The sequence below is a fragment of the Nicotiana tabacum genome, chromosome 10, assembly GCF_000715075.1.
Source record: "Nicotiana tabacum cultivar K326 chromosome 10, ASM71507v2, whole genome shotgun sequence".
NCBI classification, from domain to species: domain Eukaryota; kingdom Viridiplantae; phylum Streptophyta; class Magnoliopsida; order Solanales; family Solanaceae; genus Nicotiana; species Nicotiana tabacum.
Genome location: NC_134089.1, coordinates 18,765,480 through 18,909,658, shown reverse-complemented (window position 1 = coordinate 18,909,658; position 144,179 = coordinate 18,765,480). Strand labels below are relative to the sequence as shown.

The following is a 144,179-nucleotide window of genomic DNA, read 5'->3' as shown; positions in this document are numbered from 1 at the left end:
AGTACTTTGCTCACTCAGAACGAAAGCACTCTCGCACCTATGGTAGTATCTGATATCTTTCGAGCTCTCACAGCCTGCAAAGCCAGAGGGAATTTTTTCGAGGGGTGTAATTTGCTGCTACAAATATGGATGACTGAACATCTCTGCCACCGTTCCGAGCTTTTAAGTTATGGTTCCTCGAAGAAGACTTGCATAAAAGAGTTTTACACGAGAATCAAGGGGGTCAGTCTACCCGAGGGAGTTACGGCATGGACGTCATTCTTTCGAACCCTCACCGCTAGCCAAATACAATGGACACTGGGATGGTTGCCTGTTGATGAGGTCATATATATGCCGACCGCTAGGACCCACTTTCTATTGATGGGACTTAAGAGCATTCAGCCTTACGCGCCCTATCGGGTTTTGAGACAACTCGGGAGATACCAGATAGTGCCACACGAGGAAGATCTTAGTGCTCAAGCAATTGAGATTAGCCCTGACGAATAATTTCCTGAAGCAAAAGTCCGCCAGATCTGGAATGAATGCCAATGTTTAAAAGCAGATACTTGCGTGCAGGATCGGGCCAAAGGTGAAGTAGCACCAGGGTACCTTGTGTGGTACAGAAGAGAACTTGAGCACAAAAGGCCGGCTAAAAGACCCCATATCCTGAATTTTGCCGAGTCATCACAGGAGCAATGGGATTGGTTAGCAAAAGAAAAAGGCCATCGGTTTGAAATCAGCAAGCTGAAACAACAAATTGAAGGTCTAAAATATGAGCACAATGTGCAAGTTGCTACTGATCTAGGAGAAAAGAACAGGTTGACCCAGGAAAACGAGACGCTCAGGGCCCAAATCCAGCGGATAAGGATAGCCGCTGACAACCAACAAAGGATCCGGTTGGATGAGCGACTGATAAAAGGTTTAAAAATGGAAATTGATGAGTGCTGGAGTGAGTCGGAGAATCTTGAGAACACCATAATAGGACTAGAGACACACTGGGCAAAAAGAATAGAAGAGCGCAACCGGTACCTGCAACAGTTGAAAAGGGACCATAAGCAAACCATTGCCAATTTGAAGAGAAAGGTGGCCACTCTTGAGGACAGAGCGTTTAAACAAGCCCGAACCTTTGAAGCTGAAAATAGACGCTGCTATGATTTACTGGCCCAAATGGAAGTAGAAATTCAGCAGTGGCAGAATCAACATCTCCGGGATTCTCGGGTTTTGAAGGCCCGTAATGATCAAATAGAGCGCCTACTCATAGAAAAGAGGCAAACCAGGGATAAGATTAAGACCATTGCCCATGACATCATTAGGAGGTGTCTACGATGCGAAGATATGACCCGCATTACCTTTTTCTCGGCAGTGATGATTTATGTCAAGCAGACCATGTATGAGCTGGAACAACTTGAAAGGGACCTCGCACCTAAGCCCGCGGTGAGGCCGAACGATGCCCCGCGGGCACCAATTCTTAAAACTTTAACGTATTTATAGGACGAGTCTGTATTTTCCGTCTTGGCGTTTTTTGTTTGTCTTTTCGCATCAGGGTGTATCAGTAGTTGTTGAGTTTGTATTTATTTAAAGTCTGTTATTCTCCCTTTTTCAAAAATGTTAGTTTGTAATAGATTGTTTTAGTAATAAAAAAATGTTTCTTTATTTTTACACTTGTTTGTCTTGAACTACGTAATGATCTGATTCACGCGTCATCGTTATACGTAGGCAATCCTCATCGGATCCAGTCACGTTTTTAACTTCAAATAAAAAAATAAAATAAAAATAAATAAAAATAATAATAATAAAATAAAGGGGAGCATAAAGAGAAGCCGGAATGACGCATGTCATCGATGCAAACATGTAGAAATTCACTTAACTGTATAGGTGCATCACACCCCAACGTGAGATTACCTGTCTGTTATTTGTTTCAAACTAACCGTTTGCTTGCTGCTAAGACCAGGTTTTTAGAAAGGTGGTTTGGTTTTGTGGAGGTCTGGCCTCACATTCATACTTTACGAGGTCGAAAGGAAGTGTTCAGCTGCCCATCACTAAGTCGAGAGGAAGTATTCACACTTACTTCACGAGATCAAAGGGAAGTGTAGAGATGCCTTCAGAAATTCCTTTTCCAACAATTCTTGTCTCCGAAGAGAGTTCAATCTCGGCCATCCCAACTTCCGAATCAGCAACTGCTGAAGAAAACAGAATCTTACGGCTTCGCATGTTGGAAATGTTGGATGACTGGAACAATGGAAAAGAGCCGCCGAGTGTATTCCCTAGATTCCCCGAGTTGTTCTCTAGGACAAGTGGGACTTCCAACGTCCCCATAAGTTATCCAACTACCCCATTCGGGTACCCTACCATTTCAGCCCACTCCGCTGGATCACCCTCTGATTCTTATCCCTGGATGTCAATGACAGATGTGGCTACAAACATATTCACTGCACCGCCCTGTCCAATCGTGGCACAACCCGCTACACACAGGCCTAATTTTGACTCTTCCTCATTCACATTTCAAGCACCATCCTTCTCGCTGGAACCAACTTGGTTTACCACCAGCACTCACCCTCAGCAGCCTCAATACGAGCTTATGCCTGGGCAAGACCAAAATCCCAAAGCTCTTGAACAAGATGAAATGGCAAAAAGAATGAGGAACCTCGAGCAGAGTTTAAAAAATATGCAAGGTTTAAGCGGGCAGAAGAGTGTTTCCTATACTGATCTGTGCATGTTCCCTCACGTGCACCTACCCGTAGGGTTCAAAACACCGAAGTTTGAGAAATATGATGGGCATGGCAATCCCATTGCTCACCTCAAAAGGTATTGCAACCAATTGCGTGGGGCTGGCGGCAAAGAAGAATTGTTGATGGCATACTTCGGAGAAAGCTTGGTGGGGATAGCCTCAGAATGGTATATGGATCAGGACATATCTCGATGGCACATTTGGGACGATCTTGCCAGAGATTTTGTAAGGCAGTTTCAGTATAATATTGACATCGCTCCAGACAGGAATTCTTTGTCAAACTTGAAGAAGAAACCCTCAGAAAGCTTCAGAGAATATGATATTAAATGGCGCGAGCAAGCGTCAAGGGTAAAACCTCCCATGGATGAAATAGAAATGGTCACTACTTTCCTCCAAGCTCAAGAATCAGATTACTTCCAAAACATGATGTCGGCCATGAGAAAGCCTTTCGCAGAAGTGATTACGATCGGGGAAATGGTAGAGAATGGTTTGAAAACGGGTAGAATCTTGAGTCAGGCAGCCATAAGGGCAACCTCCCAAGCCGTCCAAGGCGGGACCGGAGGAATGGCAAGAGGGAAGAAAAAGGAAGAGACGTCCATGGCGGCGTCAGAAGCAAGAGAATATAGTAATCCCAGGCCATGTTTTCCAGGAAAAAACCCGCAACATTACTACCCCCACCAAAATGTGGCCAATGATCTTCAACCCTACATGGTCATGAATACTCAGCCTTATGTCCTGCCACCGCAACAAGCCAAACGGAACCAAGCTCCACCTCCCAGAAATCAGCCTCCTTACCGAAACCACTATAATCCACAACTACCCCAAAATAACTTCTGTCCTCAAGAACCACCTAGAAGACAAACTTTCACACCCATTGGTGGATCGTATTCTACCCTATTCCCAAAACTAGTCCAGATGGGTTTCCTACAACCAGTCCCTCAGACAAGGCACAATCTAGCATCACCTACTTACAAAGTCGGTGTCAGGTGTGCTTATCATTCGGGATCAGAAGGGCATGATACCAATGATTGTTGGACTTTAAGAAGGGTGGTAGAGAACTTAATAGAATAGGGAAAGATAGTGTTAAGGGACGAGGAGGTCCCAAATGTGACCAACAATCCGTTGCCCGCTCACAATAATGGGTCGTTGATTGGGATGATCTGTGAGGACAAGGAGTTTGATCCTGCCTTGAAAGCTATAATCGCCATTGTCAACGCAGAGAGAAAGCCTAAAACAGCCCCGAAGCAAGAGAAAGGGGAAAAGAAGACTGATACCATCAAGAATGAACTCGAAAAGAAGGCAGAGACAAAAACGGAGACGATGTTGCCTTCAAAGAATGAGTTCTCTATATTCCACAAGGTCGATCAGAGAAGCCACAAAGATTCAAAATAAAAAGGGCAATACCGATGTACGTGTCAAAAGGGGCCTATGTGGTCCGTGGGACGATTAAACCGCCTTGGATGAATGAGACAGTGGTTATCGAACGCGTGCCACAGAAGCCAGTGACAGACCCGTCTAAAGTACCGTAGAATTATCAACAAACATTGGTTACATACCAAGGCAAAGAAATCATGGGGGAACTTCCAAAAAATACTTCTGTTGGAAAATATTTAGACATTCAAGAAGTGAACAATGCCACACGGAAGCGCTTCCCACCCAAGAAGCCTGTAAGCGTTGAAGAGGCAGAGGCTTTCTTCCAAAAGATGAATATGCCTGACTATGAAGTGGTGGATCATTTGCGCAAATACCCTGAACAAGTGTCTATGCTTTCTTTGCTAATGAAGTCCGCCGAACATCAGAAGATCCTGCTCAAAACCTTGAATGAAGCGCATGTGCCGGCTGAGACTTCAGTTGAGCAACTTGAAAGAATGACAAAAAGGTTCTTCGCGGTTAATCAAGTTTCCTTTAGCAAGAACGATTTGCCTCCGGAGTGAGCAGCTCACAACAAGGCTTTACATCTGACATTCAAGTGTGAAGACTACTACGTCAAGAGAGTAATGTTGGATGGGGGTTCGGGTGTTGACATTTGCCTGCTCTCCACGCTGCTAAGAATGGAAATTGGGACCGGAAGGATTCGCCCCAATAATGTCTGTGTAAGAGCTTTTGATGGTATCAAGAGGGACACCCTCGAAGAAATAGACCTGATATTGACTATCGGGACGGTGGATTTCGAAGTAACCTTCCATGTACTGGATATGGACACATCTTACAATTTTCTCCTCGGAAGACCTTGGATTCATGCTGCGGGGGCTGTACCCTCCACTCTCCACCAAATGGTGAAGTTTGAAGATAAAGATCAGGAAATTGTGGTCCACGGAGAAGACGAACAGTCTATTTATCGGGACCCATCCATTCCATGTCTTGAAGCAAGAGAAGGGAGTGAGCACACAGTTTATCAGGTTTTTGAAGTTGTGCTGGCGGAGCAGTATGAAGAAGGGATACCTTGTCCCCAACCTTTCTTGTCCAACGCTTCAATCATGGTTGCTAAAGAAATGATCCGACAGGGATTCAAACCGGGAAAAGGGCTTGGAAAATCGCTGTAAGGAATATGGGAACCTATCACCTTACCTTCCACTAAGAAACTCTTTGGGATAGGCTTCCAACCTACCCCAAAAGATGAAGATTGGGCAAAGAAGAGAAAAAATGAGGGATGGAAGTTGCCTCGACCATTGCCACATTTATACAAAACTTTCGTCAGACCAAAGTACATTGAAGAAGAAGATGACGAGGCCTTTACTTGCCGAAGAGATTGAAGAAATATGTGGGGCAATGAGAGAAATGCTTTACGAAACTCACATGGTTCAGCTGGGAGAAGGCACAAGCACCGCTGAGGTGCTGTATATGGGTCCCGATGCCAAGCTGCAGAATTTGAAGGCTACGCCATTCCCAATCAGGCAGGAGTCCGGGCAGACTTGTCCTGCCACCTTTCCTGCATCACGAGTTATCCCAGGGTGTAACTTGGATGTCTTTCTTTAGTTTCCTATTTTAATTTCCTGAAATATAAACCCTGTTATCTTCCCAATTCCAAGGAATAAAATCAGTATTTCATCATTTTTTCTTTATTCTTTCTGATTTTTGCTATTTTTCCTTTATCTTTTACTTTCAGTTATAATAATGCGGCTTTAAATAATATGACATGCTTGCGTACTTCACGCCCAGACCCAAACGAGCTGTTTAATTGTGAAATAATGAACCAAGAACCGGAATATGACGAAGAAGAGGCTTTTAGGGAAATAAATCGAGAATTGGAACACTTTGAGAATAAACCTAAGCCGAATTTGAATGACACCGAACCGGTTAATTTGGGAACTCCTAAAGAAATCCGAGAAACCAAAATAAGCATTCACACAGATGGGAAAATGCGAGATGCAATAATTCAACTCCTCTTTGAATTTAAAGATGTGTTTGCTTGGTCACACGGTGACATGCCAGGATTAAGTGTTGATCTAGTAGTGCATAAATTGCCAATTTACCCTGATTGTCCTCCAGTTCAACAGAAGCAGAGGAAGTTCAAGACTGATATCAGTGATAAGATCAAAGAAGAAATCACAAAGCAGCTGAAAACAGGAGTAATTCGGGTAGTCCAGTATACTACGTGGTTGGCTAATGTAGTTTCGGTACCGAAGAAAGATGGGAAGACTCGGGTGTGTGTGGATTATCGAGATTTGAATAGGGCAAGTCCCAAAGACAATTTCCCGTTGCCCAACATCCACATCCTTGTTAATAACTGTGCCAAACATGAGATACAATCCTTCGTAGATTGTTACACTGGATATCATCAGGTATTGATGGATGTAGAAGATGCCGAGAAAACTGCCTTCACTACACCTTGGGGTACTTACTGTTATCGGGTTATGCCATTCGGTTTAAAGAATACCGGGGCAACTTACATGAGAGCCATGACTGCCATTTTTCATGATATGATGCATCAAGAGATAGAGGTGTATGTAGAAGACGTGATAGTCAAGTCCAGGACTCAGGACGATCATGTTCGAGACTTGAGGAAATTTTTTGAGAGGTTGAGAAAGTACGACCTGAAGCTGAATCCGGCTAAGTGCGCCTTCGGAGTCCCATCGGGCAAGCTTCTGGGTTTCATAGTAAGCAGGAGAGGTATCGAGTTAGATCCAACAAAGATAAAATCTATTCGAGACCTGCCTCCTCCAAGAACGAAGAAAGATGTGATGAGTCTATTGGGCAGGTTAAACTATATCAGTCGATTCATTGCCCAACTGACTAGCACGTGTGAGCCCATATTCAAGCTATTGAGGAAAGATGCAACAATCAAATGGACGGTTGAGTGTCAAGAGGCTTTTGACAAGATCAAAGAATATCTTTCAAATCCTCCAGTTTTGGTCCCGCCAGAGCTAGAGAGACCCCTGTTCTTGTAACTGACAGTCTTGGAAAATTTTTTCGGTTGTGTCCTCGGACAACATGACATAACTGGAAAGAAAGAGCAAGCGATCTATTACTTAAGCAAGAAGTTCACCAACTATGAGGTCAAGTACACTTTGTTGGAAAGAACGTGTTATGCTTTGACGTGGGTCGCTCAAAAATTGAGACATTATCTCCAAGCTTATACTACTTACCTCATAACCAGGTTGGATCCTTTGAAGTACATATTCTAGAAACCAATGCCTACTGGGAGATTAGCAAAGTGGCAAATCTTGCTTACTGAATTCGACATAGTCTATGTCACTCGCACAGCGATGAAAGCCCAGGCATTGGCAGATCACTTGGCTGAAAACCCAGTCGATGAGGAATACCAACCATTGAGTACTTATTTTCCAGATGAAGAGATAAACACCGTAGAAGTAGTCTCAGAAGACGCTCATGCTTGGAAGATGTTCTTTGATGGGGCCGTAAACGCCAAAGGTGAAGGAATTGGGGCAATCTTGATCTCACCTACTGGTCAACACTATCCGGCCACAGCTAGGCTTCGTTTCTTTTGCACGAACAATACAGCTGAATATGAAGCCTGCGTCATTGGCATGAATATGGCGATCGATCAAGATGTTGAAGATTTGTTGATTATGGGGGATTCTGATCTGATTATCCGACAAGCCCAGGGTGAATGGGAAACTCGAGACGTAAAGCTTATTACTTATCGGCAACACGTGGAGGATCTCAGCAAGCGATTCAAATCAATAAAGTTCAGGTATATCCCACGGTGTCACAATGAACTAGCCGATGCACTTGCCACCTTAGCTTCAATGTTACCTTACCCAGGCAATGCCCACATCGATCCCTTGGAAATCCAAATCAGGGAAAGACACGGTTACTGTAATGTAATCGAGGAAGGACCAAGTAACCAGCCATGGTACCATGATGTTAAGAGGTTCTTGAAGACACAAGAATACCCCGAACATGCTACTGGAGATCAAAAGATAACTATTAGGCGGCATGCGAGTGGATTCTTTTTGAGCGGCGAGGTATTGTATAAAAGAACCCCGGATCTCAACTTGTTAAGATGTGTTGACACCGAAGAAGCAGGAAAAATCATGCATGAAGTGCACGCAGGAGTGTGTGGACCTCATATGAACGGTTATGTCCTGGTGAAGAAAATCCTTCGAGCTGGGTATTATTGGATAACCATGGAGAAAGACTGTTTCAGTTTCGTCCGGAAATGTCATCAGTGCCAGGTACATGGAGATCTGATTCATGCACCTCCAACAGAGCTACATCCTATGTCGGCGCCGTGGCCTTTCGTCGCCTGGGGTATGGACGTCATTGGTCTGATTGAGCCGAAAGCCTCAAATGGGCACAGATTCATATTGGTCGCTATCGACTACTTCACAAAATGGGTCGAAGCTGTCACCCTCAAATCGGTCACTAAGAAAGCCGTGGTGGATTTCATACATTCAAATCTTATCTATCGTTTTGGTATTCCTGTAACTATCATCATAGATAATGCGGCAAACCTGAATAGTCATTTGATGGAGGATGTATGCGAACAGTTCAAAATAATGCATAGGAACTCCACTCCTTATCGGCCCAAGGCCAATGGCGCTGTTGAAGCGGCAAACAAAAACATCAAGAAGATCTTGAGAAAAACAATCCAGAGTTTCAGACATTGGCATGAACAGTTACCTTTTGCTTTGCTGGGATATCGCACTACAATGCGCACATCAGTAGGCGCAACCCCATACTTGTTCGTTTATGGGACCGAAGCTGTGATACTGGCAGAAGTAGAAATTCCTTCGCTCCGGACCATTGTTGAAGCAGAGATTGAAGATAGCGAGTGGGTTAAGACTCTGTAGTCGAGCGCCTACAGGCTACGGGCTTCTTTATGATTTTTCGGATTGAGCGAATGCAGCTTGATTGGTCTCCCATCACGGCCTTGGTAGAGCGGTGGCGACCCCGAGACACACACTTTTCACTTTCCCACTAGAGAGGCCACCATCACGCTTGAGGATGTTCAGGTTTTGTATGGGCTGCGCGTAGATGGACTGGCAGTTGCACTGCCCCAGTACATGAGATCCATGACGCGTGCCTAGTATTTGGATTTGATGGGGCAGTATATTGGTTACAGACCACAGGGTGAGGCTGTACTTAGAGGGGGCAGTCGCGTTTCTTTGTCAGCTATCAGAGAGCATATGAAGGAATTGCACCCAGACATTACCGGCGAGATAGAGGCTATCTATATTGAGCGGTACACGAGGTTGGCGCTGCTCCTGCCTTTTGGTGGTGTCTTGTTCCCGAACACTTCAGGAAGTCTAGTGAGTATGCGCTTTCTGCATCATCTGCAGCAGCTAGATGATTTACCCCTGTATAACTGGGGTGCTGCTATTCTAGCATATTTGTACATGAGTATGTGCCGGGCGAGCATGCTTTTCTATGTGGACATATGTGGTTTTCTGCCCCTTTTACAGGTGACAACATTTTCGAATACTCTGTTCAATACTCAGAATTCTATATGGTCAATGACTCTTAAATTTTACGTCAACCTTTTATCTTATGTTTGGGCTTGGCAGTGGATCATGTCGTTGCAGCCACCTCTACCAACACTAGAGCCGGGTGAAGTACCTCCGTTTCTCCCTCTAGCTACGAGGTGGGTTCTCCGGCGTGGGAACTACCGAGGGACTGATGCTCATCATAATCTCCCCCTTGTCAGGGATGTGTTAGATATGCTTGTGGCCGGACAGGTGAATATGTACCTACACTGACTTGTTATAAATTGAGTTATGTTGCGCATACTCACTTTTATGTTATTATTTGGTAGTTCATCTAGATGCCATACAGCGACGAGTTGCTAGCTCAGCTACCCGATTATTGCTTAGTCGACCGGCTGCTTTGGAGTATTTCTGTCCTGATGATCTTCTTCGATGTGGTTGAGTATCATGCCACAGAGCGTGTGCTTCACCAGTTTCACTGTCCCCAGCCTATACTGGGGGAGCCTGCATGGGTGCCTACACATTATCAGCAGGATGACCGTACCAGGGTGGACGATGCATTTATGGGATGGCTAGAGCAGCAAGTCCATATTTGGGACCAGCGAGAGTATCGTATTCCGCCACCACCTTCACATATCCAGGAGGCCACTATTGAGATGTATACGTCATGGTACCGCCGTCACACCCGACTGATGATCGGGAACCCCATTCATGTACTTGGTGAGCGCTACAGACCATACGCTGGGAGGCACGAGGCACTGGTATGTTTTTGTGGTTTATTAATATCTTATAATTGTGATAGTGTTATTTAATTAATATTTTAAATGTTTCACAAGCTATTGGGCATCACATGTTCTACCAGTTGGGACAGGAGATGCAGCAGCATGGCGATAGTGCTGCACTCGTTGAGTATGGCTGGCGGGTGGAAGAGCTAGCTCGTCGGACCCTGTTTCAAGCGAGAGATGGTGCGAGGTTGGATCACGAGGCTGAGTATGCGGCGCCAGAGGAGTACCATTTGGGTAGGGCTGTCCCACGAGGCAGGGGTAGGGCATGAGGCAGGGTTGTCCCACAAAGCAGGGTGCCCCACAAGGCCGCGGGGGACGGCGAGGAGGTGGTCCCCAACAAGGGGGCGTTGAGGCACCTGTCGACCCACCTGTTGAGGCACATGATGAGGATCTTGGAGATGCTCAGCCGGGTTATTTCCCTCATGTAGATGAAACTTCTAGCAGCATGTCGTCGTACAACCTTTAGCTATCTCTGCCAGCATCACAGGTCACCCCATCAGATGCATTGTTGATCACGGGTACATTCGACGGGGATGTAGACCAGTTCTTTTCAGGCCCATTTACCGCAGTTAAGGATCGGCCGACCCGGGATGTGGATGGCGGGCGCAGGTTGAGTTATGCCTCATCTCCGGCGGTTGATCCGGATCTACCATAGGCGCAGGTATGTTTTTATTACTGTAAAATTTCAATTTGTTTTCTTTTTTTTTTCTTAATGATTTGCCATTAATTAATTTTTAATTTTCTTATTAAGTCTTCGTCCCAGCCCATCACGGAGGCCGTTGTATGCGCTGATGAGGACACCACGGATGCATATACTCAGGAGGCCGACGAGAGCACGGTGAGAAAATATTTTTGACTTAACACGTACAATACTAATATACATTCTCAAATGCTAAGCGTAGTACCTGTTTTGTAGGTTGCTGACGGCCCGACGGCCTCTTCTACCGATCCTGCCAGCTGTACTGTTGATGCTGCTGCGCATCCTCACATCAAGAGGCGACTTGACGATGATGATCCTGATAGTGTACCCGGGCGACAGAGGGTGCGACTCAGGCCAGCAGCAACACTGAAGCACACAGGCTGCGGGACTCATTGATTTACTTATGTTTGTACTTTGTGTAAATACTACATTATGTAAATAATGGCAACAATTCATTTTTAACAACAATTTTATTTTAACTGCATTTAAACAACAATTTTATTTTAACAGTACAACACAAACATATCAAACCTAACACAAGAACAAATAGTAGAACTAATGAAAACACTTGACAAGGGAAACATAAAGATACACTACTACGCTCAACACGTACACGCCATTGTTTAGTCACGACCACCTAGTATTCTCTGCTCCAACCACTTGAGTTGGTCTTCCAGTTTTTTTTTTCTCTTCTTCCACCTCCTTGAGTTTCGCCTTCAACTCCGCAATTTCTTGCTTGGATTGGCGCTCTCTGTCCCACTGCCCCGTACACACATTATGAAGATGATACAACTTGTCTTTGTAGTATTCCTGCTCACATGGTTCATCAATCCACACCTTAAAATTGCATGTAGGTACATCGGGTTGCCTATAAAACTTGTTCATACACGCCCAGTAGCGGCGTCCAACTTCTTCCCAACAATCGTACATCATGCTTTTGATTCCGCAGTCGCACTTTGGGCAATAAAGGGGTTGTTGAGACATTTCTTAAAGAGAAACTTTGGTTTTATGGAAATATTTGCTATAGGTTGTTGTTAAGCGTAGAAAATAACTAGAATGCGCTCGTTATTTATAGGCAAGATTTCACATAAAACGTAGTATTATACCACGCTTTACATACACGTAAAACGTAGTATAATACCACGATTTACATATTAAATTTCTCTAGAATGAAACAGGTTTTTCACATAGTTTTCAGCTTTTTCAGAACGACAAAACAACTCAATAAAACGTAGTATTATACCGCGCTTTACATATTAAATTTTTCTGCAAGAAAACAGCTTTTTCACATGGTTTTCAGCTTTTTCAGAACGACAAGACAACTCAAAAAAATGTAGTATTATACCGTGCTTTACATATATTTTTTTTTAATTTTTAGATTAGTCTTCCTTAGTAACACCAATAAGTTGAATATTTGAACAATTCTATGAAGAAAATACTATATTATGTAAATAATGGCAACAATTCTATTTTAACAACATTTTTATTGTAACAGAATTTGAACAACAATTTTATTTTAACATGACAACACAAACACAAACATAGCAAACCTAAAGATACACATAACAAAAAACAAACAGTACAACTAATGAAAACACTTGACAAGGGAAACATAAAGATACATTACTACGCTCAACACGTGCATGCCATTGTTTAGTCACGACCGCCTAGTATTCTCTGCTCCAACCACTTGAGTTGGTCTTCCAGCTTTTTTTTTCTTCTTCCACCTCCTTGGGTTTCGCCTTCAACTCCTCAATTTCTTGGTTGGTTCGGCACTCTCTTTCCCATTGCCTCGTACATAAATTATGAAAATCATAAATTCCCTCTTTGTAGTATTTCTGCTCACATGGTTCATTCATCCATACTTCAAAATCATATGTAGGTTCATCGGGTTGCCTATCAAACTTTTTCATACACAGCAAGTAGCAGCGTCCACCTTCTTTCCACCAATTGTACAAACTGCATTTTTCTCCACAATAGCACATTGGGACATAAAGGGGTTGTTGAGACATTTCTTAAAGAGAAACTTTGGTTTTATGGAAATATTTGCTATTGTTTATTGATAAGCACATAAAATAACTAGAATGTGCCCGTTATTTATGGGCAAAATTTCACATAAAACGTAGTATTATACCACGCTTTACATATTAAATTTCTCTGAAACGAAACAGCTTTTTCCCATGGTTTTCAGCTTTTTCAGAACGACAAGACAACTCAATAAAACGTAGTATTATACCGCGCTTTACATATTAAATTTTTCTGCAAGAAAACAGCTTTTTCACATGGTTTTCAGCTTTTTCAGAATGTCAAGACAACTAAAAAAAAACGTAGTATTATACTGCGCTTTACATACTAAATTTTTCTGCAACAAAACAACTTTTGGAGATGGTTTTCAGCTTTTTCAGAACGACAAGACAACTCAAAAAATGTAGTATTATACCGCGCTTTATATATTAAATTTATTTTTTAATATTAATTTTTTTTTATTTTTTACAAACACCAATAAGTTTAATATTTGAACAATTATATCAAAAGGTCATGTTAAAAAATAAGATGTAACAAAATTACGGAACATAATTTTATTTGATAGATATTGCAACATACACAAGTACAGACACGTATTACAAAAAACAATACAAAAACAAAAGACTAGGGGTATCCTTGATAGTTGGGCACATTCGACGAACTTGCACCAGGAGATGGATTACTACCGCCACGCACACCACCTAAAGGACATTTACGATGGTCGTGTCCTGTTTGTGAGCACATGCCACATTTACGCGCATAAACGGTGTCACCAACATCCATTTGGTTCCGTATATGCGTTCTCTTTTGCACTTGTAGCTTGCGCAAATAGTCCTTGTTACATACCATCTTAAAAGGTTCATGCGGTCAATAATGCTCAGCACCTAATGGCTGCAACTGCCCACTATACATGTCTACGTATGCAGCAACACTGTATTGCCTATCAATATAGTTAGTTGCCCCAAAACCAACTTGTTGAAAATACTTCAACGCATGTGCGCACGGCATGTGGTAGATGGTCCATTTCCCACATGAACACAACCTTATGGCTTCATTCACTGTCTGTAGATTATTCCCACGGTGTCCGCAGATAGCGGTCTTAACTTCAAAAATACCCCGGTCATGATCGTACTGTAGAAATGAATGCCAATCTGCTCGCCTCTTGTACCCTTCAAATCTTCTCATGGGTATTGGCATAAATTGAACACCCTTGTCCATCAATGCCGATGCAGCTCCATGCCTTTCAACTAACATGTGAAACTCATTTCCCATTAACCAAGTATAGGCTCGTGGATCTAGCTGCCGGATCGCTTCCATGCACCTCATGAATTTGCACTATTGGTGCTCAGTTGCAACTATCCACATTAAGTCATGCAAGGCCTTGTCAGGATATTTCTTCTGAAAATTGGCCTTCAGGTGCCTCATACAGTAACAGTGGTATGTATAGGGTTCCTGCCATTCAGGCAAGTGCCGTATAGAACTTAAAATACTACCATGTCGATCAGATATTAGACAAATACCTGAACGCTGTTTGACAACGTGCTGCTTCAAGTGGTTCAAGAAAAGCGTCCACGTCTCTTCGCTTGCATAAATGGCAAAAGCTAGTGGAAATATTTGTCCGTTGGCATCTACTGCAACTGCAATCAAAAGCTTAATATCATACTTTCCATAGACATGAGTACCATTTATGGAAATTACAGGACGACAATGCACAAAACCATCAATTGCTGGTTTAAATGACCAGAACATATAGTTGAAAATATATTCCAGTATGTCCGGACTCCGCTCAAGCCTCCATTCAACAATAGTACCGGGGTTAAAGTGTTGCAGTGCAGCCATGTACCTGGGCAGCGATGAAAAAGACTTATCCCAGTTGCCATAAATAAGTTCAAAGGCACGTTTGCGACCGAGATATGCCTTTCTTTTGGTTATAGTATAACCATAGTCCTGGTGGACGGCTGTAATACACTCTTTAATCTTGAACCTAATGGACACTTCCAAATATAGAATCAAGACAAGAGAAATCAATTCTACATCCAGGTTAAAATGATTCTCATTGAATGTGTCCATTTCACATCTGTGGGTGCTAATACATTTACCCACTTTCCACAAACCTGATTTCTTCTTGTTGGCATGCAACATTCAGTGACAACCCATAAAGCCTCTACGGCATACAGCCTTGTATACCTCCGTAGTTGACTCCCTTACCGTCATCTCACGACACTCTCTTACACTGTAGATTTTTACAGCCCTAATTAGGCGAGCTTTATCGGGGAAATACATGCCCTTTGTTAAAACCGCTGGTCTAGACTCATCCCACGCCGCTGACCGAATTTTGTCATCATCACTTGTGAGGGCATCCACGTTCGGCATACTTGGCAAATTATCAAGGTAGGGAATATTCCGCTCATAAAATGGCATGTGAGACTCGTACACTCTTGGTCTGGCGGGAGGTGGAGGAACATGCTCCCTCGTCAGCTTAGATTCAACATTCACTTCCTCCTCATCATCACCCTCATCAGGGAAGGGTGTGTCATCTCCAGACTCATCCGTATTATTGTCATAATCACTATCATCTTCCTGACTCTGCGCATCTGCCAAATCACGAGTCAATACGTCGTCTATGGGCAACTGTGTGAGGTCAGGAACATCAAGAAGCTCGTTTTCACTGCACAAAAAGAACAAAATGATAAGTTACCTAACTAGATAAATACTTTACATATAGCTATATCACTTTACTTACAAGTCGTACTGTCTTGACGTTTTATGATGGATATTTTCTTATTGGTGATGACTCCCAAATGGACCACCGTGGTCCAATACGCCAGAACTACGCATATTCTAACTAGGGGCGGGGTCATAACTTGTAAAATTCATATCCGGACGGTACCCCCTATGAAAAATATGAGTGTTAATACAAATCCAATTAAAACATAAAATAAACAATGCTAAAGCATAGAAAAATTGAAGTTTACCAGTCGTCTTGTGGATTATATAAAGTCGAAAAATTATTTTGTGGCTGCTCATTCGCCGGTGGTGACAAATTTAAATCAAGGCAAGCTCTTTCATCAGCAATCTGTCCGGCAAAACTGCTCCAGAATAACCACCCGATGACTGGGGGTTATCCCTACTATGCACGCCCTCATTATTGGGAACGTCTTCAACCTTGACGTATATTTCCAATAATTTTATTACAATAAATTTCCTGTATTCATCCGGAATACGCAAAAATCTCTAAGAGTTTCATCATCTTCGATGTTAAACTCAGAATAATAAGCAAACCCCTGCGGAGTCACTGAATACGGAAATCTACCGGTTACTTTAAGGTTAACCAAACGCTTCCTTAGACTCATTTTTTTACGTAACAACGATACTAATTTATCGTACTCCATTGTACGCGGCAATTTAACATGACACTGTGGATGTGAGCTATACCTCACAGAGTTATTCTCCAGCACAACCTCACCCCCCCCAATATAATGAAACCCTTATTTTTTGCTCTTCAGACATTATAAAAAAATGATTGAAGAATGAACGAAAGTTTGAAGAAAGTATTGAATGGATTTTCATAAAATTGAAACGCTTTTAAATAAGGCAAGTCCGAGCTTGGGGTGCAGAATTTTTATATGTAAAATGCAGTACAATTCCACGTTTATGTATTTGAATTATTGTTATGTCAGTTATCCGCAGAACACTTATTGGTGGACACAAAAATAAGAGTAAAACGAAGTATAATAATATGTTACAGTGTAAAACGCAGTATAATACTGTGTTTTACACTAAAAAATAATTCTCTGCAGTCCTGCAGAAGTGGGCCCAAATATTATAGGGAAACACAGTACAATACTGCGTTTTCCTATATTTTTTTTTAATAAAACGCAGTATTATAATGCGTTTTGTGTATTTATGTAACTTTTTTTTTAAACAGTAGAAACGTATTTTGTGCCATTTTTGGCACTATTTAAGTTTCAGACTCGTATATTCTTTTAATGATGTACAAGTACAACAAATATTTTCTTTCATTTCAACAAAACGAATACTTTCTTTTCATGATGTAAAAAAAAGTATTTTCTTTCATTTCAACAAACTTATTTTCTTTTCATGATGTACAAAAGCATTTTCTTTTATTCAACATAATTTCTTTTCATGTTATAGAAATGATACTTTTTTTTCAACAAAAAAATATATTTACTTTTTAGTAATCAAGCTCAAATTTCAACGTTGTTCTTATGTGAAAAAGTAAAGTAGCACATTAGTTCCTTTGAGTTTGTGTGAATTTTGAAAAGAATAATTAAATTCTTGAAGAAAATAGAGTCTCGGAGGGGGTTGGGGGGGTGGGGGTGGAAGGAGTACTGGAAACATGATGATTTTAGGGAAGATGACTTGAGGAGAGTAGCATAAAAGATTATTTTTCTAAAAATATTTTATATTCTCTAATCAAACAGTAGAAAATATTTTTCGGCCCCAGTTTGACAATCTTTCTTGTGGCATGCATTTCCGTTATAAATGCTATTTCCTTTACCTGTTTCAAATCTAAACAAAATTTGTTAGTTTAAAACGCGGTGGTTGGTTGTGATACTCCTACTGGGATGGTTTTTCCCTTTCTCCTTCCCTGATCTGCATTCCAAAACTTGTTGGGGATGATATTATTTGCTGGGGATAATCCTTTTCTGCTGGGGATATCCCTCTTCTTTCGTGGCACAGCTCGGAAACTGGCATTTCCTTGACCTTTTAGTCTCATATGAATTTCCCAAATCATGCTCATTGCTCTCCTTGATTTGTCCACGGGCCTTGGCCTTGAGGTTTAATAACCTCTGATTTCGGCAAGGATATACCTCTTGACACTCGTCAATCCTTTTGTCAATTCCCTCTTGCTGGGGATATCTTTCTTGACACTGGCCTCGCGCTTGTTCCTTGCTGACTATACCATTTGGATGTACTAGTCAGATCTCGTCTTGCATAATTGGAAAGCTGATGGCCTATTTTGAAGTCATTTCCCACTTATTCTGACCAGACAGACTCTACTGGGGAATTTTCTATGAAAGGAAAAGATAAAAGGGAACAGAATAAAAGACAAAGGAAAAAGATGACTCTTTAACAAAAGAAACTATAAATAAAAACTTATCAAACGCAGACACCGACTCTAATGGTCATGACATGGATATGCGGCCTATCCTCCGTCGTCAATCGTCTTTTAAGATCTTCCCTTGACTATCCCCCATCTGATTCCCAATCTTATTCGACTTGTAGTGCCCGAAGGGTTTTCACTATCAAGCCTCTCTCGTTTTGGTTTTTCTATCAGCTTTCATCGCCTTATGGTGTCCGTGAAGATTTTCACCAATAAGACTCTCTCATTTATATCACTTTCCAGCTGGGGATTTGGAGTGTTGCCGGTATGACTCTTTCTGCTGGGGAATAGAGTCCTTTCTGCTGTAGAACAGAATGTTATGTTCGCTGGTAAGACTCTCATTTGTCTGACTTGGCATCTTTTGCAGACCGGTCAGAAGGTCTTTCTTTGGACCGTAATGTGGGTTTTTGGACAGGCTAGAAAGAAAGGGTATTAAAGGCTCAAAAACAAATCAATTTGAGGTTCAAAATTACAACCTTCGGAACCAATTTTGCTTACCACAAGCGCAACCCTTGCCCCAGTTTCTTGCTTGGGGATTATTTATTTAAATTTTTTTTTTAATTTTTATCACACCATGTACACTGTGACCATTGTGGCCATTATATAGAGTCCGTGCGTAACTACTATTATATGTAAGTCTGGGTAGTCTAGGACCCAAAAGTATGCTATACTTGGAATATCTGTAATCTTGTTGGCAGTTGAATTGCTTAAATCCTATTGAATTGGTAAATGAATTTCTAAAAGGAATAAACTTCATTTTCTTAAATCGCTAAAAGAGAATTGACTTTTATTTGGATAAATGTTCCCGATAAATTCTTAATTGGCTGTTTGAGCATGTATTTCTATGTGTACTTGCGTCGCATGTATGATTCGCGAGCAGAGTGATTGTTTATTTAAATTTGACCGCGTCGCATGTATGATTCAAGAGCGGGGTAATAGATGCATCTATGGTTCGCGCCGTTCGACCCTTGCAGTGCACATTTTACATTTATGCTGGATCGGGCCGTACGACCTCGGCATGATTTGCGTATGCTCGTATTGCTTGCCTTGAGAGTTATTGATATTGATATTTGCTCTCCCCGACTTGAGATAATTGTTAATTAATGGATTATGAATCCGGAGACTTTTAATAAAAAGGAACTCTTACCTGTTTCGTTACTTATTTGAATTTACTGTTGTTCTTAATAAATTTGTGATTCGTCGCATTAATAATATTACTATTGGACTACTAGCAAGTGTCGAAGTCGACCTCTTGTCTCTACTTCTTCGAGACTAGACGGGATACTCATTGAGTACACGTTGTTTTCGTACTCATACTACACTTGCTGTGCATTTTTATTGCACAGGTTCATATGTGGCTAGTGGCTTAGTGGCATAACGGTATGGTTGATATGGAGACTTGGGTGCGCTGCAATTATCGAGACGACCCGCAGCCAACCGAGTCTCCTTCAGAGTATTGTACTGTATTTTCATTTCTGTCCACTTGTATTCCGGACAGTTATTATATATCTTGGGAGAAAGATTCTATCGGACCAAGATTTTGACTCTAGGAGATAAATCTTCAAACTAGGTCCATTTTGTTGTGATCTTAGGAGAAAGATTCATCGGACTAAGATTTGATATCTTACGAGAAAATTTCATCGGACTAAGATTTCTATCTTAGGAGAAAGATTCATCGGACTAAGATTTGGTATCTTAGGAGAAAATTTTATCGGACTAAGATTTGATACCTTATCTTGGGAGAAAAAATTCCATCGGACCAAGATTGTGACTCTAGGAGATAAATCGTCAAACTAGGTCCATTTTGTTGTGATCTTAGGAGAAAGATTCATCGGACTAATATTTGATATCTTAGGAGAAAATTTCATCGGACTAAGATTTCTATCTTAGGAGAAAGATTCATCGGACTAAGATTTGATATCTTAGGAGAAAAATTCATCGGACTAAGATTTTATATCTTATCTTGGGAGAAAAAATTTCATCGGACCAAGATTGTATAGGGAAAGAAATTCATCAGATTAGGACTTTTATCCTAGGAGGAAAATGTAAAGATCAATTATTTGAGAAACTTACCTTCGTAATTTCTTCTTTTCTTTTCTTTTTCCTTTGCGCTGCTTTGTTCTTGCTTGCTGGTCACAACAAAATGGACCTAGTTTGACGATTTATCTCCTAGAGTCAAAATCTTGGTCCGATGGAATTTTTCTCCCAAGATAATATAATAAAATCTTAGTCGGATGAATCTTCTCCTAGGATCAAAATCTAGTCTAATGAATTTTCTCCTAGGATAATTTGAAAAAAAAAAGAAGAAGTTTGAATTTGAAAAAAAAAGTTATTGAAATCACGCCAACCTAAAGAAAGGAATGACATTTTTGAAGTTGTTTGGCGATTTGTTGGTTGGAGTCAGGATCCCCCCTGAAGAACAGAATGGAGATTTGTTGGTTGGAGTCAGGAGCCCGCCTGAAGAGAGGAAAGGCGTTTTATTTTTAAAAGTTGTTGAAATCACGCCAACCTAAAGAAAGGAATGACATTTTTGAAGTTGTTGTTGAAGTCAGGAGCCCCCCTGAAGAACAGAATGGCGATTTATTGGTTGAAGTCAGGAGCCCCCCTGGAGAACAGAATGGCGATTTGTTGGTTGAAGTCAGGAGCCCCCTTGAAGAATAGAATGGTGATGTATTGGTTGAAGTCAGGAGCCCCCCTGAAGAATAGAATGGCGATTTATTGGTTGAAGTCAGGAGCCCCCCTGGAGAATAGAATGGCGATTTATTGGTTGAAGTCAGGAGCCCCCTGAAGAACAGAATGGCGATTTATTGGTTGAAGTCAGGAGCCCCCCTGAAGAACAGAATGGTGATTTATTGGTTGAAGTCAGGAGCCCGCCTGAAGAAAGGAAAGGCGTTTTATTTTTAAAAGTTGTTGAAATGTCGCCAACCTAAAGAAAGTAATGGCATTTTTAAAGTTATTGGTTGAAGTCAGGAGCCCCCCTGAAGAACAGAATGGCGATTTATTGGTTGAAATCAGGAGCCCCCCTGAAGAATAGAATGGCGATTTATTGGTTGAAGTCAGGAGCCCGCCTGAAGAAAGGAAAGGCGTTTTATTTTTAAAAGTTGTTGAAACGAATAATAACCACATTTTAACTTATGTCCGCTTTGTAAAAAAATTGCAAACGTACTCACTTTTTCACGTAACTTCAGCATACGGGGCTAAAGTAGCAAAGACAATCACGCAAAACTTCAGCATTCTAGTAGACGGGCCTGAAGTAGCAAGTGTGCTGAACCAAGTGTGTTGAAGTTTTTATTTGTAATTGTTGGACTTAAGCATAGTAGCTGAAGTTTTGTTCTCTATTTGCTGAAGTTTTTGTTTGTAATTGCTAAACTTAAGCATAGTAGCTGAAATTTTGTTCTCTATTGTGAGCCGTAAAGCGCCTACGTATCCTCTTTGAGGAATCAGGTCAAACGTAGTTCCCCATTCCTTTTTTTCCTTCTGACTTTCTTTTGTTTTTTTTGTTATCATTTTTCTCTTCTTTTTTTTCGTTTTTTTTGTTGAATTTTTTTTTCTTTACCTTCCAGGCTCGTATTTCCTAGTCGTTGCTATTGATTCCGAACGAAGGGTATGAAAGAAGATAAATAAGGCTCAAAAGGGGTAACGAAGGATAAAGTGTTTAGGTAGCAGAACAAAATGCCTTTGTCATTCCAGTCTTCAAAACATGCCAAGTGCAAACAACACAATTGATCATAGATTTATAGTCTCTTCCGATTGTGCTAGACTTGACAATTGTGTTAAACACTTGCTTTTTCATTTGTCATTTCTAAAGCACTGCTGGGTGACACTCTCATTCTCATGAACGACCCTTATGCCAATTTGGTGAATCTTGCATTTAACGGTTTTCTTTATGTTTTACTTGCCCCAGTTCCACATGACTCGGGCTTCAAATAATCTCAAACCGTTCTTATTTCCTTTAAATGCTTTGATCACCTTCCGAGGGTTTTATGATTAACTTTTAAGATTAGGCCCAAACTGTGTGCGCATGTCATGTCACGAGAATCGGCACTGAACAAAAATGATAAAAGGACTAAACAAAAAGATGACTGGAAACAATAAAAGACCGGCTTTTGTATTAGACTACCGGCGAAATGGTTTGAATAATAAAACAAACAAAACAACCAGAATAAAATCCTAACACAGCCTTGACAAAACTTAAACAAACTGATATGACAAACTGGAAAGATAAGAAGGTTTGACACAAGACAATATTTGGATTACAACCCTAAGAATAATCCGGACAACAGAAATGACAACAAAATAAGACACCACCAGCTTCTATTTTGCTAACCAAAGAACGGAGTGTCCTCCCACTTTATCGAAATTGGCATATTTAGCCACTAAGCTTTGCATCAGTATTGTCCAGACCATTTCCAACTTCGATATCATCAACCTTAGTCAACAAGTCCCAATAGGATTCGAGTGCTTCTGTTATCATGCCTGATCCCCGCAAAGTGTGCTTCTGGGTCTTGTATTTCCGGCTTACCACAAACCAACCACCTTCTTTCTTTGCGATTCAAAACAAAAGAGGTTAGAATGGACTCAGTTGGTCCCCATTATTAACAACATCTCTTTTTCTTTTTTTTTTCTTTTCTTTTTTCTTTTTTTTTCGATTTTTTTTTTCTTTTTTTTTTCATCATTTTTTTTTCATTCTCATTTTTTTTCATTTTTTTTGTTGTGGTCGAATCTTATGGAGATTGCCTACGTATCATGACCCCGCATGAATCAGACCTTGCGTAGTTCAGACCAAATGAGAGGTAACAACAATGAGACATTTTTTTATCAATTTTCATAATAAAACAAACTGGGTTTCAAAGGTTGAAAGATGACCCACATATTATAGTCAAAGATTTATAACCTCAAAACAAAAGGCCAGCTTCCTTTCCTCGTTTGACAAATGCAACCAAACGGCTATTTTTGCAAATGTGGCCCCTTCCAAAACTCACATGAATTTTGAGGCAGGGGAGGATTATTTTATGATACTTTACACACTTGTCCGTTCTTTTACGAAAACAGCCTTTCGACAGCTGAAAGATACTCTAAGGCTATTTCGGCAAGAACGGTTTAAGACGCGGCCGAAGCTGGCTCGGCTTATTTTTGACAAAAAATCCAAACGGTATTCACCTGACCGCTGACTCTTTGTTTTTTTTTCAAATTATAATGAAAACCTGGTGTTGCAAACACGGCCCTTCAGCGCCTCGGGGGCGAAGATTTTTAAGGCTGTGTGGGTCAACTGGACCAAAATCCTAAACATGACCCAAAAGGTGGTTGTTTATGCAAAGTCAGCCTTCCGGCGTCCCTTTCGGGAATATTCGGCTATTTTTGACAAAGTAGCATCACCCGACTTATTTATGACTCTTTTTATCGTTTTTTCAAAATAGAAAACTCAATATTGCAAACACAGCCTTTCAACGCCTCGGGGACGAAGATTTTTAAGGTCGTGGGGGTCAACTGGACCAAATCTTAAACATGACCCAAAAAGTGGCTGTTTATGCAAAGTCAGTCTTCCGGCGTCCCTTTCGGGAACATTCGGCTATTTTTGACAAACAGCGTCACCCGACTTCTTTATGACAAAATTAAAATTTTGACATTTTATTTTTTTATTTATTTATTTGTTTTTGGCTATTTTAGCAAAAGGTGGGGTTGGACATCACCCGACTTATTTATGACATGTTTTTTTTATTTATTTATTGTTTTTGGCCTTTTTAGCAAAAAGGGGGGGTTGGACCCGATGAGGGTTGCCTACGTATCTCACATCCGGTGAGAATCAAACCCGCGTAGTTCGGGCTAATAAACTGAACTATTTTAAAACTTTTTTTTTTCATTTTCCATGGCACACACAAACTATTTTCCTTTTCTATTTTTGAAAACGAGATACAACAACGACTTTTTTTATTTTATTTTTCCTTTGCTTTTAGTAAAACAAACTAATAAAACATTTTTTTTTCATTTTCTCAAAATTTCGGCAGGGTTTCGACAGTATTTGGGCATTGGGTTTTTCAAAAATTAACAAATAACTCCCTAACCGCTATTTCTTTTTTCCAATTTTACAATATTCCTGATATTCGAAAACCAGTCAGCATGCGGGCGTGAGACAAATAAATGCACGGAAAAAAGATAGGATGCATCAGGATGATCTTTTCATTTCAGGTTGCTAGTCCTAGACGGACCCAACCCCTGTGTTGAGTCTCCTAAGTCAAATGCACATGATGCAAACAAACGTTCCTACTAGGGATCCGGCATGAAGCTGAGTTATTCTAAGTGAAAAAGCTTTGGTATACTGTTCTAGCCCTGGCTTACCCAAGTGGACAGCTTGAGCCGAAGTGGGGGCAACGTACCGGGAGCACGAAAGTCTACCCGGCCTAGTTACTTGTCCCAACTTCGTCTTATTTGGTATGACTTCTAACAGAAAGGTGGGCCACACGCACGTGTACACCATAAATTCAGAAGACTCAGAATGAAGAAGGGTTTCGTAGCAGTTTTATATGCACAATTCAGATAATATTAAAGCGGTAAAAAGCAACATTTAGCACATTAAGGATGAATACGTAAAAAAATCCGATAACAAACAAAGCCAACCATAACAATTATTTTAAGCTCGAATTCTTGAACCATGAACCAGAGATTTTGGGTCCATAGTCCCCAGCAGAGTCGTCAGAGCTGTCACACCTCCTTTTTCCGCCCCCGCTAGGGCGTAGGGAGTTTTTTCCAATTAAAGGACAATCGAAACGGGATTTATTTATTTATTTCAGAGTCGCCACTTGGGAGATTTAAGGTGTCCCAAGTCACCAATTTTAATCCCGAATCGAGGAAAAAAATGACTTTGTATTACAGTCCGCAAACCAAAAATCCGGATAAGAAATTCTGTTAACCCGGGAGAAGGTGTTAGGCATTCCCGAGTTCCGTGGTTCTAGCACGGTCGCTCAACTATTATATTTGGCTTGATTATCTGATTTTTATACAAATATGAACTCATGTGCAAGTTTTATCTTTTTATCGCTTTCATAATTGTTATTATTATGTTTTACAAGAATGTGAACATTGTTTAAAACATGTCTTTGGATTACGTCACAGGAAATGCACCCGCAATCCGGAACACATTTTATTCAATGTTTTGGGATTTGGATTTGGGTCGCAAAAATGCGCACCCGTGTTTAAGAATGTATTATTATTAAAATTGTGCCTAAAGCGATTAGCGTATTATTATTTATGGGTAAGACCGTGGAATTTTGCTAAACGGCTCATCCCAAAGTCTAATTAATTTTAATTAAATATTTTATGAGGGTCCCGCAATCTATACATTTTATTAAGCGAGACTCGTCTCATTTTATTTTTAAAAGGACAGTCCTAAAATACCTACATTTTTCTATTGAAATTTGTCTCTACAAAATAAAAGAAAAAATATCTTAATTTATTTACATGCTTGAGTTGTTTTAGATGAATTTTGAATATGATTCATAAAATCTGAAAATGATGCAAACATGACCGTCCGTTGTCATCTCAGTGTTGTGTTATTTGGGCTGTTGCACTAGGGCCTCACCATTGGCTATGCTGGGAATACCACGGATTGGGTGGCGAGGTTCGACGGATTATGTTTTCAATAGGAATCTAATTTTAATCTTAGACCATTTACATGCTGAAATTAACCAATATTATTTAACTAAACAATATTTCTACCAAGTTCCTACTAGATGGCCTATTCGTTTGATTTTTACTTGACGGAGTTACTACACCATTTATTTATTTTTTGGCAATATATAGATAGTTCAATCGTTAAGCTATCGTCGGATGTTCCACTATGTGTATTAAATAGCTACACGATTCTGATTTTTTGCAAACTAAATAAATTATACATACAAATAAAATTCAGAATATAATTAAAGCTAATTCAGAATTTCAACTCTTCATTTTTCGTATTCATGTTTCATATTCGGATTACAATAACCAGCGTGTCAGATGTGTACCTGATATTGGAAGCAAAAGAAAATGAAGATGAGAATCAGCATCAGTAATAACAGTACAACACAGCAACAACAGCCCAGCAACAGTAACAACCCAGTAACAGACCGGTGGAGTAGTAATCCCAAAACAAATGCTTCCAACTTTTATGAAACAACAACAATTAAGGCTGATTTCAAACAATGAAAGAAAGCAGAAGATTTTTTTTAGTTTTTTTTTTATTTGAAAGTTTGAATATTTTTCGGAATTTTTCTCTCTCTTAAATATTCAGCTATTTTTTCTCTCCCTTTGTGTTTTTCTGTTCTGTCTCTTTTTATTCTCTTATTCCAGATTCCTTTTTTCTCTTATTCTCTTCTCCCTGTGTGTTCAAGACTTCCTATATATAATCCCAACCTCTTTAATCAATTAAAAGCAATCACTTTCCCCTATCAAACTCATTATCTTTTCACTCATCCCCATTACATTAAATAAATATATCACCCCACCCCATTATATTTTGTCCCTCATGCCTAACATAAACAAATACAAGATTCCCCCACACTAAAATTTGTCTTGTCCCCCTTTATATTAAACAACCATATCACAACCCACCCCATTACATTTTGTCCCCCATGCTTCACATAAAAAATTACAAAATATACAATTCCTAAACTACCCCTCCGACCTTACTGAAATTACTTAAACTACCCCTGAACGTACTGCAAATTACCAAATTACCCCCATCAGCTATAACAAATCAATTAATCAAACTCAACCAAAATATAGCCAATATGACCAATTTCTACATAAATTCAAACAACAAATCACATGAACATGATTTCTTCAACATTTCAACAACAAATCACATGAACACAAATTGAACAACAAAGAACAACTAAAATTTGATTGAACAATATCAACAACAAACCTATTTTCAGATTCAACAACAACAACAATCAAACAAGTATATTTAGATTTCTAAATTCAATAATATTGAACTTAAAATTAACTCTAACAACATTACAACCAACAATTCCTATATTAAACTTAAACAAGATTATGAGACAAATTCAAGAAATAATCATAAATGATAAACAAGAAATCAAACTATACAAATTTCGGATTCAAGCGATTTAAACTACCATTCTTTTATATTAACATTAAATTCTTTTTAAATTAATAAAACAAACTGAAAAATATTTAATTGAATCTCAACTTAAATCTTAACAACATTATAAATAAACTAATCAATTTTTATCTAGAAATAAACAAGAAAAATGAAACAAAACAAACTGAAAAATAATAAAAAAATAAAACGATGAACATGAAATTAATATCAAACATATTTGATTTCAAATCCGAAAAATATCAAACAAATTAACGGACAGAAACGAAACTTACAACTAACCGGAAATGAGCAACGATGAACTCGAACGGACACGGACAACTCGAACAAAGCTTGAATAAACGGGGTCTGTTTGGTGATAATAGAAGCTGGACGAAGCAGCAAATAGCAACGTCCATGGCGGGCAGCAGCAGCGATTGCGAGCAGCAGGTGAAGGAGCAGCAACGTGTTTGGTTACGTGAAGAAGCTGGCGCGGGCAGCAGCCATGAAAGCAGACGCAGTTTGACGTTTTCGTTGGTGCCGAAGAAAGACGACGAAGCAGCAGAAGCAGCGATGAAGCAACAGTGACGACTCCAAACAGCAGCAGCGCGACGAAGAGGAAAGGACGCAGCAGCAGTAAAACGATGCGACATGACGAGGAAGATGAAGCAGAAACAGTCATGAACTTATTTGAACGTGCAGGGCTGCTGGAGGTCGACGAACCATTCGTCGTCGATGAATGGATGTAGCAGCTGGTCGTTTGGACTTGAGGTTGAAGGCAACCATGGACGTCGAGCTCGAGCTTGAGCTCGACGAGCTTCATAAATGGCGGATAGGGCTGGGGTCGTTTAGTCGAGCCGGGGTCGTGAGGGTGACGTGTGTGTGTGTGTGTCGAGGGGATAGGCAGGGCGGCCATGGATGATGCTTGGAGAAGCTGCAAGGGGCAGCCATGGGAGGTGGGGTTTGGAAGGTTTGGAGAAGAAGAAACCAAAGTGGGGGGGATGGCTTAGCTTAGCTCTTAGGGTTTTTTTTTTTTTTTTTTTTGTAAAATGTAAGATAATAGGATGTTGGGTTATGGACTGGGTCGACCCAGTTCGAAATGGACTGGGTTGTTTGGGAAGATTGGGCCATTTTTTGGGCCTGTGGCTTGAAATCGAAGAAAAGGCCCAATTCCGACTTTCTTTATATTTTCGCTCTCTTTTCTTCTTTTATTTCTCTAAAACTAAATTATAAAAATACTTAAATTATTATTAAGAACTGAATTAAGTTATAAAAGCGCAAATTAACTCCAAATAACAATTAACGCACAATTAAGTAATAATTAAGCATAAAATTGTATATTTGGACATTAAATGCTAAAAATGCAAACGATGCCTATTTTTGTAAATTTTTAGTTTTTGTAACAAACTTAATTACTAACAAATTGTAGAATTAAATCCTACATGCAAAATGCGACATATTTTTGTATTTTTTTATTAATTTAGCAAATAAACATGCACAGACCAATACAAATAATTATTCAAAATATCACAAAATATCACAAAATTGCACACCAAGGAAAATTATTTTTTGAATTTTTTGGGAGTAATTCTCATATAGGGCAAAAATCACGTGCTTACAACGACACCGTTCAAATTAATCAAATAATCCAAGTCGTTGATCTCATTTGATCGAACGGCCTGGATCCAATTCCACCCCTAGTATATAATTACCCAAACGGACCCCGCCCCCCTCAGAATCCCCCATCTCATCTCTCTTCTCCCTCACCCAAACCCTAGAGACCCGCCGCCCTAATTTCCACCGTTTGTCGCCGGCAGCGCCGGCTCCGTTCACCGCCAAATTTACACCCCGAAACCCCCGAAACCCCCTCATTCCAAATACCCGCTTAGTTTCCTTCGAATCCGCCTAGAACTCTTCGAATATCAAATCTAATTCGAAGCTCTAGAACCATAACTTCTAACCAGTGCACGAAAGGTCAAATTGCCGGATTTTTTTGGTTTAATCAAGCTTATTTCAACACAAAATAATGACTTTGGTTTGTTCTCCACCAAAGAACAAAAGTTTGGCGTTATTTTGGGTTGAATCAGAATATTAATTTTAAGTTCGAGCCTGGCTGGTAAGTTTTCCAAGTTTATTAGTTATTCTCGATTAGTAATATTCTGTTGTTCATCTTTCCTCATCTCTTTTTTTTTCTGGTCGATTTCAATTGAAACTCGACCAATCCGTAGGTTTAAAACAGCTTCCATCCATGGGTTTTGTTGATTGTGAATATATTATTTGTTTCCTTAATTGTATTATCAGTCATATCTTGTTAATCACTTAGTCGATTTAACTAACATTAATTTGATAATTTGGTTAATTTCTTGTTTAATTATGTTGATAAGAATTGATTAGTATAAGTTTAAAGTGGTCACCTAATTAGGAAGCTTCTCAATAGTGGTAGGGTAGAAATTGCATTACTGAATTAATTAAAAGCACTAAACTAGTGGATAATTAAGAAATAAAAAGTTGAATTGATAGTGGTAAATGCACTAAGTTGAATACTTATTTATAGACTCTAAGATACAGACGGGGAATACTGAAAAACATGGGAGAGATAGAGAGAGATAGAAATTACAGAGATAGAGAACAGGGGAAGAGCCGAAAATACAGAAAATACAAACGGCTGATTTTACTGTTTCATTGAACTCTTTTTCGTGATTTCTTCAGTTTCTAATTTCTGAAATAGTTTCTGATCTATCTGGGCTGAAACGTTTTAGTTTGATGGTTTAAAAGGACTTGGTTTGAAGTTCTGGTTGCTTATTTTGTTTGCTGCACAAAAATTCTTAGTTTAAAGTTAGTTCTGGGAGGTTTATTTCTACTGTTGCTTACTGTTGTTGTTACTACTGACCTTACATACCCTTTCCTTTCATTTCAGGTATTTGTCAATTCCATGGACACCACTTAAATATAGTCTGAAGCTTGAATCTGAAATATGAACAAATTGGATGATGGTTGCTATTGAATTCTCACTTCTGTCTCTTTCAATTTCATGCATAATGCATATTACTTAGTTCAGAAATAGCTTGGTCGAGTATATCTATGGTTGAATATAGTATGATTATGTTTGTAATCATCTTATGGTTGGGTATACCTGCTAAGTTCTTTGTTCTAGAATTAGTTTTGGTTTGAAACATGGAACAAATTATGGCTTAGCTACTTGGATTTCATGGGTTTGAATTGGTGTATATGTATAAAGGGACTTTCAAGGACATTCATAATAGGTATTTGCATATGCAGTATTCTGTATTACTTTTCTGAATTTCAGTTGTTTGTTTGAAGTTTCCTTTTAGGAGTCTGGGTTAGTAATTTGTTTGCTGGTAAAGACTATTGGTGGTATTAGATGCTGAATGACCAAAAATAATTTGATATTGTAACCTCTGTACAAAAGTAATGTGATTAGCCGTGTTGTTATAACGTTGAAACTGTTAAATTTCGCTACTTGCTATTAGTTATTATAATTGGAACTCACAATTGCTTTCAAGATCAAATCATTATTGGATGTCATGTAATTGGCTATTGATAAGTTAAAGACGATTCCAAAGTTTGCTTGCATATGTATTAGTCTCGTTGTTGTCCCTCTGAATTTATTTGCAACTTCAAGCTTGCTCATACATTGCAAGGATTCGATGTTGAGCCTGGTGCTCAGCATCTGCAGGGCTCCGAACTTGGGCTCAATTATGAGGCCCAATTCTGAAAGTTCTTCGAACGAGATTCGGGCCATTTCTTTCGTTAGACCATCAGTCCTCTTGTATTGGCTCAAGCCTTTTTGTGTAATGGATTGGTTTTCCCTCACATAAACCATCTTAGTTAATTTAAATTGAACCTTTAACTATATTTAGTGTTAATCAATTAGGCTATTAACTAGTTGGGGCGAGCCATATTCAATAACATAAATGATTTATGACCCTCCAAATGTTGTTTGAATTCCCTTTTAAAAATTGGAATTGAGGTGCGCCGCGCCAAATAAAATCTCAAATACGTGGCCCTCATTTAATTATTTCTTTTAAAATCCTTAGAATTCAAGGCGTGCCATTTAACAAATTTCCATGGCCCTCGCAAAGTTAAAAACGCGTAGTTGTTTTAGGCACGTTATTTTAATAATATTACTTTCCTAAACTCGGGTGTGCATTTCATGTGACCCAAATCCAAATCTTAACAACGTTAAAAAAATATGTTGCGGATCGCGGGTGCATTTCATGTGGCGTGATCCAAAGACGTATTTTGTGTAACGTTGAAATCTTCCTAAAATGAATTAAAAACGGTTTAAAGTAAAAATGCACATAGGTTCAAAATTGTTTTAAAATCATATAATAGACCAATTGTAATAGTTTAAGCGACCGTGCTAGAACCACAGAATCCGGGGGTGCCTAACACCTTCCCTCGGGTTAACAGAATTCCTTATTCAGAATTTCTGGTTCGCAGACTTCAAAAGAAAAGTCGAATTTCTTCGATCTGGGATTTTAAATAAACTGGTTACTTGGGACACCAGAAAACAAACCATCACAAATGGCGACTCTGAATTTTAAATAATTAATCTTGTTTCGATTGTCACTTAAATTGAAAAAACTCCCTTGTACCCTTCCGTGGTGTAGTAAAAAGGAGGTGTGACAAGTACTGCTAGCCTCTAAGAGTGGAGTATCTTTGGAAGATCGTTCGTTACACTATGTACTATTAGAGTCGTGCAAAAGAAGGAAAGTGATAGCCCCGTTCCTTGTATATACTTCCCAACCTCAAGCTATGCAAATGTTGTTGATACCCAATTTTTTCATATATATTTTTAATATGCAAAATATTTTCAAAATAGCATATATATGTATGTATAAGTATGTTCAAATGTTTTATCATTTTTCCTTAATTTTTTTAAAGATTTTTAAACCAATTTATTCCCCTTTTATTCATAAAAAAACAAATAATAATTCCTAAAGTTATCATTTTGGTGATTCGTTTATTGGATTCTCATATTTATACTAAAATATAGCTAAGATACTTTTGCATATTTTTATAAATTGATTTAGTATTTTAAAGCTAAATTGTATATAATTACAATATTAGCCTCTTTTAGATTTAATTGCGTTTATATTTATAAAATAATTAAGTCCAATATTTTTAAATTGATAATTATGTATTACAAATTATTTTAGTACCTTCAATTTATTTCCAAGAATTTACTATTTTTTATAAAATTAAAAGGGAAAAGTGGCTATTGCAATTATAGCCCAAATTGAGTTTCAGTTATAACCCAAAACAGACCCCCAATTTTCCAACCCAATTTCAATCTCAACCCGACCCCATACCCAATCTAAATAACCCAACTCAGATCCCCTACCTAACCCTTTCAATCATGGCCGTTGATCATTTAGATCAACGACCAATATCAGCTCTTTCCATTTTTAACCTCAAACGACCCCTTACCCTACCTCATTTCACACCAAACGCCGCCCTTGAATCCCTTTCCCTCTCAACTCTCTTTTCAATCCCTCATGAACCACCTAACCCAACCCTAATACCTCCCAAATCTATGGCTTCCAAGGTCATCGGAGACCTGTATCAACTCCCTTCTACATGTTCGATTCGTATGGTCTCAAGGCTAGATCTTGAAAGAGCTTGGTCCAGACCCTGTTCGATTTCAGTTCATGACTGTTCTCCGGTCAGCCATGGCTATTCGAGTCAGACTCTTGACTCTCGTGCTTAGATCGATGGTTTTCAAAGCCTTTCTCATCACTTGGGGTTCTTCTGAAACCCTAACCTCTAATGTTCTTTCGAATTCTTTTAGATCTATTTCAGATCTATGTTTGCTCTGAACTGCTAAGCGTTTTTCTCGAAGTTTCTTTTAAAACTCTGCCTTCAAAACCCCTTATCTTTTCCGATTAGGGTTCTTGTTAGTTTATTTTAAAACTTTTCTCTGATTTTTGACATGTTCTGTTGTGTTTCCCTATATCTTTCTTCTACTTGAGTTTGCATGCTAAAAGCCCTAATTTCTTATGACTTTTTATTAGATGAATGTTTGTTTGCCTGAGTTTCTGTCCGATTTGTTTGTTTATCCTCTTTTAAAAACTCTTCTATTGTTGAAAATCCTATGGTTTTGGGTCTGAGGCTGTTTGTTTAAGCGCATAACTCGATTTTGAAGTTCTTTATCTCAAAATCTCTTATTTATCTGTGTGATTCTTCTGACTCTGGTTTTCTATCATCTCTAAAAATCGATTATGCTCGAAACCCTAATTTTCAAGAGGGGTTTTCTTCACCTGCTACTGTGAGATCTTCACATGCTTTGATATTCTATGTTTTCTTCACTACTTGACCTACTGGGCTATCATGTTTCGAATGTTGCTATCCACTGAATTTTGTGCTACTATTGTATGCTATTTCCTTCTGCCAACAGGCTTGGCCTCACATGTATAGTATTTATGCACCTTATTTATATGCTAAGTTTCCTTCTTTGTTTGACCTTCAACTTGTGACTGATTTCGAACTTTTCCTTTGTGAAATTCTGATTTCACTCGCCTGTTAGGGTTAATTGATTTTCTTTTCCTATTTTGCCTTGCTGAATTCTTTCCAAAATTAGTGTACCTTTGTACCTAGACTCGATGGCCCACTTAATGTTTTACTATTTCTTTTATAGCAACTGTCGGCCTGCTTATAAATTGATTTCTTTCCTTATTTGTGAACCTGTCACTACCCGTTAAGCAAAGTGATCCCTTAATTAAAGGCAATCACTTGTATAATTGATTCTGAATCATGATTGTTTCTATGTTTGTAGCTTATTACCCTCTCTTACTCGTTTTCAAAAAGCTATAAATACCATGTACTTCTTTTCTTTCAGGAAACACGAACACAAGGCATAAACACTTGAGTTCAAACACACACTCCACAAAATCTGTCTTTTCTCTATTACTACTATATTGCTGCCTTACCTAGTTGGCTGAAAGCCAATGCTAGGCTGTGAGGAAACTTTCTTATTTTCTGCATTTGCATTTCTTACTAGTATGTTCTAATTAAGTTTTCTGCACCAACAACAATATGCTTATTTACTGTTTCTTGCATTCTTGTCTGCCTACTGTTTGTATTTAGCCCAGTACCATTGTTTAGCATGCTGTAATTTCCTTTCTCCTGTTCTGAATCAATGTATCATGATCTGTAAATTCTAAATCCCTACCCCAATGTGTTTAATACTTTTGGTTGGTTTGGGGCATGACAACATTGGAAATTGCTGTGCATGATCCAAACTTGATCCTCTTAGGATCATAACCTCCATGTTTCTCTTATATGTTGTGTGTTTGGTTGATTTACAGGCATGTCAGCACTTCCTATTACTGTACATGCCCAAAGTTAACCCATGACTAAGTGTATAAGCTCATTGCAATGGATTCCCAATCCCCTGCCCCCTTTGTGTGAAGTTATTGACTCCCTGAAATGTTAATGGTTGTCTCCCATCACCCTTTCCCTCTCCTTTATTCCCTCAGCTCTTAGAACTCTGTTTCTACACTTTTACTCTCTTCTTAGACTTAAGTTCCGCCCCCTCATGTGAACATTGCCTTGGGACCCATGAGCTCACTCTGAACTTGGACACATGAGGGCTGACATTTTCACACTGCACTCATCTCTATTCTGGTTATGTAACTTGGGTGTGAGCACTGCTTGGGGTCCTATTGAGGCCCTTAGGGAGCTCTGACACACTCAAGTCTGAGAAAGGCTTTAGATCAATGACATTTTGAGGTGGTTTACTCCAAAACTCAGAGAGGAAGTCAAGAATCAGACTTCTTCTGGTTGAAACATTTTTTTTGTACTTTTCTGATGTGATTCAGTTTTCCTGGATTGTAATAATTTGTAATGAACATTTGGGTCTGGCTAGTGAAAAGGGTTGGGTAATTATGCATGCTTAAGGGTAGAAGACATGCCTATAAGACTGCTTATTCTACATGTTCAATTCGCATTTATAAAACATGCCTATAGGACTATTTTTAATTCTGCATATTCACATCACATTTAGAAACCATGTCTATAGGACCTACTTGTTCAACTTCACATCTAGATAAACTGCCTATAGGAATTATCTAAAATTCTGCATGTTTGTCACCGTTTAGATATCATATTTTTTAGGTCCCAATTGGCTATAACCCAATCGCCTGTTAAAATCAGCATAATGAATAGAAATCATGCTTATAGGAATTCCCAAGTGAAACCTCGCATGTTTCCATTGTCTACTAGATATATGCCTATAAGGGTTTGGCATTATTCAGATACTATGCACGCAAAGGTTTAAAATCGGCAATTATGTTTACAAGGGTCTAAAATCAGTAATCCTAGATACCATGTTCATAGGAGTAAAAATCAGCGATAGTGGATACTGTCATTTGCAGAAACTGAAACTAGTCTAATTTAAAATTCGTCTATTCTGAAACTTTTTTTAATAATCTGATTCCCTTATTTTAATGAGGTTTAGCAAGCATGCCTATAGGTTTTCAAACAATTCGCTTTGAGTTATCAATGTTTCACCACCTTCTGAATTAAGTAGATATTATGCCAATAGGACCCCGTCTAAATACTTAGGCAAGCTTTAGAGTAATGACTGTAAAATTGAGCCTGCCTTTGTTAATTGTTACAACCAGCAAGCAGGCCTGATTCAGACTTCTTATCTGAGTTATGTAATAAACAAATCTGCTTCCATAATAAAACTCCCCTCGTCTTTAGTATTTTAATCAGACCTAAAAAGTATGTGCAAGTCATGCTAGTTGTGTGCTTTTGTTCAAGGAGGTATATTTGAGCCTTTATCTGTTTATATGCTTCCCCAACATGTAGTATGTGTTTTTTGTATGTCGCCTTAGATTTTTATCCTTTGAAACCAATCAGCCTAATATCCCACCCTTTAGGACTAGTAGTCCTAAGTGCCTCCGGGACTGATAGGAATGGGACGGGTAATAGCTTGCAGTAGTAATTGAGACTAATCCGCACTTTAATACCTTAACGAGGTGGAAAGGGTAGATATGGATATGATGACCGGTGATCTAATGCCACGTGTAACCCCTATTTTGAGGAGTAATTACCGGTTATTGCATTGACGTGATCCATATTAAATATAAACCTAGGATCCCCTTTCCTTTTATTTGCAAACTCATTTTTTAACTCTTCTTTTAATTGTTCTTTCTTTTTTTATGTTTTTAAATCCCCTAATATTTGAGCCCGTACTTGTATATTTGCTAAATTCACAATAACTGTCTAGCCGGGAACCACACTAGTGAATCCTGAGGGGTGCCTAACACCTTCCCCTTGGGATAACTTCAACCCTTACCCTATCTCTGGTTATTCAAATGACTTAGATTTGAACCCCATTGGTGTCCTAATGCACCTTAAACCATTAGGTGGCGACTCTTCAAAAATGCAAAACCCAGTTCCTGAAAGGAACGAGTTGTCCCATACCAAATGTCATAAACCCGATTTCGTGAGAAAAAGGGGGCACGACAAATGTCACAGCTCCTTAGTCTATAATAAGAGAAATGATACTATCGTTATTGTTTCAGCGTCGTAACTAGTATATATCAACCACAACCTATCTTACAATGAAACAGACAGTTCCTCCCCATCTTATATGACTTCCCACAAGTTAAAACAATCACCAAATAGCCTAACAATGGCAACTATAACCAACAATAGCAACAACAACAATATAATCCAATATGATCTTCTCCTATTATCTTCACAATCATATTGAGCGGCAAACTCGTTTTTACTAATAACAAAATAAAATTGAATCCAAATCTTAATCTATAAATTAGTTTACAACCTTCAGAACATCATACTTATATGTATTATATGATTCCTAGTTCAAAACATCTACAAAATGCCTTCCAAAACAGCCTCACACACCTAACACCTTAGCTTTTATCGTCAATCACTTGTTTTTCATGTTTTATTCTTTAATCAACTTAATTAATACCTAGAAAAGCTTAACTACGGCAGCCACAACATTATAAAATTATTTCTCATAATTTTCAGTCACCACAAACCATATATTTAGCCACAAAATAGTCCAACCAAAAAGATAACCATATCTCATGTTCTTTCAAGTCCTATCTTGTGAGTTTTCACTCAAGTAACACAACCAACACAAGATTATCCTTGGGAACAACCAAGAAGATGTTATACATACCTTGGACAACAGCTAAACTTGAAACCCATCTCAACTTAGCTCACAATAGTCCTCAATCACACCACAATATCATAGAAGCATTCTCTTATAATCTTTAACACTTATGATGATGATTTGAGTTGATTTCTCTTAAATTTGGTTTTTGGGATCTTGAGATATGTTATAGAAGGTTTTGGAGAGCTTTTGGACGAATTTTGGGTGAGAAATGACCCGAAATGAGTCTCAAACATCTTTTTAAAAAAGTAAGGTCGGTGGCCGTCTCAAGTGGGTTCCAACTGAGTTGCTTGCGTAGTCTTGCAAAAATGCGAATATATCTGTACTCCGACGTCGTATAGATGAATAATTTAATGCGTTGAAAATTAGACTAAAAAATCTTCAATTTTGTGGGTGGATAACCCCGTAAATCCAAGTACATTGAGAGAAAATATCATTGACATTTGACCTAATTCATTAAAATTTATGAACGTAACTTGTGACGACTTTCGTCGACTTTTGTTTCACAACTCGCTTGACTTCAAGACTTATGATACAGATATTATATGATTCAAATACCTTAAAACACGACCTCCTTAGTATATTAAGCACCTCTATTTTTACCCGAAAATATGAATTACAACATCCTTGATTCGTTTTGCTTCTAACTTCTAATAATTGTTAGCTGCTCTTATATACCCTTGTATCATTTAAGAACAATATGATTAAATTCTTATTATCTTAAAGATAATCTCTTCTCGGATTTACGTCAACTAACTTACAACATGATCTAACGTACACGAATATGGGTTGTAACACCAGAGGGGCTCGGACGAGTTTCGGACACGTAACTGAGTGTTTGATAGAGTTAGAATCTGTTGGTTTTTGTGAAGAAGCTTCAGGTCTCGTAATTGTGAGAAATGAGCTGTAATTGTGAAGTTTATCTCGGGTTTGTTGGGCTCGCATTTGCGAACTCAGTGTTCGCATTTGCGATGGAGGACTGGGTAAGCTTGGTTCGCATTTGCGATCATCCTGATCGCTTTTGTGATGTGTCACTGGTTCACAATTGCGAACAATATGTCGTATTTGTGACTGTAGAAAAGGTGTGAGGATCTTCGCTCTTGCAAACCCAGGCCGCAATTACGACACCTGCGACTAGACAAAAGCCGGGGGACGTGATTTTTAACCTCATTTTTATATTTTGGAACCCTAGGCTCGGTATGAGGCAATTTTGAAGAGGGAATATCATCTACAAACTTTGGGTGACTAATTTTAATCCATCTCTAATCATACTCCATCAATTTATCTTAGATTTTAACATCAAAATCATGTGAATCAAAGTAAAAATTTGTGAAATCTTGTCAAGTTTTTGAAAAATTAGAAATTAAGTTTCAAGAGTCGATTTGGACTCGATTGTTGAAACTAATCACATATATAAACTCGTGGGGTCAAGGGTAGTCGTAATCTACCATTAGACCCGGGTTTTTATCGGACGGCCCCAGGTTGACTTTTGTTGACTTTTGTTGACTTTTTGAGAAAAGTGTAAAGATCTTTGCTTTATCTATTGTAATTGATTACCCTAGAATTGTTTGATGATATTAAGTCGATTTTGGTTAGATTCGATTGGTTTGGAAGCGAATTTTAGAGAAAAGGCCCCAGTTGGGCTTTGATTTTATTGCGGAGCGAGGTAAGTATTGGGTCTAACCTTGATTTGAGGGAATTAGGAACCCTTAAGCTATATGTTATGTGAATTACGTGTATAACGGCATATATGCAAGGTAATGAGTGTATATACGCCGTCAAAATAATTATTTCAATGCCTTCTCGTATTTCACGAATTATCTCATCTCATGTCTTAACTGTTATATGCTTTAATTGCTTTTTATGCTGTAATTTGTTACTTGTCATTAATTATTCTTGTATTGAATTGTTTGTCCCTTCCATAATTCTGTGATTAATTTCTACTTGCCTTAATTGTCTTACTTGCACACCTTAATTGTCACGTCTTGAATTGTCTTGTTGCTTTTGTATTATTTGTAGCAATCCTTTGATTAGTACGTGGTTCCTTTATCGCTTTGCTTTCATATCCTTTGATTGTAGAGATTTTTGTAAATTGAGCTATTGGATTGATTACGTTTATTGAAATTATTTATGGATCGGGTTTCGCACTGCAATGGTTGTGATGTGGTGGGATAATGGAGGATTACGACATTTATTCTAATGATATGGTGGGATCGGGTTGCGCACCGCAACTGTTGTGTATGTAATACTTGATATTGATAAATGATAATATGGTATAATAAGGGAGGATTATGACATTGATTATGATGATATGATGGGATCGAATTGAGTGCCGCTATAGATTGTATACGTGATTTCAGATATTGCTAAATGATACTATGGTGAAATAAGGGAGGATTGTGTGTGTACGGTGGGATCGGGTTGCGCGCCGCAACGGATTTTTTGTGTTGTACTCGTTATTGTTATTGTTTAGTTTTCAGCATTTTTATATGAAGTTACGAGGTCTGTTATTCTAGGTTCTTTGGTTGTAAGGTTGACTTCATTTTCATAAATTAACTGCTTTACTTTTATTCCTGTCTTCATTCCGTGTTATTATTATTATTACTGCGTACAAGTTATTGTAAGTGGCCTGCTTTGGCCTCGTCACTACTTCGTCGAGGTTAAGCTCGGCACTTACAAAGTACATGTGGTCGTTTGTACTCATACTACAGTCCCCATTTTTTGTGCAAATTTCGGAATGGGTCCTAGCGACATTCAGTAGATTTGCTTGGATCGAGTTCTTGACGGAGACTTGAGGTACAACTGCACAGAGTTAGCAGCCCTGAAGTCCCCTTCAACATCACCTTAGTTGTTTATTTCGATTCAGACAGTTATGTCTTTATTTAAATTATTATTTGTAGTACTTTAGGCGCTCGTGTATCCGTAACACCAGTTTTGGGATTGTATTTGAATATCGCCATTTATTAGTTTATTTACTGTATTTCAGTTTATTTAACTTATTAGTTTTTATTTAATTTGAATTGTTAAAAGTGGTTAATAATTATATCTAATGTTGGCTTGACTAGCACTGAAATGTTAGACGACATAACTATTGTGAAAATTTCGGATGGTGACACAAATACTTAGATAAAGATAAATATTGCTCCATAAGCAACATTAGGAGTTAGGACTAAGATAAGCATTAGATTGATTAAGCTCGCCAAATTAGCTCTTACCAGGTCTTCAAACAGAAGCTCCGCTCCGCTCAGGAAACAAATAGCGCCAACTGCTAGCCTATTTGCATTCCGCAAGCGAAGAACTTTCCAGAAGCCTCCAACATCCCCGCGTTTCTCCATCGCCGTCTTCGATCAACGAGACCCGCATATTACGCAAATTCCTTGCACAAAAAGCAAGCAAAATCAAAATATTTACAGCGATGCGTCGTCGCTTAAAGCCTAGGGTTCCTCCTCTCCTTTTGCTCTTCTATAGTTCCATTCTTCTCAGCTCGCTTCCAGGTAATTTTCACGAAAAACTCGGAAAGTAGCTGATTTCTGAATAAATGAATCGATTTTATGATTATACTGAACTAATTGATGGCTAAATGAAGAAACCTTATGTTTTTGTTTTGCTTCAGGATTGATTGCAGCTGCGATTGTTACTCTAGATTCGATCGAAATATATAACACTCATGAATTGTTAGGATCGACACCGGAAGTTTATTTTGAGTGTAAAGGTGAAAATAGAACAAATTTGCCTGATGTGAAGAAGAAACATGAGCTGTATACCTTTAAGGGCGAAGAGTCTTGGCAGGTATATAACTACTGTAACTTTGTCGGTATCTGAAATTAGTTACAGCATTTCTCAGTTGAAAAAGTTATGCAGTTGCCTTGTAAATTTTGCTTTGTTTGGAAAAATATTAAATTTTTACTTCATTAACGGGAAGCCATCTGTGAAACTATTGACTTTTTTCATGTTTAGTCAATCAACTAACTACACCTCAATCTCGAATTTTGGCAATTTTTAAGCTGACCGTTAGAGGCGGATCCATGATTTGAACGGCATATTTGGGATTTTCTGAACCCACAATTCATTTGAATTTCTGGGTCCAGAACATATCATTTGTACATATCTAGTGTGTTGAGTCTCCCACATTGGATAGGGATAGAGGACTTGGTCTCCTTGTATGGCTTAGGTAATCCTCACCACATGGGCTAGCTTCTAGGGTTGAGGCCCAATGTTCATTTCTTTATCATGTTATCAGAGCCGGACTGATCCAATTCTTTGATTCATCGATGTGGGCCCCCATAATATATTGTCCATGCCCCAGTTGGTAGGCCTGGGTGTGCGGGGGTGTTATTCTCTTACATTGGATAGGGATAGGGGGCTTGGTTTCCTTATATGGCTTGGGCAATCTTGACCTCGTGAACTAGGTTTTGGGGTTGAGTTAAGCCCAAGGTTCATTTCTTTATCATAGTGTGTTTTTAACGCATATATATAGGGTCTAAGACGAAACCAATGAGTTCAATTAAACTGTTACACTGTAGATCCACTTCTGTTGATCGTTAACCTATAACAACCTTCTCTTTTGTTTGGACTTGAGATCGGCTATGCTTTGCACACTGGGAGTTAAGCTGACTTTGCTATTATACCAAAATAGAATTATAAAACACATTAGAGAATAATAAAGCCAACTTTGTTATTCTACTGAGTTCGTGCACGGAATCCAATGCACGAACTCCTGTAAGCTCCTTTCATACCCTCTATCGACCAAGGAAGGTGCTACTGATCCCTGAATCGAGGGACGACGCGCTTTCAATCTCCTACAGCTCCCTACCAAGCCCTTCCACTGCATGAACTACCCTTAAAGTAAATGATTTCTTAAGTACTCTTGCGAAATTGTTGGTTTATCATATTTCCATCTATCTTATTCTCTTGTAGTTAGTTTTTGTATAATTTCAAAGAGAAGTGGAATATAATCAGATGTATCTTTTCAAACTTATTTCCTTTATGTAACAATGCCATTTGCCAATTACTACAATTTGCTCCTGCTTAAATTCATTTTGAGAACAGGAAAAGCTAAAACAAGAAATTTTCTAACTATCTATAAAATGTGCTCTAGCAAAATCCTCTTTTTTCTTCCTTCAGGTCAACTCTGTCAATCAGAACTGAGCAAGTCAAGTTCTATTTAGATGTACAGTTTCAGGAAAAAAAGTTCATCAATGTCTACCTAGAAGGTTAAATTATTTTAGTAGTAATTGCCCCTTTTAGTTGAGGTTACCTCCAGAGATATTTTCTTCAAGACTCTGTAATTGCGCCTTTATGTAACAATGCCATTTGCCAATTACTACAATTTGCTCCTGCTTAAATTCATTTTGAGAACAGGAAAAGCTAAAACAAGAAATTTTCTAACTATCTATAAAATGTGCTCTAGCAAAATCCTCTTTTTTCTTCCTTCAGGTCAACTCTGTCAATCAGAACTGAGCAAGTCAAGTTCTATTTAGATGTACAGTTTCAGAAAAAAAAGTTCATCAATGTCTACCTAGAAGGTTAAATTATTTTAGTAGTAAGTGCCCCTTTTAGTTGAGGTTACCTCCAGAGATATTTTCTTCAAGACTCTGTATCAGCTAATCTGGAAGGATTATTAGTCTCTTACCCCTCATTGAGGAGGAAAAGGTCTGTCGTAAAGCAGCTTGTAGACCTCGTCTCTACAGAAAGTCATTCTTCTTCAGCTGAGATGTCTTAGTATTCCACCTCTCAGTTGATTGTAGTCATTTCTTCTTACAAAGTGCTTGATAACATTGGTTTAGTTGGGCTGATGTGGTTATGGGGAGTTCACTTGTTTGGTTCTCTTTACCTTTGTTTTTCTCCTTCAAGGAGTAGAAGTTGGGATTAGGCTTAAAAGTTTTCCGTTGTCACATTATGGAAGTATTTCCAAGAATCTTAAGCTAAAGTTAATGGTGGAAGGGAAATAAGAGAGAGCAGGGGATGAGATGTTGGCATTGCATGATGGGAAGCATATCGAGGGCATTTGCAGGCCTGGAAAGATAAGTGCTAATTGACAGGGGACAGTTGTTGGGAGATGAGTTGCCTGGGAGCTGCACTGGTGGGCGGTGGCAATGGTATTGGTAGGTGAAGTTGGGAGATGGTAAAGAGGGGTTTCTGGAGGTGGAATTTCTTGGTTTTAACCTAGGCATAGGCGCATAGCTGTGCATGAAGGCAATAACCATTACCTACTCTACCATAATAATAAATGGATAAACTTTCAATTGTGTACATATATCTACCAAAAGATTTCTTGGAATGATATGACATTGCTAGTGCGTGGATGAATACGGAAGAGAACATTACAAAGTGGAACCGTCTTCCCTCCCCTCTCCCCCACCCCACCCCAAAAAGAATAATAATTGTAATAAAAAAAGTAAAAGGAAAGGAAACTAAACAGTTGACCATCTAAAGCTTGTTTTGACAAGAAAGAGAACTTGCAACCAGGATGCAGAGCAGTGTATACCATCTTTCTTTTCATAATTTCCTTCCAAGTCTTACTCCATGATACATAGGAGTACTCATAGTAAAGTCGGACACTCCTCAGTAAGTTACAAGCCTACCTCATATGTGTGGCTGTCCGGCAGAAGAGACTCCTATCCTTAACTAACGATGGTGTTTTGTTTGCTTTTGTGCATCAATGGAAGAATTTAAAATTGTCTTCCATTTTAGACTATTACTGTCGTAACTTGGAAGGTTTCTGAAGCAGCTTGCAAGCTTGTCTATGTCTGTTCTTTTAGAAGTTTACAAGTTTGCTGATCTTATGTGCTTGGCATAAGACATCTTCTTTCGGAAGCTGATGATGTTGCATTTTTATGTTTTTAGCCTCTGACAGAACTCGAAGAAAAAAAGTGCAAACGATGCGGGATATATGAGAAAGACTCATTTATAAAGCCTGATGATGTATTTGATGAGTGGGAGTTCTGTGCCTCTGATTTTACTAGAACTGATGGGAAGTATATTCATTTCAAGGAGAAAGAGTTCAATGCCACATTCTTGTGTCCAGACTGTGTCCCTCTTGAAGGTGGTGAGTATTCTATCTTCTGCTGTCTCCTCTTCTCCTCGGTTAATGCGGTGCATTTCGTGTAACAACAATTGACTTGAGGCTATTTGACATTTTACTGCACATAAACTCATACATGCTCTAAGAAAAAAACCCCCTCATAAATGCTCTAACATATAGTTCCAATATCAAGTATCTACGGAAATTCATTTATGTTCTCTAAGATCTCTCCTTGCTGATCAACATAAGCATCTAATAAAATGTACCCCAATCTCTGCCCCCAAGGCTTTGATTTATTGCAAGGATGCAACTAGTTGTGGCAAAATAGTTAAAAGAAAACAGTTATCCACCTATATTATCCATTAAAAAGTGGGTTAGATAATGAACTTTTTAAAAACGGGTCAAATATGGATAAGAACCATATTATCCACTTAGAAAATGGATAACCAATGGGTTCAACTTTTCATTTATATAAAGCCTCAAATTGGAGGTTCCTCAAGTTTGGGAGAGTAGAAATTCTCCCAAAAGTGATCATATTTCGGAAGTCGTGGATAATATGGATATCCATATTATCCACCGGTTAACCCGTTTTTTATTCGTATTAAATATGGGTCGGGGCGAATAATTTATCCGGTTTGCATTACACGTTTTGACCCGCCCATATCCGACCCGACCCGCCAGTTTGTCACCCCTAGATGCAACGTAGGATGTGTGGAAAGACGCATCTCTAGTTCAAACTCCTTCCTTTTGCCTTGTGAGATCTCCTTCCGATGAATGTACTGAAGCTATTGATTGAATTAAGTAACTTTTTTAGGGTCATTTGTTCAACTAGAGGTGTCAATAGATATTTGAAAACCGACTAAACCGACCGAACTGTACCGCACCGAATCGATTTTTAGGTTTCTTTTAAAGAAACCGTAGGTTTTTATATAAATCTATAACCGTACCTATAATTAGGATATGTTTTTTATTTTATAAAAATAAACCGAAAAAATACCGAACCATACCGAATAAATTTTACAAGTGAAAAATATATTTATATAGTAAACTTAAAACTAATAAAGCATTAAATTTTTCATTGGGCCTTGGAATTATAAAAACTGATACAAGTTAACAAGTAATTAAACTCAAAATACTAGTTCCTAAAACCTATTATCCTACTTATACTTAAACTAAGTTATTTCAAGTATCTTTATTAGCAAGATATAAAGTATTCCAGCGATTATGAGTAGCAAACTATAATGTATTGAATATGTTTCCCTCCATACAATTTAGATTTATCTTTTTTAATATTTAATATAGACTTTATTCTTGAGTCCCAGCTTGGTTAATATCTTTCCACTCGTGTGATTTATATTTTCTTTGCTTTTACTTGGTTTCTTTTACGTTGCTGTCGAATAGTTGATGTATCTATACTCTAGTCATCTCTCATGTTTTTTAATTTATCACCTTTTAAACAATAAAAATATCTAGAGAGTTTTGCTAAGTCCTATAAAAGAACGCATGTTATTGCATTCTACTTTTACTGGTGAATTTTACATGGCATTTAAAAAAATACCGAAAATTAACCGAACTGTACCGATATCGAAGTGAAACCGACATGATTGGGACGGTTTCGAAAAGTCTAATTTTGGTTATGCATAATAGAATAACCGAAGAATTGGTATGGTACAAATTTTATAAAATAACCGGCCGAACCGAACCATTGACACCCCTAGCCATAACTCACAGTGGAATTGTCGATTAACAACCACCAACCCCCCAAGAAAAAATAGTACCCCAAACTTTCGGAAGATCTGTAGTGCTTCTCGGAAAGAAAGCAAATAATAAGAAAAAAAGGCTTTGGTGGGTAAATCTTTGAGTTTCAGTGTGATGTAGGATTTGGGCTCCTCTAATTGGCGCTGCAATTAAAAAACGTGAGTACCACCCTACCTTAACTAAGGGGCATCGACACAGACGTTAATGAAAATGTTTGGCATTTTTCCTAGTTCTATAATTGAATTATTTGCTTCTTAAAAGAACCTGAATAAAAGGAAAGTTTGACTTCCCTTGCAGACTATTATGATGACGAGTTGGATTTCCGGCGATCTTTGTTCTGAATGACATTTCATTATGTCCCCCCCTGATATCCCTTTTGCACTGAATCCTTGGTTAATCTTTAAAACTAAGTTTATTATATGACCTATTGTGACATTGTTGGTGAGATTATCCAATTTAACGCAGCATTAAATTCACAAGTTATGATATCATTCTTATTTGTGCAACAAAATTCTTGTATTTATAGTATCTGGTCTATTCTTCCCACATGGATGCTTGCCCCTTTGTTAGGATGCTCTATAATTTGTTCTCTATATTTGGTTACTTATGGTGTGTCATTGCATGGTTCCTCTGTAGCTTCAAATCACTCAGCTGGCTCGCAAACGAAGGGAAAGGGAATGCACTGGGTTCTAGTGCTGCTTATCTGTGTGGTAGTGTCAACTTTTGTAGTTCTTGGAGCAGTGACTGCCTACAAATATTGGCAAAAGAGAAAAAAGCAACAAGATCAAGCTCGATTCTTGAAGCTGTTTGAGGATGGCGATGACATAGAGGATGATTTGGGCATTGGACCACTTAGTCATGTCATTTAGGGAGAAAAAGAAGTGCATCCTCTTCTCATGGTATACGTGAAACACTTGCACATGTTTTTTGTTTTCAAATTTTTCTTGGAAGGAACTATCGAGACAGTTGTATAGTGTAACTTAACAGTGTGAGAGGAAGAGAGAGAGAGAGAGATTGTGTAAAGTCATCGTACTGCAAGAGAAATGTTGAACTGGTCCTTGATCCTGAAAAAGAAAGATATTTTGCTTCAAGATGTTGGACAGCCAAGGGTCGTTTAAAGTGAAATGAAATAGTGTAATTGCCTGTGGACTTTGGCTTGGTCTTAATTGGCAGGTAAAGTGTAAGTATTGTGGATTTGCTGCTGTAAATATTATAGTAGATCCATTCAATTTAATTGTCCTATTTATCCCTTATAAATGTGATGAAAATCACCAAATAAAAAGTTATACATTTTCTTAAATTCAAAAAGTTTTGAGAAAAAGAAATAAGCAAAATAGAAAAGGGAGATTACAAGAGATCAAGTAATATCAATATGCATTCTGGCTAGTAGGACTGCACATACGTACTTATAGAGCCACGTAATCTTAATACCCAAAATAAGTAAATAGATAAACCAAGTTTCAACTGAATGGGTGATGTCTCATCTTTTGACTACAGACTGTAGAGTTATAGCCTATAGGGATGCTTAGGTTCAGAGTAGATGAACACCCATACCTAAAGTAATCAAAATCCAAAATAATAAGAAAAGGATTTAGGTATTGCTTAAAAAACTGAAAAATTATTATAAGAATCCATTCCTATCAAGTGAAAATAATGGCAAATAGAAAGTTGATTTCGTAAAGAAGTGAAGGCGTGTGCAGTAGAGATTAGGAATTTTTTGGTCACCACATTATCCACTTGGAAAGTGAAATTCAATAAAAATTAGAAAAATTAGAGCCATTTGCAACCAATACACACAAGAAGTAGCAGTAGCTTCTATATTAGTAACACGCAATAAGTAGCAAAGTCCAAACCTTAACGTCATCTTTTATATTTTTTGACATTCAATACATCCAAACCTATTGGCCTTAGTGCTTAACGTCAGGTTCCCTCCACGTACATATGAAAAGTAAGTCATTCGTATTAGCTCATTAACTCGCTTTAACGCACTCTCACTATATTGGTGCGGATTTGTGTAGGGTATTGTCTGTATAATTATTTGAGCTTTGATACCTACTTGTCATGACCCAAAAACCCAACCAATTGTGATGACGCCTAATTAACGAACATGCTAAGCAAGCCGGACTTAACAATAATGAACCATAATAGCAGAAAAAACATAATTAACATAAGTCTAAACCTTAATATAGCAAAATACGCCAATACATGATAAATCCTCTAGAACTAGTAAGTGTAAAGTCATGAGCTCTAAACCGGAAATACAGTCTGAAAGCTAAATAGCAATATTTTCTGAAATAAAGACAACAATACAATATAGAAAGAAACGCCAAGACTGCAGTCGAGAATGCAGCTCTACCTCGTCCATTACCGGTGACTGTGACCTCTAAGGGGATGAAATGCTTTGTACCAAGACTTTTTTGTTCTTAGAACTCGAACCCTCCTCTAGTTAAATATGAAGGATCTCAATTTTCAACCATCTCACTGTTGGACGTATAACATTTGACGTTTTACTGATGTCCACTATATTTGAGAAGGAAAAACAATTCTTATGAGTGGGTTAATCCCTAAAGAAATAGGAAAAATTAGTAGCATCAGCTTTCAACTAATAACTTAAAGTCGTAGATTTCTTTTGAAAGGATGAAACTACAATTTTAAAACGCGGTTAGATATTCTTCGACCTAATTAGGTCTTCGTTGTTGTAAATTACTTCTCAGGTTATTAAAAGAAGATGTTCCTTGTCAAAATTTAACCAATTGATAAAGTTCCAATTGTGCTCATTTACTCGAATCACTTGAAAGGAATTTATTAGGTTAGAAAAATAGTGGTTGAAATTTTGTTTCTTTAGCCTGTGAACCTTCCTCTAAAGAGTGGTGTACAAGAAACTTTGGGTTGTTGCACATGATGACTCTAAAAATATTTTTACTGTCAAAAAAGGGCTCGTCAAATTACATTGACCCAAAACAATAAGAGCTCGTCCATATCAAGCCTGATATAGTAGCGTGAAAATATAAAGTAATAACAAGCTATAACGAGTCAAATTTGCACAAAGTGTAAGAATGCATTATACTGTCAAAAAAGGCAGCCCGGTGCACTAAGCTCTCGGGTTCGGGGAAGGCCTGGACCACAAAAGGCCTATCAACCTTACCATGCATTTCTGCAGGAGGCTGTTTCCACGGTCAAACCCGTAACCTCCTGATCACATGACAACAACTTTACCAGTTACGCCAAGGCTCTCATTCGATGCATTACACTGTCAGTGTATATAAAAACTCTTTTTTATTATCTTTACTTTTTTGTTTGGTATTTCTTTACCTTTCTTGATCACAAATGGCAGAGATCACATACCCAAGTTCTAATATTTTTACAAGAAACCTCAGGGTAGAAATAGACCAAGTAGTTGATGATGTAAATTACATATACTTATTCAATGGAAGGCATCCAACTTGTCACCTACTGATCTTACTTTAATAGAAATTTCAAACCTCACTACCACACGAAAAACAAAACTTAACATTATATTCTAATACAATGGTATCAACAAAGATATTCACATAGCAAAAATACAAAGAGAAAGTGACTAAATATGAAGAAAATTTGACATTGAAAAACCTTCCAAACTCCTTCACTCCAACTACACTTTTCCCTTTCTATTTAGAGTGTGTTCTTACACACAAAACTTGTAAAAATTATACAGCCATAGATCACACTCAACACCCTTTGATCAAACATGTCTAGTCTTGGCGGAGGCGACGACATGTCTTCAGCCAGTGATCTTCCATTTTTAGGTCCAAGATCAACCATGGATCTTCAAGAATTCAGTAGAAAACCAAGACACAATGTCTCTGTCACACTAGGTGAACTATTGAAACGCGTTGGCGACTCTACTGAGGAAACATACAACAATAATTCCCTTGAACTTGGGAATCACTACTCCAATATTGCTTCTCCATCTTCATTTCCCTTTATTCTTTCTTTCCACAATCTCAGCTATAGTGTTAAAGTTAAAACCAAAATGGCACTTCCTAAGTTCTTGAGACGCGGTAATAAGGACAACGAGTTGCTAGACGATAACATGAAGATGTTGTTGAATGACATATCAGGAGAAGCAAGAGAAGGTGAAATCATGGCTGTACTTGGAGCTAGTGGTTCGGGAAAATCTACGTTGATCGATGCACTTGCAGATCGAATATCAAGAGAAAGCCTAAAAGGGACAGTAACTTTAAATGGTGAAGTTCTTGAATCAAAACTTCTTAAAGTTATCTCAGCTTATGTTATGCAAGATGATCTCTTGTTTCCAATGTTAACTGTTGAAGAAACACTCATGTTCTCAGCCGAGTTTCGTCTTCCAGGGACTTTATCTAAGTCCAAAAAGAAAGCTAGAGTTCAAGCATTAATCGATCAATTAGGCCTTACAACTGCTGCTAAAACAGTGATTGGAGATGAAGGCCATAGGGGAGTTTCTGGTGGCGAAAGAAGGCGTGTTTCTATTGGCATTGACATAATTCATGACCCTATTGTCCTTTTTCTTGATGAACCAACTTCAGGGCTTGATTCCACTAGTGCATATATGGTTGTAAAAGTCTTGCAAAGAATTGCACAAAGTGGTGGTATTGTCATCATGTCAATTCACCAGCCAAGCTATAGAATCTTGAGTCTTTTGGACCATTTGATCATCCTTTCGCGCGGAAACACAGTCTTTACTAGCTCTCCTTCAAGTTTACAACAATTTTTTGCTGAATTTGGAAATCCAATTCCAGAAAATGAAAACAGGATAGAGTTTGCTTTGGATTTCATAAGAGAACTTGAAGGAACTCCAAATGGAACCAAGAATTTAGTGGAGTTCAACAAAACATGGCAAAGGAAAAAAACCTCAAATAGTAGCAGCTTGTTTTACAATGGAACAAAACCATCACTCAAAGATGCTATAAGTGCAAGTGTTTCAAGAGGGAAATTAGTCTCAGGAGCAACAAATATCGACTCGAGTCTTTCTTCCTCAAATATTCCAAAATTTGCTAATCCATTTTGGGTTGATATGGTTGTGATAGCCAAAAGATCAATGCTGAATTCCATGAGAATGCCTGAGCTATTTGGTATGCGTTTTGGCGCCGTTGTTGTTACTGGTATTATACTAGCCACTATATTTTGGAAATTGGACAATTCACCAAAAGGGGTTCAAGAAAGGGTAGGATTTTTTGCCTTTGCAATGTCCACAACTTTTTATACTTGTGCTGAAGCAATCCCAGTATTTCTTCAAGAAAGGTACATTTTCATGAGAGAGACTGCTTATAACGCTTATCGCCGTTCCTCTTATGTTCTTTCACATGCCATTATCTCACTTCCTTCAATATTAGTCCTCTCCATTGCATTTGCTGTCACAACTTATTGGTCAGTTGGATTAGCTGGTGGCGTTTCAGGTTTCCTTTTCTTCTTGCTTTTTATGGTTGCCTCATTTTGGGCTGGAAGTTCATTTGTCACATTCCTTTCTGGTGTCATATACAATGTTATGATGGCTTACACGGTTGTTGTCGCGATCTTGGCTTATTTCGTGTTGTTTAGTGGCTATTTCATTAGTCGTGATCGGATCCCTCCTTATTGGATATGGTTTCATTATATGTCCTTAGTGAAATATCCTTATCAAGGTGTGTTACAGAATGAATTTGATGATCCTCTTAAGTGTTTTGTAAAGGGTATTCAGATTTTCGACGGCTCGCCTTTGAGGGCTGTACCTGAGCAGTTGAAGATCAAGTTGCTGCACAACATGAGCAAGACTTTGGGAATGAACATAACAAGTTCAACATGTTTGACAACAGGAGCAGATATATTGAAACAAACTGGTGTGAATGACTTAAATAAATGGTCTTGTTTGTGGATTACTATCGCTTTGGGATTTTTCTTTAGGATTCTCTTCTATTTTGCTTTAGTCATTGGAAGCAAAAATAAGAGGAGGTAAAAAAACTTTGAGGGACATATATTTACTAGTTTCTATTTTGTGTCTTAATTTTAATTGAGTAAATTATTTTTCCTCTGTTTTTCTTAGGCATTATGCTTATTTCCAAATGTCCAAATCTTGTTTAATAATGTTCACTAAGTTGTATTCAGATGGTTAGATTTGGATATTGTTAGTTCTGCTATTTTGTGGAAAATAGTATTTGCATGTATATATCCTTCTAACCACAATCTAATCATTTTGTAAGTGTATTTTTATAATCATACGGGATATGGTATGTACGTGAAGGGGAGCTTTGGAGCAACTGCAAAGTTATTTCTACGTGACCGGGTTCAAGCCGTAAAAACAATCAATAATGCTTGTACTAAGGTAGGCTGTTTATACCATACACCTTAGGGTGCGACTCTTCCTCGAACCGTGCGTGAACACAAAATACCTTATGCACTAGGCTGCCGTTTTTAATTTGGGATATGATATACAAGAAATCAACACCACTTTGCTTCACATTGAAACTCAAATTCTCTTAGGATGATCAAATGTTACTTGTGGTAGAAAAAGGTCCGTTTCTAATATACATTGGAAAGTAAGTGAAAATTTGATAGGAACTCAGAATACAATATTGGGTACCCCTATTATATATTTAATTCCGTCCACATATACTTAATATTAATAACGTGAACACAACAATAATTTATAGATAGTTTAAGACAAATTATCTAACGCGTGGGGAGTTTCTATTTCTCAGAACTGTACTCATGATCAAGAAAAGCAAGTAAAATTCTGGAATGTTTATTCCAGCCATATTTTCTAATAGGTTAACTTCTATAACAACAGTGTGAAAGTTTTTTAGTTTTTATGTCTCTACCCATAATTATGTGTAACTACTCACAATAATTGAAACCTGTTACATTAAAACAAACACCATTTATGTATATTTAATCGATTAATTTATCTTTTATTTGAGAACATTCATATGGAAAGCAAACACAGTTTTCTATTTCCTGTGAGTCGCCCATAGTACAACAATCAGAGTGGCGCAGCGGAAGCGTGGTGGGCCCATAACCCACAGGTCCCAGGATCGAAACCTGGCTCTGATATAAAAGAGTAGCTTCCCAAGCCATTTTTTTTAAAAAAAAAAAAATTTAATTCTGGACCTTCATTGTTGGGCTCAACAAAATGGGCCTGCAAACCATTGAATTTTGGGCCAAAATATTTTTTATACAAGCACTAAATCTGGACCGTTCTTTTTCTGTCGGTTCAAGCAAGATAAACACCCGATAATAAATATGCTATTTTATGCATAACTTGAAGGGTCTCCTCTTTTTACAAACAGGGTTTCAAGAAGCAGCCAGCAGTGTTAGTAACGAATTTCGCCCTTAAGGTAATTTTTTTTCTTTCTTATATTCGTTAATTTTAAGCTTTCTCTGTTTATCCATGGTTTTAAAGATTGTTAGAAGAAAAAGAAATTGTTTTTTTTTTTTAATTCATTTTGTGATGTGCCCTAAAATTGTTGTCTAAAACGGCTTGTGGATTCGTATTAGTGAGAATTTGTGGTGGTTGTGCGTGAAATACTTTATTGGTTTTATTTGTATAGGTTTTTTTTTTTGTTGTGAATTTTGTTGAATTTTGGTTAAATGTTAGGTCTAGGTAGTATTGGCTCTTTTGTATCACGGTGGACCCAATAAAAATTTGAAGTTTAGTCTTTAAATCCCAAATTCTTTATTTTGTTGTGGGGTTAGATTAGGTTGAAAGGGCTTTATGATTTCTTGCAGTTTTCTTAAACAGTTGACGAGTTCTAGCAGTTATATTCTTCTTTTGCCCTTGACATTGTTGATTATGGATTTTGATTGAGACTGGATTGGATAAGGCTCATGATTTTCTAACAATTTGAATTTGTGGTAGCTGGTTCTGATTACTTGTGTGTGTTTTCTTGGTTGGTTTTTTGGATAGAGCTGAGTTTCAATTTGACATGCATGCTTTTCTCCGTCCGCTGTATGTATTGGAGGTGCAAGCTTTCAATGTAGGGAAAAAAGTTATAGTTTAATCTTTTCTTTATACATATTGTGAGCTGCTGATTTCAGTTTCTGGGAAGGGGAAATTTGCTACAAGGAATTTGTTAGGATCTTTTGTATATGGAATGTTTTGGTAGTATTACTCCCGGAAAGCTCATCTTCTTGGCTGATAAAGAAGCCATACTATGACTTAACTTTTTGGGGGTGGGAGGAGGTATTACTTAGGCAAATTGGTTGAGAAAATTCAGTATTGTACCTAAAATATAACTAGTTTTGTCAGCCTCTGCTTGACTTGTGCGAAGTTGTCTGAGTTGGATTGTGTCAATTGAAAATGTCAGGTTGGACAGAGTTGGTTTTTTCTCTTTTTTCTTTTTGAAGAGCTTAAAATTAATTTATCTCTGTGGATTGGACTTTACCCTTCCAAAAGTATGTCAGTGAATTCAAGTCTTTCTTGGCTCAAATAAGTTTGCGTCACTTTTATGGGTTTACATTAGTTTTCCACATTTTTTTAGAGAATGGCTCAATGTGCTAGTTTTGATTTCTTGTTTTTTTGGGTTATTGGCCAGCAATAGTGCTGCTTTAGATTACCTTTTGGAATGCTTGACTTAGTCATTAATCTTCATTCTGTGCATGTTTTCAGTTTGAGAATCGTGCTGTAAAGATGCCTCGTTATGATGATCGATCGGGAAATAGCACTCGTCTCTATGTGGGCCACTTGTCTTCACGGACCCGTTCACGTGATCTGGAGCGTGTATTCAGTAAATATGGGAGGTAATTCTTTTTCCATAATCTTCGTGCATCATGCATTTCTTTGTATAGGTCACCACATTGTACATTGCTTTCTTACTGCTTTTGATGTTTGCCAGTTCTCATTGAGCAACTGAAATTGCAGAAATGGCAAATGCAGGGATAAATAATTATTACAACCATGTTATGTTGTTTGTTGATCTTCCTAGAATACCTTGGGTAATTTTTTCCTTGTGTTGTTGTCTAATGGTCACTTTGTTCATCTAGCCTAAGTTCAACCCATTCCTATACAAACTGCTTCTTCTTGAAGTTGCTCAAATAGAATGGAAGCATAACTTCCCTTTTGTCCTTGAGATTCTTGGTTCCTTAGTGTTTTAGTTTGAGATCTCAAATCCATGTATAACCTTTGCTTGTTAAATTGGAAGAGGGTGCAGGCGGAGATATTTCTGCTCTCCTTTTCTCATTTTTTTCGTTTGTTTCTTTTCCTTCATTTGTTTCATTGGTCTGTTCTCTTTGGACCAATTTATATGATATGTTAGATCATAGTTTGCTGCGCTTTGTTTCCCTGTATTTGTATGTCATAAAGCTCTAGTTCTGATCTTTGTTCTGATCTTGGACAATAACTCATAGTTCTCTGTGGGGAACTCCTTAGAATTGCACAACTGGTTTAAGCACACTAGCAGGGAGTCAGTGGAGGTTTACATTTTTAAGTCTCCCATCTCTGTATTGGAATTTCCTTCCACTAGCATATGTATTACTCGGGTATCTTATCAATTATTATATATAAAGGAAAATGTGTTCCAGATGCTTGTGAGTTTAACTTGAATGATCTTGTTGACGGTTTATAGGCATTTGCCTGGCCCGAAGGTCAATCTTGAGAGGGTGGCCTTGGTGGAATTGATGGAAAGTCTTGCCGGGTTTTAGGAGACTTCGGTGATTCTTTCTGTAATGGCCTTGGTGGAGTCTTGCCCAGTTTTAGGAGACTTTGGTGGTTCTTTCTATAATGTCTTTGCGTATTTTTATGGAATTCCAACAATCTCAAACTGGTGTTTAGTTCGTCTTGAGGGGCAAGTGTACATGCACTTCCTGTGCTTAAGTAAGTAATGATGGCCTTACTGTTTCTGGCAACCATTTCCGCAGAGTACGTGATGTGGACATGAAGCACGACTATGCCTTCGTAGTATGTATCCTCTCTTTGATTTCCCTCTGTCTAATGGTGTTATTGTTTTCGTTACTTTCTACGTTTGACCCCCTAACCATCCCTGCCAAAAAAAAAAACTTTTGTTTGCCACACAATGTGTTTCGAACAGGAATTTAGTGATCCACGAGATGCTGATGATGCAAGATACTATTTAGATGGGCGGGACGTTGATGGCCGCCGCATAATTGTGGAATTTGCTAAGGGAGTAAGTATTCTGTACTTGTATTTCCTGGAATTCTCCTCCTCCCCCCCCCCAAACCACGCGTCTGTCTTTTTGTACTGTCCTATATCGTCTTCTATTTAATCCACCTTAAGTTGATTGATTTGTAGATGCTGAACTTCATATTGCTCCCCCCTCAACCCAGCCGTCTGTCTTTTTGTACTGTCCTATATTGTCTTCTATTTACTCCACCTTAAGTTGATTGATTTGTAGATGCTGAACTTCATATTGCTTCTCCCCCCCCCCCACCCCCCACCCACCCACCCACACACACACAAAAAAAAATTACACCCGAGAAAAGATAAGATAGGGATAAAGTAAGTTGTTGAACTCCGTCTCTGATGAATTCTTCGAGCAATTAGTTTTGGTGAAGTAACATCCATGACTCACCTGTGACTTGTCAGTTCAGACTTCTGATAATGGTTTTTCCTCTAGGTGCCACGTGGACCTGGTGGTTCGCGTGAGTATCTTGGCAAAGGACCTGCTCCTGGCTCAGGCCGTTGCTTCAACTGTGGCCTTGAAGGTCACTGGGCTCGAGATTGCAAAGCTGGGGATTGGAAGAATAAATGTTATCGGTGTGGAGAAAGAGGCCATATAGAAAAAAAATGCCCAAATAGTCCTAAAAAACTCAGGTACTTGGTACTTGAACTCCTGGGAAGCATTGCTTCTCTATTTTCAACCCCCCAATATTTTTTCCTTTCTGTAATTGACTTTGTTATGTTCATTGCAGTCGACGGGATCGGAGCTACTCACGGTCGCCTGTCAGGTCAAGGTCACACTCACGTTCACGTTCTCCTCGTCGTCGAAGTTACAGCAGAAGTCGCAGCTATAGGTGAGTATTTGCTTGTTGTTTTACTGTACTTTGCAAGCCTTAACTGGTGTTTGCCCATGGTCTCACTTGCAAAGGTTCAGTTTTTGCATGTTGATGTTTGCCATCAGTATTAGCAAATATCTTCAGTCACAATGCTTACCATTAGTGGTGAAATTTTGAAAATTAGTTTTGAGGTGAAATGTCTTCAGTCACAATGCTTCAACTTTTTTATATAATCTTTTTCGACTTCAACTTCAAAGATTCTTTTTTCAACTCCAACTAAATATTGTGTTTCTGAGCTCTTTGTTTTCTTCTTTCAGTCCATCAAGATCTCCTGCTCCAAGGAGAGGAAAAGTTGACATAGAGAGGAGGTCAAGAAGCTACAGTAGGAGCCCTGAGCCAAAGAAGGCTAGTCCAAGTCCTAGTCTGAGTCCTCCACCGAAGACAAGGAAGCATAGCCCGACACCCGAAGATGGAAGCCCTACGGAAGCAATGAGGACGACCACCAGAGAAGAAGGTAGCTATAGCCAAAGCCCCAGAGAGAGAAGTGCAAGTCCTTTAAGTCCTAGACGAGGGGATAGCCCTGCACCTGAAAGGGATGAGGACAGCCCTGCTGAAGCTAACGGTGGAAGTCGCAGCCTGAGTCCCAAGTACCAGAGGAACCGTGCAGATGATGACGAGGATGAAGGTGAGTATAATAATCAACGCTCAGGCAGAGAGAGCGAGTCGCCTTGACCTGTGTTGAGGGATTCGTAACGAAGCATCTTCTTGTGGAAACAACTGTATGCAAGCACCTTGGTTGATCTTTCTGAATGGATTTTGTCGAGGCTGGACCTTGTGAAGCCCGAATGAGATATATTTGAAACGAATTTGACTATATCTATATTTGGTATTGTTAGTACAATAGTTGGTATTTCATGATTTCCTGTCTCATATATTATGCAGCTGTTACTGGTGCTGTTACTTTTCATAAAAAATAATATCCTTAACTGCACCATTTGATTGAAAGAGTTTGTCCTTTAATTAGTTATAAGAAAATATGCATATAGTACCTTCCGTGCAGCTTATTAGTATGTTTAGAATTCGATGTGAACATTTACATTTTACATGATAATGTGCTGAAGTGTAAATATACACTAGAGTGGAGTAGTGATGAAATTAATCGTTTGGATACTCCTACAGTCCTCTTTCAATTTGTCATTCTTTTTGAAGACAGTGGAACGTAATTGACAGTATTAAACAAGAGATTCAACAGTATAAAATCCGTGTTTGGCCAAGTTGGAAAAATCAACTTACTTTGAGAAGTGCATTTTTTTCAAAAGTATATTTAGTGAGAAACAGTTTGTGTTTGGCCAATTAATTTGAAAAATACTTCTAAGCAACAGTTAGTGTTTTGGCTAAACTTATACATGGCCGAGCAGTTTTTAAAAAATATTTAAGAAAATATTAGTAATGTTTACTTATTACATAAATGGAAGATTCTTTTACACTTATAGCATTTAACCGTAGGTTTCAACTTTCTTTTACTACTTTGTTTCTTATTTCTCCCGCCCTCAATTGTTGCCCTTTGTGCTTGAAAAAAAAATTAAGTATACATGTGCCATTTATATAATTAAATATTGCTAATACGTAAATACCAGAATTATTATGTAAATATACCAAAAAAAATTTCTAAGAAAATTCATAAACACGGATGCAATATGCATGATACAATTATTATTTGTATAATTAAAATGCTAGAATTATCCCATGAATATTCAATAAAATTATCCATTATTATACCTTTTATATAATTAAATATTAATTATATATGCAATGTACTAAGAATCAATCATGTGGAAGTCATATTCTTGCGATAAATTCAGAATAATTGAAATATAAATGCATTAAAGAACAATTCCACATTTTTTATAATTATACCATTATTATACCAATTATATAATGAAATAGTGATAAGTAAATATGTAGTATAACAGAATTATTCCATAGATATATTTTCCCTTTATATCATTGTTATTATACCTGCTAAATTCCAAATTCTTTGAGGTTATATTGATCTTATTTCCAACGCCTTGGATACACTTCAAATATTAATGAATATTTTAAAGTATTTTCTTTTAATATATTTTATCTTATTGTTCTTACTTTTCAATTCTTAGTGGTACTATATATCAATATACCTATTATATTCAATATGTATAATTTCATATTTGATTGTTTTCTCAACTGTTGATTGCTTTATACATGCTTTATACCAAGTTTATTTGTAAATAACTCTTATGAATGGAAAGGAATCATAGAGATCCAAATGGCTCTAGTAGCAGTTACTATGTAAACAATATGCTGCATGTTAATAGTGGTAGTACCACTTGTAATGGAAGGCTACACCAACCCCTCTCTGTACGCAGTAGTTAAATATATATAAATATTATTCTTTGCACCAAAAAAAAAAAAAAGGAATCATAGAGATCCCAGTTTGTCTCAAGCGTGAAATATGGGATATAATTAATTAGAAATTGAATCGTTTCCGATAATTTAGTAACTGAAATGTGATTCATGGTCCAATATTATAGGTTTTGGCTAGGAATGTAGTTAATTAGTTGCCATATCTGTTAATTACTTATTGCTTCTGGAAGTCTGTAAAATTTTCTTAAATATTGCCTAATTATGTTTTTTTCTCTTTTAAAAAAGTGTTTTTGGGAAGAAGCTACTTTTTTTTGCTTCTACTTTTCCTCAAAAATATTTTTTTTCCTCCTAAAAGCTTTGGCGAAACACTTTAACTTTGGAAAAATACTTGTTTTTTTTCAATTAAAGAAGCTTGGCCAAACATGCTATAATTCAATTTGCCCCAGAAGTAAAATGGAATAACAAATCCTTTGGTGATTTTGCTAGTGCCACACAATACTCGTTAGTAAAACCTACACTATGCGCCAAAGAGAACATAAAATGAGGAAATAATTTGCTATGACCAGCTACAATTTAAATAAAAGAGAATAATTTTACTAATATTTCTTGTGGTTTATTTACCCATTTTCATCTCCCAGAACATTTGCACACAAGATTCTCTATTGTTCAATAGTATGTTCAAAGTTACAAAAACCTAAAAATTACACTCAATAGACTTTTTTATGACTACTGCTTAAATTTTGAACCAGTTAAGAAAAGTTTTGAAAAAAAAAAAGCCTCCGGCACAAATTTTGAAGCACGCTGGTTAGAATTTTGGGAGGCGATCTTGACAATCAATAGAATTTTGAAGAAATAAGAATTCCATTACAATAATGAAAAATTCTAGTTGTATGGATTTATGGTAAAATCCTGATGATCACCAAATGTTTTCAGCATTGTGGCTGAAAATTCGGGTGATCGTCAGGAGATTGTTACAAATCCTGACAATTATCATAATTTCCTGAAAATTTGGCAAGCATGCTTTAAAATATAAAGAGCCATACTATTTTTTAAAAAACTTCTATTATCGAGGTCAAAAAATTAAGGGAAAAAGACCAAAATTATCCCTCTGCTATTGAAAATTAGTCACGTTTATACCCGTTTCTACTTTCCGTCCAAACTCATACCCACCGTTAATATAGTATACAATTTTGTCCCTAGTCTTAACAGAAATACACTGTGGCACCGGGACCCTTCTCTTAAACTGCCAAGTAGGCAAATATCAACCCAAATTTTAAAGACCCATACCCATTTTTGACACAATTATCCAACCACCTTCCGGGTCCCAAAAAAATATATTCCCATCACAACAAAAACTATATACAATGGAATTGCATCATACCATCACATGTCTTAGAACGAATCCAACTAATACTAAAATTCATGCCAGTCTCATGAATACTTCTGATGAAAGGTCTTCGCCCGATCGAAAAAAGTAGACAAAATACCTTCTTTTTTCTTTCGAACAAGCTCTAACAAAAGGGTACAAAATGATGATTTTTCCATATCAATAGTGTTGGTTTCTCCATTTCAAATCGTCGTCATGAATTTATAGATGGTTTGTAACAAATCAAAGGACCCAACAGATCTAAACCACTAGTGAGATCGGATTTTCGACCAAACTCCGATGAGTTTCTTCACTGCTGGTAAGATAGCGAATGGAGAATCGACGAAACTTCTTCCGACCAAACTCCGATGAGTTTCTTCGCTGATGGTTCTTGACCATGCTTGAACATCTCTCGCTTAAATGTGCTTGAATATGAAACCAAAAAGGAGAAAATGGGTAAAATGAGCATAAGAAAAGAGAATAAGTTACATCCAATTTGAGCATACTAGAAGATTTTGAGATTTAAAACAGTAAAAAAGAGAAGAAAAGAAAAAAATAGGGTGGAAGGGGATCATGGCAGGCCGATCTGCAAAATAGTCGACATTGGAAGATGATACTCCTTTCCGTTCTTTTATTTTCTAGTAACCTGTAAAAAATAAAAAAATGAGCAGAATAACTAATAGAAGATAAGAGAAAATAAGGGGTCACTGGAAAAATTCGCCGACCAAAACTCCGGCTAGTGAGAAACTATTTATTTATATGAGTCTTTTTGGTACATCCCCACTTTTTTGGGCAGCTCCATCCGATATTCTGGTTGAAACCTAGTTCACCATATTTGAAGAGAAGAGAAGAAGTGACGAGGTTGGGGGATGAAGGTCTGGTTCGCCGGAGTCGACTTTGGTAGAGAGACAAAGATTGAGAGAGAGAAGGGTAAGACCCATAAGGTGGTAGGATATTGGGTCAAATAAATGAGCATAGGTCTATAAAATATGGGTTGATATTTGCCTACGTGGCAGTTTAAGAGAAGGGTTCGGTGCCACAGTGGACTTCTATTAGGGTTAGGGACAAAATTGTATACTATATTAACGGTATATATGATTTTAGACGTAAAGTAGAAACGGATATAAATGCGACTAATTTTTAATATTATAGGGATAATTTTGACTTTTTTTCTAAAAATTAACAATAACACAAAAGTATCTTGTTTTGGTCGTTCTCTCTTTTAAAAATACAGACCTATCACCAATTTCCTTGCAATCCAAGTCTACCACAAATATATTGGGCCAATATTTCCCAACATTCCAAGGCGATGATTGTTTAAGAAATTTTATGATAAAATTTTTATGGGACAGTCTATCAATATTTGTACCAAATTGTTAAATTCTACATATTCACAAAAAAATAATAATGAAAAAAGCACATTAATTTGAACGCTCCCATTTAATCTACGTCAATTTATTCAAAAAAATAAAATAATTGGTAGTCAGTGTAAGCAAACTTCGAATAGAATTGTTCCTCCCCTTCGCTTTTCTTCTTCTGTTGATGTATAATAGTGTCCTGTAAGTAGATTTTGAATTTCACATATGAAAAGTGAGTTTAAATGAGGCGAGTATTGTTGGAAAAGTTTGAAAACATTGCAAATTATCCTTTGTTGTAAGCTTGAAAAGTAGGTCTTGAATTTTGAATATAAAAATTAAACTTAAATCAAACAGGTGTTGTTGAAAAACTTTAAGCAAATCAGTTGGCTATATTCCTCTGAAGAAAAAGGCACTCTCCCTCTGAACCTTTGATTTCAACCAAAATTCCCTAATGCCACCACTTCCCAACCAAACAGCCATCTCTCCTAAACCACCGGACATAAATCCCACCATCAAACCTATGGAGAAGGAATCTATTTCCTTTAAGGATAAACTACTTAACAATAACATGAACTACAACATATCCTTAAACTCACCCCCTCCACATCATTTCCTTATGTATATTCATTACAACATAGAGATTCAAAACCAAATACAAATCTCTCCACGGGAGCAAAATATTTCAGTTCCTATCACAATAGAAGACAAACAAAGGATATATCATCCCTGGAACCACTCTTTAATAATTAAGCTGCAAGAGAAAAGAATCCCTCATGATGTGCTAAAAAAGAAACTAACAGACCTATGGAAACCAACGAAAATTTTCCCTTTAAATGATCTTAGGGAAGTGTATTATATTGTCCGATTTACTAAAGATGAAAATATGTCAAATGTTATCCAAAAGGACAATGGTTCATCTATGTACACTTCCTCTCAGTCCAGCGTGGGGTTCCAAACTTTGTAGCATCAAAAGCTACTCAATCCTTTATTGCAATTTGGATTAGACTATCTCAACTTCCCACATAATTTTACGATAGAGAAATACTCCAAAAAGTGGGAAACACAATAGGAAGACTACTGAAAGTTGATGCTTGCACATCGGCAGCACTCCGTGGGAGATATGCTCGTCTTTGTGTCGAACTTCCCTTAAACAAACCAGTAACCCCTTTTATTTTTATTGGATCACACAAACAATACATACACTACGAGGAGGACAACCTATTATGTACAATATGTGTTCACTTAGGCCACTCAATAAAATAATGCAACTAAACTACCATCAATCAAACTCAAGATGAACACATAAAGGGGATGTCAAAACCCAAACTTGGGCAAGAGAAGCAAGAAGAAATATGGAAAACAGTCTCGTTCAACAAAGGGAAACGATGGAGCCCCACAAATACTACTTCAAAACTGCCAGAAAAACATCAAGACTCAGGTATTAACGTCAATATTTTTTATGCCAAGTCAGGTAAATTCTTATCCTCTCAAAAATTTATTTAGAAAAACAAAATTCTTCATCCACAACAATCTACTCACCACAAAACTGATCTTCCTAATAATTCTATAAAAACTTTAAATAATTTTCACCTATTGGAAAAGATAGATTTGGAAGCTAATTCCCCTAATCATGCCATTAACTAAATATTAAAAATTGCTACTGATAATGGGAAGGGACCCACTTCATACACTAAACACTCAACCTTCTACCCCATCGACTAACCCCACTATCCCTCTCACCCAATCAACCCCTAATACCATCCATAATTTCCCCCAAACAATAGCACCCACTCCCCCACAGGACCCTACTAATCCTCATACCCCACCCCCAGACACGACTAATACAAACTTGGCCAATACACTACCATTGCATGCAAGTTCTGACATAAAACACTTGTCATGTAAGACCCAAACCAATGAACAAATGGCCATAGATATTCCCCACAACGGCACACCCCAATCCAATTCATCCCTGATCCACGAAATCTTCATTAAATACACGCAAAACCAGTCGGATTGCATGCCAAAAACAAACTCAATCATTGAAAACCTAGGAAATCTTAACTCCACATGCACAATCGATCCTTCTTCCACCTTAAATTCTCTAACTCTTAAAGAAGATGCCAAGAGTACCAATTTCAGTAAGAATACGATACTGTCTCATTCAACTACAACGAGTATCTCTAACCCCAAACATGGCAAACAACCCTCCTCAAAACTCACAGAACCCAAACCTACAACCAAGGAGGATCTTGATTCAACCTCCCCTTCCACAAAACCACCAGCCATTGTCATGAGTGGAGATGGGACTGCTGGGACATGCAATCTTCTTCAACATCACGTTGGAGGGGAGAGAAACAGTCATAGTGCTTCAAAACACCCACTGCATAGCTCAATTGATCTCCGAAAGGGTTCGCTTGGCAATGAACAATTACATTAACCAAGTATGGTTGAACAATATTCTAAACCCTATATCTCCAAATCTCACATCAAATCAAATCCAATTTATGAGGGGAGATTGGAACATGCCACATAACTATATTCCAATCCAGAACCCAATGCCAGCAGTGGAACTCCCATTCTTCATTCCGAAATTTCTAACCAACATAAACCCAATGATCACCCCTTGGAATGCTCATGCAAACTAGTCTCCACCATCAGATGCACACACTGCTCAAACCATGCAAACTCCACACAATCAACCAAATCAGAACCAAATGGAGCAAGCAATGGAAGAAGAAATAGATCCTGTAAACTTAATCCCTTAAAACGTGGTCGAAGATTCAAACCTAGACGAGCTAAAAATATTTCTATTTATGGAGAGGCAAGAACATAAGCAGATTCTCTACTGTCCAACGACATTGTACAAGTGCACAATGGACATAAGACCCCCAGCAGATCCTACCGTGGGAAAACATGCAATGATCTTGGTTCCTTTTCAAAGAAGGAACCCCATTTTTGCAAAAAGGATGAGGGAGAATGGAGATCTAAACAACCCACCGTTCAACATGAATAGATCTACTACTTTTATCATTTGGAATACAAGAGGGGGTAATAATGATAATCTTAGGCTTAGTTTTAGAGACTTAAGTGAGACTCATTACCCTAGCATGGTAACATTCCTAGAGACCAAGATGGATAGTCATCTTCCTCTCCTCAATCCGTTTGGCTTCACAAACATGATAGAAATTCAACAGAAGGGCAGTCGGGAGCTATGTTCATTTTGTGGGATCACACCAAGGTTACAGTTCATAGCTTTGCTCGTAGAAGTCAGGAGATTAGTGCTACTATTGAGGTATTTTTCCTAAACAAAACTTGGTATTTTACTTTAATTTACGCTAGTACTAACAATAAGCTTAGAAATATTATGTGGAATAATTTGTTAGACATGCATGATGTTATTAGAGGTCTCTGGTAGTAGCATGCGATTTTAATGATGTTCTAACCTCGGACGAAAATTAGGAGGTAAGAAAATCAGTAACAAAAGAACCAAGGTCCTTTGGGATTACATCAATACTTGTAACCTAATTGATTTAGGTTATAAAGGCCCTAAATTTATGTGGTCTAATAAAAGGAAAAAAATAAAGGGCTCATACTAGAAAGATATGACAGAGTTTTTGCAACTAGAGAATGGATTAACTTATTCCTTGAAGCTTCCATCACCCACCTCCCTAGGACACACTCGGACCATAACCCCCTCATAATAATTTGTAATCCTAAAAAATGTACCTTTTTTAAAAAGCCTTTTAGGCTAGAAACTTTTTGGTGTCGTCACTCGGACTTTATAAACCTAGTTAGAGAGAGTTTGAATAATTCCAACTATGTTCATAGTTCCCAAAAATTCCGGGAAAACATTAATTATTGGAGTAAAAAATATTTTGGCGATACACACTTGAAGAAATTAAGGATAATATCAAGACTTAATGACATACAACACTCCAAAAATTACCACTCAAGCTCCTTTATCCAAAATTTAGAATCAAACCTTCAACATGATTATAAAGAGATCCTTAAACTAGAAGATGAGTACTGGAAAATTAGGGCCAGAATGTCCTGGATTCAAGACGGAGATGCAAACACAAAATTCTTCCATATAAGTGCCACCAATAGAGCTAGGAAAAAACAAAATTGTCTATTTCAAAGACAACCTTGGTAACTGGATCAATGAGCCAACTCAAATCCTAGACCATACTCTCAATTACTTTGAAAATGCTTTCAAAACTGATCATTTGGCTACAAAATAGTCTTTTATAAAGAACAACCCCCATACTTTCACCAATATTGATCTATCAATCCTTGATAATCAATTATCTAAGGGAGAAGTTCAAAAAGCAATATTTTCTTTCAAACCTTTAAAATCACCCGGACCTGATGTCATACACCTTTTTTTTTTACCAAAAATACTGAAATATTATAGGCCAATCAGTCATAGACCTATGCACCCAAGTATTCAATACCCAAACTCTCCCCCTAATATTAATAATACTTTCATTTATCTAATCCCCAAAGTGTCCAATGCCAATAATTTAAATTTTTTTAGACCCATAGGTCTTTGTAATACCATTTACAAGACCATAATAAAAATCATCGTAAATAGGATTCAACCCTTCCTTAATCAAATTATTAGCCCCTTTCAAGCTAGTTTTATAAAAGGAAGAAGGTCTTCAGACAATGCTATCATAATTCAAGAATTGATATCCCAGTTCAAAAAAATGAAAGGGAAAAAGGGGCACATGATCCTAAAATTGGACATGGAAAAAGCATTCGATAGACTGGAATGGTCCTTCATTTACCTAACACTCACTCACTTTCAATTTCCAAGCAAAATAAAGAATCTCATTATGAATTGTATCAGTACTAACAATATTGTTATTTTGGTAAATGGTGTTACAACTTCTTTTTTTGCCCCAAGTAGGGGAATATGACAAGGATGTCCTCTATCACCCTTCATTTTCATCTTGTGTATGAAAATGTTGTCACGTCTGATCCTTCATCAAGTAGATACTCATCTTTGGAATCCTATTAGCCTAAATAACCATCACATATATCTATCCCATTTATTCTTTGCAGACGACCTAACCCTTATGGCGAAGGCTGATAAAAAAATTATTGCACCATCAAGAACTGCCTTAATACCTTTTGTAATATGTCAGGGCAAAAAATCAATAAGGAAAAATCAAAAATAATGTTCTCACAAAATTGTCCTTTAACGTTGGCAAAGGAAATTGCCTTAGGATTCAACATTAAGATTACCAAAAAATTTGGGAACTATCTAGGCTTTCCAAACCTCAACAATGCTCCCAAGGCATCCGACTATCAGTTAATTATTGATAAAATGCGGGCTAAGCTTTCCAACTGGAAAACAAACCTCCTGAATATAACAGGAAGGACTACTTTAGCACTAGCAACTCTTAATTCAATCCTCAACCATGCCATGCAATACACCATGCTCCCCAAAAAAATTCATAAGCAAATTGATTAAATTCAAAGAAATTTTATTTGGGGCACCACGACGGATCGTAAAAAACTTCATCTTATTAATTGGAATATAATTACTAAGCCTAAAGATATGGGAGGACTAGGAATGAAAAATTCCCATTCAAAAAATAAAGTATTGTTAAGTGGATTATCATGGAGATTACTTAACAATACATCCATCCCCTGGGCAAACCTTCTAATCCGTAAATATAGCAATAAGAGTTACAACCACTCCTCTTTCATATGGAAGAGTATCATTAATGGATGGAAAACTTGTAGCCAAGGAATTCAATGGCTCTTTGGTAAAACCTCCAACCTAAATAGTTGGGAGACTCGATGGATCCCCGAATTACCACCATTGAGAGAATGCATTGAAGGCCCTCTTCAATTAAATGAGAACATCCTTCTAATAAAGAAATTACTTCACAAAGGGAAGTGGAACTTCAACAAAACCTCCTTTAACATCCCCCCTCCCCCCACCATCTTGGATAAGGTCAACTCAATACCTCAACCTCTACTAAACTTTGATAAGCCTTTATGGAGGCTTATCCCAAATGAAATATTCAACACAAAATCTTGCTACCAATTACTGAACCATTGGAACACTGATATTAAACACGAGTTCGATTGGATATGGAAATTACCTTGTCCTAATAAAATAAAAAATTTTATTTGGCAAATATTACATAACAAAATTCCTTGCCGATCATATCTCCACCATATTGGGATTAACATAAACCCAAACTGCCTCAGTTGCCAAGATCAAGAAGAGACAATCACTCACATCTTTCTCACATGCCCTATTGTCTCCTGCCTATGGAAACAGCTAAAAATTGTAAATCTGGTTTTTAACGAGGACACTCATTGGCTCACCAAATTAAAGGACATGAACATCAACACCCTCCCCCTAAAACTTCCTTGGAATAATCTACTCCCTTTTCTTTTATGGGGAATTTGGATTAATAGAAACAACAATAACTTCAATAACACTCACTACTCCCCATGCATGAAAGACATTTGCAATGTGGCCTTTGAATTCCTATTCTTCAACTCCACAGGAATAACCCCCACGGATAAATCAACTATAACTATAAAATGGCATCCCCCACAATGTCACTGGTATAAACTGAACACTGATGGGGCCTTCAAACTCGAAGGTAACAAATCAAGCATTGGAGGAGTTTTTAAAAACCATTATGGAAAATGGATATTAGGGTTTCAGAAGATAGACAAAGCCCTATTTCCTCTTCACTCAGAACTTCAAGCAATCCAAGAAGGGCTAAGAATAGCAACAATTACGACCTATTCCCACTAGAAGAAGAAACAGACTCCATTGAAGCCATCAATGCAATAAAACAAGATCACTTTATCGTAACTAACATTGTTCATTCATGCAGGTTATTGATGCTCTAGTTGAAGGACATGTTCCTACGGCATAACTTTCGTGAAGGAAACCAAGTAGCACATCTTTTGGCAAAAGATGCATGCAAAGATGTTTTTTGGCAACCAAGCAAGGATACAGCAAAAATACATCCAACTCCACCACATTTTGTGAGCTTACAACTATCAAAGGATCTGGATGATGCCTACTACTACAAGAAGTCACTAGACATTTCGATTTGTAATAGACTAAAACTACTAGGGAATCAAAATGTCACAAATATTGGATCACCAATATGTGACGATTTTCATATTCTATGTGTTTGTACTTGTGAGCACGTGATTTTTGTCTTACGCGACAATCGCTCCAAAAGAATTAAAAAATAATAACAAATGGTCCTGCTGTACAAATTTGGATTTTTACATGGCACTTTGTTAATTATTTATGATTTTTGCCCATTTTTATTAAAAACAAAATACAAAATGTATGTGTCGTGCGTAATGTGAACCGTAATCCGATTGTTAAATGGGAGATCACAAAAATACGCATTTCTTTTGTCCTGATTCGTTGCCTTGTTTAATTTTACCTACTTTTAACATTTTATACGCGTGAAATAAATATATTAAGTGTTAATTAATGGTGTCTAGTTTTATTTAATTAGGTTGTGTATTTAGGAAATTAGAAATAAAGAAAAAGAGGGTAAAAATTTGTTTTAAATGAATTTGGGCCGTGCCCATTTCAAAATCTGAAGCCCAAATGAACGGCCCAAGCCACCAGTCCGAACAGCCCACCCCCAGGCCACAAAACGACGTAGTTTAACACCAAAACTACGTCGTTTCAATGCCGATCCATCTCAACCATTCAAACCAAACTGATCCAACGGCCAAGATCTCACACCCCGTACCCACTAACAGACCCGACCCGTCTCACCCGGACCGACCCCAACCCTTTACCCTCGAAACGACACCGTTCCCCGTTAGTTGAAGGATCCTGGCCCTTCATCACATCTCATCCAACGGCCAGGATCCACCTATCCACTAACTATATAAACCCATAACCTTACCCTGCCCCCCTATCCGAACCCCAGCCTTAGGTCACCTTCGTCCTCATCCCTTTCCCCTCCAAAACCCTAGCCGCCCCTGTATTCTTCACCATGAAAGCCGGCGGCATGGACGCCGGTAACCCCACCCTTAACACCATAGAACCCCCTTGCCATCCTGAACATGGATCTGTTAACTACTTAACTCGAATCCCTTCCCACCTTCTCGAATCTTCGTTTGAAGATTCGAGTCGGAACTTGACTTACACCGTTTAACCCCAGTTTCACACCAGACACTCCCCAGACCCCCCTCGTGACCAAACCATGCTTGGTTTGGTCCGAATCTGACCAGGGAAGCATGAATCCCAGATCTAATCTTTGGAACCTTAGGGTTCCTCGTCACTGGTCCGTATCTCGTTTAAACCAAGAGATTAAGGTCTAATGGACCTTAATCGAAGTGTTTCTCATCTGAGAAACACTTCAATTAAAGTCCGTTCAGCCTTAAGAAAGGTCTGTTCGAATCCAAGTTAAGGTTTTTGATTTTTCGGGATTTAAGGTGAGTTTTGTTTTCTTTTCTTTATTCTGTTAGTCCATGTTTGTTTAAAAGGCTGTTCATGTTGTTGTGAAGTTTGTGTTTCGAATTTTACCGACTGTGTCCTGTCCACCTTGCCTGAACCTCTGTTGTTTGATTGAGTCCTTTTTCTACTTGTTCTGATAATGTGTATGTATGTATTTGTTGTGCAATTAGTTGAATTTCAAATTTGAACTGATTAACTGATTCCTCGAGTACAATTCTGCTTAGTCAGTACAATTCAAATCATGCGTTCGATACTGTTAAATGTCTGATTTTGGCTACGATTGTACATGTTATGATTAATATAGTCGAGTCGATATGTGTCGTCAATTAGTTTCAGCTGCCTGAACAAATAACAAATCGATTTACTTTTGATAAGCATGGCCTGAATCATTTAGGAACTGAGTTTAGTGCTTATAATTGTTAATTTGAATCAGAAATGTAAAAATCAATGTTCTATTTAGTCACAGTTCTGAAATTGGAAGGCATGTGCACTTGTGCACAACATGTGCATTTTGTGCACAGCCTGTGCCCTGCCTAAGTGCTTTTTGAATTAAATAGTTTGACAGCATATGCTGTCAGACTACATCCTGCTGCCCATATTCTGCTTTAAGTTTCAGAAATAATAAACATTACTAAAAAGTTAAGCCTGCCAAGGGAATGTCATGGGGTTGTGCTCTTATTTAAATAATGAGTGGAAACTGAAAATGAGCAGCACATGGGAGGGTGTTCTGATGGTCTAAACAGGCTGTTAAAGGGTTGATTTGAAGCTGATAAAAGGGGAACAAATTTTGATATACAGGGACAAAGATACAAGAGAGAAAGGATAAGAAAAATCAGGAACTGTTTTCTTCACATTGTTGTATGGATTTCATTTGTTCTTCTACTTGTTCAATCGATTCTGATCCTTCCAAGTTTAAACTGAGCTCACTGGTTGTAGTTTGCATTGGTTTATTTCCTGAAGTTTGGTCTATCTGGGGTTTCTATTTCCACTGCCTTGTTTGTTACCTGCTGTTACTGATGCTGTTTGGTGTTGCTCCTATTGTTACTTTGCTGACTTCTATTCTTCTTCAACTGTAAACACTTCCAGGTACACACTTCTGAAATTACTTGTTGTTGAAAGCTTGAAGCTTTGAAGCAGAAATAAAAGAAATGAATGTTGATTCCTTCACAATACCTATGTTCAAAACATGGCCATAGGTTGAATGGTAGTCGACCTGCATTTGTTTAAGTTCATTCCAACAACAATTGCTCTGTATAAATTAACATACATTCTGTTTGAGATGAAACATTAGATAGCACTGTTTATTAGATCAGGTGTGTTTTAATGTATATAATCATTGGGGTCTTGATTTAGTTATGACAGTATAACATAGAATCAGGGCAAGCACCTGCACGTATTTTGTCTAGACCACTGAATTGTCCAAATCTGTTGTATTTGGTCCGGGACAAATGTACCCCAAACAAACTCTCATGCGGTCACATTAAGAGTTTGGCCATGTACGCCAACTCTCTTGTCAGATTACTTGATCCGATATAGGTTCGATATTGGGCTTCGGTATAGATTCACTGTTTCGAAATAATGCGATGACTTTTTGAGGAAAACTAGCAGGCGTTTTTAGTTCAATAAGTAGTAGTTTTCCTAGTAAACAGCCAATTTCATTTATCAAGTCCAAATAGGCTAGTTTTAAAAATCAAACTTGGAGGTCGTCAACATGAGTTTAGTATATGTTATTAGTTTGCTTGCAATCTCACTTAGCAAATTAACAAGCGTATTCACTCGATAAAGACAAGGTATGAGGTAACTCTCACCTCATAAACAATCAATCAGGTAATCGAACAAAATTCGGATTCGGCAGACATAGTAAAAATTCAGTATGTACTTGTTTAAACAAGTAAGTTTGGCATCTTCCTTTTTTTATTTTTTAGAGACAAACGTAATAGAAATGTAGTCACTTTAGGATATCCTTCCAAAAAATGAGATGAGCCTCGCCAAATAAAAAATGCGAATTGTGGGGCCCTCAATAATTAACCATAAAAAATACTTAGAATTCGGGACATGCCGTTTAGCGAATTTTACGGCCTTCCCCAAAGATAATAATACGTTAGACTCTTTAGGCACGGTTTAATTAAATTACATTCTTAAATTCGGGTGTGCATTGATGTGACCCAAATCCAAATCTCAACGAAGTCAAAATGTGTTGACGATCACGGGCGCATTGATTGTGACGTGGTTCGAGATGCATTTTCACGACGTTGCAATTCTATAAAAATAAATGATAATGATAAAAGCGGTTTAAACTTAATAAAAACACGTAAGTCATAACATATATTTAAATAAGATATTTAGCCATTATAACAATTTAAGCGACCGTGCTAGAACCACGGGATTCGAGGGTGCCTAACACCTTCCCTCGGGTCAACAGAATTCCTTACTTAGAATTTCTGGTTCGCAGACTTCATTTGGAAAAGTCGAATATTTTCCTCGATTTGGGATTCAAGATAAACCGGTGACTTGGGACACTAAAAGCCAAACCTTTCCCAAGTGGCGACTCTGAATTAAATAAATAATCTCATTTCGAATATTGTCACTTAAATTGGAAAAACTCCCTCGCGCATTTAACCCTTCGGGGCGGGGCGCGCAAAAAGGAGGTGTGACAGCTCTGGCGACTCTGCTGGGTTATATATAATATAAATATCCATATTATCAAAAAAAAGAAAAACTTTAAGCAAAACTTTCGTCTGAAGTGGCTAGACTTGTAATAATTTATGAACTTAGGCCATAGTTTAAATAGGGGTCCCAAAATCGGCTATTAATGCACTCCCCTGATTTTATGTGGCGCCAACGGACAGTCAATCCATAAGAATTCCAATGTCTCATTCGCTAGCTGCGGTGCCTCTGCCGCGTTTCGCCACCGTTCTCGCGGCGGCGAAGCAGCCACGACTCAGACCTAACCCTAAACCCCAGAATGGTAAGCAAAAGATAACCACTACCAATCCCAGTGTACCACCGGCTACCGTCAAGAAAACAACGTCAGGCTTTAACAGCAGGAGTAAAGAACCCACGTGGCAGTGCGTGCAGAATTGTGGTGCATGCTGCAAACTTGACAAAGGCCCAAACTTTCCCACTGCCGAAGAAATTTTTGATGACCCTTCTGATGTTGAGGTTCTTTTTCTCATTATTTTCAGTTTAAATTATGTGGGTTTTATGTTGTCATAATTCATACAATACTTGCTCCGTTCCAATTTATGTAGCGGTATTTGAGTGAGCATGGAGTTTAAGAAGTAAAATGATAAGTTTAAAGTTAAATTATTTCTAAATAAGGAAAGTATGCTATTCTTTTTTGGATAAACTAAAAATGAAAGTAAGATACATAAATTGGGACAGAAGAATCAGGCTTTGAATCAGGCTAGTGTTAAAAGCATAACACGTGACGTGTGGGTTAGGCCGGAAACAAAAGCATGATATTTAAACGAGGAAAGACAATGAGGTGGACCCGTTATTCACCAGTTTCAAACCATGCGCCGCTGGCCCCGGGGATTTCTCGGTTATTAATCAAAATTATGTGGGTGTCATGAATATGATGGTTTATACTACAATTGTCATATTTTATATGATATTTCTATGGATGTGGATCTTTTTATGTCAATTCGATTTATGTAGTATATTTGTAGTAGTGGAGAACAAGTGTTAAGATATGATTGAATTTAGTAAGATAGAAAAGTTACAGTTGATTTTAAGAGTTGAATGGTTAAATGAATTTGAGTTCATAAAAGCTGTTAAATTTACATAGAATAACGTTATCAGTAGATTTTTCGAAAATCGAAAGATTGTTATTATTAGTACAACCGTGTCAATATTTTGGGCCATCCGAAATGAGAAGACTATTATATAAAGTTTGAAGCTTTAAATGTGGAATTTTACTTCTCAGTTATTCCAAAGCATGGTGGGTTCTGATGGATGGTGCATACATTTTGAGAAGAGCACAAGAAAATGCTCCATTTATGCAGGTGAAACCTTCTTTTCCAAATGGAATTTGGAGATTTCAATATTTATCGCTGATGATGTAGTTTTCCCCTTTGTCATATGGGTGGATTTCTTGAATCATTTGTTTTTCTCTTTGCTTTAGATCGTCCATATTTTTGTCGGGTGGAACCAGCCATCTTTGAGACATTGTATGGGATTGAAACGAAAAAGTTCAACAAGGAAGCTTGCAGGTAATCCATTGACGTTGCTCATTTACTCGTTGCCTATAGATTTTGTGAAAGTCTTAAGTCTTAACCACTAAATTTCTGTCTGAGACTACTGTTTTAATTGAAAGGATGTCTTGATTGCAGTTCTTGCATAGACACAATTAAAGCGATATATGGATCAAGCTCAAAAGAGTTGGAGAATTACAATGCTGCAGTATGGAGTTCAACATAGTTCCACATTCCTTTCTCTGAGGTTGTTATCTTTTTCTTTGGTGCACTAGATTTTAGTTAAAGGTGCTTAAGTCACCAGTTGCTTTTATTGTTTGTCTAGACAGGTCTGTGGATTTCAATTAGCTTATTGATATACTCAAGTGGGAACAGTTTTATTATCTGCTATAGTCGTTTCTGCAAGATCTAGATTTGTCTGATGTTTCGTCAATATGATTCACATAGTTGGAGAACATTTTAGGACAATCAAATATTTAAATTCCACCAAAATTGATAATTTGCTAATATCTCCAGTCTCACTCTCAAGCTACTGATATTGACATGAAAATTGTAGGCTCTAAATCACGTTTATCTATGAGTTTCAGGTGAATCGTTTTGGTGGTTTTTCCTGTCAATCAAGTTGGTGGTGTTTTTGCAGCCTGTTGCAGTGGCTAGGCAGATTTATGAATCGTCGTAGTTGTCAGATTATATATAATGTTCTATCACGAACAGTTCTATGCATGCAGAATGAACTGGTGCTGCTGCAATTGAATCTGGAACACTTAGAATCTGATGGGAAAGCACAAATCAAAGTCTTTTGGGTAGAAGATGTAGTAACTAATTTATTGTAAAGTGAGAGAAATATGGACTGTAGTTAGTGAATTATTACCGGATAATCTTCTCTAAATAATTAGAATACACTGATACATTAGCTTCTATGAGTAGACACTTATGTTTTCTAATGTCAGATTCATTGTATGGCTTATCTTCACCAGAATATGTGGGAGGAGACATGATCATGTTTCCTTTATATCATAAACTTCAGTTTATTCCATCTTTGTATTCTTTATACATCTATAATATAATGCTGCTTTCTTAAGTTCCTAGCAGGCTAAAATATTTTGTGGTCATTGTGTTGCCTATATTCAGCTTCTCTTCTTATTAGCTTGAGGTTCTGTACAATCTTAACCGTGTTTGGTGTTTATGCAGCTTCTGAAGGGACCTTTCAAACACACCAAACATACTAAGGCGTAATACTTGTTTTTTCTGCTGCAAGGATTAAGAGGCTTCTACTTGTCATATTTTAGCCAAGTGCAAAATAATACCTTTTCCATGCATAGGATTCTCTTTCAATAGAATAACATGCTTTTGCAAGCTAAGCACTTTTCCAAAATCAGATACCTAATCCTTTCCTTCTACTTTTCCCTTTGTCATGGTAGTTTGGTTTCTTCTTTTTTCTTTCTTTCCATTATTAAACAGATTCCATCCAAGTACTTTGTCAAAAATTTGATGTGTTTGAAGTGCTTTTGAGCAGCAGCAGAATCATTTTTTATGTTTTTGAGAAGAATTTACAAATTCTATGTTCTTTCAAAAAGCAGGAGCAGAAAATTAATTATTTTAAGACAAAAGTATCCTTACTATAAATTTATATTTTCAAATTATCTTCATTAATTTAACTTTTTTTTCTTTTTTTTCTACCATCCTTTCTATTTATTGATTTATTTATTTATTTTATCTTTATTATCTTTCTATTCTTCTTCTCCTATTCTTCTTTGAAATAGTCTCTCCACTATAAATAGATATCTTCCTTTTATATGGGAGTAAAAAAGCAAATTTTTTATTTATATTGGATGATATATTTAAATCATCATATAAACAATAAGTAATATTTGATACCTAATATTGTTGCTTTGGATAACTATATCTTATACTGATTAAATTTTTAATATATCTTTTTTCTTTATATTTAATATTCTAACTAAATAAAAAGAAAAAATAATTAAATTTATATTTCTCTTTAAATAATATATTAATTATAAATTGAACAATTATATTTATCGTAATTTGGCATACAAAAATACTTTTTGAAAAGATTGACCAAATATAATTTGCTTATCCAAAACTGCAAAAAGTACTTATCAAATGAATTGGCCAAACACTAAACTATAACAACAACAACAACCCAGTGAAAATCTCACAAATGGAGTCTGGGGAGGGTAGGATGTACGCAACCGTACCCCTACCCCGAAGTGCAGAGAGACTGCTTCCGATAGACCTTCGACTAAAGAAAATGGAAGAAGCGCTGATAGCAATTCATAGCAAGACGATATATTTAGAAAAATAAATTGAAGATAGCAATAAAGAATATGAAAGAAATACCGATAGCAAGAAATAACAAGACAATATATTTAGAGGACTAAATCCGAGGGTCTGATAACAATAGAGAATATGAAAGGAGCACTGATAGAAAACTAAGGAAGTACCGGTGACACGTAATGACAAAACAAGACATGCGATGATAGCAAACTCAGGATAAAAAGGGTACCATACTAACACTAACACTATCGAACTAATGAAGATAAAGGAAAACACACGACTACCTACTAACCTTCTACCCTAATCCTCAACCTCCACACCCTCCTATCCAGGGTCGTGTCCTCGGTTAGCTCAAGTTGCGCCATGTCTCGCCTGATCACCTCTCCCCAAGGCTTCTATGGCCTACCTCTACCCTTACTGTTATCTCCTCCCCCTCCAAGGCCAACCTCTCACACCTCCTGACTAGGCCATCTCTGCTTCTCCTCTTAACATGTCCGAGCCATCTCAGCCTCGTCTCTCGCATATTTTCCTCCAGAGGAGCCACTCCTACCTTGTCTCGAATAACTTCATTCTTAATTCTATCTAACCTAGTATGCCCACACATCCATCTCAACATTCTCATTTCAGCTACTTTCATCTGCTGTACATGGGAGTTCTTGACTGGCTAGCACTCTACCCCATGCAACATAGTCGGTCTAACCACTACCTTGTAGAACTTATCCTTAAGTCTCAACGCACATTTTTATCGCACAAGACACCGGAAGCGAGCCTCCACTTCATCCATCCTGTCCCGGTACGATGTGTGACATCCTCATTAATCTCCCCATCATTCTGAATTATAGACCCCAGATACATAAAACTCTCTTTCATGGGGATGACTTGTGTATCAAGCTTCACATTTCCGCCCGCTTCCTGAGTAACACCGCTGAACTTGCACTCTAAGTATTCTGTCTTGGTCCTGCTCAATTTAAAATCCTTAGACTCTAGGGTATGTCTCCAGACCTCTAGCCTCTCATGAACACCACTGCACGTCTCATCAATTAGGACTATGTCATCTGCAAATAACATGCACCAAGGCACCTCCCCTTGAATGTGTCGCGTCAATACGCCCATTGCCAAAGAAAACAAAATGCGCTAAGTGTTGAACCCTGATGCAGCCCCATCTCAACCGAAAAGTACTCAAAGTCTTCTCTTGTTGTTCTAACCGGTGTCTTAACTCCAACATACATGTCCTTAAAAGCACTTTAGAGCAAAAGCACTTCTCAAAATAAGTCAGCTTGGCTAAACAAGCTATAAATATAGGTAACCCAAAAAATATACGTGTTTAATCAGCAAGAAATCGAAATTTCTTTAGCAATAACTTTTATTTCAACCAGCTTTGTGCGGCAGCACAAACAAATGCCAAACTTGAATAAAAGAGCAGTGTGGTACATTATTGAGTGACGTAATAAATGTATCTCTTTATTCTTTGACGAGGGCAGTCAATTGAATAGCCTTCGCTAAAAAATTATACTATATATATATATATATATATATATATATATATATATTAAATATTACTTTTTATTCATATACATTTAACTAAATTCCTTTGCTTTGCTACTGTGTGCAACCCTTACCTTTTGTGATGACTAAGGCAATGGTCACATAAAGTCGCATGAAAAATTCTCATTCTAGCAGTGTTAACTTAAATATGATCGCCAGTAAAACTATCACTTCTTGCAATCGCCGAGGGGTAGTCAATTGAATAACATTCACCAATGTATATATGCCTGAATGCAGGGGGCGAATTTATAGGGAAGATTATGGGGCACATGAACTCATGGTCTTTCATCAAAATTAGATATTTTATGTACATATTTTTTAAAATAAGTATAATATTAACTGTTGACACCCATGCTCCAAGAAGATTGAATGATGTACTTGGTTAAATGTTGAGTTATTTACCAAGAGGAAATTAATTCCCACTTGATACAATTTTCCTCCTTTTTTTAGTAGTGCACCCAAAAATCCAAGATCCGCCTCTGCCTGAATGGAGCAACATAGTATAAATTATTCATACAGGTGACTCCAACTAATTTGGAATTAAGGCGTAGTTGACATAAAACTTTACTTCAAGCATGTTCTCCTGTTGTAGTAGATAATTGATGGGTGAGCATCAGAATTACAGTGGAAAGGGAAAAAAGCATCAAAATTGCAGACCACATCCTGTTTTATGATAGGTAAAACCATAGACCATATTCTCTGCATAGCAGATTCTCTTTCTTCTTTTTTTGATTATAAGTAGCAGAACTTCTTCAGCTGAAGCAAGAACCCATCATTTCATGGTTGTGTGGCAGAGTCTTGAGTTCTGTGATCTTCTCATGTGCGCTTTTAGTTCGGCACTCGGTGAGCATGAATGTGGTCTCTTTCGAGTTTTATTACCTCACTTGGTATGACCTAAGCTATGTCAATGGTGGTCCTTATGGAGAGCCACTTCCGTCCAATCAAGACAGACTCTACGAGGACAACAGCTTTTGCGGGAACAAGGAAGAAGTCAATCACTTTTCAACAAATACCTTCTATGGAAATGAACTTTTTCCCTACAATGATGGGGTGAACAACAACTGGCTAGGGGATTTTGTATCCTACTTTGCTGGCACCTGCAAAGATGATTTTGTACCCAGTTATGTAAAGAGACCTGAGAAATCAGATGACCTGTCGACAGGTGAAGCAATACAGCATGGCAGCCATTATGCCGATGATTCACAGCCTGTTTACATTGGTAATCAGTGGTTATGGCAATTGGATGCTGGAGACAAGGATGATGATTATAATTACCATGTCAGGCAAGAGCCCGAAGCTACAAGTGCCGATAGCTGGGATGAAATGAGACTTGTGGTAAGCATCTTTGGTCAGGCTTCTCTATTAGAGCTGGACCTGGAAGATCAAACTGAGCCTGCAGTTGCTTGACCATGTCATCTTCATTTTTGGAAAGAAATAGTCCTACTCTCATTTCTATTTTTTTTTTTGGTTTCCGAGGATTCAGTATCTCAATCTAAAGTAGTTCAATAAATAAAGAGACAGTTTTCAGAAAGAATGATCCATGGAGAAAGCAATATCCTCCTCCTGGCCCCAATTTTCTTCAAGGTTGTCTTATTCCAGGCAAAGCTTTTGTGTGTGTGTGTATATATATATATCAAGGAAGCATCAAGAACACAATTATTCTTCTGGTATCTTATCTCACCGTCTTCATGCTGATTTTTCTTGACTATTATAAAAGAGGCTATCCATCAAGAAGAGAAAAATAGTGCCTGCAGTTGCTAAGGGGCGGATGTAACGTTATGGGGACGGGTTCAATTGAAATTGACTGTATTGTAGAACAAAACTAGATCTCCTCACTAAGTTCTCCACAATTTTAGCCATTTGTATCCCTGTATTGGTACTTGTATGAGTATCTGCTTAACGGAAAAGGATCATCTCTTTGCATGCATATAGTTGTTCTCAAAATGGTCATCCATGATGTATGCCAAGAAGAATCTGCTTCATATCAGTGCAAGAATCTATATCTACTACACATTACTATTCTTGGGGTGAATTGTTCGGCGTAGGGTGAACGAATGACCAATTGTCTCCTACTATGGTCTTGAAAACCCTTACCTCATGAACTAACTTTTGGAGTTAAGACTAAGGTCTATTTTCTTAACATGGTATTAAAGTCAAGACTCATCTCTATTCTTGGTTACCCAATGTTGGACCTCCATGTTATGTTGTGCACGCTCCAGGTGTCCTGTCCTGGGTATGAGGGGGGTGTTAGACAGTCTCATATAGGTTGAGGGAATTACCTGTTGTCCTCTTATATGGTTTTCGGCAATCTTCGCCTAATGAGCTAGTTTTTGGAGTTGAATTAAGCTCAAGGTCCATTTTCTTAACAATCTCTTTGCACTTATGCTGTTGTCCCAAGTCAAAATTGTTATCCTGACATATGCCAAGAAGAATCTTTAGCTCATATCAAAGCAAAATTGCACATCTACTCTACATTACTATTCAGTGGAATAAGTTTCTTCTACACCAAAGCTTCTCATGTGATCCACCAAAATATCCACCAAACTACCAATTGATTTAATATGTCCCATTGATATGTCTTCAGCAGTAAAGCGAAAAACTTGACTGTTTATCTCAATCCAACTATAACCAGGATCCCTTTTAAGTCCATTGTCTTTCATCAGCTTCTGCACTCTCGCTGCCTGATCCCAGTATCCTAAACTAGCGTATAAATTTAACAGTTGCAAGTGGGTAGAGGTGGACCATGGTTCTAGCGCAAGCCTATTTTCTGCAGCCTCGATGCCCAACCAAAAATTCCCGTGAAGCCTGCATGACAAAAGCAATGAACCCCAGATGACACCATTTGGTTGGATTGGCATCTTCTTGATAAACTCCCGAGCCTCTTCTAGTAACCGTGCTCGTCCGAGAAGGTCTATAATACATGAATAATGATTCAGCTCTGGCTTCACATGGTAATCAACCATTGAATTAAAGTAAAACATGCCTTCTTTAACAGAACCTGCATGGCGGCAAGAAGATAACACCCCAAGGAAAGTAATGGAATCAGGTCTCACTTTTTGTTTCTTCATTTCCTCAAAAAGTTCAATAGCTTGAATTGCATGTCCTTGCTGTCCATAACCACAAATCATCGAGTTCCATGATACCAAATCTTTTCTCTTCATATTTTCAAAAATGTGAAAAGCATCCTTTACTTCCCCGCACTTACAATACATTGATAAAAGGGCATTCAAAACGTGTATATAGGAATCAAAACCCAAATGAATTATTTGGCAGTGAATACTCCTGCCATGACCAAAACACCCACTACCCATACACGAACTCAGCAAGCTCGTAAACGTGAACTCATTAGGTTTCAATGTCAAGCCCATCATACCCTTATACAATTTCAAGCACATATCAACCTCATTCTCTTGTGCAAAACCATTTATTATAGCACTCCAAGACACAACATTTCTCACAGGCATTTCGTCAAACATTTGGTAAGCATCCACCACTCCTCCAAAATTACTATAAAAGGTGATCAAAGAACTACCAACATAAACATTGGACAAAAACCCATTTACAATCACCAAGCAATGAACTTGAATCCCTACCCTAAAATCTCTCTTCGACGCACATAAACCCATAGCATTTGACACTAAACTCACCCCAATTTTAGACCCTTCTTTATGAAACTTAAAAAGCAATGAGATTGAATCTTCCATTGAATATGGAAAAGACAGTTCTTTATGCAATGCGTGTTTTGTACAATTTTGTTCAGAATCTGTTTGAAGAAAGTCCTCAATGAGGTTAAGATAGTTTTGGTGATTCTTGGTTACATTTGGCTTTGGAGCTATGATATCAAGGAATTTCTGGCCCTTGAATGGGCTCTTGGTTTTGGTAACCGTCTGTAAGGCAAGTGACAATTTTTTACTCATACCATGACGAAAAAGGAGATGGCTCATTTCTCCACCAGTTTTAGGACGACGCAAAACTTTACGTACTTTTTTTAAGCATCAGCATATTCTCCAACAAACAAAACAAAATAAGCACGAGATCATAAAAGCTGCCTTTTTATTCATATTCTGTCTGTAAAGTTCAGTTTTTAATGACAAAACCCGAAGCTAGAACACTGACATATGTAACAATAGTTCTTGCGACAAAACATGATTAACGGTTATTTAGAATCAATAAATGTAAAATATGCACTTTCTTCGTTTCACTTTACGTAAAAATATTAAATAGTTTAAGAAAGAAAGATATTTAATTTTGTAGTCTAAAATATATATTTTGGGTACTGTAGGCACATAAGAGAGGGAGAATCGAGGGGTTATGCGTAGGATGAGTAGGGGTAAAGCGATCAGGCCAGACGAAATTTCTGCAGAATTCTGAAAGAGCGCGGGTAGGACGTGCTTGGAATGTCTCTCTGAGTTGTTTAACGTCATTTTAGAACGAAGAAGATGTCTGAAGGGTTGAGGTGGAGTATAATGATTTTGTTGTACAAGAACAATGTGATATCTAAAATTGCAACAACTATAGGGGTATCAAGCTGCTAAGCCATATGATGGACGTTTGGGAGAGCGCGACAGAAGGGAGGGTGAGGAGGAGTGTGTCTATTTTCGAGAACCAGTTCGATGTTATGACGGGTCGATCGACTACAGAAGCCATGCATCTTGTAAGGACATTAGTGGAGTAGTATAGGATAATGAAGAAGGACTTATATATGGTGTTCATTGACCTAGAAAAATCATATGATAAAGTCCCGAGAAAGGTTCTAGGAGATACTTGGAGTCTAAAGGTGTGCCTGTAGCCTACATTAGGGTAATTAAAGACATATATGATGGAGCTAAGACACGGGTAAGGACAACAAGAGGAGACTTAGAACACTTTTCGGTTGAGATGGGGTTGCATCAGGGATCAACCCTTAGCCCGTTTTTATTTTCCTTGGCGATGGACGCATTGACGCGTCACATTCAAGGGGAGGTACCATGGTATATGTTATTTGCAGATGATATAGTTCTGATGAACGAGACGTGAAGTGGTGTTAACGAGAGATTGGAGGTTTGAAGACAAACTCTGGAGTCTAAATGTTTTAAGTTGAGCAAGACCAAGGCCGAATACTCGGAGTGCAAGTTCAGAACGTTACCCAGGAAGTGGACATGGATGTGACGTTTGATACATTAGTCATCCTATAAGAGGAAGTATCAAGTACCTTTTGTTAGTAATACAAGATGATGGAGATTGATGAGGATAACACATATCGTATCGAAGCAGGGTGGATGAAGTGGAGGCTCGCTTCTGGTGTCTTTTGTGATAATAGTATTGTTCCACTAGAACATAAAGGTAAGTTTTACAAAATATTGGTATAACCAACTATGTTGTGTGGGGCAGAGTGTTGGCCAACCAAGAACTCTTATGTCCAGAAGATGAAAGTAGTTGAAATGAAGATGTTGAGATGAATATATGGACATACATGATTAGATAAGATTAGGAATAAAGTTGTTTGGATAAGGTAGAAGTGGCCCCCTTGGAGGATAAGATGCGGGAGGCAAGGATAAGATGGCTCTGGCATGTTTAAAGGAGAAGCACAAATGCTCCTGTTAGGTTGTGTGAGAGATTAGCTTTGGTGGGTTAGAGGTAGGCCGAAAAGTCTTGGGAAGAGATAATTAGGAGAGACATGACGCAACTGGAGTTTACTGAGGATATGACCCTTGATAGGAGGGCGTGGAGGTTGGGAATTAGTGTAGAAAGTTAGTAGATAGTCAAACGTTTCTCTTTGTCTTCCTTAGTTCGATAAAATTAGTGTCAATATGATATCTTTTTATTCTTAGATTGCTATTACTACCTATCGTTTAATTGCTATCTTGACTTCAGTCTTCATAATATCTTCTTGTTGTTACTACTTATTGCCACTGCTTTTTTTCATTTTTTCTTTAGCCGATGGTCTATCTGAAACAACCTCTCTGCCCACCCAAGTAGGAATAAGACTGTGTACATCATACCCTCCCTAGACCCCACTTGTGAAAATTTATTGGGTTTATTGTTGTTGTTGTTGTTGTTATAGTCTAAAATATGTCATAAATATTCTTATTAAATAACTAATATTAATTTTGTCCTGTTGAACATTACCCTTTAATATTAATTTTAACCTGTTGATTGTTGAATAGACCCTTGTGGATACAGGAAAATCAACAAACAAAAAAAAAGAATTATTTCCATACTAAATCCACTATCACGACCCTCCCTAGTTCTCCCTTCGTGAACCTGTTGTGACGACACCTAATCTCTACGACTATGTAAGCCTAACTTTGTGGAAAAGGAACGAAAAACATAAAAGCTATCAACTAAGAGTAAATTTTAAACAAGGAAATGCGATGCCGCTCGGCATATACAATAATCACTTCCGAATAGTATATATAAGGAATGTCATAAGTCAAGAGGTAAAGAAAAGACACAGTGCTCCTATACTCCAGAGTATAATACAAGAAGAAAATACAATCTTTAACTTGAGGAAGAGTAGAGAGGGACTCATAGGTCTGCGGACGCGACAGATATACCTCGAAGTCTCTACAGTCATCTCGCCTCACCGGTAATGCAATTGATGTGAGGTACCTGGATCTGCACACGAAAAACATGTGCAGGAAAGGCATGAGTACACTACAATGGTACCCAGTAAGTACCAAGCCTAACCTCGGTCGAGTAGTGACGAAATCAGGTCAGGGCCCTACTGGTATATATATATAATAAAATAATTCAATATGAAATATTGCAGTAAAGATAAATACTAAAATTTAACGAGAATGAAATCATAGAAAAACAACAGCTCAGTACACAGAGATAACAACAGGGGATCTCCCGAGATATCATCCCGTAGTCCCAAACGTAAATGTGCAGGGGATCTCCCGGGATACCGTGTTACGCCCCGCAGTATTACGTCGATGTTATGCTCTGCAGTAATATATTACGATGATGTTGAACCAAATATCTATGCCAGCTAGCTAATTTGCAGGTGCGTTTGGTAGACGCAGAGGGTGGATGCATTCTCGTTCAGAATACAACAAAATCTTATTTTGTTACTGAAGTGAAAGAGCGACAACACGAGGATCTTGAGCTTATAAAACTGAGGGAAAGTATTCCACAGTAGCGACAACCTTTATTTGAGCTAACTGGAGATGGAGTCCTTAGATACCAGTGCCACTTATGTGTACCGACAATCGGAGAGCTCCGCGCCAAGATTCCTTTACAGGCCAATTATTCTAGATATGCAGTTCACCCTGGAGCGACAAAGATGTATCGGGACCTTCGACATATCTATTGTTGGAATGGAATGAAAAAAAATATCGCGGAGATGGTAGCACAATGTCCCAACTACCAACAAGTTAAAGCTGAACATTAGAGGCCTGGAAGACTAACTCAGTATATTGAACTTCCATTATGGAAATGGGACATGATAAATATGGACTTCATCACTGGTTTGCCTTGCACTCCACGGAGGTATGATTCTATTTGGGTAATTATTGATAGGCTTACAAAATCTGCTCATGTCCTGCCAGTTAGGACGACATATTCAACCGAGGATTATGCCAAGCTTTACATTCGAGAGATTATTTTCCTTCACGGAGTACCATTATCTATTATCTCTGATCGAGGGGCTCAATTTACAACACATTTTTGGAAATCTTTTCAGAAGGGTCTAGGCACGCAGGTAAATCTTAGCACCGCTTTTCATCCTCAAACTGATGGACAAGTAGAGCGTATTGTTCAGACAGTTGAGGATATGTTACGTGCATGCGTGCTAGATTTTAAAAGAAGTTGGGATGATCATCTACCTCTTATTGAGTTCGCTTATAATAACAACTTCCAAGCTAGTATTCAGATGGCCCCCCCTTACGAAGCACTATATAGGCGGAAGTGTAGGTCACCGATCGGTTGGTTCGAGGTCAGGGAAGCAGAGTTGTTAGGGGGTAATTTAGTCCAGCAAGCAATGGAAAAGGTAAAACTTATTAGAGACCGGCTGCACACAACACAAAGTCCGCAAAAGTCTTATGCAGATGTTCGACGACGAGACTTAGAGTTTGATGTAGAAGATTGGGTTTTTCTGAAAGTATCGCCTATGAAGGGCATCATGCGATTTGGAAAGAAGGGGAAGCTCATCCCCAGGTTTGTTGGACCGTATAATATTATTCAGAGGATTGGTAGGGTGGCGTACGAGATTGATTTGCCTTCAGAATTGGAAGCAGTCCATCCTGTGTTTCATGTATCTATATTGCGGAAGTGCATTAGAGATCCTTCACGTATTACGCCCATGAAGGATATTCACATTGCTGAAGACTTATCTTATGCAGAGGTACCAGTAGCTATTTTAGATCGGCAGGTAAGAAAGCTTCGAACTAAAGAAGTGGCTTCCGTGAAAGTGTTATGGCGAAATAACAACATCGAGGAAATGACCTGGGAAGCTGAGGAGGAAAAGAGGAAGAAGTACCCCCACCTATTTACGACTTAAGGTGAGTCGCATTTAAATAATTGGTAATTATTCCTTTACAACAACTTAATTGGATTTTAAATGACTTGAAAGTGCAATTTAAATTTCTTATTGCGAGATAGCTATACAAAGCCTAGTAATTGAAATCTTCAGAATTTGATTTATGTTCTGCAATATAACAAATATAGCCTTGCAAATAACGTACTAACTAAAAAGAAATGAAACCAAGGAATTGACTTGACCCATTCGCGGACGAATGTTCTTACGGGGGGAGACTGTGAGACCCCATTTTTTTTCTTTTTCTCTTACGTAATATAGGTAACGTGGCGTGGTTATATTAGGTATATATGATTGGGTGTAGCACATTGGGAGAATAAGAATGAAAATGTGTGGTAATATCAAGGAACTAAACTAAAGCTGTAGGTCAAAGGAATCCTTTAAACAAAGGTTCGTGGTTAAAGAAATGGCTCGGGTGCCACCTCGCATGTTCGGAAGGTTTAAGTTAATTTACACATGTGGGATAAGACCAAGAGTGTCTAATATGATAAGAATAATGTGTTATGAGGTATTATAATATCACACTGATCACATGTTAAGTTTTGGAATCAAGCAAGTTGCGAAATAAAGGTCGGCAAAAGTTATCGTAAATTTCTCTAATAAATTTTCTAAACTTTGGGTCAAATGTATCAGATCATTTCTCCCAATATATAAAGAGTTATAGGACCCACAACCTACCAAATCGAAGGTCTACGAGTCTAGTCCGCAATCAAAAAAACCTCACATCAATCCGACATTGGAATAAAGAGTTATGATTGTTTTACCGCGGATTGTCCAGGCTGAAACCGGGTCGCGAACCGGGTCGGGTCAAACAAGTAGTATAAGTCGGCAAATTCGACTATTCAGACCTAAAAACATTTCATTTTCGTCCTAAAATAGTAAGAAAGCTGAAGAGAAGGTTCCATGGTGTTCTTGAGTGATTAAGGTGCGTTTTTAACGATTTCTACCGTTAAAATTTGCCCCCGTGCCTAGAAACACAATCTCTACGCTTTGCAATCGTTTTCCCCTTCTATTAGCTGTGTTTGGAGCTATTCTTGGAAGATAGGAATTTGTTGTTCTTGCTGGTTCTTCAGGCTTTATACTTGGTTTTCCAAGGTAATCATCTTGGGACTCTTTTATGATCGTTTTTTACAAAGTTCTACGGACGTTTCGTCAAGTTAGGGTCATATGGCAAATCTGCCGACTTAAACTCAATTATGAACTGTTTATAGGTGCATATAAGCTACATATATATAGTGTTTTAGAAGCTTAGGACGTAAGGAACAACTTTCGTGAAGGAACTACAGACATTCAGACGTTCGTTGGAGAGGTATGTTAAGGCTAAACTCTGTCCTTCCTTTTGGCACGAATTCTGGGAAATTCCTAAGACGTCAAATGTGATATTTTACTATTCTATTGCTAGAAAGACCTTCTGTGAAAGGCATTGGGATCATAGCTGAAGTATTTTCATGATGCTATTAGGTTGATATTCCACTCGTTCAGTTAAATAGGGTATTCGACATCTATATATGTCATTTGTTCGGCTTTCTTAACTATATGTCTATATATGTGAATTCTTATTCGTCTTTGGGTTGTGTGACTAGAAAATAAAGGCATTTAGTATTTGCGACCAGTCCTTCTCCCTTGTTAAAGTGTATCTTAAAATCTCTAAAGTGACACGTCGATTTCCAAAAATTTCAAATATAATTTTTATGTTTAAACTACTAAAACACTTGATTTTTGAAATACTTTCTTTTACTAAATATCAAGAAATCAGGTATAAGGACTAAGTGAAGCACCTTAAGCTTTTTATGAACATCTTCAGAGTTAAGTTATCTTTCTAAAAGTCGAGTTAAGTTTTCAAGCTTATTCAAAAGAAAAGAAAACATATGAGGTTCCACGAGACAATTGTATGCGATACGAAGGTGATTATGAGATCATGAGGATAAGAGTACCTATGAGCCAAGATTGGCTAAGTTCTTGTTATGGCCTATTATGTGCATTCAAAGTTCATATCATACATGGCATATTATGCATGGACTTCGAGCTATAATCGGAGATAAGGGGCCTATTTGCCCGAAAAACTATATATATTGTACAGATGGCCACAAGTTGGCAATATGATACCAGTTAGCTACCGGAAGAGACCGCCATTGCTAGCATTTGGTTGGGTATGTCATGCATTTGCATCAATATATATATGTATTCACGACATACGATTACACGAGCATACCATGCATATTTGATTACTATGAAGTCGGATGTCGGCCATGGAGGCTATCAGAGTTTCAGTGTCAGGTGGTATCTCTATTACTTTTTTTTTATATCAGCTATTTATGATTCTACTGTCTGCCTTATATACCAGTACATTTTTATTCGTACTAATGTCCCATTGCCTAGGGATACTACATTTTTGTTTCATGCATGCAGGTCCAGGTACAGACTCTGATCGACCCCTCCGCTAGGATTTTGGGGTTCAGCTGTGAGTTGGTAAGATCCACCTCTTCATGGAGCTTTCATAGAATGGTTACTTCTTTTATACAGTTTGGGTATAGTCGGGGCCTTGTCTCGACAGTGCTTATGACACTCTTAGAGGCTATTGTGGACACAATATTCTGGGTTTCTTTTTGTAGCTTTCAGTCTCCAGCCTATAGGCTTGGCATGTATATATATATATGTGTAGGCATGTATGTCTCGAATCGCGGCCTCGTCGACCAGCTAGTACTTTATTATTTTGGCTCGTCTACTTTTGTTTATATGGCTTATTGTTATTCAGGTCATGACCTTAATGGTCCAGGCTTAGTATTTCAGATGTTGTGCTGCCCGATCTATTGGGCCCCCAGTTTAGTTAGCTAGTATGTTTAGTGGCTAACTCGATCGAATACAATATCGAGTGCCAGTCGTGCCTCCCCTAGTTTGGGGCGTGACACACTCTTTCTTCTTACTCTAGATCGTGTGGTAGCGCTCACTTATAAGAATTCAAATTCTGAAATTCTATTTTATTCGTAATAAGACGATACCTATATCCGAAAAGATGGTTGGAAAGAGAGATAGCTGTGGAAGAGCTGAGTCAGAGGAATTCACTATCTGTATGAAGCCTACGATACGTAAATATGAGGTCTTTAGCAAATCATGGGTGTACTGAAAGGTGTAAGCCTCTTGATAAGGAACCTTAAGGCAAGAATATTTATCCACCTTTATGGTGAAAGACAATGCTTTCAAGAAGTAAAAGAAGCAAGGTAAAGAAGGGTACGAGGCGCCCAGTTAATGAAGATTATCAGTATTACAGTTCCAGCGGAAAATTATAAGCATTAAGAGTTACCCTCAATAGTAACAGAGGTATGTACAATTGGTCGTACCCATCTCAGTTATGCCCTATGGGGGCTAACAGGTGTAGTTAAGAAAAGGACGGAACATCAGGATTTGGCTGGGGTTAGAGTAAACCAAAATAGTAAATGGATTGTTTGTGTTGACATTTCCGAAGGATATTGCAATTTCTCTAGTAGATCTCCTTGTGAGACACCCAGATGGTACACTCTAAAACAGTACAGCCAGATATGAGTATACATATTACCTTAGTGTGGATCGCGTCCGTAGTAAAACGAGAACGTTAAGCAACTTGAAGGGCCACTGGATGGAGAAAAGGGAAGCTAAAAGCAAAATAATGTCTTGTTCGAGTTTTCAGAATATAGTGATTGGCATAAATGTTAGCGGGAAACAAGAAAAAAGTTAATGAAGCATTATGAGTAAGATGTGGTACATAGATGACTACGGTAGATCAAAAGATGACAATATTACAAACTCTATAGTTAAGTGAAGGAAGAGACGAGAGGTGACAGGCTTTAGGACAACAAAAGAGTATAGGCCATACAGCCATGTCCTCATTTTGAGAAATACGTTCGCAACTCTAGCGCGATTACCAAGAGGAAAAGTTAGACCCCAAAGTAATATAAATCAGTATGGGCTAGTGAATAAGATAAACTAAACGTGAATTAGGGACTGAGTAATTTGATAATAGTCAACATCATGAGAATTTCAGATTTTGTTCCGGCGATAGTAAAATGGACAACAGAAGAAGATTCAGGAGAAATTCAGAAAATGGTCATTCAAGAAAACACTTCCCTAAAGCAAGCAATGTGAGCAAAGTTAAGCTTAAGGGACTATGTGTGCTAGTTACACTAAGTGCCACCCTCGCGAGTAAGAAATTTCGTTTTCTTGGTACAGAAGGATTACCGCAAGGCAAGTAAGGGTCATCGATGATGTGATAAGACACCAAGGCTAAAGAGGTAAAACATCTACAGGAAGATCATCATAGTGCTAAATCTTAACTCCCCTAAAAGGGGTAATATAGAGTGATGTAGCATGAAGTCAGAATCAAATGGTTCGAGTAATCATGGAATGGTAAATGAAGAATGCGGTAAACACGAAAAAGGAATGAGATTACACTTATTCAGCTCCTACGTATATGCTACAATTCCAGAACATTATGCAAATACAACATCAATGAGAGGAAGTAAGGGTCCCTGCCCGAGATGTTATTGATAGAAAAAGAGTCAGTGTGAGACATAAGTTAAAACAAAGGAAATAACCCAAGAAAGATTTCACGGAATATTGACATGAGAATGGGCCAACGAGTAGTTAGTAGTTGATTCAGGAAGAGCCTAGTCACGACTAGACAAGAAGTTACAGACAAATCAGCAAATTATGCAAGATAAATGTAGTAAACCCCAACATGGAGAATTCAACCCCGCAGTTATGACATTGTAATACTTGAGATATATTCATATAGGAGTTGGAGAAGTTAAAAAGGTACTGTATGAGAGTTACAAAAATAAGAGAGAGTGCCACTAGGAAGACGTTCAAAATATCAGTCCAGAAGCAACCCCACAAGCACAAGGGCGTAGAGATAAGTAACTACGGATAAGTATAGGCAAGGAAGGACAGCAGAAGGTCCGTCGAGTATACGATATAATAAGCTCGCATCTTTACAAGAGTCAGAGGATCCTCCCTAAGTACTACAATGAAGGACTAGCTGAGGAAATAAGGAAGAAGGCTTCAACCTAAGCACAGTGACCTAAAGAAGAAATGGTCATGTAAAAGCAATCTCACAATAAAAAATTGTATGCCCTCCAAAAGAAAGTGGCACCTACCGTGGCTAATGAACATGGAGAAAGATCGAAGGTAATATTCGAGACTATATGAGTTGCACAAAAATTCTGGTATGTGTGAGAACTGGGATGATTTAAGTATGCACGCAACAAGGGGAAGAAAGACCAGGAAAAGTAATTGCACATGTTTAAAGAAAGCTGAGATAGAACGAAAGGAATTATTCGATCAATGATCTAGAGTTAGTACGTTATGGATACACTCAAAATTTTGGAGCATTATATTTGTTGACAATCATACAGCTATAGAAGACTCCAGTATAAGTTAAAAAGAAGAATTGAGCCCAGGGCATAGACAAAGGATTGAATTGTTAGAAGATTGTATCATGGATATTCCATAACGCCCATGAAAGACTAAGGTAATAATTGATACCATGAGTCACAGATCGGAAGATAGCTTAAGCTTACATAAAGGCTGATCGGAAGGAAGAGGAAACTAAAAGAATTACATCACCCATGTAAATCAGGAGTCTGATTATTGGACCTAGAAAAATTATAAAAGTTGTGCTTGAGTACATGACAAAATCACTCTTAATATTAGATGTTCAAGAGAAATAACACAACAACTATAATCTATAATGGCTCTACAAGAAATCCAGTTAGAAGAAGTACCATCCTTATAAGAAGTCAGTACGAAGTTCCCATCGGATTGTGTATGTAGCAGAGGTGCGAGAATTATAATAGAGCTTCAAGTTATGGATGTGAATTACATCCGGGTGGAAGGGAAGTCAGGAAAGAGATAAAAAATACGATGCGAGATTTTAAGGTAAGTAAGGTAAAGGTGAACAACGTACGAGATACTCAAAGGCAGAAGATCGTGAATAGTCCATACTTTGGATAGAAGGCTATAAGCACGGGGATCCAATAACCATGAGTGATAGCGGCATCGTCGGTGACATGTCTTCCAGACTATGGTTTCTAAATACTGAGAGATCTAGTTAAGAGAGTAGAGAAAAGTTGGAGATGATGTGATGTCTCGCTTGACATTCCAGAATAACATAAGGAAATCTATGGTGCAAGCAAGTTGAAGGAAAGTTACGAGTAGTATAAATGGATATGTATAAGTCTCAAGCTAAAGTATGGTAGAGCGACAAAGTTTTAAGGAAACATGAGTAAGGATGAGGAAAGGCAAGTGAAAAGGTGACGAGCATGGATAAGTCCTCGGGATTTAGTCCATGGAAACAAGAGAGATAATGATTTCTCTAAGTTATTGAAAGTTCAGTATAGCTTGAATAAATTCAAATGAGTCTAAGATTAATAGCATTTAGAAGGAATGAAATGCTGACCTGGTAATAAAATGAGGGTATAATTGTGACAGATAAAGGATGACATTTGGGCCTTCGTTTGAATAATGAGGTGAATCAATAATGGATGAACAAAAGTCACAAAGTATGAGATGAGATTAGGCCGTCATTCTAAAGATGAGCGGTAATGAGGAAGCATTAAAGGACTTAAATTTATACATATGGAATAAGCAATGAGAGTAAGCTGGGATTTGGTAGCAGACCTCAGTAACGATAAATTAAAGTAAGAGTTATGGCTATAAATTCATACGGATGGCTAAACAGACTTATGCGATGAGATATAGCAATATTCGTGAATTCAACAAAGTACCGAACGAAGAACTTCAGTATACTCATAGATGCCCAAAGAGACATCTTATCAAGCTCTACATATGAAGCCTAGAGATTGGGCACACTTACAAGGTCAAAAATTGTGCAGGTTGTATGATAAAAGGTAGCAACAGTTACGAGATTGGAAGGATTCCGACTACAAGTTGTGGTGTGAGAAGGAGGCCTAAGGGGGGAATGGAATGCCCTGGACTTTGTACTCATTCACAGAACAGTCGCCTATATTGGCAAGGGAAGTTCTAAAGTATTCGGAAGATATAAGTTATGAAAATGGTAAATGCATCAGTCAACATTCGAGGACGAATGTTCCAAAGGGGGGAATAATGTTATGCCCCGCAATATTACGTTGATGTTATGCTCTGCAATAATATATTACAATGATGTTGAACCCTGCAGTATTACATTACGATGAATTACGCTTCACAGTATTAAGTTATAACAGTATTGCACCCAGCAGTATTACATTACGGTGATGTTATGCTTTGCAGTATTAAGTTACGACAGTGTTTTACCCAGTAGTATTACATTATGATTATGTCACGCTTCATAGTATTACATTACGATGATGTTGCACCCTGAAGTATTGTACGTTAAATTTGTCGTAAGGTAATTGACACCAGTCCAAGTAAAAGATTATTTGGAGATTATAAGGATTATGCTATTTCACAAGTGATGAGTAAATTCGTGAAGATGAAAGGGGAAGCAAGTCAAAGAAAATAAATTTTTGTCAAAGTTTGGCATTTTGGGGTAAAATACGACCCGAGCTAAAATACCCGATATTTATGGACTAGTGTCATACAAGGTACTACATGGCCATAGTAGTAAGGTGTATAAGGTGTGTTAAAAGTGGATAGTATTTTAAGTAATTTGGGATAATCCTTAATTATGTAAATTATTAAATAATGGGGAAATTAACTAGTTAATTAATAAATAATGGTTGATTAATCAAAGTCTTTGGATAAAACTAAGGAGCCAAAACGTGGCAGCCCACAAAGTCATAATATATGACTCTTATATCATTATTCAAGATGTCATTCTTAGAGAATTGGGTGGCCAACTAAGCTAAAAAGTGGGGCCCATTCCTAAAGGTTAAGAAAACCTTTCAAATTCATTTTTGAATCTCTAAAATAAAGAAGGAAGTTTCAACAACTTATTCAAATGTTATCAACATGACTTTGCTACCAAAGACCAAACCACACATTGTGTTTTTGGTTTAAAACCACAAACGTTAAGAAGCAGAACCATTTTCATCCAAGATTTCAATCCACAGCAAATTTTAGTTTGAAAATTTGAAAGAAAGCAAGAAGGATTCCATTCTTACTTTGAAGGGTTGGAAGCTAATTTTTCATAAAGGAAACATTGAATCAGAAGCATTTTGATTCCAAACAAAAGCTTCATTAGAAGCAATTTCGTTCAAAATTCAAAGCGCAGAGGCTTAATCTGATTTTTGGGTTCTAAGTTCAATCCACGAAGGTTTCCAACAGAGTATTATACGGAGTTTTCCCTATTCCGAGTATGTTAAGGCTAAGCCCTTCCTTCATTTTGGCATGATCTCGTCATTATACAAGTTTGATAATGAGGCATAAAGAAAAATTCATATCCCGGAATTTGTGTATATTTTGCTAGTCTCGCAAGTTACGTATATTCTTCCAATTTTGTAAATTACCATATTCTCCTTATAAGGAATTCATATTCAGTTGAGTATTTCCTTCTTCCAGTCAAGAGAGCAGAGAGTTTACATATATACAATATTAAAAGTATTTTCATTACCATCGAGCTATGATCGATGGGCAGGCCCCTATTGGGCAACCTCTGATCAGATGGTAAGTTATATACCGAGCCTACTGTGGCCGAGCGCTTATGAGCGAGTCTAGTTGGTCGAGATACAGAGTCTAGTATGACTGAGCGCCTATGAGCGAGCCTACTATGGCAGAGCAGTTATATATATAGGGTCAGACAACTATTTTACTTGCTATATTGAGAGAGTTGATTCAGTATCAACAGGTAAGCATATCTTCAGATTATCTTTGACTTCCATCTACTTGCAGTTATTATATTATCAGTTCAGTTTCAGCTTTTAGTATATTGCCTTACATACTCAGTACATTATTTCGTACTAACATCCCTTTTCTGGAGGCGCTGCATTTCATACGTGCAGGGCAGACATACATACGGGTAGGCCTCTTCAATAAGTGTTGCTGAGTTCAGCTTGATCGGTAAGCTCCATACCTTTCGGAGTTTCCGGATCTAGAGCCTTATGTACATCTTGTATATATATGTATATATGTTATGATTAGGTCGGGGAGCTATTCAGATCATAGTATATCCATCAGTAGAGGCTTGTAGACATATCCTGTCAGTTAGTGCAATATGTTGGGCTTGCAGGCCTTGTATGTATATTTGGTTGGTTTGTCAGCTGTAATAGTTATGACGACCTTGTCGGCCCAGTTTTATATTGATATTTAGCCAGCATTCGCAGTTATCTTGCAATGTGGCCCATGGCCAAAGTATGACATCATATGTTCAAAGTCCCTTAGTTGCAAGTTGGTACGCAAGGATAGGTAAGGCACTGGGTGTCAGTGAGGCACTGGGTGCAAGTTGGTATGCAAGGATAGGTGAGGCACTGGGTGCAAGTTGGTACGCAAGGATAGGTGAGGCGTGACATACCGTCTCGTACTCCCAAACGTAAATGTGCAGGGGGATCTCCCAAAATACCGTTCCGTAGTCCCAAAGTAAATATACAGTACAGGGAGATCTCCCGGGATACCATCCCGTAGTCCCAAACATAAACGTGCAGGGAGATCTCCCGGAATACCGTTCCATGGTCTCAAAGTAAATATGCAACTCAATCAACATAAATAACAGTTTCAATAAGGAATTCTATAGTTTAGACTAAGTTCATATCATAGAAGACATGTAATTTTCACTAAATATGCTGCACAGAATTCAGATAGGCAGTTAAGATAGTTAAGGCATGTAGGCATGCTTTCTTAAGCTAAACATGACAGTTACATATACTAGTGTTGTTCAATTAAAGGAAGACATATATTTGCTTAATGAAAATGGGATTTTCAACAAATAGCCCGTGTACGCACTTGTCACCTCACATACACGACGCTCATATATCAAACAGTACCAAATCCTAAAGGGAGTTCCGCACATAAGGTTAGGCAAGCCACTTACCTCGAACCGCTCAAATCAATCCAAAATCATACTCTTGCCACAAGTATCCAACTCCGAGTGGCCCAAATCTAATCAAATCAATCACATAACGTAAATATAGCTACAAGCAACTAATTTAGCTAATGAAAACAAAGCTAAGGCAAGAAAATAGAAAAATGCCCAAAAGTCCTTCCCGGGCCCACGTCTCAAAATTGGATAAAAGTCACAAATTATGAACACCCATTCATTCACGAGTTCACTCGTGCAAAAATCATCCAAATCCGACGCCTAAATCCTACTCAAATCTCAAATTTTTGGTTGGAGAACTTTTCCCCCAATTTCCCAGCTTCATCACTCCCATTCCTTAATTTAATGAAGAAAATAACTATGGATTAATGAATTATGACCAAAATAGGATTTGGAATTATTACCCAATGATTGCCTCTGAAAAACTCTCGAAAATCGCCTTCCACCGAGCTCCAAATCAAATTTTGTAATATGAATTTCAAACCCTCAAAAATTCCCTTTTCTGCCCAACAATTTCCGCTTCTGCGTGGGGTCCACCGCATTTGTGAAAAATCCATCGCAGGTGCGGACTTAACTTAAGTCCACAAAAACCGCTTCTGCGGTCAAGGGTCACTTCTACGCGCCCACTTCTGCGTCTTTTCTCCGCTCTTGCGTGTCCGCTTTTGCGAGAATATTATTGTTTTTGCGGTCCTAGTTGGGCAAGCCCAAAATCGCATTTGCGTCTCGATGGCCACTTCTGCGGCGTCGCACCTGCGGCGTCGCACCTGCGGCCCAAAGTGCGCAGGTGCGATTACACCAGGTGCAGTAACTTCAGCCAATCTAACACATTTCCAAATGCGATCCGTTAACCATCCCGAATTCACCCGAGGCCCTTGGAACCTCAACCAAATATACCAACAAGTCCTAAAACACCATACGAACTCAGTCGAGACCTCAAATCATATCAAACAATGGTAAAATCACGAATCACCCTCCAATTCTAACTTAAAGAACTTGAAACTTCAAATTTCCACAACCGATGTCGAAACCTATCAAACCACGTCTGATTGACCCCCAAATTTTGCACACAAATCATATTCAATTATACGGACCTATTCCAAATTCTGTAATCAAATTTTGACCCCGATATCAAAAATTCCACTACTGGCCCAAAACTGCAAAAAATCGACTTTCGCCATTTCAAGCCTAAATAAGGTACGGACCTCTAAAACACAATCCGGACACGCCCCTAAGCCCAAAATACCCAACAGAGCAAACGAAATCGACGGAATTCTATTCCAGAGCTGTCTTCACTCTGTTCCGACTACGGTCCAAATTTTAAGACTTAAGCTCTCATTTAGGACTAAGTGTCCTAAAACACTCCGAAACTCAAAATGAATCATCCCAGCAAGTCATAATAGCAAAAAAAGATAACGGGGAAGTAGTTAATAGGGGTTTGGGGCATTAATTCTCAAAATGACAGGTCGGGTCGTTACATCCTCCCCCTCTTAAAATATTCGTTCGTCCTCAAAGCATAGAGACATACCTGAAGTGGTGAAAAGATCAGTATAATGGCTACGCATATCTTGGTCAGTCTCCCAAGTTGCCTCCTCGCCGGCTGACCCTGCCGCTGAACCTTTACTGATGCAATGCTCTTTGACCTCAGCTTTCGAACCTGCATGTCCAATATAGATACTGGCTCCTCAACATAAGATAGATCCTTGTCCAACTAGACTGAGCTGAAATCCAATACGTGAGACGGATCACCGTGATACCTCCGGAGCATCGAAACATGAAATACCGGATGAGCTCCTGCTAGAATGGGAGGTAAGTCAAGCTCGTAAGCAACCTCCCCAACACGCCGCAAACACCTCAAAGGGACCAATAAACCTTGGGCTCAACTTGCCCCTCTTCCTGAATCTCATAACGCCCTTCATAGGCGAAACCCGAAGCAAGACCCGCTCTCCAACCATAAATGAAACATCGCGGACCTTTCGGTCTGCATAAATCTTTTGTTTGGAATGGGTTGTGCAAAGTCTATCCTGAATCACCTTAACCTTCTCCAAGGCGTCCTGAACCAAATTTGTGCCCAATAACCTAGCCTTGCCTAGCTCGAACCAACCTACTGGTGACCGACATCGCCTACCATACACAGCATCATATGGTGCTATCTGAATGCTGCACTGATAATTGTTGTTGTAAGCAAACTTCGTAAGTGGCAAGAACTGTTCCCAAAAACCTCCAAACTCCATCACGCACGCACGGAGCATATCCTTAAGAATCTGAATAGTGCGCTCGGAGTGTCCATCTGTCTATGGGTGAAATGTTGTGCTCAACTCCACCCGAGTACCCAACTTATGCTGTATGACTCTCTAGAACCGTGATGTAATCTATGTGACCCGGTCAGAGATGATAGATACTAGCACACCATGAAGTCTGACAATCTCACAGATATAAACTCGAGCCAGCTGCTTAGAAGAATAGGTAATCATCACAGGAAGGAAATGAGCTGACTTGGTCAGCCTATCTACAATCACCCAAACTGCATCAAACTCCTCTAAGTCCGTGAGAGTCCAACAACAAAATCCATAGTGATACGCTCCCATTTCCACTCTGGAATATCTAACTTCTGAAGTAACCCACCCGGTCGCTGATGCTCGTACTTCACTAGCTGGATATTTAGGCACCGAGCAACATATTCCACTATGTCCTTCGTCATTCTGTGCCATCAATAATGCTGTCTCAAGTCTTGATACATCTTTGCGGCATCCGGATGAATAGAGTACTGCGATTGTTAGCCTCCTAAAGAATCAACTCACACAAACCATCAACATTAGCCATACATAGCCTGCCCTGCATCCTGAATGCACCATTATCCCCAATAGTGACCTCCTTAGTATCACAATGCTGGACCGTGTCCTTAAGGACAAGCAGATGAGGGTATCATACTGACGCTCCCTGATACGATCATAAAGAGAAGACCGGGAGACCACACAAGCCAATATTCGACTAGGCTCAGAAATATCCAATCTCACAAGCTGGCTAGCTAAGGCCTGAACATCCAATGCCATGGGCCTCTCTGCTGCTGGTAGATATGCTAAACTTCCCAAACTCTCTGCCCGGCGACTCAAAGCATCAGCCACTACATTGGCCTTCCCAGGGTGGTACAAAATGGTGATATCATAATCCTTAAGTAGCTCTAACCACCTCCTCTAACGCAAATTAAGATCATTCTGCTTGAACAGATGCTGCAAACTCCGGTGATCAGTATAGATCTCACAAGGGACACCGTACAAATAGTGCCTCCAAATCTTCAAGGCATGAACAATATCAGATAACTCAAGGTCATGGACATGATAATTCTTGTAAGCACGTGATTTTTGCCCTATAAGAGAATTACTCCCAAAAAATTCAAAAATAAAATGATTTTTCTTTGGTGTGCAATTTTGTGATATTTTGTGATATTTTGAAGAATTATTTGTATTTGTCTGTGCGTGTTTATTCGCTAAATTAATAAAAATACAAAAATATGTCGCATTTTGCATGTAGGATTTAATTCTACAATTGATAGTAATTAAAATTGTTTTACAAAAATTAAAAATTACAAAAATAGGCATCGTTTGGATTTTTAGCATTTAATGTCCAAATATACAATTTTATGCTTAATTAATACTTAATTGTGCGTTAATTGTTATTGGGAGTTAATTTGCGCCTTTATAACTTAATTAGTTCTTAATAATAGTTTAAGTATTTTTATAATTTAGTTTTAGAAAAATAAAAGAAGAAAAGAGAGCGAAAATATAAAGAAAGTCGGAATTGGGCCTCTTCTTCAATTTCAAGCTATAGGCCCAAAAAATGGCCCAATCTTCCCTACGACCCAGTCCATTTCGAACTGGGTCAACCCAGTCCATAACCCAAAAGACCCAAACCCCTTTGTCTTACATTTTACAACACAAAACAAAAGAAACAAGAAGAAAAAACCCTAAAAAGACTAAGAAGTCATCCGCCCCCCTCCTATCTTCTTCTTCTTCCTCAAGTTTCTCCAAGGTCATCCATGGCTTCCCCCTCAAAGCTCAACCATGGCTGCCCAACGTCACACTCACACACGCACAACCCCTCGTCGGACCACCCAAATCGATCCCCGTCCGCCATTAAAACCAAACGACCACCTTCAAACTTCGACATCCATGGTTGTCCCCCCCCCTTGTTTCTTCGTCGTCTTCTTCACCACGTCCAGTCATGGACGACTTCAAACAGCCCCAAGCAGCCATGAACGAGCAGCCATGACGAGCAGCAATGACTCCCAGCAGCTACACCATCTTCGTCGCGTCCAAACAACCATCGTCGCAGCTGTTTCTGCGTCATCCATGTCGCCGCTGCTGCGTCCTTTTTGTCCGCCATTGTTGCTGTTTTTGTCCTCCATTGCTGCTGTTTTTTGTCCTCCATTGTTGCTGCTTTTTGTCCTCCATTGTTGCTGCGTTTCCACTGCTCCATCGACGACGAACAGCTCGTCGACCTTCACCAAACATGCTTGCCGCTGCTGCTGTTTTTTGCCTTCATCTTCTCTTCGTCTTCGTCGTCATTTGTTCGAGCTTTGGTCGAGGCTCGGACAGATTTGTTTACAATCAAAGTTCTTCGTTGATTCATCTTCGGTTAGTTGTTTTTGAGTTTTATTTTGTCCATATTTCGTTTTTATATTTCTCGAAGTTAAAATCGTTAAAGAATTCAATTCTTGTTTTGTTCGTTGTTCATCGTTGAAATCATTTTTCTAGTTTGTTCATGTTCATGTGCTTTGTTAAATTAATTTTCAGATTTCAAAATAGAAGTTTAATTAGTTGTTTTCATATTCATTTCATGTTTGTATTATTGTTTAAGTGAATATTTGTTAGTTTGATGTTTGTTAGATTCAAATTGAAATTTAATTAACTATTTCTTCAATTTGTTTCATGTGTTTATGTATTGTTGGAAATTGTTAATATTGTTAAGTTCAAGCTTAAGTTCATAATTGTTTATTTGTCAATCTTGTTATTTGTCTAAAAAGAATTTAGTTGTGTTAAAGGAAATATATTGATTTAATCGTTTAATCCGTCATGTTTGTTGTGTTAAAATAGATTCATTCATGTTCATACTTTGTTTGGATGATCTTGAATCCGAATTTTGTATAGTTTGATTTCTTGTTTACCATTTGTGATTATTTCTTGAATTTGTCTCATAAAGTTTAATATATGAATTGTTATTGTAATGTTGTTAGAGTAGTTGATTTTAAGTTCAATATTATTGAATTTAGAAATCAAAATATACTTGTTTGTTGTTGTTGTTGAATCCGAAAATAGGATTGTTTGTTGCTAAAATATTGTTCAATCAAATTTTAGTTGTTCTTTGTTGTTCAATTTGTGTTCATGTGATTTGTTGTTGAAATGTTGTTGAAATCATGTTCATGTGCTTTGTTGTTGAAATGTTGTTAAAATCGTGTTCATGTGATATTGTTGTTATGATGTTCATCCGTGTTCATATTGTTGTTTGAACATTGTTAGAAATTGATCATATTGTCTATATTTTGGTTAAGTTTGATTAATTGATGTGTTATAGCTGATGGGTAGTTTGGTAAATTTGTAGTACGTTCAGGGGTAGTTTGGTAAATTCAGTAAGGTCGGAAGGGTAGTTTAGGAATTGTACATTTTGAAATTGTTTATTTAAAGCATGGGGGACAAAATGAAATGGGGTGGGTTGTGATATAGTTGTTTAATATAAAGGGGGGACAAGATTTAATTTAAAGGGGAATCTTGCATTATTTTAAATGAAGCATGGGGGACAAAATGAAATGGGGTGGTGTGATATATTTATTTAATATAATGGGGATGAGTGGGAAGATAATGGGTTTGGTAGAGAAAATGGGTTGATTTTAATTGATTAAAAGATTTATGGGATGGGTTATAAGAAGTCTTGAAATCAGAACAAAAGGGAGACAAGAAAAAATACACAGACAGATACGAAAAAAAACGGGAGAGAGAAAAAAATCTGAAAATAAGAGAGAGAAAAGGGCTGAACATTTGAGAGATAGAAAATTCCGAAAATTATTGAAGCTTTCAAATAAAAAAAACTAAAAAAATATTCTGTTTTCTTTTGTTGTTTGAAATCAGAATTGATTGTTGTTTCATAAAAGCTGAAGCTTTTTTTTTTTTTGGATTACTACTCTACCGGTTTGTTACTGGGTTGTTACTGTTGCTGGGCTATTGTTGCTGTGTTGTACTGATTTTATTGCTGCTGCTGATTCTCATCTTCATTTTCTTTTGCTTCCAATATCAGGTACACAACTGACACGCTGGTTATTGTAATCCGAAATATGAAGCATGAATACGAAAAATGAAGAGTTGAAATTCTGAATTATATTTAATTATATTCTGAATTTTATTTGTATGTATAAATTATGTAGTTTGCAAAAAATCAGAATCATGTAGATATTTAATACATATAGTGGAACATTCGACGATAGCTTAACAAATGAACTATCTACATCTATTGCCTAAAAATAAATAAATGGTGTAGTAATTCCGTCGAATCAAAAATCAAACGAATAGGCCATCTAGTAGGAAGTTGGTAGAAATTTATTTAGTTAAATAATATTGGTTAATTGCAGCACGTAAATGGTCTAGGATTAAAATTAGAATTGTTATGTTTTTTTTAATTTGACAAACTGAGAACATGCCTAGTATAATGTAACTAGGTAATAATATGTAAATAAATTAAGATATTTCTCCTTTATTTTGTAGAGACAAATTTCAATAAAAATGTAGGCATTTTAGGACTGTCCTTTTAAAAATAAAATGAGAGGAGCCTCGCCCAATAAAATGCACTAATTGCGGGGCCCTCAATAAATATTTAATTGAGTATTTAGAATTCGGGATGGACTGTTTAGTGAATTCCACAGTCTTACCCATAAATAATAATACGCTAATCGCTTTAGGCACGATTTAATAATAATACATTCTTAAACATGGGTGCGCATTTATGCGACCCAAATCCAAATCCTAAAACATTGAATAAAAATACGTTCCGGATCGCGGGTGCATTTTATGTGACGCAATCCAAAGACATGTTTTTAAACGATGTTCACATTCTTATAAAAATAATAATAACAATTATGAAAGCAGTAAAAAGATAAAATTTGCACATAAGTTCATATTTGTATAAAATCAGATAATCAAGCCGAATATAACAGTTGAGCAACCGTGCTAGAGCCACGGAACTCGGGAATGCCTAACACCTTCTCCCGGGTTAACAGAATTCCTTATCCGGATTTCTGGTTCGCAGACTGTAATACAGAGTCATTCTTTTCCTCGATTCGGGATTAAATTGGTGACTTGGGACACCCTAAATCTCCCAAGTGGCGACTCTGAAATAAATAAATCCCGTTTCGATTGTCATTTAATTGGAAAAACTCCTTGTACCCTCGCGGGGGCGGAAAAAGGAGGTGTGACAATTCTTTTCATGCACCTTCAGCTGTCTAGACACGTAGGCAATCATCGCGACGCATCACAATAGACTATATAGGACCCCGAACCTGTAGGCAATATCAATACTGAGGCTGTAGTCAAAGCTCTCTTGAGCTTCTGAAAGCTCTCCTTACACTCTTCCGTCCACCTGAACGAAGCACCCTTCTGGGTCAGCCTGGTCATGGGTGCTACAATAGATGAGAACCCATCAACAAATCGATGGTAATAACCAGCCAAATAAAGAAAACTCCAGATCTCTGTAGCTGAGGATGGTCTGGGCTAACTCTGCACTTTCTCCACCTTCTTCGGATCCACCTTGATCCCTTCACTCGACACTACGTGACCCAAAAATGCCACAGAATCCAACCAGAACTCACATTTTTGCTTATAATTTCTTTTCTCTCAAGGTCTGAAGCATTGTCCTCAGGTGTTGCTCATGATCTTCCCGACTCCGAGAGTACACCAGAATGTCATCAATAAAGACAATGACGAACGAGTCAAGATATGACCAGAATATACTGTGCATCAGATGCATAAATGTTGTTGGGGCATTGGTCAGCCCAAATGACATAACAAGGAACTTGTAATGACCATACCGAGTCCTGAAAGCAGTCTTCGGGATATCTGGCTCCCGAATATTCAACTGATGATAACCTAAACGCAAATCAATCTTGGAAAATACTCTAGCACCCTGTAACCGATCAAATGGGTCATCAATATGAGGCAAAGGATACCGATTCTTTACTGTAACTTTGTTCAACTGGCGATAATCAATGCACATACGCATAGAACCATCCTTTTTCTTCACAAACAAGACAAGAGCACCCCAATGTGACACGTTGGGCTGAATAAAGCCATATCAAGCAATTCCTGTAACTATTCCTTCAACTCTTTCAACTCAGGAGGGGTCATACGATAAGGAAGAATAGAGATGGGCTGAGAGCCCCGCAACAAATCAATGCCAAAATCAATATCTCTATCGGGCGGCATACTCGGAAGATCAGCTGAAAACACATCAGGGAAATCCCTCACTACTGGGACTGAATTAACTGTGCATCACACCCTTTCTCAACTATTCGGTGAGCTTTAAGAAATGAAATAACTCTATTGGGAGTATAATCTAAATTACCCCTCCACTCTAATCGTGGTAAACCTGGCATAACCAGTGTCACGATCTTGGCGTGATAATCAAGAATAGCATAATGGGGAGAAAACTAGTCCATGCCAAAGATAACATCAAAATCTACTATGCTGAGCAATAATAAATTGGCTTTGGTCTCAAAACTACTAAGAGCAATCAAACACGACCGATAAACTCGGTCCACGACAAGAGAATCTCCCACAGGAGCAGACACATAAATAGGGAAACTCAAAGAATCCCGAGATATGCCCAAATATCGGGCAAAATAAGAGGACACATAGGATTAAGTAGAGCCTGTATCAAATAGAACTGATGCATCTCTATGACAGACCAGAACAATACCCGTAATGACAAAATCGGAAGCAACAACCTATGTACGAGCAGGAAGGGCAAAGTATTTGGTCTGGCCTCTCCCTCTAGGGCAACCTCTACCTCCCAAACCTCCACCTCTAGCTGACTGAGCAGGTGGGGTGGCAGTTGGTGTTGTAATCATAGCGTGGGGACCATGGGGAGCACGTTGTGGCTGAGAAGTCTGTGGAGGTGCACCCCTCATAAGTCTGGGGCAATCCCTTACCATATGGCAAGTGTCACCACACTCAAAACAAGCTCTAGGAGGATGTGGTGGCTTTGAATAGCTCGGGCCAGGTCTGCTGGACTGACCACTGAAAGCACCCTATGCAGGAGGCACACTAGATATTGGGGGTGCATAAAAAAGGCCCCTGAGGTCTAGGAGGAGCTGGAATACCACTAGCTGCTGGAAGAGCTGAATGAACGGGCGACTCACAGAACACCTACCATAACGAACTGTAGCTGGGGCACGGGCACCAGAATAATGGTCCGACTCTCGAGATCTCTTGGCCTCTCTCTCCTCCTTATCCCGAGCAAGCATGCCCTCTACTCTCCTGGCAATACTCACCACTTGCTGATACGCGATATCCATCTCTAACTCCCGAGCCATATTAGACATGATGTTGGGAATGAGCCCCTCAATAAACCGCCGAACACACTCTCGAATTGTAGAAACCAAGGTCGGTGCATGCCTAGCCAAGTCACTGAAATGGACAGCATACTCTGAAACAGTCATAGTACCTTGGCGCAACTGCTTAAACTCCGCGCTCCATGCATCCCTGAGGCTCTGAGGGACATACTCTCTCAAAAACATGTCCGATAACTGAGCCCATGTAAGAGAAGCTACCTCAGCCGTATTGTCCAACTCAAAAGTATGCCACTACTGATAGGCTGCCCCTCGAAGCTAGAAGGTAGTGAAAGAAACCCCACTCGACTCTGCTATGCCCATAGTTCAGAGGATACCGTAACACTCCTCCAGAAATCTTTGGGCATCATCTGATGCTAGACCACTGAATGTAGGAGGGTCATACTTCCTGTACCTCTCAAGCCTCCGCTGCTCCTCCTCTGAAACTGCTACCCTACCCTCAGGCTGAGTTGGGGCTACAGGCGGTATCTGTATAACCTCTGAAATTTGATCAACCTAAACTCGCTGCTCTGGGGTGCGGGCAACGGGAGTCTGTGCTCCTCCCTCTACCATAGATGTGGCTGCAGTAAGGGGAATCAATCCTGCCTGAGCTAGAGTATTGTACATGCTCATGAACTGTGCAAGGGTCTCCCGAAGAGATGGAGCAGTAGTAGTAGTAGTAGTAGTAGTAGTAGTAGTAGTAGTAGTAGTAGTAGTAGTAGTAGTAGTAGTAGTAGTAGTAGTAGTAGTAGTAGTAGTAGTAGTAGGCGTATCAGGTGCCTGTGCTCCGGCTGGAGCTACTGGTTGCTCCTCTGTAGCAGCTCGCCCGGGTGCTCTGGCTGCACCATGTGCGCGTCCTCAGCCTCTACCCTAGCCCCGGCCTCTGGTGGCTCTAGCAGGGGCGCGTGTGCTTGGTCATCTCCGATAGCACGTGTCCTCACCATCTGTAAGAGAATAGCAGACAAAAGTTTAGAATTTCGAAGTCAATAATCTCGCACGATAAGGAATCAAATGAAGTGGAATTTTCCTAACAATTCCATAGCTCCCGAAAAATAAGTACAGACATCTCTGTACCGATCCGCAAGATGCTAATAAATCGGCTTGTTACTCACGGCTTTTATGAATCTAGAGCTCTGGTACCAACTTGTCATGACCCTAGTTCTCCCTCCGTGACCCTGTCGTGACGACACCTAATCTCTACGACTAGGTAAGCCTAACTTTGCGGAAAAGGAACGAAAAACATAAAAGCTAGCAACTAAGAGTAATTTTAAACAAGGAAATACGATGCTACTCGGTATATACAATAATCACTTCCGAACACTATATATAACTCTCCCAAAACCCGAAATGTCATAAGTCACAAGCTAAAGAAAAGTCACAGTACTCCTATACTCCATAGTCTAATACAAGAAGAAAATACAAGAAGTCTTTAACTTGAGGAAGAGTAGAGAGGGACTCCTAGGTCTGCGGACGAGACAAATATACCTCGAAGTCTCTACAGTCGTCTCGCCTCACTAGTAATGCAACTAATGTGAGGTATTACCTGGATCTGCACACGAAAAATATATATAGGAAAGGGCATGAGTACACCACAACGGTACTTAGTAAGTGCCAAGCCTAACATCGGTCGAGTAGTGACGAGATCAGATCAGGGCCCTACTGGTATATATATAACAAAATAATTCAGTATGAAATATTGCAGTAAAGATAAATACTAAAATTTAACGAGAATGAAATCACAGAAAACAACAGCTCAGTACATAGAGATAACAACAAGGGATCTCTCGGGATACCATCTCGTAGTCCCAAACGTAAATGTGCAATGGATCTCCCGGGATACCGTCCCGTAGTCCCAAATGTAAATGTGTAGGGGGATCTCCCGGAATACCGTTCTGTAGTCTCAAAGTAAATATACAGTACAGGGAGATCTCCCAGGACACAGTCCCGTAGTCCCAAACATAAACGTGCAGGGGGATCTCCCGGAATACCGTTTCGTAATCCCAAAGTAAATATGCAACTCAATCAACATAAACAACAATTTCAACAAGGAATTCTACAGTTTAGACTAAGTTCATATCATAGAAGACAGGTAATTTTCACTAAACATGCTGCACAAAGTTTAGATAGGCAGTTAAGGCAGTTAAAACAGTTAAGGCACGTAGGCATGCTTTCCTAAGCTAAATAGGATAGTTACATATACTAGTGTTGCTCAATTAAAGGAAGACATATATTTCCTTAATGAAAATGGGGTTTTTCAACAAATAGCCCGTGTACGCACTCGTCACCTCACGTACACGACGCTCATATATCAAACAATACCAAATCCTAAGGGAGTTCCCCCACACAAAGTTCGGGAAGCCACTTACCTCGATTCAAGCTCAAATCAATCTGAAATCACGCTCTTGCCACGAGTATCCAACTCCGAGTGGCCCAAATTTAATCAAAGCAATCACATAACGTAAATATAGCTAAAAGCAACTAATTTAGCTAATGAAAACAAAGCTAAGGCGAGAAAGTAGAAAAACGGCCAAAAATCCTCCCCGGACCCACATCTCGAAATCAGGCAAAAGTCACAAATTATGAACACTCATTCACTCACGAGTTCACTCATGCAAAAATTATCCAAATCTTATGCCTAAATCCCACTCAAATCTCATATTTTTGGTTGGGAACTTTTTCCCCAATTTCCCAACTTCCTCACTCCAATTTCTTAATTTAATGAAGAAAACAACTATGAATTAATGAATTATGACAAAAATAGGATTAGAAATTGTTACCCAATGATTGCCTTTGAAAAACTCTCTAAAAATCGCCTTCCACCGAGCTCCAAATCGAATTTTGTGATGTGAATTTCAAACCCTCGAAAATCCCTTTTTCTGCCCAACAATTTCCGCTTTTGCGAGGGGTCCATCACATTTGTGGTCTCGCATATAAGGGAAATCCATCGCAGGTGCAGACTTAACTTAAGTCCCCAAAAACCACTTCTGCGGTCAAGGGCCGCTTTTGCGCGCCCGCTTTTGTGTCCTTTCTCCGCTCCTGCGACTTCTACGGTCCCAGTTGGGCAGGCCCAAAATCACATTTGCTGCTCGATGGCCGCTTCTGCGGTGTCGCACTTGCGGTCCAAAGTGCATAGGTGCGATTACACCAGGTGCAACAACTTGAACCATTCTCCCAAAACCAAATTTGATCCGTTAACCATCCGACATCCACCCGAGAACCCCGGGACCTCAATCAAATATGTCAACAAGTTCTAAAACACCATACGAACTCAGTCGAGCCCTCAAATCACATCAAACAACGCTAAAATTACGAATCACCCTCTAATTCAAACGTAAAGAACTTGAAACTTCAAATTTCCACAACCGATGCCGAAACCTATCAAACCACGTCCGATTGACCCTAAATTTTGCACACAAGTCATATTTAACACTACGGACCTATTCAACTTCCGAAATCGTATTTCGACCCCTATATAAAAAATTCCACTATCAGCCCAAAACTCCAAAAATTCGGCTTTTGCCATTTCAAGCCTAAATAAGCTACGGACCTCCAAAACACAATCCGGACACGCCCCTATGCCCAAAGTCACCCAACGGAGCTAACGGAATCGAGTGAATTCCATTCCGGAACCGTCTTCATACTGTTCCGACTACAGTCCAAATTCTAAGACTTAAGCTCTCATTTAGGGACTAAGTGTCCCAAAACACTCCGAAACTCAAAACGAATCATCCCGACAAGTCACAATAGCAGGAAAAGATAATGGGAAAGCAGTTAATAGGGGATCGGGGCGTTAATTCTCAAAACAACCGACCGTGTCTTTACATCCCCTCAAAAGATAAGACTATCCCTAAATATACTTGTAGGTATCTTCAAGGTCTATTATTGTCCAAAGTTACATCTATCCGAAATTAAGTAATTTATGGACCTTTTAATAAAAATTTAGAAAACGTCAAAATATGAATATTTTAGAATTTATTAAAATAAACATTTGAACTGTATACTTAATATGTATTCTTTCATTTCAGATAATTGCTGTGGCAAAAGGAAAAATCGCGAAAAGTTAAAAATGTGACCCATTATTTTTCGTAATATAATAGGATAAATTCCAAACTTTTTCGATCATGTTATGGTAGGAAAAGAAAACTTGAAAATATATTTGGATTATATAGTGTGTATGAAATAGACAATTAGCTAAAATGGGAAGTATTCCAATTTCAGAATCAAAGAAAGTGTGAAGAATTTTTTAAAAATATTTCATGAAATAACTTTTAGAGATTCTCAAATATATGAGATCTAAATCATCCGAAAGTGAACAGTGTCAAAGGAAATAAAGCAAGAAAGCTGTTTAATACCTTATCAATCTAAACAGAAACAAACAATACTTTACACTTTACATTGAACTTTTTTTTTTTTTTTTTTTTTTTTTGGAAAAACGCTAATTTACATTTTAGGGAAAAGGCCGTTTTTCATTTTCTTCATTTTTGTTTTCTGTTTCTTTTATGGAACTTTCAGCAAAAGTTATTATAGGCAACAGAAGATAACTTTTTTATTTTCTCCAGACTTGTCTTAATTTTTAAGAGATTTATTTTCTAAAATTGTATTTTTTTTGTTGCTCTTTATGCTTATTGGCAATTTATCTTCTATGCTATAAACTATCAAATCCACGTAGTTTCTTTAGGTTTTAATGACCAAAAGATTGTTTAGTGAGCATCGCGTGAATTGACAAAGTAGGCATATGGGACTTTAACCCATAAATTCTAGAATATGTCAAAATTCTATTTCTATGAAATGCACTAAAATTCTATTCTAGAATATTATCTTTTTTTATTTTTTTGAGCCAAGGGTCTTTCGAAAACATCTTCTCTACTCTCTGGGATAGGGATAAGGTCAGAATACACTCTAACCTCACATACCCTACTTGTAGGAACTCACTGGGTTGTTGTACCTGCAAATTGCCAAATTTTCTCCTAGCTCATAATTTCTAAGCTACTTGAAGCACCATTAGTTCATCACAATGTGCCCAGTGGCAAATTCGATGCTGGCAATGTCGACGTTGAAGTTATATTCCGATAACCTTGGTGCCTCCCTGGCCCTGAGTGTCCTATCAAAACCGTGTTTGCTCATGAGTCCCCAGCTACTATGACCTTGATCACTTCTCCTTTCATTTCTTGTAGGGTTACGCCCAAATTCGTACCCCTTCGATCTCCGTTATATGGTTGATAACAGTCTCTGTTCGGTCTTGGTTCATGATCGGCGATTCTCTTAGATCTATCGTTGACATTGACGAGATAAACGGACCCAGAGGAGGCCCTGAGCTGATCGTCCTCGACTCTGATTTTTGATTAGTGCCTGTTATGGACGTCGACCCAAGTTACCGCCGAGTATTCTATCATATTCTGCTTCAACTGTTATGAAGCTAAGGAGCTTCGGGGGTTAAGTCCTTGAGTGAACGCCTGAACGGCCCAATCATCCGCAACCGGAGGCAGATCCATTTGTTCCATTTGGAATCTCGACACAAATTCCCTGAGCATCTCGTTATCTCTTTGTTTTACCTTGAAAAGATTCGATTTTCTGGTTTCGACCTTGATAGCCCCGGCGTGTGCTTTTACAAAGGCATCTACAAGCATAGCAAACGAGTCAATAGAATTTTGGGGTAAGTTATGATACCATATCATCGCTCCCTTCAATAGGGTTTCTCCAAACTTTTTCAGCAAAATCGAATCGATTTCGTCATCTTCTAAGTCGTTTCCCTTGATGGAACAAGTGTAGGAGATCACGTGCTCATTTGGATTCGTGGTCCCATTATACTTCGGAATATTGGGCATACGGAACTTCTTCGGGATTGGCTTCAGAGTCGCGCTTTGAGAGAAAGGTTTTAGACAAATTTTTTGAAGTCCATGCCTTTTTAATATCGGGGGAAAACTTGGGATTTGAACAGCTCTGGAGTTATAGGTCTCAACTTTTTTGTCGTTAGCCTCAATTTTCTTCTCCCCCGATTCCACCCGCTTTATCAGTTCCTCAAGCATCTTAATTATTTCGAGGCTAGTCCCGGTCTCAGCTTCATCCGGCCTTTTCGCGACTTGCTCGTTCCTTCGCGTGTTTTCCCGAGATCGTTTGGGCTCAACTCTGCTGGGGTGTGGCTTTGATCGTGTAGTTGTGCTATCGCTGCCTGTCGGACTTGTAACATTTCGAAGATCACCCTCAGATTGATCCTGTCACCTTCGCCTTCGGACGTACATCGAGTCGTTAGTTGGACTCCTCCACGGACGCTGTTCTCAGGGTCGGTAGGTAGGTTGGTGTCGATGGCCACATGCGAGTTGGCATCTATTGGGTCCGCAATCAGGATTCCGTTGGGATCAGCAGGAGGCACCTCATTGCTAGGTGCTTCGTTTGTGTTTTCGCCGTGATGGACAGATTCAATATCAACGTTGAAGTGAGCAGGCTGAGAGTTTGACATCCTTAGGCATATCTGAAATTACACTCTTAAAAAAAACAAGCGTAAAATATAGTGCGTTATGGAAATTTGCATCAAACTACCACTATTATCCTTAGCGCCATGGTGGGCGCCAAACTGTTTACCCTTTAAAAATGAATAACAATTGAATTTATACGCGGTTTTAAGGATATGTGGATTAATTCGATACAAGTGATTAATGACTCTAGATAAGCAAACAAAATACAGAACAAACTATCAAATCAGTGATGATAGTGAGTCCGAGCTCGGTTGAAAGCTTAACTAGAAGCCTACCTTCGGTTCCGAGCCAATTCTTATGAAGAACTTATCACAGAATCAAGAACTTTGAATAACTTATAAAAGCAGAGAAAACAAATGTATATTACCTTGGGATGCGTGTTACAAAGTGTATATTGGATAGTAGGCTTCCCCTTTATACAGTAGAGGAGTTCTACCCTAAGTGCAATCCTAAGAAAGGTAAAAATCCCCCTTCTTGCTAATTACTGATATGTCGTTGATATGGGCCGAGATCTACGCCGTGATATCTGGTTGGGCGCGTATATCACAGTCCTTTGATAACCGTGTGCGGTCGTCTGACATTGCTTCCCAAGGTCTAGGAGTACGGACCGGGTCCCGGGGACATGATCTCGATGGCTTCGAGGGTAGGTGTTGTGTTCGGACCTTGATAGTGAAGGCTCCCTTCTTCGACTTCGATTCCTTTTAGTTATGCCTTTGCCTCTTCGCCCCACCGGGAAATTAGGGTGTTCATTACCCCCGTTTTTACCCATATACATTCATCAAACAATACAGTAAATACGGTACAACACAATACAATATGATACATTATAAAACGACATGTAATAACAATCCAAACAAGTTGTATATCTTGTAGGAAAAGAAAAACTTGAAAACATATTTGGATTATATAGTGTGTATGAAATAGACAATTAGCTAAAATGGGAAGTATTCCAATTACAGAATCAAAGAAAGTGTGGAGAATTTTTTAAAAAATTACATGAAATAACTTTTAGAGATTCTCAAATATATGAGATCTCAATCATCCGAAAGTGAATAGTGAAAGTGAATAGTGTCAAAAGAAATAAAGCAAGAAAGCTGTTTAGTACCTTTACAATCTAAACAGAAACAAACAATACCTTACACTTTATCGTATTTTTTTATTTTTTTGGAAAAAACGCTAATTTGCAATTTAAGGAAAAGGCCGTTTTTCATTTTCTCCAAAATTGTCTTAATTTTTAAGAGATTTATTTTCTAAATTTGTTTTTTTTTTTTGCTCTTTATGCTTATTGGCAGTTTATCTTCTATGCCATAAACTATCAAATCCACATAGTTTCTTTAGGTTTAAAAGACCAAAAGATTGTTTAGTGAGCATCGTGCGAATTGACAAAGTAGGTAGTATATGGGACTTTAACCCAGAAATTCTAGAAGATGTCAAAATTCTATTTCTATGAAATGCATTAATTACCTGCAAATTATAGAATATTTTCTCTTTTCGTTTTCTTGAGTATAACGTCTTTCGGAAACATCCTCTTTACTCTCTAGGATAGGGGTAAGATCTACACACTCTACCCTCACATACCCCACTTGTAAGAACTCACTGGGTTGTTGTTGTACCTGCAAATTGCCAAATTTTCTCCTAGCTCATAATTTCTAAACTACTTGAAGCACCATTAGTTCATCACAATGATGCTCATAACTTTTAGTCAGCACTATAGCTAATGCTTTTAGAAAGAACCCTTTTAATTATAAAGTTGACTAATATATTAGTATTACTACTAATTAAGATGATGAACCCTGTAGAGGCAATTTTCATTACAGGCTTGAGATGAGAGACCTCTATTTAGGCATGGATTCATATACATTGACAATTTAAAGAATTTATACACTATTATACTTTTTAGGTTATCAAGTTTGGAGTTATGTAAAAACTTACTTATTATTATAAGTTACCTTATCTTTAATCGTGTAAAAATTTGTGAATTGTCAGTTCATAAAAGTTAAACTCGTCATTGATTTGCTACACCATGCTACCAATAAAGGAGCAAAACGACAAAAGTTTAGACTGTTATCAGTCTCTTTATGACTACACACTTCAGCAACACACCATATATTTATGACCATTTCTTATTGTATAAACAAAGCCTAACACAGAAGTTAATGTCTTTTTTTTCATAACGTCCCATTGACTAATGACACAAAACGTCAATAAAGTTGTTAAAGCTCATCAATTAGATACAGTCTTTATTATGCAAGTGTAACGCCATAGATTTTCTGTTTCCCTTCTTTGTTTTATTCTCAACCTCAAACTTAATCTTGTTTTCTTTAATTACTACTTTACTAGTGTTAGATATCCAAAACCTTTTAACATCCAACCGGCCAGCCGGCTGCAAGTTTCCATCTGCATAAGGTAATCAAGAACATATAATATATACAATTTTTTAAATTAAAAAACAGTAACTTTATATTTCCTAATTTGTTCTTTTATCTTGAAACTTGGGCACTTTATGTATTCTCATGTTTTGTTCTGTGAATTTGAAGCCATGAGTTTTAGTAGAGTTGATGATCCTGAACTATTCCTCAAGTTTCATAAACAGTACTTTCCATATATCAGATTCTGATATCATAACTTTAGAAGTTTTAACCTTGTTTTCTCTACCTGAAAGGAAGACAACAGGGCATTTATAATGGAAACACCAAAGTCGAATCATCAACGAAGAGGAAGTATACCTCCTTTTTCGATGTCTCAAACGCTGTGGTCAAATGAAAAGTCATGCAGAGATTCGCGATCAAATGATGAAAAGGGGGTAAATGTGAAAGTTTTATTGCGTTGCAGGTATGAACTAAAACTTGCCATTGCTTATTCTACATGTTCTTACAACTACATGCTTCAATCTCAATCAAGTCGGGGTCATTTATATGAATCTTCATTGTCCATATGTCGCTTCATTTAAAGTGCATTTTGTATTGTGAGGATTCATTATGAGTAACTAGCTTTATGCTAATTGTCGATTTACCACAACCCTCTTGCTTTATCTAGGCTTGAGACCGTCAATATGAGTAAGCTCACACATGTGGAATTCCACATGTTCTTATTTCTTAATACTAAAAAAATTGTATTCAGGTTAGGTATGGATAATCAAGAATCCTATGTTCTTTTACCAGACAAATTTGAACTAAATATTTTGTCTCACATGATCATTCATTGCTGAGAGGTTAGAAGCTAAGTTGCTCGGATATAGGTGCAGGTGTCCGATACGGGTGCAGATCTAGAGGTCGGATCTTTCAAGAAGTAAATTCTAAGATACGGGGATAGGATCAGAGTACGGATATGAATGCGGGGATCCAGCTAAAAATTATTCAAAAACATAAAATTATAAAAATATCTCTAAATTATGAGAAATTTTGTGGACTACTTACGTATAACTTGTAAAGTGTGGATTTCTTTTTAATTCTCAAGTTGTAGAAAAGTAAAGGATTGATTTCCTAAATAAGGTAGGGTATTTTCTTCAAATTTACCTTAATTTTAGTTCTAATTTCGGGAATTAAAATTGTATCTCGTATCAAATTTTTCTGTCTGTTGTGGTCAAAGTACTCAAAATTTTTTGACCAAATCCAGTACAGATTCAATACCCATACCATACTAGTGTCGTGTTGACACGGGTGCGGCACCTAAACTGATGTGTCGGAGCAACTTAGGTTATAAGCATATAACAGCAAAAGCAAGACATATAGGTGGGTCGACTCATCAAGTACCATTGAGCCTTACTAGCAAGTGATGTATTTGTGTTTCAGGCCTCCAAATGAGGATGAAATGAAGGTGAAAGGTCCCTCGGTGATCTCGTGCAACGAGCTGAAAAAAGAAGTTACTGCAACTTTGAACACAGCTACTAAGCAACTAAACAAAACCTCTGTCTTTGATAAGGTTTTCTTCTTATAATGTCTATGCTTAAATCTATTTTCTACCTTATACATCACTATGAAAATGTGTGTAGTTATGTATATTTGAACCCCTTTGATGCCACAATATTTGTTAGGTTTGTGGTCCATCATCTCAGCAAAAGGACTTCTATGATCATTCTGTCGCTCCTCTAGTTAATGAAGCTGTCGAGGGATATACTTGTACTATTTTTGCTTATGGCCAAACCGGAACAGGAAAAACTTACACAATGGAAGGGGAAGCAATTAAAGAGAAGGTTTTCTCTGATTCTCTCTTCTTTTATTTTGTTTTCCCCTTCAAATGTAACTGGTAAAGTTGTTTCCATGTGACCAGGAGGTCACGGGTTTGAGCCGTGGAAATAGCCTCTTGCAGAAATGCAGGGTAAGACTGCATACAAGAAACCCTTGTGGTCCGGCCCTTCTCCAGACCCCGCGCATAGCGGGAGCTTTGTACACCGGGCTAACTCCCTCGAATGTAACTGTCATTTTGTTGGCTTATCGTTTTTTATATCCTTTTCAATGTTAATGCTTGTAGAATGGGGAGTTTCACAAGAATGCTGGAGTAATCCCAAGAGCAGTCCAACAAATTTTTGACATTTTGGAGTGCCAAAAGGCAGAGTACACTATGAAAGTTGCATATATAGAGATTTACAATGAGGAAATAACAGATCTTCTTTCGCTGGATGAGGAATCAAAATCGATAGAAGAGAAGCCGAGAAAGCCATTAGCCCTTATGGAAGATGGAAAAGGTGCAGTTTTCATAAGAGGCCTAGAAGAGGTGGCAGTGTCAACGGCAGATGAAATATACAAAATTTTGGAGAAAGGCTCTGCTAATAAGCATACAGCTGAGACGCTTCTTAATAAACAAAGCAATAGGTCTCATTCAATATTTTCCATCACCTTACAAGTTAAGGAATGCACGCCTGAGGGACTAGAACTGATAAAGTGTGGAAAACTAAATCTTGTTGACCTAGCAGGATCTGAGAACATTTTACGCTCGGGAGCGAAAGAGGTACAACACTAATGGAGCTTCTCCCGTCAATAATCTCCTCAGAATTATTAAAAATAGTTATTTTACTTATTTCACTTATGAGTTTAACTTCTATAGGCTAAAAAGGGGATCCTAGTGCACGAAGCATCCCGCGTTCACGTAGGGTCCAGGGAAGGGCCGCACATGTAGGCAGCCTACCCTAATGCAAACATCATTGGCTGATTCCACAGCTGGAACCAGTGACCTAAAAGTCTCCGAGACAACCTTAACTTCTATAGACTGACAGTGTAAAAGAAATACACTACCAGGTCACCTGTAACTACAAGTAACTGCCCATTACAAGTGGAACAAGTTACATAAATAATAAAGCAGACAACCAACTATAATAAGTTAAATTACACTGGAAGTGTAAAAATTCTTAATACAACGTATTTAAGTAAAATTATTCGTTTTATTACAGTGATAATTGAGGGTTGTAATGGAATTTACTTCTCTAAAATCCAGGGAAGAGCAAGAGAGGCTGGTGAGATAAATAAGAGCTTGCTTACTTTGGGCAGAGTCATCAATGCTTTGGTTGATCATTCTGGACATGTTCCATACAGGTATAAAACTAGTTTAATCATTATATAAACATTCCAATAGATGTTTTAATACAGAAGCAACTGTTGAAAAATGAGTGTTTGGATATCAGAGATAGCAAATTGACAAGGTTACTGAGGGATTCATTAGGAGGAAAAACAAAGACATGCATAATTGCCACAGTTTCACCATCCATTCAGTGCTTGGAAGAGACTCTCAGTACTCTTGAATATGCTAATCGTGCCAAGCAAATTAAAAACAGGCCAGAGGTTGTTCATTTTATTCTTTAAAAATTTGCTTTCGAACAATTTTATCCACCACAAATTTCATCCTCAAGTACTATTTCCAGGTCAATCGGAAGGTGACCAAATCTGCACTAATCACAGATCTGTATGTGGAGATGGACCGCCTAAAGCAAGGTTATAATGAGATCTATACTTTGAGAATTAATTAATTTATATGGTGTTATAACAGTAGACATTCTTCTTTGCTCTGTAGAATTACACGCAACGAGGGAGAAGAATGGAATCTACATACCACAAGACCGCTACTTGAGTGAAGAGGCAGCTCACAAGGTGCTTTTCCCATCAATATTTCTGGAGTGCAACTCTTGATCTGTAAAATAGGAACAAAGTTAATTGCTAAAATGCTTTTCTTTTTCCCCTTTTAGGCAATAGTTGAGAGACTGAAGTTCACAGAACTTGATTTAGAGTCCAAAAACAAGGTAAGTATCACCTGGTCTGTCGTGTAGGCAGCTTATGCAAGTCCTAATTTATTCCAAGATCATTGAGAAGTCACAGTTTCTGAGCAGAAACTGAGAGAGCTTCAGGATCTTTATGATTATCAGCGACAACTGACAGCAAATTTAACCGAAGAACTTGAGAGAACTCAGGTGGAATGTTACTTGAACAAGTTACTTCCCAAGTCTCTTTTTTTAAATTAAGATAGCTAGAAAGTTGAAGATAACTAAACTTTCCAGCCTCTGTTTTATGGCAGAGAGAACTCAAGGAAGCTGAACAAGCTTTCAATGATCTAGAAGCTCAAAATAGTCGAGCGAAAGAGACGGTTCAAGAGAAGGATCATCTGGTATTTGATCTCATTAAATCTGGTGAGTTAAACTCTGAAGTGTGTCCCAAGCATCTCATTGAAATACAAAGATGAATCAAAGTATTCGTGAATCCTGCACCATGTAGGACTACTGATATGTCCATTAATAGCAAATTGGCATCTTAAAGTTCATTCTTGAAAGTACTGAAATCTGCAAATGTTACCTCTCGTCATTTAGAAAAGGCAATGACTGATAAAGCACTTGAGCTTCAAGCTGAAGTAGAGAATGCAGAATCAGAGATATCCACCTTGTTCGCCAAAATTGGTTCGTCTTACTATTTCTTATGTTCTTTATCTGGCTAGCATCAGTTTCTTCTTCTAACTTATGTTTCTTATAAAATAGAGAAAAGCAACAATAGGGAGGAGAGAAACAAAATTCTCGTGCAAAATTTCCGCAACAGATTAACTCAGCAGCTTGAAAGTTTAAAGAGAAACACTGCAGTTTCTGTAACCAAACAAGAGCAGCAATTGAATGTAATATTAGAAGATACCCAATCCTTCTTAGCTACTAAAAGGAGGGTACAGTAAAAAATCTTTGACATATGGTACTTTCATTATATGCAACCTGCAAACAGTACCAATCTTTCTTGAATTTAACGGCAGGCTACAGATGAGTTAAAGACTCAGCTCCAGAAGCTGAAAGACAAGTATAGCTCTGATATTCAGAATTTAGCTGTTTCGGCCCAAGAACTTAATGAAAATTCTCAGCTAGCTTTTAGCGAAGTCAATTCAGAAGTATCAAAGCATTCTTCTTCCTTTATGGATGTAAGTAAAGATCCTTCCTTCAGTCGGTGTTACTTAATTTACACCCTTTCATCACTCAATTTTTCCTGATTCCTAGTGCAGCTTTTTGCAAAGATTTCTGCCGATGTTAATTCTATACTCAACGGCCTGCAAGGTAACATAAGGGAACTTGAGGTGAAGATAAATGCTTTTGTGCAAAAGGAACAACAGGTATATAAGCATGCTACTAGATATTTTTATTTTTTTTATATAGTTGCTTTTGTGCTAACTTTGTTTATCTTTTCTCCATCTGTCAGAATCAAACAAGAAGATATCAAGGAATTCAATTAACCTCTGAAGTTCTCCTCAACTTTTTCAAGACTTTAAATTCATACATCTCAAAATTGAGACTAATGGATGAAAAATCGCAAACAATTAATCATCAGCAACTCTGCACCCTTGAAGAGAAGTTTGAGGTATTTTTTTGCTGTTTACCTTAGAAATGAAGAGATCGATCCTCGTCTCTTTTCACCCTTTGAATTAATTCTTTTAGGAGTTGGCTGCAAGTGAAGAACGACAACTGATAGAAAAAGTTGCAGAGCTTATGTCAGCTTCTAATACTAGGAAGAAAAAGCTGGTATGTGCTTCTTCATAACATCCTTCTACATCACAGCTTGAGAATGCTGTTCCATAAAGATTTATAATGTGAATGGAACTTAATACTAGTATCAAAGCCTTTTCATGGATTTTCTTATTCCTAAAAGCATTGAATTTCAGGTAGAATATTATCAAACACTTCCATTTTTCCTTTTCTTTAGGTTCAAACAGCAGTAAATGGCCTTAGAGAGTGCTCTAGTATCAAAACCAGAAATCTAAATGCTGAGTTCTCAAACATACAAGGTTGCACTAATTCTGCCTATGAAGAATGGACAAGCTATGTTGAAAGCACACAAGCCCAACATATCGAGGATTCAACTAGATTGGAATTTTGGAAAAGTAGCCTAGCAGGGCACATCGAATGCTGGTTGAGTTTGTTTATGATGATATACATTTATAAGAATTATATTTTGCTTTTGGATTGTATACCTTGAGAAAGCTATTAAATTTTTCATCTTAAATTTCAGCTTGGCAAAATCAAAGGGGGTCGAAGATGGATGGAGAAATGCCCAAGAATCCCTTCTTAGACGACAAACAAGAAATGTCAACTCAATTGATTGCATTATGAAGTAAGTTATCATTTTATGAATCAATTACTATCTTATCGAAGAACCTTATTTCGTTTTACCATTTTTACCTTCATATCTTCAGGAGTGCAATGGAATCAAATGGAAAGACCAGCACTCAGTTTTCCTCCACAGTGACTTCTATACTAGAAGAAACAGCTATTTCCAAGAGGAACCTTCTTTCAGCCATGGAAAGTATGTTGCCTGTGAATTTTTTCTTCCTATGATGCTGCAAGAGAACATTCTCTAGTTTTATTACCACAGAATCATGCAGTTGAAACTGATGCAGGTTTGCTGAAACTTGATCATAATGAATGTGAGAAGATTTATTCAGTTATATATCCTTGTGTTGAGGATATGAAACAAATGAAAGACAGTCATTCCTCCAAAGTATCCGAGATTGCAGAAAATGCAGGAAAAGCATTGACAGATGAGTACAAGGTAAAAGCTCAGAAAACCATCCAAGTGTAAATGATTTTTGCCATTAACAGTTTAATACTCAGTCAACTTACACATTATCACTAGTAGAATATATAATTTCAGATAGTTAAAAATTTCTCTTCGTCATTTAGAGAAAAATTTCCGTTAAAAAGTTCTAGCGCCACTCTTGTATTGAGGGCTGCTGGAATAGGCAAGAATACCATTTCGATGGAAAATATCATTTGGGAATTTCCATCGAGATACCTGAACATGACATTGGTCATCTATTAAAAAGATTTTAGGTTTCTTAAATCTTAAGTATTATTTTACCATTCTTCACATCCTATCTTCAACCAAGGCCTTTCTGCTTCCTATGAAATTTTATAGACATGAGTGTTATACTAACAATATATTCTTTTGTTCTCAATAATCAGGTTGATGAACCATCATGCTCAACTCTGAGGAGGAAAAGAGTTAGCGTTCCAAGCAGGGAATCTATCAAAAATCTCAGAACTCCTTTACTCGAGGAGTCACTCAAGTCGTTTCAAGGCAATGGAATAGCAAAGCGAGCTAACAGAATGTAAATCCAACTAGAGGGGCATGAGGATGTTGAGTTGAACTAATAATGTTCTTTTGAAGTAGGATAACCAATTTAGAGATTGATCAATTGATGTTTATATCTGTTGATGTGTAGTGTTTTAGTAAAAGATAAAAAAGCATGTCATCTTGTGAATTTGGAGCCTCAGAAGATCAATGTTTCTTTATTTTGAAGTGTTATAGTCATATTAGAATACTTTGATTAGAAACTTCACATAATATGCACCACAAAATTACAATATGTAAGTATCCATTCCATTATAGTTGAAATACTTTGGCACCCAAGGGTGTGGCCTAGTGGTCAATGAAGTGGGTTAGAACCATGAGGTCCCAAGTTCAACTCCCAACAGAGACAAGCCTTGGTGGATAGAGTTACCTGATACTTGTTTGCTAGTGGGAGGCAGCAGGTGTCCCGTGTAATTAGTTGAGGTGCGCGTAAGTTAGTCCGGACACAACGGTTATCAAAAAAAAAAAAATAGTTGAAATACTTTGAGGTAAACAAGGGTCCTGGAAATCTAGAACTGATGTATTACATCTATAATAACATCCTTACACAGGTTGATGAGCCGTTTCCACCAGAAACAAAGAACATGTTGGGCAAAAACTCACAAGTCATATATGTGCACATGCATTAACCCAGATAGCCACCTGAGGTCGTTTCAGTCTAAGGCCAAAGCTTCGAAGCAGTTTGAGCAACTAGTTATAATATCCTTCTGTTTGCAATGAATTTTCTGAAGTTAGTCCGCAGTGCCCTCGTCCTACTCTTTATGGACCATGTGATGTCATATTGGAAATCTGTTTCTTATGGATGACCACGAAAATAGGCCCAAGACGCAATTTCTTCTAAAATTTACGCATTAACCACTTTCTTAGAGCAAATAGTCCAAAGCTTCACTTACAATTTAGTGAACCTCCAAACCACAACAACTAACTACGAGTCTAGCCAAAGAGAAGACATCAGCTTTGATTCCTACACCTCCAGGCAACATAGGTGCTGCATCTCTTAACAAACAGTAATGAGTTGTTCATTTGTGCTTGAGAATACGATGAGTATGGCCTTCCCTTGATGCCTTTCTGGTATACCTATATAGAGGAGCAATCACAGATTTCCAACCATAGGGGGCTGCATATGAGACAGCCCTATCGGGTATCAAGTAATGGTTCTGAGAGTTCGTACAGCTCGTGATTCGTTTAATCTGTTGCTTAAGGTGGTACACTGCATCAATTCCTTAGGTGGTCTAGGAAGACTACAAATATTGGAAGTGTCTCTTGGCCTTTTTTTCAGTCAGTAAGCATAGATTCAACAAATTTCACAAGAGTTTTGCCTGAAAGGATGCCTCAGGAGATGCTTCTTCCTCAACATGGTGACCATTTAGTGAGAAAGGAGTGGACCTACCCATGACTAGCTTTTGCTGTGACCTTCATACAGTGCAAGGCCCTGCTCTTACTAGTGATGTTCTTGATGTGAACACTCTCACAGAACTCTACTGATCAAATCTTGAAGTGACTCCTTGGTTTTCTAAAATACCAAAGTCTCGAGGGAGCGGTAAATAGCTTCCTTAAACAAGGATTCATTCACTCCTTAAAAGCATTAAAGCCATCTTACATTTCCAGAGATCTAAGTTCTAAAGTTTGATTGCAATTCCACTTTTCTCCCTGTTGCTATCTTCATCTCTTTCTCTATTCCAAATTGGCAGCCATCTTCCTTGGTGTCTTCAGTTAATCTGCAATCTGATAATTGAACTACAACTCTATATGAAATAATGGCAACTTGTTCTTTGGAAAACAGCAGACTGCTTTGACCATTTCACAAGAATATTTGCTGCTTCCCTGTTTCTCTAGTCAAGCTTGTCGCAAATTTTTCGTAACTTCACTTTCCAGACCTCCTACTATTTTGAAAACCAACTCAAACACCTGCATAAGTAAAATGTGGTTTTGTAAGGGTGCAACTCCACAATGTGGACATTGCAAGAAGTGTATATCCATTACTCATCTCATCCAAATGTTTTACTCCTAAAACTTAAATATGAAGGGGCAAATAGTCATCATCCAGCATCTGTAGCCACAGTTCATCTAGCATGGAGTATATTCTGTCCCTTTTTGGGTGCATACAGTCCTCAGCCAAGAAGACATGGATCCGGTCCTTGACTTCAATCCAGCTTTGACCTGGAACCTTTTTGACACCTTTTTGTCTCATCAGACCCCTCAGTGATGCAACATCCTTCCAACTTCCAGTAGAAGCAAAAATGTTACAGAGTAACACATGCGCAGCAGAATTCGAGGGATCAATCTCCAAAATTTTCTCTGCGGCTCGTTTGCCCACATCAAGATTGTTACGTGTTTTGCAAGCAGCTAACAAAGTTTTCCACATCACAATATCAGGATCAAGTTCCATTTGATTGATAAAAGCTTCTGCTTCTTCTATGCAGCCAGCACGGGCAAGCATGTCAACCACACAGCAACAATGCTCTCTAGTCGGTACAATACCAAACTCCGTTTCCATGGCTCTGAACAACTGCCACCCTTCTTTGACTCGTCCAACATGACTACAAGCAGTCAAAACACCGACGAAGGTAACTTGGTTTGGCTTGACAGCTAAATATCTCATCTTCTGGAAGAGATCTAGAGCTTCTTCTCCGTATCCAAACTGAGCATACCCCACTATTAAACTGCTCCATGAGACCGCATCAGGGTTCTTCATACTATCGAAGAGCTTCCTAGAGCTTGTCATATTTCCACATTTCACATACATGTCAATTAAAGCATTCATGACGCATATATCTTCACTTAGCCCATTTTTCATGGCATAGCAACAAACCTGGTCTCCTACTTCCAAAGAGGCTACTTTTCCAGAAGCCCCAAGCATATTAACTAATGTAATATGATCAGGCTTATTAGAAGAAAGAAGCATCATTTTAAATAATGAGAAGACTTCTCCAGACTCACTCTGTTGTAGAAAAGCGGTAAGAATGGCGTTCCACGAGACTAAATCTGCCTTGTTTTGTATCTCATTGAATATTTTATATGCATCCGGAAGATCTGAACAGTTGGCATACGTTGAAAGTAATGTATTAGAGACGGAAATCTCTAAATCAAAGCCACTCTTGATAACATAGCAGTGCACTTGCTTTCCTAGAAACAGAGCAGATGGACTTACAAAGGCACAAAGTAAAGAACGAACTGTGACATCATCTGGGGTCAACCTCAAAGTTCTCATTTGAGAAAAGAGAGATATAGCTTCCTCGGGATCACCTCCGTATGCAAATCCCGCAATCAGAGCATTCCAGGATACAAGATCCGGGTTTCCTATTTGGTAGAATGCAGTTCTTGCAGAACGCAACCATCCACATCTGGCATACATGTCAGTAACAGCACAACCAACAAAAGCATCAAAACTGAGCCCAAATTTTATGCTTAAACCATGTATTTGTCTTCCATATTCTGCTTGTGCAAGACTTCTACAGGCACTAAAGACGCTTCCAAAAATGAATTCATTCAGTTTGTAGATTCCCCGACCAAGCATCTCCCTGAAGCAAGACAGAGCTTCTAATTCATAGCCAAGCTGTGAATATCCAGCAACCATTGAGCTCCATGAAATCAAATCCTTCGATTTAATACGCAAGAACACTGCCAATGCCTCATTAATTCGACTAAACTTTGTATACATCGCAATCAATGCATTCTGAGCAATAAGGTGGGAACCAGGTTCTGATTTAATGACATGCCCGTGCAACAGCTTCCCTAACTCCACCTGATTCATATACGAGCACGCTTTGATTACGCTCCCAAACGTAAACTGGTCCGGTATAAGACCACACTGTCGCATTCGAAAGTAAAGATCTACAGCTTCCTTCTCCTGACCGTTTTGCGAGTACCCAGCAATTATCGAAGTCCAAGAGACCAAATTTCGTTCAAGCATTTCATCGAACATCTTTCTAGCATCGCTCAATGACCCACATTTACCATACATATTCAATAAATGATTTTGAAAAATCATGTCTGGTTGATAATTGGATGATAATATATGATTATGAACTTTTCTTGCATACTGCAGGGATCTAAGAGACGAGCACGCGGATACTAGCTGAGCATACGTGCTTGGATACAAACTGAAAGATGTGTTCCTTTGTAACAACTCGAATGTCTCTAGAGCTCGTTTAAACAACTTTTGCTTACATAAGAAGATTATATGATCATTACTTGACTGTTCATTGTTGAAAGAAGTATGTATGCTGTGATTGACATAGCTCCGGATTGATCCTAACCTTTTCATCATTGTGAAATAATTTGAAGAAGCAATTGGACAATGATCAATCAGTCATTCAACTACACCTCAATCCCGACCTAGTTGCAATCCTCTGTATCCACTCCGCTTCATTCGCCACTTGATTCGAATATTTTCATTCTGCAAAAGCAAATAGAAAATGAAATATATGAACCTCACAAGACAATTTGCTTGTTTTAGAGTGAAAAGCACTTCTAACAAGAGCCAAAAAAAAAATTCTGCTATAAAATGTATCTTTCACGTAATGAAGAACAACTTCTGACCGCCGGAGAAGAGATTCGACGGAGAACCAGATACAGTTACTCCGACGTCGTTTAAATTGGCGGGCCAAATGTCGGGTTACTTGATCGGACGAAAATACCCCTGCGCTAGACTTATAATAAGTCCAACCTTCGTAAACGTGCTCAGCTATCTCCATAAACGCCCTACGCTCAGCTTTCTCCATGCCCTACGCTCCGCTTTCTCCTCCTATTTCACCATAAAATCGCAGAAGATTATCCGCAAAACAGTAAGTTCTAACTAATTTTTTAGCGTTTGGCTTAGTTGATTTAGAGCAGCTCATAGCTGTTTTAAAAATTAAGTAATTATGTGTTTGGATAAAAGTGCTGAAATTAATAATAAGCAATTGAAGAACTGGATATATGAAGAGTTTTATTTTTAAAAAGAAGTATTTTAGGGATAAAATAGTAAATATTTTGGTCAAATTTAAAGTGCTTATAAGCTGAAATTTGATAAGTTGGGAGACCAACTTATGGCTTTTGGCTTATAAGCACTTAACTTATAAGCACCTTTAATTTTACCAAACGCGTATATAAGTCAAAAAGTACTTATAATTCAGTTTGACCAGCTTATAAGCTTAGACAAACTCCCTCTTAATCAATTGTGTGCTCTCTTTTAAAAGGCAGAATTGGGACTCGTTCGGGCTTGCCCCATGGCGGAGCACTCGTACAATGCCCCTGGGCTTATGTGTGGGGTTTAGTTTCGCGAGACTTACGCCTCGGCCGTCGGGCTTACGCCTCGCAATGCCTAGTGTACAAGACTCGCCTAATAGAACTTTATGCAATTATACGTAACTAACCTTGTAAATCTTCAAATTTTTTTAATAAATCGTTGACTATTCAAAATTATTTTTTTTAATCATAAATCATTAAGTTGAGAGTATTTTATGTCATAATCAAAATAAAAATTATTACACGTTATCCACTAAGAATGTTGTGATAGTAAATTTTAAATAAATATTTTATTTAAAAAGTATTTATTTATTAACTTTTATTCTTTATTATATAATAGTCCATAATTATTTTATAATTATTTTTTAAAATATTATTTTTTTATATTTACGAGATACAATACTTACTAATTTAATAGCTCAGTATTAGCTAGTAACTATTTAAAAATAATTAATTATCATGTTATTATTATGTGTCACTTTATTAAGTTGCTGAAACTTGAAAATAAATGATGCTAGAGAATCATATTTAAATTGTGAATTATGTTATTATATAAATTCTCTTTTAAATAAAAAGCATATTAAATAAAAGGAGTATTTTTTTAAAAAAATATATCAAATTATAATATCGAAATACTTTCAAGATTCAATATTCCTTAAGAGATACGTATAAGATTTCATATCGAATACATTACTTTTGATGTTTGAGTTATAACGACGTTGCAGCTAATTTGCATATTATGATATATGTCATACTTTTCATATTATTCATAGTTGAATTATAATTCATAAATATTTTAAATAGATTATTTGCTATAATTTATGATTTTAATGTAATTTTATATTTATTTTTTATTTTGTTCTATCTTAAAATCCTTAAAATTTATAAAATTTGAAGATCTGTGGGACTTACGCCCCATGTCTCAAGTTTTACGCCTTGCCTCGTCAGAGGTAAAACGCCTCGCCTCACGCCCCCGCCTTTTAAAACATTGATTGTGTGCATGTAATCACGAACTACGGAAAACTTCCACATATCTCTGTGTTTTTGTGTGTTTGGGTAAATTTCTCCTTGACAATATATATTCGATTTTTTGTGTAATAATATGTATTCAAAATTTATTTTTGGTATTAGTATTTGTTAATTTGATTATAGAACAAACTTAAAATTTTATTATGTAATATTAAGTTCAAAGTGTCAAGAACAGAGAAAGCATGAGAGAAACTGAAGAATGACTATCCCAATTACTTGATTCAAATACATCAGATACATTGGTATTTATACACAAGAGAAACAAGAGATGGAAGGAAGTAAAATATCCTACACTAAATGTAAATCCTGCAAAATATTCTTCATATATTCTATAACTAATGCTACACAACATTCTACACTAAATGTAGAATATTCCTAATAATATCCCATATATTCACCATATCGAGAATATATTAATGTAGATATTCTACAATATGATATTCTACAATCTGTTCATTATGCTAACATCCCCCCTCAAATTGATGCTGGTGGATCAAAAAGCATCATTTTGCCTACTAGAAACTGATGATGTTGTCGTGCCATTAATTTTGTAAACACATCAGCTATTTGAAGATCACTGGATACATATGGAAAAGTAATGACTCTTCTATCTACAACTTCTCTTATAGAATGACAGTCCACTTCAATATGCTTGGTTCTTTCGTGATAAACTGGATTGGTTGCAATCTGAATGGCACTTGTGTTATTAGCATGGAGAGGAGTAGGACTAGATTGAGGAAATCCAATTTCTGCAAGTATACCACGAAGCCAAATAATTTCGGAGCAAGCAGTCGACATTGCTCGATATTCAGACTCCGTTGAAGATTTTGAAACACGATCTTGCTTCTTGCTCTTCCAAGATATCAAAGAATCTCCGAGAAACATGCACCATTCCGTGACGGAGCGGCAAGTATCAGGACATCCAGCCCAATCAGAATCACTAAATGCATTAAGCTGAATATGAGAACCACTAGGAAAGAATAATCCACGAGTTGATGTTCCTGAGAGATATCGAATGATGCGACGAACTGCCACCAAATGTAGATGACGGGGAGTCTGCATAAATTGACTGACTTGTTGAACTACAAAAGAGATATCAGGCCGAGTAATAGTAAGATAATTTAGGCTCCCAACTAGTTGTCGAAATAAAGTTGGATCAGGAAGAAGATCCCCTTCATCGCGATGATACTTTACATTCAATTCCAATGGAGTATCAACAGAGGAAGATTCTTGAAGACCAGACAAAGCAATCAAATCCTGAGTATATTTGTGCTGGTTTAAGAACACACCTAAAGAATTATAATGAACTTCCAACCCCAAGAAATATGTTAGAGTACCAAGATCTTTCATGTGAAAAGAATCCTTAAGCTTCTGTTGGAGGCTAGCGATTAATAAAGAATCAGTTCCTGTTATAATGATGCCATCCACATATACCAGAAAAAGAACACAACTTGTAGACGTTTTCCGAAGAAACAAAGATGAGTCATATTCACTTTGTTCAAAAGAGAAGTGAAGCAAAGTAGATTGAAACTTGTCAAACCAAGCTCTGGGAGCTTGTTTTAATCCATACAAAGACCGCTTCAACTTGCAAACATTTGATGTAGGTGATGAAAACAAACCATGTGGAGGTTTCATATAAATATCTTCTTTCAGATCACCATGAAAAGCCTTTTTTACATCCATTTGATGAAGAGGCCAATTCTGTGAGGCAGCAATGGCAATAATAGTTCGCACCGTAGTCATTTTTGCTATTGGTGCAAAAGTCTCCTCATAATCCACACCATACTCCTGTTTGTTACCAAGAACAACCAAGCGAGCTTTGTACCGATCTAGAGTTCCATCAGAATGAAGTTTAATTGAATAAATCCATTTACATCCAATTGGATGGACATTTGAAGGACATGAAACAATGTCCCATATGTTATTTTCTTTAAGAGCCAAAAGTTCTTCCTCCATTGCTTTCTGCCAACATTCATGCTTGAAAGCTTGTGAGTAACAAGTTGGAACAGAAATAGTGGATAAAGTAGAGGAAAAACCATACCAATTAGGAGTATTTCGTTCTATGGTAGATCACCGAGTAGGCTCAAAAGGAGCAGGCCTTGAAGATATCTCATATTCTGATTGTGGAGCAGTCTCAGGTGGCGGATCAGTTTTGCAATGGGGTAAAGTTGGGCGACGTTGTTCATACACATATCCGGGTTTGAACCGCTTAGAAGAAAATGACAAATCCTCAAAAGTAGGAAGAAGAGGAGAAACATAAGATGACTCAACATGAGTAGGAAAGAAATATTGATTCTCAAAGAAAACAACATTTCTGGAGATACGAAATTTGTCGGAACTTGGATCATTGCAAATAAACCCTTTCTGCGAAGTGCTATAACCCATAAAAGCACATTTAGTAGACTGAGCAGAAAGTTTATTGCGTTGAAAAGGAGGCAAATGCACAAAACAAACACAACCAATTGTATGAAAATTATGATAGTTAGGATTATGGTGATAAAGACGATAATATGGAGACTCAAGATTTAACACTTTAAATGGTAGTTTATTAATCAAATATACAGTAGTAGACAAAGCTCCCACTCAGTATTTAGATGGGACAGAGGACTCAATCAATAAAGTACGAGTTACATCTAAAAGATGACGATTTTACACTCAGCAACCCCATTTTGTTGTGGTGTATATGGACAAGAGCGTTGTGAGATGATTCCTTTCTCAAGCAAAAAATTATTGTATTCATGAGACATATATTCTCCACCAGAATCAGATCTTAATATTTTGATGCATGTAAAAAATTGAGTCTCGATGTAAGCCAAAAATGTCTTGAATATGGAAAATACCTCATATTTGGAACGAAGAAAATACACCCATGTAAACCGACTATAATCATCTATGAATGTCACAAATTACTTAAAATGAGCATGAGAAATAATTGGTGAAATGCCCCAAACATTACTGTGAATGACATCAAAATACTTTTTAGCACGACTACCAAAATTAGGAAAAGGAAGAGTTTTACTTTTTCCTAATTTACAAGTAGATCAATCAAATGAAGCAGCTAAAAACTAATTTTTATTTCCCAATAAACCAGAATTTGATAAATGAGACAACACTATAGAATTTGGATGTCCTAGAGGCTTATGCCAAACCTCCATTTCACTAGCTGTAGAAGTACAAGCAAAAGACAGAACACGAGGAATGGAAAAATGTATAGGAAACAATCTTCCAAATTTAGGCCCCTTTGCGATTATCGTCCCCGACACCTGATCCTGCACAAGGCAACCATTACGAGAAAAATTCACATCACAATTATTATCTACCAATTGGCCAACTGAAATAAGACTAGTTGAGAGCTTTGGTGATACAAAAATATTCTTGAAAGTTTGAGTAATATCCCCAACGTTGGTAATGGGTAAATTACTACCATTCGCAATCTGAATTTGTGATGGACCATGATAGTCACGTACATTTTTTAGCATGCTAGTTGAGTTTGTCATATGATTGGAAGTGCCAGAATCAACAAGCCAAAAATTAGATGTAATATCGTTATCTTGTATCCCCAAAGCTGAAAAGGCTGACACAATCATTTGTTGTACCATTTCAGGAGTAAGAACTTGTCCAACTGTTGGAGTAGCAAACTAGTTGCTAGTTCCAGTTGAAGATGAGTGATCATCAATCGAACCATTTATCCCAGCTTGAAAAGCATTGATCTTACGGTTTTGAGGACGTGTGGGATACTCTTTGATAATATGCTCGTGCTGCTAACAATAATTGCAGAACTTCTTACTACAATTTCTAGCAATATGACCATATTTTTGCAATTGTAGCATTGCGTGGTGCTCATATCCCTGCCTTTCTTTTTCCTTGAGCAGCAAATGCAACAGTATGAACACTTTCTTGCTTGAAAGCATTTTGTGTGAAAAGACGCTTCTCTTCACGAAGTAATTCCCTAAAACAAACATCCAAAGAGGGAGGCGGGTCACGATTCATTAAGTTAGAGCGAACACTCTCAAAATCATATCGCAATTTCATCAAAAATTGGTCTCGCTTGCTTTGCTCATGAACTGCTTGAATTATAGATAGAGATTCAGCATGTATTTTAGCATAAACAATATCAGTAAATTCAGCCCATAAGTTCTGAAATCCAGAAAAATAATCCTAAACAGAGAGACCTCCTTGAGAGTAATTAGCAATTTCGTGCTCTAGCTGAAATCGTCTTGCGCTATTGTCTTGGTTGTAAACCTTTTGTAAATAATCCCAGTAGCCTTTGCAGTCTTGTACGACCTGAGATTAAGAATAATAAGAGGGTCAATTGACCCTAAAATCCATGTCATTACCCGAGCATCTTTGACCTTCCACTGACCTAACTTTGTAAGATCAGTAGGAGCAGGATCACTTCCATCTATATGACCCCATAATTCTTTTCCTGTGACAAATAATTGAAATTGAAATTCCCAAGCAGAATAATATTTTCCAGTGAAACGAACACTGAAGGACTCAAACTGATGTGAAGTCATGTTTTTGAATAGAGAAAATCAAAAACACAATGATACGGAAAAAATAGCTAGAATAACCAAGACCAAGACCAAAAGCCCTAGATGCTTAGGACTGCTTGTTGACGAAAAATCAAGAGAACTAAACTTTCAAAAAAAAACTTTTTGAAAGGAACCACAGATGAAAGACACTAAGAATCAAAACTATGAAAAGAAGGTTCCGATACCATGTCAAGAACAGAGAAAACATGAGAGAAACTGAAGAATGACTATCTCAATTACTTGATTCAAATACATCAGATACATTGGTATTTATACATAAGAGAAATAAGAAATGAAAGAAAGTAAAATATCCTACACTAAATGTAAATCCTACAAAATATTCTTCATATATTCTACAACTAATGCTACACAATATTCTACACTAAATGTAGAATATCCCTAATAATATCTCATATATTCATCATATCAAGAATATATTAATGTAGATATTCTACAATCTGATATTATACAATCTGTTCATTATGCTAACACAAAGTGTGTCCTGAATTAGCATTTTCTATTGATTTAAGACGTCGTGTCCTTAAGTTCATGAGCGTTGTGTAAATATTAAGTTCAAAGTGTAGCATGAATTAGCACCTTCTATTGTAAACTTTAGGACATCGTGTCCTTAAGTTCATGAGTGCTGTAAAAATATTAAGTTCAAAGTGTGTCCTAAATTAGCACCTTCTATTTATAAACTTTAGGACATCATGTCATTAAGTTCATGAGTACAGTGTAACTATTAAGGACAAAGTGTCCTGAATTAGCACCTTCTATTGATAAACTTTAGGACATCATGTCCTTAGCTTCATGTGTGCGGTGTAAATATCAAAAACAAAGTATCTTGAATTAGCACCTTCTATTGATTTAAAAAAAGAAAAAAGAAATGCCTTTTAAATTATAAAACTTCATCATAAAGTACATAACTACTGTTTGAAAGCTTAAGGGGGAATATTTTGATACTGATTTTTTGAGTGTATAATTTGTATGAATTCTTTCTCACATCATTATCCTCAATATAAATATCAGGTTTTCCCCTAAAAAATTAAAAATAATATCAAAGTTAGAAAACTTAAAATTCAGGATAGTTAGTCCTCAATTCCTAATTAGCTGCTTATAAGTTCAGGACAGTTAGTCCTGAACTTAAAGTTAAAAGCTCCAAAATTTAGAACACTTAGTCCAGAACTTAATGTTAGAAGGTTAAAAGCTTAAAAATTTTGGACACTTAGTCCTCAATTCCTAATTAGCAGCTTATAAGTTCAAGAATAACTTAAAGTTAGATGCTCAAAAGATCAGGACAGTTAGTCCTCAATTCCTAATTAGCTGCTTATAAGTTTAGACTTAAAGTTAGAAGCTCAAAAATTTTGGACACTTAGTCCTCAATTCCTAATTAGCAGCTTATAAGTTCAAGAATAACTTAAAGTTAGATGCTCAAAAGATCAGGACAGTTAGTCCTCAATTCCTAATTAGCTGCTTATAAGTTTAGACTTAAAGTTAAAAGCTCAAAAATTCAGGATAGTTAGTCCTCAATTCCTTATTAGCTGTTTATAAGTCCAGGACCGTTAGTCCTGAACTTAAAGTTAGAAGCTCAAAAATTAGGACACTTAGTCCAGAACTTAAAGTTATAAGATTAAAAGCTTAAAAATTTAGGACATTTAGTCCTCAATTCCTAATTAGCAACTTATAAGTTTAGGAATAGCTTAAAGTTAGATGCTCAAAATTCAGGACAGTTAATCCTCAATTCTGTGATGACCCAAATGGTCATCACTTGTTTTAGAAATAAACTTTGTGTTCCGATGCCTTAAAACCTCCTTTTTGTCTCACCTCGATTTGTGTACGTAGTCCGGGCGTGTATCCGGAAAGCCATTATGTGAAAATCTGTGAAAATGGTGAATTTTGCTTTTGGAATGAATTTAGGTTGACTTCGATCAATATTTTGGAAAAATGGACCCGAACCCGTGATTTGACGGTCCCGGAGGGTCCATACGAAAATATGGGACTTGGGCATATGCCCGGAATCGAATTCTGAGGTCCCAGCCCGAGAAACAAATTTTTGAAGAAAATTGTTTAACTAAAAAATTTAGAGTTTTTGGAAATTTGAATGTAATTGAATTTAATGGTATCGGGCCCGTATTTTAGTTCCGGAGCCCGGAACAAGTCTTATATGTGATTTAAGTTGAGCTTGTAAAATTTGGTAGGAAACGGACTTGAAATGACGTGAATCGGACCTTCGGTTGTTAGAATTTGAACTTAAAAGTTCATGAGATTTTTCTTTGATTTTTATGCTAAATTCATAGTTATTGATGTTATTTTGATGATTTAATCGCACGAGCAAGTCCGTATGATATTTTTGGACTTGCGTGCATGTTTGGTTTGGTGCCCCTAGGGCTCGGGTGAGTTTTGGATAGGCCACGGAGTGAAATTTGGATTTAGGAAATTGCTGGTATGTTGCATGTCTGCAGGCTTCGCAATTGCGAAGCCTGGCTCGCAAATGCAAAATAGTATCGCAAATGCGAAAGATGACCTGGGCTGCCTTGGTCGCAAATGCAACGTACATACCGCAAATGCGATGTCGCATTTGCAAAGGGTCCCTCGCAAATGCGAAGGGGACCGGATTCCTTCAGTGTCGCAAATGCGACAAAACCTTCGCACTTGCAAAGTCAATAGTTTCTGAGGGGTTCGCAATTACGAACCCTGGTCGCTATTGCGACATCTGCAATCTGCTAAATCATAACTTAGACGCATTTTCAACCATTTTTCAAACTTTTTCCAAACCTAAACACCTTTGGGCGATTTTTCAAAGACAAGTACTCTTCCAAATCGATTATAAGTCATTTCTAACTCATTTTCATTAATCTCTAACATCTTTTCACATGATTTCAACTCAAAATCAAGGGGTTTTATGGGGAAAATTGGGTATTTGGGTAGAACTTAGGTTTTTCAAATTTTGTGGATTTGGACCTCGATTTGAGGTCTGATTTCAAAACAAATTATATATTTGTATTCGTGGGGGAATGGGTAATCGGGTTTTGGTTCGAACCTCGGGTTTGACCATGTGGGCCCGGGGTCGATTTTTTACTTTTTGGGAAAAACTTTAGAAAACCTATTTTCATGCAGTACAATTGATTCATTTAGCATTTATTGTTATAGTTAAGTAACTTTGGCTATATACGAGCGAATTGGTGATGGAATCAAGAGGTAAAGTGGTAGTTGAGGCTTGAATTGTATTCGTGGCATCGAGGTAAGTGTTTGGTCTAATCTTAGCTTGAGGGATTAGGAGTTGTGTCCTATTTGTTATGTGCTAGTTGTTGAGTACGACATATAGGCATGGTGACGAGTATCTATACGTTAGTGTCAAGCATGCCCGTGAGTCTTATACTATAATTATTGTGACTCCGTTTTATATTGTCCATGCCTTATGTGATGATTTCTATTGTTGAACGAGGTTTGTGGAAGTAACATTGGTAATTGAACATTGAAGAGTGTTGACTCAAGTTGTAAAATGATTTGTGGAAGTATTATCGGCAATTGAACATTATAGAGCATTGGCTCAAGTTGTGAATTGAGTTGTGAAGTAAATGTGAAAAGAGAAGAGGATTATGATATTGTCTCCCTTGCCGGGATGTTGTTGTTTTAATGTTATCTCCCTTACCGGGATGTTACTATTTTTGATATTGTGTCCCTTGCTGGGATAAGATTGTTGTACTATTGTTCCCTTGCCGGGATTTTATTGTGATTTTACTGATTTCCTTGCCCTTATTGCTTTGTGATTGTTGTTTGGGTAAGGAAGAGTGTTAAAGCACGAAGGGTGATGCCGTGTATGATATCTGTGAGAGAGTGTTAATGCACGAAAGGTGATGATGTGCTGCACGATGTACAATTCCGTGCCTTTGTATGAGTGATAATGCACAGAGGATCATTCCGTGCCATGATTATGTGAGGTAAAAGCACGAAGGGTGATGCCGTGCTGATTTTATTTATTTTATGGTGAGGATTAGAGTAAAAGCACGAATCACGTGCTTACACTTGTCTGTTATTTCTGATTCTTGTTGATAATTGAGTTATGGTGTTCTTTACATTTAACTGTTGGTTTCTGTTGCTACTTGTAGTTCCCCCGCAGCATGATTCCCCCTTCGTATTTTTAATTGTAAAGTTTTGGTTTTATTTTCGATGTATATGATTTAACTGTACAGGTTTATTTGGTAGTCTGGTCCTAGCCTCGTCACTACTTCGTCGGGGTTAGGCTAGGCACTTACCAGCATATGGGGTTGGTTGTGCTGATACTACACTCTGCACTGTGTGCAGATCCCGATACTGAAGCTTACGGACCTTAGCTTTGGGTTGTTGCCTTCAGTCCATTCGGAGATCTGAGATAGTCCTGCAGACGTCCGCAGGCCCTGGCATCTCCTTCTATCCTTTTGTCCTGTTTCATTTATTTATTTCAGAGACAGCGTTGTATTTATTTTTCGAACCCTTATTTGTAGTATCGCTAGACCGTCTGTGAAATTGTGACACCAGTTTTGGGTAGTTTATGTTTAAGGATTTGTATTGGTAATATTTAAATGGTTATATTTTGTTCTTCCGCTTATTAAATTTCGCTGTTTACATAATATTGGTTCTAAATTGTTAAAGGTTTAGAATGGGGAAAGAGGTAAATAATGCAAATGATTGGCTTGCCTAGCTTTCACTAGTAGGCTCTATCACGACTCCTGAGAGTGGGAAATCCAGGTCGTGATAAATTCCTAATTAGTTGCTTATAAGTTTAGAACAGTTAGACCTGAACTTAAAGTTAGAAGCTAAAAACTTTAGGATACTTAGTCCTGAACTTAAAGTTAAAAGGTTTAAAAGCTCAAAAATTCAGGATAGTTAGTCCTCAATTCCTAATTAGCAACTTATAAGTTCAGGACAATTAGTCTTGAACTTAAAGTTAGAAAGCTCAAAAATTTAGAACAGTTAGTCATCGATTCCTAATTAGCTGCTTATAAGTTTAGGACAGTTAATCCTGAACTTAAACTTAGAAACCTCAAAAATTTAGGACAGTTAGTCCTCAATTCCTAATTAGCTGCTTATAAGTTCAGGACAGTTAGTCCTAAACTTAAAGTTAGAAGCTCAAAAATTTAGGACACTTAGTCCTGAATTTAAAGTTATAAGGTTCAAAGTTAAAAAATTCAAGACACTTAGTCTTGAATTTAAAATTAGAAATGCATAAATTCCGGACAGTTAGTTCTTAATTTCTAATTAGAAGTAGAAAGTTCAAGACATAATGTCAGCAAAAGTAACAATTTAGAAATAGTGAATTTAGGGACTTGCAATTTTATGCTACATTCCCTTTTCTCCTTGCCAACTACTCAATGAATTTTTTGAATAACTTTTTGTCACGACCCTAAATCCGTACCCGGTCGTGATGATGCCTTTCGTGAAGACAAGGCCAGCCGAGCACACACCCAATTTATTTTAAGCAATTAAAATAATACAAATTAAGTCTTTAACATAATAATAATAATCCCAAAATAAAGGTGAATAATACAATTTGCGGAATAGACATAGCCCGACATTGGGGTGTCACCAGTCATGAGCATCTACTAACCGATTAAAATAGGAAGAGTCTACATAGTCTATTACAGAACTAAAACAAGAGAAAATAACATAGGGGGAGAAGCACTTAGCTGTGAACGTCAAGCAGCTACCTAGTAAATCTTCAAATTGCTTGAGCTGGAAGGAATCAACACTCGCTAGCGGGACTTGAAGCGCCTGAATCTGCACACAAGGTACAGTGAGTAAAGTGAGTACTCCAACTAAGTGAGTAATAAAAAAAATGAAGGTTGAGCGATAAGAAATTACGTAAAAGCATATCAACATGCTATAAAGAAGCAGTATAAAACCAGTAAAAGCAATGAAACAGTGAAAACATATGAAGACACCTTAGTTTAGAACAAACTTCTTTAAAACCCTTTTAAACAGCTAAATAGTTAAATGAAAAATATCTAGAATAGATAAACACATAAAAATCCGCCCCTAGGGCAATACCATGGAACAACACCAGCCCCTCAAGCTATATCTCATATCACAATGGGTACCCGCGCTTACTGGGGGTGTACAGACTTGGGGAGGGGCCCCTTACGGCCCAAGCGCAATATCAAGCCATCTCGTGGCATAATCAATAGTCTCTCGGCCTCATATCATCAAGCCACCTCGTGGCGTACAATCTCAGGCCCTCGGCCTTATAATCATAAATCAGTATATCACTGCTGCAGCGTGCAGCCCGACCCAAAAGTATCCTCACAACACAGGCCTTCGGCCTTACTCAGTCAGAAATCTCTAAAAGCCACTCGGGCATAGTAAAATATGATGCTCAGCCCAAAATATCATTTAAAGTATTAAAACAGAGTAAATATGGCTAAGTTTATGAAAACAATAAAATATAGCATGACTGAGTACAAATATAAAATCAAAATAGTGAGAAAATATTAGTAAAAATCCTCTAAGGGTCAAATAGTTGGCACGAGGCCCAAATATGGCATTCAGCCCCAAACATGATGATAGCAAACAATTTTCATTCAAATAAGCGGGAAAACAGTCATTCAGGATGGACTAAGTCGTAATCCCCAACGGTGCACGACCCCACGCTCATCATCTAGCGTGTGCGTCACCTCAGTATAGCACAATGATGTGAAATTCGGGATTTCATACCCTCAGGACAACATTTACAATCATTACTCACCTCTATCCGGTCCAAACTCTAGCCCGCGATGCCTTTACCTCTCGAATCGGCCTCCGAATGCTCTAAATCTAACCAAAATCAGTGCAAAACAATCAAAATATACTAAGGGAACAAAGCCCACTCGAAAGAAATCAAATTATAACACAAATTCCGAAATTGGCCAAACCCAACCCCCGGTCCCATATTTCGAATTCCGATAAAAATTACAACAATAGACTCCTTATCACTCCCCGAGTTCATTCATATCAAAATTACCAAAATCCAACCACAAACGACTCCTCAAATCCCAAATTCTAGGTCTCTAATTACAAGCCCTAGTTCTTCAATATTAGGCTTAAATTCTATGATTAATTAGGTAGAAAACACGTTAGGATTGAGTATAAAGTCCATAAATCTTACCTCCAAGTGTTCCCCCTTGATTCCCTCTTCAATCCCCTTCAAAAAACTTCAAAATCGCCTAAAAATGGAGGCATTTATGCCCAAAATCGCGAAAATGAGCTTTTAAAACATTCTTCCCAGACATTCAAATCCTTTTTTGTGAATGTTGTCAAAGCTTCGCGTTCGCGAAGCACAACCTGACGTTGACCAAAAATGCCTCTTACGCGAACGAGACCACACCCTCGCGAACGCGATGCTTTAGCAGCTCCACCATCGCGAACACGATGCTTCCTGACTCCAACCCTTTGCGAACGCGGGACCTCCCTTGTGAACGCAAAGGCAAAATCCTCAGCCTCACATGCTAACCCTTCCCGAACGCGAGGGCCCACTCGCAAACGCAAAGGCCAACTGGTCTGCAACACACATAGTGGTTTTCTGCAACTTTCTACAACTTGAAATTATCCGTTTCACCACCCAAAACTCATCCGAGGCCCCCGGGACATCAACCAAACATTCCAACATATCCCATAACATCATTAAAACCTGTTCCAACCTTCGGAACACTCAAACAACATCAAAACACCAAATTTGCATCGGATTCAAGCCTAAGAATTCCAAAATCTTCTAAATTCCGCTTTCGATCAAAAAGCCTATCAAACCATGTCTGAATGACCTGAAATTTTGCACACACATCCCAAATGACATAACGGACCTACTGCAACTCCCGGAATTCCATTCCGACCCCTATATAAAAATTTTGCCTATTAACCGGAAAATGCCAAAATTTCAATTTCGCCAATTCAAGCCTAAATCTACTCCGGACCTCCAAAACACATTCCGATCACGCTCCTAAGTCCCAAATCACCTTCCAAAGTTATTCGAACCATCGAAACTCACATCCGAGCCCTTTGACATATAAGTCAACATCCAGTTGACTTTTCCAACTTAAGCTTACTCAAAAGAGACTAAGTGTCTCAAATCTTATCAAAACCTCTCCGAACCCGAGCCAACCAACCCGATAACACAAAATACAGCTGAACAAGGCAATAAGAAGCATAAATGGGGGAAACAGAGCGGTAACTCATGAAACGACCGGCCGGGTCGTTACATCCTCCCCCTCTTAAACAAACGTTCGTCCTCGAACGAGTTAAGAAACATACCTGAAGCCTCAAATAGGTGAGGATATCTGCTCCGTATCTCCCGCCCGGTCTACCAAGTAGCCTCCTCTACGGGACGACCTCTCCACTGCACCTTCACTGAAGTTATATCCTTTGACCTCAACTTTCGAACCTGACGCTCCAAAATAGCTACTAGCTCTACATCATAAGTCAAGTCGCCATCCAACTGAACCGTGCTGAAATCCAGAACATGAGACAGATCCCCAATATACTTTCAGAGCATAGAAATATGAAATACCGGATGCACACTCGACAAGCTGGATGGCAAAGCAAGCTCATAAGCCACCTCTCCAATCCTCCGAAGCACCTTAAAAGGCTCAATGAACCGAGGACTCAATTTACCTTTCTTCCCAAATCTCATAACACCCTTCATGGGTGAAACCTTCAACAGAACCTTCTCACCAACCATGTAGGACACATCTTGAACCTTCCCGTCAGCATAACTCTTTTGCCTCGACTGCACTGTACGAAGCCTCTCCTGAATTACCTTCACCTTTTCTAAAGCATCATGCACCAAGTCTGTCCCCAATAGCATAGCCTCACCCGGATCAAACCAACCAACTAGAGATCTACACTGCCTCCCATATAAAGCCTCATATGGAGCCATCTGAATACTCGACTAGTAGCTGTTGTTATAAACAAACTCTGCGAGCGATAGAAACTGATCCCATGACCCTCCAAAATCAATGACACAAGCACGCAACATGTCCTCCAATATCTGAATAGTGCGCTCGGACTGGCCATCTGTCTTAGGGTGGAAAGTTGTGCTCAACTCAACCTCAGTACCCAACTCCCGCTGCACAAACCTCCAAAACTGCGAAGTAAACTGAGTGCCCCTATTTGAAATGATGGAAATTGGGACATCATGCAAATGAACAATCTCCCGGATATAGATATTTGCCAACGCTCTAAAGAATAGGTAATACACACAGGAATGAAGTGCGCGAACTTGGTCAGCCGATCCACAATCACCCAAATAGCATCAAACTTCTTCAAAGTCTGTGGGAGACCAACTACAAAGTCCATGGTGATCCACTCCCAATTTCACTCTGGAATATCCATCTGTTGAAGCAAGCCACCCGGTCTCTTATGCTCGTATTTCACCTGCTTACAATTGAGACACCGAGCTACTAATCCTACAATGTCCTTTTTCATTCTCATTCACCAATAATGTTGTCTCAGATCCTAATACATCTTCGCGACACCTGGATGAATAGAATATCGCGAGTTATGGGCCTCCTCCAAAATCAATTCCCGAAGCCTATCTACATTGGGCACACATATCCGGCCCAGCATCCTCAACACCCCATCATCACCAATAGAGACATCTCTGGCATCATCGTGTTGAACTCTATCCTTAAGGACACGAAAATGTGGATCATCATACTGGCGCTCTCTGATACGATCATATAAGGAAGACCGAGAAATTACGCAAACCAATACCCGACTGGGCAACGAAATATCTAACCTCACGAACCGATTGGCCAAGGACTGAAAATCAACTGCAAGAGGTCTCTCCCCAACTGGAATATATGCCAAACTCCTCATACTCACTGCCTTTCATCTCAAAGCATCGGCCACCACATTGGCCTTCCCCGAATGGTACAGAATAGTAATATCATAATCCTTTAGCAACTCCAACCACCTCCGCTACCTCAAATTGAGATCCTTCTGCTTGAACAAGTGCTGGAGTCTACGATGATCAGTAAACACCTCACAAGACACACCATACAAATAATGCCTCCAAATCTTCAATACGTGAACTATGGTAGCCAACTCCAAATCATGAACGGTGTAGTTCTTCTCATGGGGCTTCAACTGACGAGAAGCATAAGCAATAACTCTACCCTCCTGCATCAATACACACCCAATACCAACTCTCGAAGCATTATAATACACGGTATATGAACCTGAAGCTAATGGCAAAACTAACACTGGAGCTGTGGTCAAGGCTGTCTTGAGCTTTTGAAAGCTCTCCTCACACTCATCCGACCATACAAATGAGAACCCTTTTGAGTCAACTTGGTCAAGGGCGATGCGATAAATGAGAATCCCTGAACAAACCAGTGGTAATAACTCGCCAAACTAAGAAAGCTGCAAATCTTTGTGGCTGAGGACGGTCTGGGCC

General features: G+C 38.1%; 7 protein-coding genes and 1 long non-coding RNA gene across 13 annotated transcripts; 5 read left to right on the top strand and 3 right to left on the bottom strand.

Moving 5' to 3' along the window:
• The first annotated feature begins 40,660 nt into the window (after nucleotides 1-40,660).
• LOC107817164 (uncharacterized) lies at nucleotides 40,661-47,442 on the top strand. The gene is made up of 4 exons (XM_016642940.1): nucleotides 40,661-40,988; nucleotides 41,108-41,283; nucleotides 44,341-44,542; nucleotides 46,913-47,442. Exons 1-4 carry the CDS (start codon nucleotides 40,910-40,912, stop codon nucleotides 47,143-47,145), a joined length of 690 nt encoding a protein of 229 aa, XP_016498426.1. The 5' UTR covers nucleotides 40,661-40,909; the 3' UTR covers nucleotides 47,146-47,442.
• Nucleotides 47,443-49,819: 2,377 nt separating this feature from the next.
• On the top strand, nucleotides 49,820-52,448 carry LOC107817165 (ABC transporter G family member 20-like). Its single transcript, XM_016642941.2, has one exon. The coding sequence runs from the start codon at nucleotides 50,004-50,006 to the stop codon at nucleotides 52,224-52,226; it is 2,223 nt and encodes a 740-aa protein (XP_016498427.1). The 5' UTR covers nucleotides 49,820-50,003; the 3' UTR covers nucleotides 52,227-52,448.
• Nucleotides 52,449-53,481: 1,033 nt separating this feature from the next.
• Nucleotides 53,482-58,135, top strand: LOC107817167 (uncharacterized). Of its 2 annotated transcripts, none has more exons than XM_016642942.2 (7): nucleotides 53,482-53,604; nucleotides 54,876-55,006; nucleotides 56,123-56,162; nucleotides 56,293-56,388; nucleotides 56,839-57,035; nucleotides 57,134-57,235; nucleotides 57,535-58,135. In XM_016642942.2, the coding sequence occupies exons 2-7, from the start codon at nucleotides 54,897-54,899 to the stop codon at nucleotides 57,947-57,949; spliced, it is 960 nt and encodes a 319-aa protein (XP_016498428.2). In that variant the 5' UTR covers nucleotides 53,482-53,604; nucleotides 54,876-54,896; the 3' UTR covers nucleotides 57,950-58,135. The 2 variants fall into 2 exon arrangements, with proteins under 2 accessions (XP_016498428.2, XP_016498429.2); XM_016642943.2 differs by having other exon boundaries at nucleotides 53,534-53,604; nucleotides 55,831-56,162.
• Nucleotides 58,136-73,637: 15,502 nt separating this feature from the next.
• Nucleotides 73,638-76,315, top strand: LOC107817168 (uncharacterized). Of its 2 annotated transcripts, none has more exons than XM_016642944.2 (5): nucleotides 73,638-73,982; nucleotides 74,749-74,827; nucleotides 74,947-75,034; nucleotides 75,155-75,263; nucleotides 75,604-76,097. In XM_016642944.2, exons 1-4 carry the CDS (start codon nucleotides 73,689-73,691, stop codon nucleotides 75,240-75,242), a joined length of 549 nt encoding a protein of 182 aa, XP_016498430.1. In that variant the 5' UTR covers nucleotides 73,638-73,688; the 3' UTR covers nucleotides 75,243-75,263; nucleotides 75,604-76,097. The 2 variants fall into 2 exon arrangements, with proteins under 2 accessions (XP_016498430.1, XP_075078754.1); XM_075222653.1 differs by lacking the exon at nucleotides 75,604-76,097 and adding an exon at nucleotides 76,208-76,315 and having other exon boundaries at nucleotides 73,640-73,982.
• A 5,012-nt stretch (nucleotides 76,316-81,327) lies between these two features.
• On the bottom strand, nucleotides 81,328-82,998 carry LOC107817169 (pentatricopeptide repeat-containing protein At2g37320-like). The gene has a single exon (XM_016642945.2). The coding sequence runs from the start codon at nucleotides 82,801-82,803 to the stop codon at nucleotides 81,337-81,339; it is 1,467 nt and encodes a 488-aa protein (XP_016498431.1). The 5' UTR covers nucleotides 82,804-82,998; the 3' UTR covers nucleotides 81,328-81,336.
• Nucleotides 82,999-115,537: 32,539 nt separating this feature from the next.
• LOC107803347 (kinesin-like protein KIN-5D) lies at nucleotides 115,538-123,142 on the top strand. 4 transcript variants are annotated; one of them, XM_075222651.1, is made up of 23 exons: nucleotides 115,538-115,806; nucleotides 116,063-116,232; nucleotides 117,192-117,321; nucleotides 117,434-117,592; nucleotides 117,871-118,347; nucleotides 118,831-118,928; nucleotides 119,018-119,174; nucleotides 119,255-119,324; nucleotides 119,404-119,480; nucleotides 119,576-119,629; nucleotides 119,717-119,797; nucleotides 119,902-120,013; nucleotides 120,191-120,277; nucleotides 120,356-120,486; nucleotides 120,616-120,777; nucleotides 120,859-120,966; nucleotides 121,053-121,211; nucleotides 121,289-121,372; nucleotides 121,554-121,759; nucleotides 121,860-121,961; nucleotides 122,044-122,153; nucleotides 122,248-122,399; nucleotides 122,813-123,142. In XM_075222651.1, the coding sequence occupies exons 2-23, from the start codon at nucleotides 116,084-116,086 to the stop codon at nucleotides 122,960-122,962; spliced, it is 3,015 nt and encodes a 1,004-aa protein (XP_075078752.1). In that variant the 5' UTR covers nucleotides 115,538-115,806; nucleotides 116,063-116,083; the 3' UTR covers nucleotides 122,963-123,142. The 4 variants fall into 4 exon arrangements, with proteins under 4 accessions (XP_075078752.1, XP_075078751.1, XP_016482530.1 ...); XM_075222650.1 differs by having other exon boundaries at nucleotides 115,540-115,806; nucleotides 116,067-116,232; nucleotides 120,356-120,531; XM_016627044.2 differs by having other exon boundaries at nucleotides 115,541-115,806; nucleotides 120,356-120,531.
• On the bottom strand, nucleotides 118,702-120,312 carry LOC107803349 (uncharacterized). The gene is made up of 4 exons (XR_001652003.2): nucleotides 120,177-120,312; nucleotides 119,641-120,085; nucleotides 119,443-119,520; nucleotides 118,702-118,909 (listed from the first exon to the last, which is right to left on the bottom strand). It is a non-coding gene; the product is annotated as an uncharacterized LOC107803349 (long non-coding RNA).
• Nucleotides 123,143-123,470: 328 nt separating the features above from the next.
• On the bottom strand, nucleotides 123,471-127,816 carry LOC107803348 (pentatricopeptide repeat-containing protein At3g53360, mitochondrial-like). The gene is made up of 2 exons (XM_016627045.2): nucleotides 127,524-127,816; nucleotides 123,471-127,380 (listed from the first exon to the last, which is right to left on the bottom strand). Exon 2 carries the CDS (start codon nucleotides 127,249-127,251, stop codon nucleotides 124,996-124,998), a length of 2,256 nt encoding a protein of 751 aa, XP_016482531.1. The 5' UTR covers nucleotides 127,252-127,380; nucleotides 127,524-127,816; the 3' UTR covers nucleotides 123,471-124,995.
• Nucleotides 127,817-144,179: the final 16,363 nt, after the last annotated feature.

What these genes read in the sequence shown, in the direction of transcription:
- LOC107803348 (XM_016627045.2), bottom strand. Translation starts at nt 127,251, where the DNA reads ATGATGAAAAGGTTAGGATCAATCCGGAGCTATGTCAATCACAGCATA.
- LOC107817167 (XM_016642942.2), top strand. Translation starts at nt 54,897, where the DNA reads ATGCCTCGTTATGATGATCGATCGGGAAATAGCACTCGTCTCTATGTG. An exon ending in TTGTGGAATTTGCTAAGGGA is followed by an intron (nt 56,389 to 56,838) that starts GTAAGTATTCTG and finishes TTTTTCCTCTAG; the next exon opens with GTGCCACGTGGACCTGGTGG. An exon ending in AATAGTCCTAAAAAACTCAG is followed by an intron (nt 57,036 to 57,133) that starts GTACTTGGTACT and finishes TGTTCATTGCAG; the next exon opens with TCGACGGGATCGGAGCTACT.
- LOC107817169 (XM_016642945.2), bottom strand. Translation starts at nt 82,803, where the DNA reads ATGAGCCATCTCCTTTTTCGTCATGGTATGAGTAAAAAATTGTCACTT.
- LOC107817168 (XM_075222653.1), top strand. Translation starts at nt 73,689, where the DNA reads ATGTCTCATTCGCTAGCTGCGGTGCCTCTGCCGCGTTTCGCCACCGTT. An exon ending in AAAATGCTCCATTTATGCAG is followed by an intron (nt 74,828 to 74,946) that starts GTGAAACCTTCT and finishes TCTTTGCTTTAG; the next exon opens with ATCGTCCATATTTTTGTCGG. An exon ending in TTCAACAAGGAAGCTTGCAG is followed by an intron (nt 75,035 to 75,154) that starts GTAATCCATTGA and finishes TCTTGATTGCAG; the next exon opens with TTCTTGCATAGACACAATTA.
- LOC107817165 (XM_016642941.2), top strand. Translation starts at nt 50,004, where the DNA reads ATGTCTAGTCTTGGCGGAGGCGACGACATGTCTTCAGCCAGTGATCTT.
- LOC107803347 (XM_075222650.1), top strand. Translation starts at nt 116,084, where the DNA reads ATGGAAACACCAAAGTCGAATCATCAACGAAGAGGAAGTATACCTCCT. An exon ending in GTGAAGAGGCAGCTCACAAG is followed by an intron (nt 119,481 to 119,575) that starts GTGCTTTTCCCA and finishes TTCCCCTTTTAG; the next exon opens with GCAATAGTTGAGAGACTGAA. An exon ending in CATTGACAGATGAGTACAAG is followed by an intron (nt 122,400 to 122,812) that starts GTAAAAGCTCAG and finishes CTCAATAATCAG; the next exon opens with GTTGATGAACCATCATGCTC.
- LOC107817164 (XM_016642940.1), top strand. Translation starts at nt 40,910, where the DNA reads ATGCGTCGTCGCTTAAAGCCTAGGGTTCCTCCTCTCCTTTTGCTCTTC. An exon ending in TCTTCTCAGCTCGCTTCCAG is followed by an intron (nt 40,989 to 41,107) that starts GTAATTTTCACG and finishes GTTTTGCTTCAG; the next exon opens with GATTGATTGCAGCTGCGATT. An exon ending in CTGTGTCCCTCTTGAAGGTG is followed by an intron (nt 44,543 to 46,912) that starts GTGAGTATTCTA and finishes GTTCCTCTGTAG; the next exon opens with CTTCAAATCACTCAGCTGGC.